A 144179-nucleotide genomic window follows, 5' to 3' on the forward strand; every position below is an offset into this window, starting at 1 on the left:
CCAAAAAAGGGACGTCGTTGTAAAACGGCGTGGTAGTGCCATGCGACTGCAAGTGTTCTTGGTCTGGGGCGCTGCTTTGAGGCAGTTTGGTGCGGCGAGCGTAGCCCAGAAGACCACTGAAGCAAGGACGCAAACTGACGAAAAAACAACAGGGGCAGTGCGGGTCGCTTTCTGTTCTGGCTTTACAGTGTTTCTCTTGACGGCGCTCACCCCACTTCACCACCTCGTATTCGCTCGCAGATAATGGAAAACACAATGCTGAAGTAAACATAGAAACATACCTAAGGCGGCGAAAATTATTTCGAGACCGACCATTTTCCTAGATGACTGGTTATCCTTGAATTGGTCGTTGGGCTGGAGCTAGCGATCTCCTTGATCGAGGCTGGTGGAAATGTGCTTGTGGGTGACGGGAGAGGCTGATAACCACGCCAGAGCCACCGAGTATAATAACTAGGAAACGTACAGGCCCCATCATTGGTTCGTTGCCAGCAGTGCAAACAACGTTATCGGATTACACACCATATCGACCCGAAGTCGACAAGAAACGAATATGAAGGCTCTGGCAAGAACCATTCCTGGCGCGAGTCGCTAGCATACCGCGAATATCTCTCGCCAGTATAATATTATGTACTAATCGACTACTGTAGTAACTCGCACCAATTCAGCCACAGTAGCGATAAATTACTTCTGCCTAAAGAAAAAATGTAATTTCATGAAATATAAGAAACAAGGCGCAGTGAATTGACGGTCTTTTTGTAATGTAGTTCTTCCGTGAAGCACCAAGACATCTTGTTTTGATGTGTGCATATAGTGCAAAAACATTACATTCAGTGTTATTCATTTCTGTGCGTAGCATAGTGGCCTTGCCAAGATTTGCAGATGCCAGTATTACAAAAGAAACCGTCTTCGGGCGCAGTAATGCCATGTGCATGGCGAGGCTTGGATTATTATAAATCTGCTTATAACGTGCATAAAGCAGGACATGAATTCGCGTCCAGCTTGGCCAATAATTTCCGTTATACGGATCAACGCGACCGCTCTCACAGTAGGCTGTAGGTCTGGGCGAGTTGGTAATCCATGCTGTACGAGAATTGCGCAAAAAAGGAACGAATACTGGAGAGAGACGACATGATACAGAGCACACTTTCAACAAGCCTTATTAGGAAGAACTCACAGATTTATACCGCCCACGATCTCTCATATACACGCATCCAAAAAACAAGGAACAAACACCTCATCCCAACTTTACATTACCACACTCTTAGAGCACTTGCCCTTGCCATTGCGGTTTCACGATGTGTTTGTTTCTTGTTTTTTGGATGAGTGTGTATCAGAGTGAGTGTGGGCGGTATAAGTCTGTGATTGCTTCGTAATAAAGTTTGTTGAAAGCGCGCTATGTCTCGCGTCGGCTGTCTCCATTGATTGTTCCTTTTTTGCGAAATTGAAGTCCAGCACTCTGACAGCGTGCGAGGTACTCCAACAGACGCACTGCGCCTGCTTAGTGGAACCGCCTCCACAACATAGACCTCCCTCGGCTATTCGAACCACCGGATAGTGCACTACCACGACCGGAACGGCGCGGTAGTGCGTGCAAGTGCTTGTGTTCTTTGGCTGACGCGCCGCGTTGAGGTGGTGATGTGCGGCGAGCATGGCCCAGTGGACCACTTAAGCGAGAGCGCAAAGTTACACAATACGACGGGGGGCAGTGCGTGTCGCTTTCCGTCCTTGCTTACAGTGCTCCTCTGGCCCACGTCATGCAAACTTCGCCACCTCATAGTCGCTCACAGAGAATGAACACAATGCAACACAAAAGAAGGCGCATTCAATTGACTGTCTTTCTTGTGATATAGTTTTCATGTGAGCCACCAAGACATGAGGTTTTGATGTGTTGGTATAGTGCAAGAACAATCCATTTATGGTATTCATTTGTGTGCATTGCAGATTGGCCTTTCCCAGAATTGGAGCTCGCAGCAAAACAAAAGAAACCGTCTTGGGGCGCCGTAATGCCATGTGCATGGCGAGGCTTGCATCAAGATAAAGCTGTTCACAACGTGCACAAAGCAGAAGGACATGAATTCCCGTTCAGCTGCGCTCGTCGTTTCCGTTATGTGGATCGACGCAAGCACTCAGAGCTTGCGAGGCACTCCCACAGACGCAATTTGCCTCCTTCGTGGAACTGCCTGCAGAAGGTATACCGCCCTCGGCTACTTTAACGACCGGTTGGGAGTCGCGAAGGCAAGGGGGCTACACGAGAGCAAGCTCTACTTGGCACCTAATTCTCAAAAAAAGGGGCGTCGTTTTGAAACGGCGCGGTAGTGCATGCAAATACATGCGTTCTTAGCCTGACCTCTAGGGTCTCAGCTTTGCATTTCATAACGTCAGTCACTTCGTGAAGAATGCCTGGGAGGAACTTCAAATTTTGACTCCTCCGTGCGACCATTTTTTTAGACGGGTGAGGATATCCCATTTTCCTCATTGTTGCATATCCGGTTCTTCCACAAGCAAACTTAATTTGAAGGCCTTACTTCACAGTCTGTGGAGACCATGAGTTTCCCATTCTGCTGCTTCTTGAGGGAGCGCGTACGGGATTTTTGTTCAGAAATTTCAAATTTTGCAAAACATCTGTGGCCTCAGACTCGAGTTTGTGAACTTTTTCTGGATACCTTTAATTATGTTGTTGGCGGTGGCATGATGCTGAAGTTGTATGTCTAGTAAGGTCACCAAGGTTCTTCAGTTCTGATGATTCTGCGTTGCATTTGATGTTTCACCAGCCGCTGCAATTAACTTCTCTTGAATCTGCATCACTAGTGTTCGCTAACAGTTCAACAACGGCGTCGCCGACTTCCGTGGTGTCGTGTCCATAGCATGATGTTCCTAGCCGTGTAGACTCAAGAACTGCGTGGTTTTGTGGGGTTTCTACGGCAGTTTCCACTGCAGCTGGAGATTCTGGCAGACACAGAGGAGATTTGTTTTGTCTCTTCGCTGGAGGGTGCGGGTACAGTTCTTTCTAGTGGTGGCTTTCGTTCCTTGGGTAGTGCTGCAAGCACAAATGTATGTATTTAGGAACATGTTCAAGTAATGCCGATTCATATTTAGCCGGTTAATTTTACAAATGTAACAAATACCGTGGGTACCGGCTTGGTAATAACCGGTAGGAAGACGGTTGCCCTTTCCCCGCCCTTTGTACTAGGTATAGGGGAAGGTCTGACAATACTATAATAAATTGTGCTAAAAAATGTCGCCCCACAAAAAACGCCTCTAATTCTAATTGGAGCTTCATGTGCTAAAGCTACACGTGGGCGCGGTTGTAGAGGGCTCAAGTCAAAGTAGGCTCCCTAGGCAGTTTATATGTGCATCGTGGTCTTATGTACATGAAGGTTTTTGTTTTCCCCCTCTGTATAGAAAATCTTTTTATATAGAATCTCACCGCACCGGAGAGTCTAACAGTACACGACCGCGTGCTCTGTAGCGGAAAGCACTTCTGCGGAGGGTCATGCATGTAAACACTGAAATCCAGACGTACAGTAATGGGCAACTGAAATGCGAACACCAATTATGAACCAGAACACTCAATTAGGGCCATTTCTTTCAATGCAAGTAAAAATGATGGGTGGCTTATTAGAAAAACAAAGTTCGGAAATGTAGCTTTCCAAATACACCAATAGCGTGCCAGTTTTTACCCTAATTATGAGTATTTTTCCATTTTGCGTGTTCCCGTTGATATTTTCGTGCTCGCGTTTCATCTGTCTATTTCAGTAAGTTCACCATTTATGAATTAATATAGACGCAGCATAGACCGACCTATTTGGTGTTAGCTTTGCAGAAGTTGCAGGTATATACAGTACCTGCAATCGTCGTTGTAACGGAAGAAAAATGTCCAAACTTGCGGTTGATTGCGAACAATGTTTGGACAGCATTTGGTTTCAACTTATTCCAGCCATCCGCACGGTGTTGCTCGTAGTTGGTGTTTTTGAAGTGAGCCAGCAAATAAAATCATAATTGCAGTTTAACACACCGGGAAAAGAAAAACAAACGTTTGGCCTTATCATTAAACTAGAATTACATGTATGCGTGCAGTATGATTCCTGGCAGAAGCTAGAAACGCCTTGCAGAAAAAGAAAAAAGGAAATGAACTGAGCTCACGCGCGCTTTCACGTAAGCCGCTTCAATGAGTGCGGTCATGAACCTATCCTGCTGTTATGGTAACGCTTTCAATTTTCGCACTGGAAATCTGTACAAATTATTGAATTTGTGTAAATAAAATGTAAGTGTCTTGTGCGGACGAATTACCAGGTCTGATTTTATAGCGGGCGTTACAGATTTCGTTCCATTAAAATCTTTGTACCCAAGCTTCCCATTCCCTAATGGTGTAAAATTAATTTGTCAGGTAAGAATGACACAACACTCCGTAGCAGCTCTTGTTTTGTTTGTCATATAAAAGTTCCTAATTCACGAGAATACAGACGGTGGTATGCACAAGGCGGTCCGGCCTCTTAATATTACGTATTTTCGCAGGATCAGCATAAATTTCTGTCCAAACAGAGAGATTTCGAAAGAGGCACTGAAGTTTAGACCGATTACTGGGGACGCGTGCCCGAATGAATAAGCTCATCAGCTGAGGCAAAAAGTTTGAGTGCAACGACATTGAATTCAGTCACAATTCTTTTGAACGTAGTAGCACACTCGATGCCCTTTCCCCAGCATGAAATGTTATCGACACGGGGGCTTTCGTATTTCATATATTACACCGGCCCCATACTTGACGTATTTTCTTACACCGCGGTCGTTTAATAACACGAGTATGCCGCACTGCACCTTGCACGACGTTTGGCTGCCATGCGTTTACATTACGGACCTAAATAAAATTAACGGTGCCGTAAATATTTCTGAGCAATGAGATTGCGACGCACTCTACAAAAAAAATTGTTTACTTACGCTGCAATCGTACGACGTATCGGTCGGATGCCGCAAGTCACTCATGATTTGAACCGTCTAAAGAAGCCTTATTTATGGTATTTTGGAAACCGGTACAGCTTCTAGCCGTTTCTCGAATGATTTGTGCTGGGCGGCGTGAAATACGCGGTCATGCTAACGCTGAAAAGGGTGCATAAAACTAGAAGGGAATGCACACTTTCCAAGAACACCACGTGCGCCAAGTACAGGCTACCGGCCGGAGGAGTCGAAATGACGGTCACGCTGCCGCGAAAGTCGAGGCGGCGGCATCTGCCCGTTCAAAACTGACACTACTCTAGGACGCTGCCCATTTCAGCGCTTCCGATGCCCGGTGGGGAACTTTGCAACCTCAATGATGTAAACGGGGCGGTGCCATTGTCGGACGGGCTGACTAGGCTTGGGGACCTTTGATGATGATGCGTTTGTTCCACTTGCGAACTGTGGGTGTGATTGAACTCGTGTACTATGGACTGCGAACGATGGCCTGTGCTCCTTGCGTACTGTTGGAAGTGTCTTACGTGTAGCGTTGGTTATGGGTACTTCGTGTTCTCTGGCGTTCTTGTTGGTGAATTGGAGGATTACGTTATGTTCCTTGTGCTGCATTCTGTGCACAAGGGAGACTGCGGGTTGTGGGGTGATTGGGGCTGGCGTTTTGGGACTTTTTGAGAGCATTTTTATTGTGTATTCTTGAACTTTCTTTTTAGTGATGGACAGTGTATGATGAGATCTACGTGGGTTGGGAGGGTTTCGGGGAGGTGTTCGGTGTGGTTTGAGAGAACAGGGTGGTTGAGAGGGTTGTGTGGGTTGAGTGTTGTCGGAGGCGCTTCCTATGTTTGCAATTACGAAGAAACTCCGTTGTGGTTCCGAGTTATGTTGTTTGCCGGCCTAACGAAACAAGGGCCTGTTTTTTGTAAATTATTGGCTTTACTTCTAAAATACTTTGTCGCCCCGGTTTTCTGTTCTTTTGTTTTTCTAATTGGCGTTATCCTGCTATAGCCTAGCTGGTGGAGGGTTCTTTTGGTGTTAAGAGCGAAGCTGTTTAGCAAATCATAATTTTTGTGCGCGCAGGTAAAAAATGCGAATAAATTGTTGGGCGCGCGCGACGACCGCTCCACAGTTAGCGAAACCAAGAAAATGCTTAGCGCTCGTGTCTGTGTGCGTCGCGCAGACCACCCAGCGTTTCCTGCGCGCGTTTGTCAAGCCAAGCATACACACTTAGGGAGATTGTCTAAGATTGTGGCGCCCTCCCAGCGGTTACAAAAACCCAGAAAATGCTGAGCGCTCATGTGTGCTTGCCTCTGGCGACCGGCCTGCATCATCGGCGCATGTTTGCAAGCCAAGCATACCCGCTTGAATGATTGGCCAAAATTGGAAAAATGTGGTTGGTCCCTTTTTTATAGGATTCGGCATAACACAAAAATGAGATGTGCCTTCACATGATAAGTTGAATGCTTATTCTGCATCAATATAAACCTGCACATCGCTATTTATATTTCGTCGGTATGGCACCGTAAAACCTATCAACATTAGAAACTAGATTGCACGCGGTGGAGCACTGCGTAGAGAGAGAGAGAGAGAAACAACTTTCGCTGAGCCCATTTCAGGTGATGCTCGCAGGCGTCAGACGGGGTGAAACTCTATCCACGAGTCCCATATGAGTTCCATAGCTCCTAGCCCCTGGACGCGAGCTCTTGCTGCGTCGACAGGTCGGGGCTGGACATCAAGATCTCCCATCGCTCGGGTAGGGGGGGAACCAGAAGGGGGAGGGAAGGTAGGGGATTGTTGAGCTGAGTACACTCCGCCAATATGTGCGGCAGGGTGCCTTCAGTCTTTTTGCAGAACGGGCAGATGGGGTCGTGTTCTGCCGGGAACATCTTGTTCAATAAAGCTGGGAGCGCCAGGGTTCAGGGACCCCGCTTGTGCGCGGCGCACTATTGTTTGTTGCTTGCGGTCGAGTTGCTGGTGCGGCACGGGAAGCCTGCCCTGGCCCCTGCACCTGGCGAAAAAGCATGATTTTCGGGCTGTCTTGTGGGTGTGATTGATGAGCCACATCCTGCTGGCGTGTCGCCTCCGCAAATGTGCGACCACTTCGTCCCTGCTCCGTGGAATGTACGGCAGACGGTTGCGTTGCGACGAGCTCAGCTGGCGCCAACTGTCGCCAGCTCATTAGCAAAGTGATGTACTACTTCGCTTCATCTCTCGTAGAGGGCACCACCATCAAATTAAGGCGGTTTAACAAAGATATATGGCGCGTCCATACCGCTGTCTGCGCTTCAGCTCATAGCAGAGTCGGTAAAGCGTCTGGCACCTCCCGTTTCGGCGACGGAGCACCCGGCTCGAACCCTGCCGCAGCCACGTTTTTCACGCGGTGTCATTTCCGTCACGGAAATGACATCAGCCAGATATTGGTGGATTCCGACATAAAACAATTTCATGTTAAAAAAAGGAAGGAAGCTCACACTCGTAACAACAAAGATGGAGTAAAGGTAAAGTGACCAGACGTCCCGATTTAGGCGGGACACGGGGAAAATAGATTATCTCGGTACATACCTTTGTTTTTGTAATGCCAAACGAAGTCCTTGAAGTCCTTGAATGCTCGTATTTGCACAACGGACAACCTGCTAAACGTACACCAATTAGGCCGCTAAGAATACACTACAAATTTTAGTCCTAGCAAACATTGAAAGCTCCCGCCCTCTGGAGGCTTCAGCCTTGCGGCGAACACTATTTGCAGCCCTTGACCAAAATTTGTTACTATTACGGTAATTCTGTAAGGGCACCCCAATGTGGCGCACAGCAGCAGTGTCTGAGCCGATACCTGCGAACTCTGCTGAAGTAGTTCTGCACTGCCCAAATGAAAAAAAAACACGGGATTTCTGGAGATTGACAAAGGCTCCTGTCGCTAAGCAAAGGGACTGTGTAAATTCTATGACATGGTATAACACTTGGCTTGTCTGCGCATTAATACGCTATGTCAATTCCTACAGTAGCATCTTAACGCTAGCGTTTCCACAAATGACTCCTGTGACATTAGGGATGTGAAGTACGCCTAGACCGAGAGGTTCATGATAAATAAAGAGCAGCAATGGTGAGAGGGAGCATCCTTGCCGAACGGATGAGCGAATAGGTATAGGCGCGGAAAGTTTTTCATATTTCACGAGGCGGGTGGGGTTGTTGGCGCGGCACATACGGATAACATGACGTGTGACATAGCCAATACTGGCTTCGCGCAATGCCTGAAATAGGAAAGGGTGACTGAATTTGTCAAATGTATTGGATATGTCAATCTGAACAAGAACAACTTACTTGCTCAGAGTTATTTTCGCACTTTTGTTTTCTATATTTCATGGAGCACTAGCCCTAAAATGTTTAAAATCACACCCTATGTACAATGGCACTACGTTCTCTGACACATTTGAAATGCCACGCAGACACACGCACGTCTCAAGGAGATCCGACCCGTAGGCAGGCGGCTGATGCTGTCACATAGGTACCATACACAAACGCATGCATATGGGTCGCGAAAAAAATCACTTAGTCCCCCGAAATTCCTCCATAATACGGTCAGTCTTGCCGCACTTCCACAGGCTCAACAGTACGACGGGCACAGAAATGTCGTAGGGTACGGAACAGTTCTTAATGACTGACATGAATCATATACTGTAGGAGGTGATGTCTATATCATATTTAAGATTTCGCTGCTGAGCATCCCCCCAAAACGCAGCATCCCTATGCGGAACAAAGCAGTTATCAATTTTTTGTGTTGGTTGCACACGCGACAGTTTATAGACACTTTTACTATTGAGGGATGTTTTAGGAAGCAACATGAATGTGTGCAACTCTAAAACGAAATATTTTTTAGCCGCCTGTATTCGAATTGTTTTATCTCGCTGTAGCGCATTTTTGTCTAAAACCCTTAGGTATCGTTGGCAGTAAATGGGTACCTGACATAAACTTTAAACCCACGTAATTTTTTTCCTGCAGAGCCCGTAACGTATTGGAGGGAAAAATGCAGAGAAAGAAACCCAAAGGGTCAGCAACCTCTTTAAGATACCCCAAATGTAGATTGTCGGGATTGGTAGGAAAAAAAAAAGCCAACTGAGCACTCAATTTATGCTAAATCAAAAATCCAAATAATGAACAAACAGTCTTTAAAAAAAGCAGTAATGCGAGACTAGCTGATGTGCAAACAAATGCACCAATGCAAGACCTCCGATACCACGGGACCTTAACGAGAGGAAAATGTTATGGCGGCGGATGGACTCTCTTGGAGAGCCATGCGAAGGCAGCCAACACTATATGAAAAACTTGAAGCTTCTGTCGTGCGCAGCTAAGGAGCTACATAACATAAAAGGTTTGGAAATGGTAATCGTTTCTGCCCGCGTATATGTAGACAGCTCTCGCCCCATCCATTCCCGTGTTTTGGGCTTCACAACGGTAAGCACGGAAGAGCATTGACGTCCGCTGTGTTGAATCTGGTGGAGAGACACCCTAAGGTACTGTATTATTTCAGGATCCCATGTTATTCATGTACACTGACGCAGTTGCGCACCCTATCCGGCCTTCAAAAATTCTTATTATATTTCAATGTTTTTCTCGACTCCACTTATATCGCAAAACCGCTGTGTCAGTGTCTCCGCACGCTGCGAGGGTTAAGAGAAAAGTTGTCGTTGTTGCCTTTGTAGAACATTGCCACTTGAATACTGAGCCACAATTAAACCAGCTTTGAACAGGTAATGTGGTTTCTTCATGAAATTAACAAAAACGATAAATTGTAAATGCTGTGAAACCTTCCGTGCCGCCTTACACCTTAGTGTGATGTGTGATTAGAACAGGTCGACATAAGCATCGTAAAATCCTCGTTCCAGGGAAGCTGTAGCGTGTGCAAGTCTTATTGTTGACGCAATTCGTGCCGCAAGACTCCAATACCTTGAAGGAGAAAAGAAACCAAGCTGGCAAAGAAACAAAGAAGCCAAAGCGAATTAGCACGCAAATACAACGTAGCAGTAAAAATGTTTTTACAAGTATGAAGAGGACGACCAATAGGCTAGTTGGTGATATTTCATGTAGAATTGCGCTGTTTCTAACTACGACAAATAAAAAATATTGATCGTGAACAAGGCTTGCGCATGGCTCCCGAAACGTATTTGATAAGAACTTTTATGGTAGCAGTGAGTTTGTAATGGTTGTCATGTTTTGTTAATTCGAATAACTGATTCTTTGTTGATTTAATAATTGTACTGAATTGAACGCTATCGATTAATCAAACAGGATTTTTTTTTGAGCTATTTTTAGTAGTCACTCTGGTCTTCTACGGTCACTTGGAGATTCTCAATTATTTCTGGGAGTGAACTCTCGAGCGAATGATGAACGAGGTTCGGAAGCTAATGGAAGCGGTTCCACTTGTCCTCGATGGCTGTCCGCAGCTTGTGTTCTTTGGCTACCCCAAGCTCAGGCTGTTTAGCCAAGTTATTTTTAATAAGGCCCCAAACATTCTGTGCTATTTCTACATCGCGTCTCCTTGATGGCCACGGCAGCGTCATGATGGCCAGATTTTCCAACATTGTTTGCGCTATCGTTGCAGTGTGGAATGGCGCTCCGGTTTGGTTAAGGTTTACCAGTCTCTCAGGCAAGGGACTATCGAAGACACAGGGAAAGCAATCGTTTGAAGGATGTCGGAATAGGCAGCAGATGTCGTCCTCCCTTTTACCCTGAAGAGATGTCCGAGGCCTTCATATCTAAACCAACCCCTCGTCAGGATGGACGTTCGCCCGCCGGGACAAACCATCCATGTGTAGCGCGGTTCATTTTTGGAAATGGTAACTATGGAAAAAATTGAGTCCCACTTGACGTGGCAGTCCCGGGAACGCGGGTGACCCCAGCAAAGGAAACCGAGACTCGTGCTCGCCGAGTTCAAGTAGTGCTCACAAGGTTTGTCAGCAGTTTGGGTCGGAAATTTCGGTTACATTCGGAAATGTAACTTGCACTTAAAACACCAGTTATATCTCCCTTAGTATTACGAAGTTAGTACACGTTTCTTACATTTTTGAAGCTCGTCACTAGTGAGCTTTTCCAAACTGCTATAAAAATGAATTTTCTAAGAAATAGGTTTAAAAAAGGTGGAAAGCACCGGGTAAGTCATATTTATTTATTTATTTATTTACAGATACCTCAAAGACCCCAGTGGGTGGGGTTTTACATGAGGGGTGTTGAAGCACAAAAATTACACAACAACTGAACAAAAAACAGAAAATACAACCGAACAAGTGCATCACGAATACAGAGGGTATCAAGCACGCTCTGTTGATACGTTTATCATGGCGTCGTTGGAGGTAAAAATGAAGCAACAAAGAGAAGTTGAATGATCCGTGAAATTTTCACACTGGAGGCAGAGCAATAAAAGAAAATAAAACGAGGTTATGTACTGTATCTATATTCCTGCGGTATCACAACCCTTGTTGAACGCTATTATATCCGCTGAACTTCTAGGCTGCGTTGGGACGCCAAACGTTTCTTGATTCGGGCGCGTACATAGAGAAACTTCGTCCGTTGAGGTGATTGCTTGTGACTTTTCCAGAGTCCAAGACTCGACGACCGATGCAAACTCCATTCGCTGATCTTGATGGTTCTTCCCCAGCAGTGTCTCTTGCACAGCGATGTGGCTCCTCAGTCCTGCTTCATGTAGTCGCCATCAAATTGTAGACACAGCAGCATTGAAAAAGCCTCGCTCGTCCCTTATTTCACGTGCACTGGGAGAGGGGTTCACATACGGTGCTAAACAATCAGCTGGTCCTCCGGGGCATGTGATTTTTCTGCCAGCGCTTGCACGAGGAGCGTCACATATTCGGCCGTTGCGGTAAAACGCCTGCAGCACATGGTTTACTGTGAGCTTAGGCTGGCCTATTGTAGCGTTTATACTTCTTTGGGTAATGGTGCGTACCTTAAAGGCCACTTGTACTCATATTTTCGACAAGAGAAAAATAATGCAATCTAATAGTGCCTATAAAAAGAGTAGGAAATACAAAATACTGTGTCTTAAACATGAACGCTCGCGTCGCAAATGGCTCGTGAAGATTAGCATTTCCGGAACATAAATTTAAAAGGCGGCTATTACCGGCCATTGGAGGTGACGTAGGTGATGGAATGGAAGCGGTGCGCCAGTGCCGGCGTGCGCTCACCTATGTCTCCAAATGTCGTGGTAGCATCGCGTTTCCCATTGTAATTTACCAATAACTTCCACTAACGTTTTGCTCAGGCTAATAGAATCGGGCGCAATTCCTACATCGCGTTGTTATTATAGAGATAAAGTAGATTGTCGGACAGTTCATTGTGCACCCGAATAAGTGCTGGAGTAGAAATCCTTGGCATTGCGAGTGATAAAGCGGTTCGAAATTGACAAACCTACTTGCTCGTATGATGTAGAAAAGAAGCTTTGGTTAGCTGGCGCCTCGGCTATCTTATCGCTATTTTTGGAGAGAGCAAGCCGCGCACTGGCGCAAATCAATCACAAACTATTTTTACAATGTCACTACGTGCAAACAGCTAATTTTCACCCAGTTTTTTTCACCTCGCTGCACTTTGATGATCGACATTGGCAGCAGTCGTATGTCAATTTCCACAACCAGATGACGGACTGAGTCACAAAAAAGGTTACTGTACCGCTGTTGTTTTCTTTCACCAGAGACGTGCATTTGGTAACATCTTACTTCCAAGAAAACAAACTCTAACACTCCACCGAAACACTTCATTTTGCGATTGAAAAATGATCTAGTTTATTCTTTAGGAGAGGAGCAATTTAAATAGCTTTCGCACTTCGCGAAGACGACGGCCGATCGTTGCGCATTTCTATTTGTTACTACGAGCAAGGCGGATTTTGCACAATTGTTAATATCCGCGCGTAGAAGAACCCTAGCTAATTCACCAAAATTTTGGAGAGATAAAGGGGTAGGTGGCGTTGGGCAGCCTAAATACGGCATATATTGGACGCGGGAGTGAAAAGTTCAAGAATTAAAAAAGGTGCTTTTTTTTCTCTGAGAGGTGCAATAGGAGAGTACGCGTTTCGCGCTTTTTTAGTAAAACTATCGTTTTCAAGTAAAGAAAGTTTTGCTAACTCCAGTGCCGCCCCAAGCGCTCTTATAGATTGTAGGCTTCTAATGTCATTTATTATATTGAAAAAAAGGAGGATATTGCTACGTACAAGGATAGGTTTAGGCATGTTATGCCGACGGCGGTACACCAAAGAAACCCCCCGTCGAACGCATCCCTGCGTCCGGCGGGGCGCCGTGGAAGTCGCCTGCAAAGCGCGAGGTCCACGGGGAGGTTCCTCGTCTCCATCACAGGCCGCTCGCAACTTGTCTCGGCAACACTCCGCCAGGTGCAAACGTCGTCTTCTCAGGGCTAGTTGGAACGAAGGCGCCTGGTGTGCTCTGTGCTTACGAGGCTTAGGATTTCGCGATGATAATTTCAACGGCGTAAACTAATTATGTATATCAAATTTGTACAAAAATGTGAGTGAAGTTTTTTTTTTCGAAGATTCAAAAGTTCAAAGATTTTCTTTCCTGAGAAGTACGAGGAGGCAGGCTGGTACTAAAGGGTACAAAGCCTGACAGAGGCCCCAGCCGCCTCGGCTACAGTACGATGATGAAGCAAAATCAGACAAGCTGGAAATTCTAATGTTTGAGTTAATAAAATACGAGCAACATGCAGAGCACAAGAAGTTAAAGAAAAATTTGGGAAAGGTACAGTAAAGTACATTAGAGTACAAAGAGTCAAGTAAAACAAAGTACAATTGGACAGTCAGAGTAGAACTGTGATTGCGTTTTAAACACAGACACCAACTACAGAACCAGAGCTTTAAATGACAAGTCTAAACCGCAACCACAGTTCTATCATTTCCAGTGGAAATACTGCCTGAACAGGTACTCTTTCACGTGTGGTTTGAATTTGTTTCTCGTGTATTTGAAACCAATATGGTTTCCAAATTGGTGATGATAATGATGATGGTTGTGGGGCCGACGCAACGCAACGCGCCGACGCAACGCAGGTAATGAGGCGCGCCGTAGCGGAGGGCTCCAGATTAATTTTGACCACCTGGTGATCTTTAACGTGCGCCGAAATCTCGTACACACGGGTTTTTTTGCTCTTCGCCTACATCAGAAAAGCGTCCGCCGCGGCCGGGAATCGAACCCGCGACCTCGTACTCAGCAGCGCAACGCCTTAGCCCCTGAGCCATCGTGGCGGGCGGTCTCCAACTTTGTTTAGTATGCCGGCGTGTTGAAACAAGGAAGCCTTAGTTTGCTCGTCATGTGGATGTATGTATTTCGGGATATCTGAAAGAATATATACTGCTAGTGTGGTTATATTTGTCTTGAAGATTTTGTGTATAACTTGTAAAAGTTGATATTGTCCCGAATACAAAAATGACGCAGTGGGCTAAAAGGAAAAACAAGTTATTTTGGACCGAATTTGTGCGCACTAACAACTCAAACAATACGCAGGCGGCGAAGCAGCAGTCAATAAAGTGATGTGCGCAGGCGCGTGTCGGTGAATCGAATGCCGTGGTGTCTGCTCTGCGGGCATTTACCTTTTGGCGCGGTTGTTTCTCGAACCGTCGAATTACATCGAGAACACTGTAGAAAAGAGAAAACTATTCTAGGCTAGTGGCGTTGGGGTGGAACATTGTCCCTATCGAATGAGATAATCCGTGCGGCATAACAAAGAATGAAAGAAACATGCGCGTTACTCCGGACGCATGTTGTAGCCCGGCTCAGCCTGGCGGCAAAAGTACGAACATAACCAAAGAAATGAAATGCAAGGTTCGCGGCAATAGAACAAAATTGGTCAGTATTAGGTATACTGTAGCGAAGAAATAGTGCACCCGTTTTTGTGTGTGAGTCGAGAGCCGGGTTGCAAAATAACAATACATTGCCCGGTCTTCGAGATTGGTAAGTTCTGAAACTAATTATCTCAGCGTTCTTATTTGGTCATCGTTTCGTACATACTGTCGAAATGGTAGAATCGCGGCCGCTTCCAGTGTTCCCAGACAGAACACATCAATTGCGTCACAGTGAATAAGGTGTCCAAGCTGGGAAATATGAAATGCAGAAATCATGGTGACTGTGAGGCTCAATGCGTTCGTATCGTTATTATTGTTGTGGCTAAAAAATTATCACTTTTACTACTGCGGCCATCGCAATTTAAGTATTATGGTGCGCTGTCTCTAATTGTTCTGGAAAACATAGGACTTGTAAGAATAACCCAATGTAGGGGTTTTTCTTCCAAAGTATTTGTGCCAAAGAAGCGTGTCCAGCACGGAACCCCCGGTATCTTTTTTCTGATCATCTTGTGTTAAGAAATGACTGCGCCAAGGCTGTGATGTATTTTTAATTCTATTGCAGAGCCTTTCACAAACGCGGAAACCCTTGCGCAATTTATTTTTTATACCATTAGGCAGAAAGAATGTTCACCAGAAGTTTTTAACAGCACAGCTGTTTAGGCTGAGGTTTGCCTAATCGTCGCAAAAAAAAAAAAAACAGAGAAAAAAATATGGCTAGGGAGGTCCCGGGAATCAAACCAGACACCCCTAGGCCGTGAAACCGGCCAGCCAAACGACCGGAAGTTTTAGAGCTGACGTTATCCTCGTTGTGTAAAGTGTTTCCACATTTAAGGCTGCCTTGATTGTTCAAAGAAAAAGATGGAATGGGTGTGGTGGGGAGATCAGATAGGGACGATTTAAGTAGGGAACGCTGTTCGCTTTGGAATAACAGTAGCTTGGCCTCTGAAGGCGAATGTTTTGTATGAAGTGACTTTGTACAAAGACAACTTCGCCAGAATGGTTTACTGCCGCAATATATCAGTGTTTGTGCGGAGTAAAAGCGGCAAAGGCCCAGGAAATTGGCAACTAAAACAAAATGTTGAAATGGGAACAAAGAAGCGCATGTCCTTTTTAAAGAGTCGCGCATTGTGCGGTTTCCGGGAAATGTCAGTATGTCAAAGTGTGTTGAGCTGGACAGTGACTTCAGAATCAAACAGCTAACACTGAAATGTCTTGTATAGCTGATGTTTTGAAAAAGGCCACTTGTCAAAACGTGGCATCAAAGTTTAGACATGAAATGTCGTTCGAAGTACTCCACTGTTACAAAGTGTTGTTCTTTCGTGCCTGCGTGCGTGAGCGATTTTAAGGTGGGTGCGGAAGCTAAATGTCACAGCTGTCCCTTACAAAAAACACACTAACATATGTGCAAATGCTTACTGGACAACCTGCCCCCACCAAGTTTATCTCAGGGAGTAGAAAAGCGCTGCCTGGTGGCGCTGCAGCTGATTGCACTGGCCGGGCGCAATACGATGACACCAAAATAAAATTAAAAGCAGTAAATAACAAATCAAGGCACTGTGAAATCGGAAAGTTAAATAATACCCATTCAGCTGGAAAGCACTTGCCCATGTGAATGAGTGCTCGGTGTTTTGTGCAAGTTCTTAGGGTCACAACCAGTGTTGCATGCGGAACATTCATCATGTTTATTACATTTTCAGCAACATAACCCCAAAATGGCAACAATACTGGTGATTAGAACACATCTCGAGCTCCATGCGGTGTGACAAAACCAACGTTATGAAAGCAAATGGCATATGTTGCATCGAATTCTTACGTGCTCCCTCAGTTTCCATCGCATGTGTGCTCGTGGTATAGAGCTTGTTCGGTTCTTCGCTATACAGGGCACCAAACTCTCCATCTTCTGTGCTCAAAAAGAAACCAGGATCGCCTTCTTTCGGCTGTTCGCCGTCATCTCGCGTATTCCTACCAACGGCAAGCAACGCTGGGACGAGCCGTCACACTGCTAGTACTTTGAACTAGAATGTCGAAGCCTCCGCTTCAGAGACTATAGGGCTCCTGCGCTGGAGTTTTGGCGACATGCAGCGCCCCCTCGTTTCGGAGGCGTTTGTGTAGTACAAAAGCAGACGACCCTCGCCGCCGTCCTTGAGTTTTCAATTATAACGAAGAGAGAAAGTTGGTTGTACTCAATTTAATCGCGTTGTGGTGCGTTTAAATGACTACATACCGAATAAAATAGACATTACATTAGTTGCAGAGACTTAAACAAAATAATATCCGCTACAACAAGCCGATTTATTGGCTTTCTTTTGAGTGAGCTGTCGTGGTCGTCGCGACTTCAGACGGTGTCGCCAGGTAGGGTGTTGTAACTTCCTGACGGTAATTATCGTTCTTTCTTCTTGTGTGCGGTTCACAAAGTTCACAAGTAGCATAAACACAGAACGCTGCTCATCCTATAGCCTGAGGTAGCTGCAAAAGGTTGCTTCAGAGGGAGCATGAAACCGGACGCGAAAAGCACAGCCGAATCAGCTGACACAGGTGGCCTGGCACCGCCTAGAACACGACTGCAAAGGTTGTTTGATATTCTTGCAAACAAAATGATCCTTGCTCAACATTTTACACCGCACGATTTACGAATGCCAGGGGACCGGTATGCTAGCGAGTAGGTGAGGCAATAGCATCAAATAAACAAATTAAGCGGAATTAAAGGACGCAAAACAAGCACCAAATGGCACGTAGGCTGCCTGCAGAGATGTGTACTTCTATATTTACAGAACATAGCACAGCCGCGTACACGGTGCGCGACCCAAATATTTACATGTAATCGTCACTGACTGCGTTGGCTATCTTCTAGTGGAGGGGTCGGCAACCTACATACAGCCCGCGGGCGGAATGAAGCCCGCGGGGCTGAATTATTCGGCCTGCAGCACCTCGTCAGAACCCCCACCCTAACAGAACTCCCTGTCACTAACAATCTGAACACCGACACGCCAGTTTCTTAGTTGCTGGATGGCGCTTCGAGCTCTCCGGCGTGCGGCCGCCCAAAGTTTGAGCGCTCGTCCCGGAAGTCGGGCAAATGGCCGCCTGTCAAGCATAGCGCATGCTACGTATCGGCTGGTTTCGCGCGCATTCCGCCAAAAATGCCGGCTTGTTGCGCCGTCAACTGCACAATCAGACCAGAGAAGTCGTCTGGGAAGACGTTCCACTTGTAAGTATTACAATATTCTCTATGATGTGCGTGATACGCAGCGAAACGCAAATGTTATATCAGTGTCGTTTTTAAGCCGTGGCTCTTGTTACGCATATTCCCTCGCTCTAAGCCGGATTTATACCGGCGTTGGGGGGCAAACTTAAGAAGGGACCAATGGACTCCATCCCCAGGCAGCAGGCTCTGCAGTGACCACTTTATTGACAACTGTTGTGACAGAACGGGCGCACGAACTCGGCTACAGCCTGACGCCGTGCCCTCGTTGTTTTCTTTCCCGAAGCACCTGGAACAGTTATAGTACGGCATGGCTCGGCATTTTGGTATAGCTGCCCTGAAAAAAAAGAATACTGTTCGGTCATCGCAGTTCGGTCGTTTAGCGTTCGGATAGCTGACCCTGCAGGTGATGCTACATTTAGTAGACACTGAAATCGCCTGCATGGGCGCTGCCTTCTTTCGTAGTATATTTGCAGAGTCGCTTTAAAAATGACGCCCTACAAATTAGCTCGGAGCACAATAAAATCTACATGGAGCTGTGAAAAGCTGTGGCTGAGGAAGAATTATTTTGTAAACTTACTCTGAAAACCATGTACTGTAAGCAATGAAACGTAATCAGAAAAACATCTCCATTACGTTACAAAGGGCGAGGTGTTGAATTTTAAGTACCCAATTTTTTCTTTCAATTTTTGAAATGCTCCTATCTGCGTTATGTATCTCAGTGGTGATATGATAGCTGTCTAAGATGGTAGTTGTATAATTTCCAAACTGCTAGACGGCTATAATATGCTTGACGCCAGCATATTTTTTAGTTGCACCATTTTGTACTCGCAGTAATAACTAAGCTTAACTGTGAATGAAACACGGCCGTTTCAGGGGACTGCTGAGAGAAAGCCGCCTAAGCAGAGAACTGCCATTGTGGATGCGACCCCAGTGGAATAGCCAAACGACAGCACTCCTACCACGACGCAAGAGAACTCAGCCTATGCAAGTTGCCTTTTTTATATTACGCTGCCCCAGTACAGTTATCGGTCCGTCCTCGGTTGAATTAATGTAATTAGTCCGGTGTTAGTCAGGCCACTCTCTTGCGATCTTGTGGTAACAAACACAATAGCTTTGTATACATTATGCACACCAAGGCTAGCATTCAATTGGAATCAAGTTAGTAGTCATGCTACTCATCTACACACAACTGTCAAACACTGCCTTATGTATATATATATATATATATATATATATATATATATATATATATATATATATATATATATATATATATATATATATATATATATATATTTTGTTTTACGGCCACTACTTTCGGAACCACGAAATAGATTTCATGCTTCTGACGCTTACTGCATTTTTCACTGAGCCAAGCAACAAAATATTGCGCGCTAATCCACCCTGTAAAGGTAATTCGAAAACGAAGCTTTAAATGACACCCACAATCATGACCCATGCGACGTCACTTGAATTCGCACAAATGGCACTACAAAGAGTGAAACCAGAGACAAGTGCAATGCACTTGACACCCTTCATTACTTCAACGAGATGTTCTTTTGTGAGGTTACATCAGTGTATGATTCATGAACGGTAGTTGGGTCAGTTGTATTGGGGAAGCACATGAGTGGAATCTCTTTTTTTATAAAATAAAAGAAATATCAAACCCGGTGTTAGACGATCTCATTTCTCCTCTGTCTTTCCCGCCGCCGACGGAGGCGGCGAGATGAGCGGCAGAGACGGAGAAATGAGATACCATGTGTTGGTGTGAGCTTCCTTTAATTTTTATAACTCCTAGCACATGCACAAGACGCGCACACGCCCGCTACACGTGCTGTGGGCGGAGCCCACAGCGGCGCGAGAGGTCGCGGGACGCTATCACGTGGCATTCAGTAAGAACGCAGGGGGTAAACCCACAGATGTGTTCGGAAAGTGACCGTCTGCGTCGCCCTCTCCGCATGGGCTCTTAGTTTAAGTGGTAAGACAAGGGGCTCTCGTCCCGTTTCTCTGTTCGTATCAGGTTGGATTCTTGGCGATGCCAGTAACTTATTTTGTTTGTTCTCGGGAGTTTTTTATTGACACCAACGGTCGCGACAGAACCCTTGGGGTGTAGAGGTAAAAAGCTTCGCTGTAAAAGTCAAACTAGCGCTGCACCACGTATTCGCAGCGGCGACACAAACCATCAGTGTTTAATGAAAATGCACGCAGAAGTGCAGTGGGCAAGAAAACGCGGCACACCGCAGAAGAGGAGCCTGCGGCCCGCCGGACTCGCTGAGTTTTAGGTACGATCATTGCCGATTACCTGTGTTTTTTATTGGCTTTTCTTAAAAAGTCCTTCTCACCACTTGTATTAGTTCAAACAACAAGCTCTCACTTCAAATTCAACTTCATACGCCCATTGATCTGTGAACCTGCGAGTGGCAGAGCGCCGTCGCCGTCCCAGCAATTTCGTCAGCGCTCTAAACGTATTTAGCGCTGCAAACCTTTTTTCCGTAACGCCAAGTTGATCGCAGATAGTGATGGGACGCCTGGGGCATGGGCTGGAGACCATGTCGCAAAACAATCGAGAGTATCGAGCTCATTTTGCTTCACTCAACACGGAATACCATGGGACTTCGCAGCTTTGTCCTTCCGGGAAGTAGTACCCGGTAGTCGGTTGCGCAGCGCCGCCTGGGCAGCGCAAGCGCCCTATGAGCTAAAGTGTGGCCCATAGCTGCTGAAACAGTGGTCGGACACTACTGCTTCTCTAAGTCATTGATTGTGTGATTATAACCGATTTGTTTGTATTCAGTTAATGTTTCGGTTTACACTCCCCAGTTCGGTCGTTATTTACCAAAATGGCTGGCGTTTTTGTCGTAAGTCAAGCGCTGCCTGTCGGGCCTGCACAGTGTCATACAGAGGTATACAAACAGCGAAATCCTCGGACTTGCCTGACCTCAATTTTCTTTTTCAGCGAGGGAGGAGCACCCCAACCTCCTTGCTTTTAACGCCACGTTTCACTTGAGCACCCGAGAACGGACTGCATCTGACGCATAATCGTGAAAACCCGCAGAGTGACCCTTTTAATTAGCAAGCAAGCAACGTATCACAGAGCGAAAAAAGGGACGACAGTCTTGGCTGCTGCGAAACGGTCAAAAAATGTGAGTGCCTACACCGCGCCATCGTTGCGAAGCCGGCAACCGAACGTCTTGGTGTACAATATGAGGGAATGGTAGAACGTAAGGGATCAGAATAAAGGGCAGTGCAGTTACGTGGCAGGGGTGGCAGACGGCCATCGCCTTTTGGCGACATTTGCTCTGAAAGCAAGGAGATACGCGGTAATATTTTAAAGATTTTGTCGGTGAACTTCAGCGACTTCTTTTGTGTTAAGGAGTGACTCGTCTGTGGTTGTGAGCATTTTAAACCGGGGTGTGTCTTCCCGCGTCTTACGGTTGCACATTGGTGTACAGGGTGAATAATTGTTTGCTTGCCAGTACGGAACGTATACGCGCGGCTAGTGGGTATACGCCATAGCAAAAGAAGAATTACATTTCAGGATTAACTGTTGTATTTCAGATGAATCTTGTTCTCGCTGTGAGTCGTTTATTTAGCCTTTCTGCACCATGTGGGAGGGCTAAGTGTATGCGAAAAAAGTAGCAGTACCATTGACGCCCTCCTTCTCGTAAAAATGTTTTTAATTTTCTCTAAACAACAGGCGACACGATTTTTTCTTACGCAGCAGTCACTTTACATTTCAGTGCTGTGATGAGTTTCGGTTGTTTCATACCCTTGCTTTATGCTCGCCAATGAGTGATTTGACAGCTCTAAAAAACGTGCTTTTGGACGGCGAGTCGCGTTTTACCGCCTTTCTAAGGTCTTTCCGCTGTTTCTCAATCCGAAATTTGGTACCCTAATAAAATAAATAGGGAGGCAGCAGAAACTTATAGAAAGCATGCCTGAAAGGAAGCTCGCGCTGCACCATGTGTTTAAAGGAGCCATGAAGAGAAAATACAACTTCGTTTAATTTGAAAGAACTAGGATTCAGTATCGCACTCAGCTCCATTAGGGCCACAAAAGATGTTTTTTAACAAAAAAAAGCAAGAAGTATTTAAAAACTTTCAAATTTTGCGCCACAGTGACGTGTTATGAGCAAGAATGACGTCATACGGGCCAACAGTAAAATATAATTTTCAGTGCGTTAACTGCACGTTAGCATTCAAGTGATGCGGTCAAATGGACCTAGAGGCCCCATTACAGACGTCCAGTCATTTGTCGTCGCGAGAGGTCAGTTAGGCGGCCGCCAACGCACAAACAAGGTTACGTGACGTCATAGAAAAATTGCGGGAAATTGGCTAGGGGGTCGCGACTGCTTGACACGTTTTCTTTAATATCTCCGTTATTTGTTCGAAGATTGCGATGATATTGGTATCATTGTTATAGGGAATAAGCAGTCTTTCTAATAAAGCCAACTTGTATTTTGTCTTCATGGCTCCTTTAAGCGTGGCAGCTATTGGGACGCTGAACATCTCAGTTAGCTTCGTAATTGGCGTCGCGTGTAATTTTCAGTCAGTGGGAATACTAGTACAAGGTTGCAAACATACCAAGATAAGGTGTGTATTTTATTGGTAGCAAAAAGCAGTGTGTACTAATAAGACAGAGAAACAGGGAGAATTTCTCTTTTTACGTAAAGTTGCTGACCAGCTCCGGCCTCTCAGTCCTGCGACGCCTACAGGCGAGAGCACGGATGGCCAGCACGATACAAGACATCTCGGAATAAGCCCGTTTCCCACAGCGGGTGCACTAATACCAGCGCATCGACTCCGACCAATAACGTTTATTCATCCTTGTCTATTTTTCGATACCATGATGTCCAAGGCAACACTTAATGTCTTTGATTTGTTTAAATTCTGACGGGTCAAACCACTACTGAAAAAGACGAACATTTGCAGTACCCCACAGAAACACGTTCAAATCCTCATACCGTAATTTAAAAGGAATACATTTAGCGAACAGTCAGCAAATGCTGCATACATGCGAAAAAGTCTGCTCCGTGGTCAACCCAGGCAGCGCGGCTCGTCTGGCATTACAATCTGCGCGTCGGTCAGCTGTAGGTTCCCCTCGATCACGGAGCCCACGGTGCAGATGCGTTCTCCTCCTTATACAACCTTTGCGATTTCTTGTTATAAATGATTCTTTTGGCGCTGCCGTTTCTTTTACACAAATCTTACAAGAAAATATAAGGAGGAGGAATAACTTGAAAATTTGAAGAGGGTGAGTCCTGGGCGATGAGAAGCAGAGGTGCCCGTATTTCAGAGTGCCTGTAGCCCTGGCTGCATCTGCGGCCCGTCGCGCTACCTGCAGCTAATTTTTCAAATCGGAGCTGCGCAGCGCTGATCGTCGCTTCTCCATGGTTTCTTGTGCAAGGAGGACATTTGTTTAAAGGGTGAATGGTAAGTTACTTGATGTGGCACCTATAGGTTCGGGAAGGTTTTGGTGGGATAGAGTGTGGCCTCTTTTTGTGGTGGAGACTTGTGTGGAGGAGGAAAGAGAGTGTGAGTTTTTTTATTGTCGTGGGAATTATAGCAGGCTATTGTAACGATTTGTCGTTTTTTTATTGCGCGATTGTTTAGACAGGACGATATGCGGTTGCAGACAGCCTACAACACTTGTACGCATTTGTAGCCGATGTGACGCGTGCATTCCGAATCCCTACTCTCATGACTAGCTAATACTTTAAACGCTGCGTACGTTTCCGCTTGCAGTCTACACAGTTTACACCTCCACACAAATCTCCAGCAAAAAAAAGAGGCCACACTCTATCACACCAACACCTTCCGGAACCTATAGGTGCAACATCAAGTACCGTACCATTCGCCCTTTAAGAAAATGTCTTCGTTGCACATAAACTGTCAGCTGACAAAGTTCTCGCCTTGCGCTCTGTTTGGGAGCGTGAGCGCTATTACCTTGGGCAGTTACCCATATGCCTTCAAATTCTCCTCTCAGGATTATTTGTATCATATTTCAGATTCCTACGTGCCATGCTCGAGAAAAACAACAATTAAATTATGTTATAGAATTCTACGCACACCGAATACCGAAAAATTGCAGGTGCCATTCCACTTTTTGGCAGTCAATGGCCAGGAAGCTGAGTGGGGCTGCGGGTAATGCCGAATGGTACAGGCAAACGTATGTACCAGACGAAAATGCTTTGTTACGGAGTAATGATAGAGATGGGTGACGGTTACCTAATATCTCTATAGTATATAGACTATTGGTTAAGCCGCAAATGTGGCTGCATTCTTTTTCGGGGCTGAACCTCTATTTATTGCTTCGCGAGCTTAGGTGATTAGGGTGATTCTAACGCTACAGTCGAAAGTAGTCACTGAAAAATGGCAGGAACGTGTTTTATATTTTGGAAGCGTCCATATTGGCAGAATTAAATGTGATGACAGGCTGTGGCGCTCTTCATTCAAACATGCATAATGCTAGAATACGAACCTGTCACTGTCCGTTCTGGAGTGACCGGAGGTTTTGTCGACAACAAAAATATGAAGACTCTGTCTCTTGTCTGTTCACTCTGAGAAGTGATTGATTCGGTAAATTCCTACTTGCCGCGAAGAGGAGGGAATAAGGCCAGCAATTGGGGGGTAAATGTGGTGTAGAAAATATATTGCCGAATGTTGATCTTCGTAGTTAAGAGGTTCCAAACACACTGAAGTTTTTCGCCTCAGCTTGTCTAACATGCTGAAGACTATTCCCAAGCAGTTTTGGCGAATCATATTTCCGTCCACTTCTGCTTCATTAATTTTATCCGGCAACTCAGACGAAACGCTAGGCGATAAAGATTGTGCAAACGTACTTAATGACGTATTCTGTTCTGTGTTTACGAAAGAGCGCATCACTACCTTCGCAGCAGACCATACTGTCATTTTGAATAATATGCCCCCCATTACAATCGGCACCAACGGAATCACTTGCCTAATCAAAAAAGAATAATTCTTCAGGTGCGGGGCTCGATAACATCGTATCGAAACTACTTAAAAACACAACGAATGTGACAAGCGCATTATTGACAATGCTGTTTTCCGAATCAATATCATCTGGTCATATACCCTGGAAATGGGAACTCGGAAAAATCATCCCATTCTTTAAAAGTGGTAACAAACCATCGCCATGTAACTATCCTCCAATATCACTAACCAGCATTCCTTCAAAGATTATGGAAAATATCATTTGTTCAAATGTGATAAATCACCTAGAAAACAACAACTTCATACATCAGTCACAGCACGGCTTCCGGAAAGGATTGTCGTGTGAACACAGCTCGCTACATTCCTTCATGATTTGCACACAAACCTTAGTAATAGCATTCAAACCGACGCAATATTTCTGGACTTCGAAAAGGCATTCGATAAAGTTCGTCATCGCAGTTTGATGCATCAATTAAAACAGCTGAACCTTGATTCATTTGTATTAGCCTAGATATGTAACTTTCCTACTAATATAAAACAATATGTAGTCGAAAACAACACTGCTTCCAATCCTACCAAAGTGTACTCCGGAGTACCACAAGGCACTGTACTGGGACCACTTCTGTTCCTAATATATATCAATGACCTGCCTTCCCGAGTAACTAATACAATTCGGCCTTTTGCGGACGATTGTGTGATATATACTACAATTAATAGCCGCGACGATCAATTAACCTGACAAGGAGACCTTTTAGCTAATAAAAATTGGTGTAGCGAGTGGCCAATGTCTGTAAATGTACTCAAATGCAAAACCATATATTTCCATAGACGCGCAAACCCACTTAATTACAGTTACTCCGTCCACGATTCGGTACTCCAACCTACTAATTCGTACAAATACCTGGGTGTACATCTAACAAACGACATGACTTGGTCCGTTCATGTTAAACTTGCCGTTTCTGCAGCAACCAAAACTCTCGATATTCTCCAACGCAATTTAAAACTGGCCCCTCCAGAACTAAAATTACTAGCCTACAGAACACTAGTACGCCCAAAATTAGAATATGCAGCCGCTATCTGGGATCCCCACCACAAGTACCTTGTTCAGGCATTGGGACCAGTGCAAAATCAAGCAGTCATGTTTGCATTTTCAGATTATTCATCTTTTACGAGCGTAACCGAGCTAAAACAGCGGGCTTCTCTTCCACTTCTAAGTCACCGCCGAAAGCTTGCCGGACTAGCTCTCTTTCATAAATATTATTACACACTGTCACCTGACAAATACGTCATAAGTCGTGCAAGTTTTTCGAGCCGAAGCAAAAACACATTCCAAGTATCGTATACGCGGCCAAAAACAGTTACATTTGAACACTCTGTTTTCATTCGCACAGCCAAAGATTGGAACGATCTTCTGCAGGAACTGGCGCAGATTGGAGATTCAGTACAGTTCAGGCAATCGCTGTTAAAAATTCAAGCCTATTGACTTCGCTTAGTTTACGTGCATTGCTTTCTCCCCGATAGCACTTTTAGATCATCTACATTCTTTAAAATTGCTGTGATCCTTGTTTTAGCGTCTTAAAGTTATTTTTTTTATTATTTCCGCTCTTTATTTTTTCCTTGCGACCCGCCGCCCTACTTCTTTATATCAATTGCTTGTCAAGTTCGTTCATATCTCGCGTGATTTTTCACGTGTGAATTTTTTATTCTGTGTGTATACCATAAACTCTTTAACATTCCTTCCGCTTTTTTATTTTTTCCCCTTGTGGCCGGCCCTCCCCTGCAGTCTTTCAAACAATTCTTTGTCAACTGCTCTGCTAATATCTCGCGTGGTTTTTAACCAGTGATTTTTCTTTTGAGCTCACCCCTCATTTAATGCCTGTTGTCCAGGCCTTTGAGACATTAAAATAAATAAATAAATAAATAAATAAATAAATAAATAAATAAATAAACAAATAAATAAATAAATAAATAAATAAATAAATAAATACAAAAATAAATAAATAAATAAACAAATAAATAAATAAATAAATAAATAAATAAAATAAAATAGAAATATGAGAACGGAAACTTCGTGGGCATGCATTTTGGCTGGGTGAAATTTAGTCACCAGTGAAGGCGGAAAAATTGTCGTCAGCTTTTTAGAACGGGCAATCTGGTCCAAGAATGACGACTATATAGACTTCCAGAAAGATCATTTAACCAACGTAGTTGTTTAAAGAGCACAAAACTGGAAAGAACGACAGCATATAGAAGACAGGACTTATTCAAAGACGAACTTGTATTGCGGCACTGAGTGCGAAAGAGCTAATAAAATATTTTGGGTTGCACCAAATGCTCAGCTAGAAAAGAAAAACTGGAGGCTTTCATTCAAAAAAAAAACAAAGCAAAAATTCAGAAAGAATGTATGTATGTATGTTTGTGGTTTATTGGCGCAAGGGTTTCTAAGACCAAAGAGCGCCAGAACTATGTTATGTGGTCTTTCAATAGTCATGTTTGTGCTTAAAATATGTATGAAATGAGTATGATACATCTTAAAATACTGTATATATGGGTGTAGAGGGCCCGTCCACTAAAGCATGAAGATGTTCATAATGGTGGCTGAAATGGATTATGGGTGCAACGTGATGCACCTCGAGCCAAAGAGCATGCGACGAGAGTGGGCCTCCCGTGCGGACAAAGGTAGCATGAGGGCCTCACTTACTGCTCGTAGGCTCTGAGGTCACGCACTGTACGAGATGAGTTTTAAAAACTTGATGTCTGCAATATAACTTAAAAGACTTTTGTTTGTAAACATAGGTTCATCTCCTAAAAACAGTGAAGGATGTAGTGGAATGTTGTAGGTATATATTTTCGGGAAATGCCGTTTTCTGGCTTCATTGCAGAATGTGCACTCAATTAATACATGAAGGATGGTGAGTCGTTCCCCACACTTGTTACAAGCAGGTGGGAGTGTTCCATTCAAACGATATGCGTGTGTAGCGTAAGTGTGGCCTATTCGCAGTCTGCAAATGGATACTTCAATGAATCTGTTTTGTTTTTCTGTTGTGTATCTTCCTAGGTTTGGTTTTACTGAGTGGCGTTTGTTGTCTGTGTGTGTGTCCCACATGTGCTGCCAGCATTTACGGATTCCCCTCCGGATTACTGGTTTCAGATCGAGGTGAGGGACCTGCACTACATCAACACCACTACGTAGGGTCGCCAAAGTGGCGTTCTGGTCAGCAATTTCATTGCCCAGAATGCCACTGTGTCCAGGGATCCAGCAAACAAGTATTTTTAGCTTTGACTTATAGGCAGTTATAAGAGCTTTAAAAAGGCGGTTTAGAATGACGTTTTTTGTGGGCTTAAAGAAATCCAATGCAGTTACTACGCTTAGGGAGTCTGTGTAGATGACTGATTGTTGTATTTTGTTCTGTGTAATGTGTTCCACTGTGATTAGAATACCATAGGCTTCTGCTGTAAAGATGCTACAATTTCTGTTCAATGTCCTTGTGCTGGCAAAGTCCGGGCCATGTGCAGCACAGGACACAGAAGAGGAAGACTTGGAAGCATCTGTGTAAAAAGAGGCGCATGGATATCTGTGTTGTAAACTTAAGAAATGCTGTAAAATCAATTCGCGGGGTGCACGACGCTTGTCAATTTGTTTAAAGGATGTGTCAAAATGAATAGTTGATATGTCCCAAGGTGGGGCTGTATCGGCGATACAGGTTTTTATGCCATCATCTAAAGACATCCCTATCTCCTCTGCAAGGCCTTTGACACGCAAGGCTACAGGGGCAGGGATCGACGGGCGCGCTAAATACAAATGGGTGGATGAGATGTCATTCACAATAGAATTGCATGGGTGATTCGTCATAGACATTGTCCTAATAGCATAGAGGAGTGCTGTATAAGCACGCCTGGTGCTCTAGGCACCAGTGGTCGCATTCTACATAAAGACTCTGGATTGGACTTGTCCTGAAGGCTCCAGAGGCAAGGCGAAGGCCCAAATGTAGTACTGGGTCTAACATTTTTAAGGCAGTTTTAGACGCGGACCCGTATGTTACACTTCCATAGTCTATACGTGACCTAACTAAACTCACAAAGAGACGTAGAAGGCAGTCTTTATCAGCACCATAAGACTGATGTGACAGCACTTTTAAAATGTTAATGGTTTTTAGGCATTTTTGTTTGTTTCTTTAAGTGCTGTACGTACGTTAGTTTTCCGTCAAGTACAACACCTAAAAACTTGTGTTCTTTCTTGACAGCAATCCGTTCTCCGTTCAGTGTGACATCGGGTTCTCGACGAATTCCACGCTTTCTTGTGAATAACACACATGCACTTTTGTGAGGATTCAATTTAAAACCATTTTCTTCCGTCCATTTTGCAAGCCTGTTCACACCTAACTGTATCTGCCTTTCACATATGGACTGATTGCATGACCTAAAGCTTATTTGGACGTCGTCAACATACATTGGGTAGGAGATTGAGGGTGGCAACGATTTCCCAAGTGAATTCATTTTAATTATAAACAGAGTACAGCTTAATACTCCACCCTGGGGAACCCCATTTTCTTGTATGTATGTTCTTGATACCACTGTCTCTACTCTTACCCTAAATGTCCGCTCCGACAAATAACTTTCAATAGTGTTTAGCATATGTCCAGACACACCGAATGCCTTGAGATCAAGCAGTATGCCGTAACGCCAAGTTGTATAGTATGCTTTTTCTAAGTCAAAGAAAACAGAAAGACAGTTCTGTTTGTGGATAAAAGCATCTTTGACATACGACTCAAAGGCAACTAGCTGGTCAGTTGTGCTTCGACCTGATCGAAAACCAGCCTGACAACTGTCCAGGATGCCGTTATATTCAAGAAAATGAATTAGCCTCTTATTTACCATTTTTTCAAAAACCTTTCCTAAGCAACTTGTCAGAGCTATTGGTCGGTAACTGGCAGGTAGTGAGGCATCTTTCCCCTGTTTTAATACGGCAACTACAACTGCTTCTCTCCAAGCTCTCGGAAAGTATCCCGCCGCCCATATTTTGTTGAACTAGTGCAAGAGTGTTCGGAGAGTTTCTGGGTGCAGATGTTGTATCATTGTGTATGATATACTATCTGCCCCAGGCGCTGAAGCCTTACATGTTCCCAAGGCGACCAAAAGCTCTGTTATGGAAAATTCCGTGTTGTATGGTTCGTCAGATCTTTTGTTATCACGAATCGGTTTCTTCTCCATAGATGTTTTGTGTCGTAAGAAAGCATTCGTGTAATGAGCAGAACTCGATACATATGAAAAGTATTTCGCAAGTGTGTTAGCCTAGTTCTCTAGGGTATCGCCTGTACTGTTGACCAAAGGTAGGGTGTGTGTTTTCCGTCCATTAAAGTTTTTAATTCTGTTCCATACTTTGCCTACATCTGTGTACGAGTTGATAGAAGTCACGAAAGAGCGCCAGCTATCTCTTTTTGCTTGCTGGCGAATGCGTCTTCCTTGTACTTTTGCACGTTTGAAGGAAATCAAGTTTTGCGTAGTGGGGTACCTGCGAAGGACACCCCACGCCTTATTTTGAGCCTGCCGTGCAAGCCTACACTCTTCATTCCACCACGGCCTCCTAGTGTTAGGTGTGGCACCAGATGTTTGCGGAATTGAGCCCTCGGCAGCATGAAGAATGTGTGCAGTCACCGGTTCACAGGCTTCGTCAATGCCGAAATAGCTTAAGGACGTGTATGAAAGCTGAGATAATTGTTTAAATTTTAACCAATCAGCACCAGATTCCTTAAACTTTTTATGGCAGATGGAACTGTTACGGGCTTTATCAATGCCTTTCAAGATGACAGGGAAGTGGTCGCTCCCATAGGGGTTGTCGTCAACTGCCGGAAAGAGGACAGAAGAGCCGATCGCCAAGTCTATGTGTGAGTATGTATTGTGTGTAGTGTTGTAGTATGTCGGCTCTTTTTTGTTAAAGAGACAAGCTCCGGATGAGAAGAGGAATTTTTCTATCAAGCGGCCCCGGGAATCTGTGCGTTCAGATCCCCATAGTGGGCTGTGTGCATTCAGGTCACCTACGAGTAGGAACGGTTCCGGCAGCTCATGTATGAGAGACTCAAATTCAGAGCTAGATAAACGATATTCAGGGGGAATGTATAGTGAGCAAATTGTTGTTAATCTGTTGAAAATAACTGCCCGGATTGCAACCGCTTCTAGGGCGGTACGCAATTGAAGAGATTGGCAAGGCATAGATTTTTGCGTAACTATAGCTACGCCACCAGAGCAGTGCGTGCAGCTATCTCTGTCTCTCCTAAATACTGAGTATTGGTTCAGGAAATTGGTGTGCTTAGGTTTCAAGTGTGTCTCCTGTAAACATAGGATGGCTGATTGCGTTTTGTGTAGGATTTCATATATATCATCTAGGTTTTTAATAGGGCCCCGGCAGTTCCACTGTGTAATTATTTGTGCTACCATAAATGTTTAGGGAGGAGATTTTACCTGGTGTAGATGAGGACTCGGGCTGGATGTATACTATCTATCAGTTCTGACTTGGGCCTGTGACACGGGTGGCTGGTGGCGTTTTGCCTCGCCCCGCCATGGTGCGCTGTTCTCTTTCCGCCTTTGGCACTGGCAGAGACGGTGTTACCTCCATGTCATCATCTGAGTGGTGTGACAGTGACGAGATGGAGTCCTTGCGGGCTCCGCCTCGGGATATGTTCGAAGTGGAGGCAGGAGCCCCTGCCGTCCCCGACTGTTTGTTGGACACAGAAGTGGTCGTAGGGTCGACCACATCTACGTCCATGGCCGCCTGCAGTCTGGCAGCCGGAAGAGGAGGATTGACGGCAGAGCCGTCACTCCTCACACTCGCAGCTAACACAACACTTGCGGGCGCCACAGGTGTCGTGTCGGATGGTTGGGCTGCCTTGGGCAGCACCTGGGGGGGCTGGGACGGCACCAAGTCTGCTTCGCAGTACTGGGTGGCCGCCGTGACTAGACGCCGCTCCGCCCCCCCGGCGAGCTGCATCGGCATACCTTTGCGAAAACATTGAGTGTTTCTGTCGTGCTTCTTGATAGGTAATGTTCTGGGTGACCTTCATGTTTATGATTTCTTTCTCGGCTTTGAATTTAGCACATGACCGAGAGTATGCAGCGTGGGGTTGTTCACAGTTGGCACATTTCAATACGTTAGAAGCACAGTTCTCTGAAGGGTCATGATGTCCTGCGCACTTGGCACATGTCAGTTTTCCGCGGCAGGTGGTAGTACTGTGCCCATACCGCTGGCACTTGAAGCAGCGGCGTGGGTTGGGTATGTAAGGTCGTACGTTGCAATGAAGGAAGCCTGCAGTGACAGACTCCGGTAGGACACTTCGGTCAAAAGTTAGGATCACATGTTTCGTTTTTACTTCTTTGCCATCGCGTCTGACGATTATTCTTCTTACCGCAGTAACGCCCTGGTCACGCATGCCCTCGAGGAGGTCAGACTCACTTTCATTGAGCAGGTCCATCTCAGATATGACGCCTGCGAGCTGTTAAGGCTCCGGTGTGGCGTTACAGCTACTTCAAGGCCAAGTAGGTCGGTCTGGTTCAAGAGACTATCAGATTGTTTTTTAGTAGATAGTTCTACAAGCACGTCCCCCGATGTCAGCTTCTTTGCCTTGTAGTTCGCGCCAACTAAACTCTCAATGAACTTAGAAATTAAGAAGACCGACTTGCAGGTAACTGGAGATTCCTTGTTCTTAGATTGCATCACTAAGAAGCGAGGAAAGTTGTCCGGGGTGTTAAATTTCATGTTGGGCAGAGGTTTGAAAATTACATCGGTTCGGGCCCTTTTTGGGGCACGATCATTTGGAAGAGAGGATTTCGAAAGTACCATGCGGCATAGTATAAAGCAGGGAACTGGGGTACTTTCTTCTTTGACGTTACCCTGATGGTCAAAGAGGTCCCGGAGCTCCCAGCCTGATAGACAGACAGGAAGCCCATCGGCCGGAGCTTGACCAGGGCTCCGACGGCCACCGTTCACGGCTTCTAACCCTTCACCTTTAAACTTCTCGCCACGGTAGGTAACAGCTTACGTATGGGGGGCTCGGGGTACGCGGTGTCGCCACTCACCGTCACCAAGATTACTCAAGGTGCCCCGTGCGGGGTTCAGAAAGAATAGAAACACCGGAAGTTTAATTATAACTGGGAGGAAACAAGATACTGTCGTCATTAGAATGTATGCATTCAGGAACAAGAAAGGAAATATCACGACATGTTTGGCTTATGTAGAATGCCAGCGAAGTTTGGCACAATTTGTTTTGAAAAAACAAGAGGTTTGTAAATAACGGATGCAGGGATTGAAGAATTACGCAACCTTGCAGTAGACGAGAATGATCTGACGCTGTTGCAAGGTATATTCAACGGATGGGCGGCAGCAATACTTTTTCATAGGTGGACTAATAAGTTCCCTAAGGGAAGGGGTGAGATAAGGGGACACATTCCCTTTAAAATAGTTGTAGCTTATATGGAAAGGCGATTTAGGAAGCCTAATTGAGAAATGTCGAGGGTTACGAATTATGGGGTGTACTTGAGCCATTTAAGCTCTGCTGGTGGTGTCCCCTTGTTCATTCATTCTGTTCAGGAATCTTATAGCATGCTTCGACAATATTAGTCCTCGTGTTTAGAAGCCGAGTTAAAAATTAGGCCCATGAAATCAGCAGTGATGTTGGCGTGACATTAGGGGGGGGGCGGGGGCGCTCGCTTAAGGTGAGTCGCGAAATATGTGAAAAAAAAAGAGTACGTAACTGTTAATACCTTGGGAAAGTTATTAGTGGTGACCAAATCATGGGAAAATAAACGCTGAAGAAGTGAAATGGGGGCTGTACACGGCACGTTTTCTGAAATCCTGAGCGGCATGCTACATCTAGCATTAAAGCGACTTGTATGCAATCAATGTGTAATTAATAACATACAGAGCCAGAAGTTGGGCCCTCTAAGTAATTTAAAAAACAGTCGGGTCGTTCTGAGTATACACGTAAACAAATTTAAGGGGTATCATTTGCGCTTTAGAAAACTGCGCCGTAGATTAGGGAACGCACTCGCGTAGAGGCCCCAAGTCGACTTCAGCGTTAGCATTGGCGCTAGGTAGGCCACGTAATCCGAATGACGAATAACCGGCGAACCATTGGTGTAACAGAATGGGTACCAAGAGGGGAACGAATAAAACAAGGGGCAGACAAAATATCTATTGTAAACGCGATGTAAGGATATTAGGGCTAATAATACAGTCCTAAAACGCGCAACAAGTCTGGTTGAAAATATTTTGGAGTGGCTTTCGTCCTGCAGGGAACGCAACTGGATTTTAGGTCATGATGATTACAATTACGCACATTCACGGATACGCCGTGAATACGTAGCCACCTGGCGATCACGTGCACACGGCCTATAGGGCACACCTGAGGAGGCGGCACGCACAAGCTGAACAGTATATCAGTGCCCATGAAGGTTGCGCGTCACAGGCGTTCACCATGCGAACCTTTCCTATAAATTTAAAGCGAAGCTTTAGTGCCCTCCCTGATGCTGCAAGGCAATGCGCCCTGCAGCAACGCCAACTTTCTCTGGCAAGGATGGTGAATAACCGTTTGATAAGTTAAAGGAAAGAAGCGCTTCCCGCGGCCGGAATCAAACCTGGGTCTCTCGCGCTGTGAAGCTGGCGTCTAACCAACTGCTCCGTTTCGGCTTTTTTATTTTTATTATTACCCTTTTTTTCAAAACACACGTCAAGTCAAGGATAGATTAAAAACCGTCTGCCATGCTTTGGCTGACGGAAAAACTTAAAATAAACGTCAAAAGTACACAGCTCTTCCAAAACTGGCAGCCATTCGTGGTCTGGATCTTGTAGCTTATGGATCTCGTACAGCATGCTTATACTTTGTGCAAAGTACTTGCTCACAGTGAGCGCTTCAGGATCGGCGTGGCGTACCGCCATCCTCGACATCCAAATGGCATGCAGGCCTAGAGCCATGATAAGATCGTACGGCACACTACTATCACTTTCTACATCGAGTAAATGGAGCTTTCAATAGCTCCCCGGCACCACCTTAGTATACCCGGTTATACCCAATTGCAACAGTACAAAAAAAGGGCCAACCGGCAAAGGGAATTTTGTCCACCCGAAGGTGGAGAGAAATTAACGGGAAAAGCTTTCTTGCGACCCACCGCCAGGGGGACGAGCCCGGGGGGACCCCCCTTGTCCCCCCTAGGAAAAAGCCGGATAGGGTGGGTTGCTGGGAACGGGAACTTGGACATCGGGAAGGGTTATGGGAAAAAAGGTGGGAATGGGGGGAGCAATTTTGCTCCAATCCTTTCGTCTGACTCTCTTCCAAGACTGATTGCTCAGCGAGGGCATCAGACAGTGCCAATTGCCAAATATGCGGTCCCTTCCACGGGTTACCGCTCACCCATAGGGTCCGATAACTGGGCCCCAACTGTCGGAGACAGGAAGTACCCTATTTAGTGGCGACGGCCGCCCCCCCCCCCCCCCCCCGATCCCCAGCTCTGCGGCCGATGCGTACTAACGTCCTCGATCAACTGTCCCGCACCAGGTACTCACGAATCACCAGTGAAGCTTTCCACTATACACGGGTACTTACAACACCTGCTTTTCACGGTCTCCGGACACCGGAAGTTTGTATGCGAACGTTAACTGAAATCCACGTTCGCGAGGCTCCCATGGGAGGGGCTATGAGAGCCCTGTACTTATGTCCTCCTTTGTGCCTACTCTTTCGCTCAATGCAACATGAGTCTTTTGGCATTGCCGCGGGGTCAGCGGCTTGGCAGAGGAGATCGGTCCGGGCCTACTAGCCGTTACTAAGCCAGGAGAGTTTCCCCGGTCGGTGTACTAACCTCACCTTTCCTCGTTTTCCCCGTGCGGATTACCAAGTAGCTCGTGGTAGCACGTCCCGTGGCAGCCAGAGAAGATCAGTCTATAGTCCCCTCGCAGCAAGGTTACAGGGGGGCGCGACCCCCCCCCCGGCCTCATACGGACTGTACAACATCTAGCCCCCATGACATTTGGTTACAGGGGTATGTCACTCCCCCCAACTTATTGCGATAAGGTCGCTGGCCCCGCCAAAAAGGGTCGCCAGTCCCCCGGCCGGTAATGGTTTCCCTAATTTAATCGGTATTCCCAATACAAACGACTGTGCGCTTGCGGCACTTGCTACTTTCGCAACTTGACTCGCCGGCCTCCTCCCACGCTGGATTACAGGGGTGCGTTACTTCCCCCGGCCAAAGAAAGTCATAGTTGATCGATCTCGACACGCTTTCCTGCTTCAATCACATTGCCAAGTGCCGGGTTGACACCCGACCGCCCGACCTCCGCGTAGGACCTGATTCCAGTTGTACCAGGAACCTCCGCAGTGGCGGCCGTTTTGCACGCTCCCTGGGCAGGGATTGTGCGGCCTCCCCGATTCCTCGAGGAGGTCTCGTGGAATTACCGTACTTCCACGCTCTGGCCCCTATGACATTAGGTTACAAGGGTTTGTCACAACCCCCGGCCTGCAGACCAGTTCACAAGTTCAACAGAACGAGCCCCAAGCTATGGTCAGACAGAAATCGCATGCCATCTGATGAAACAGGCAGGTCTTTCTTTAACGTCCTTTGGCTCCATTTTGGCATGGCCGAAGCGAACGCCAAGCAGCAGGTACCGGTTCACGCCATACACCCCAAGCAACCAATAGTGCATACTCGATTTACTGTGTGTATTCTAGAAAAGTGGTTCATACCTCCAGATTAGCACGTGCTCGCAGTGTGGGTGTGGCCAACCAAAGAATCCATCACGAGAAAGCTTCATGTTCAACCATCGTCGTCATTCGTTAGACGGAGGGATGCATGACTTTTTTCACTCCGCTGTACATCTATAATATTCGTAACGGCCGTTTCCCTATTAGACCAGTTTTGAGTAAGCGTGGGTATTGACTGAAGAAAGTAACAACAATTCTGTAAATAGCACGTCTAGTAAAATTTTTGAAATCAGAGGCCTTGTTCGGTTTTATTTCATTCCGTTTTACTTGCGCTTTTAATGGGGGAAAGCAAATTGAAAGAGCAGTTTACCGTTGATTCAACCTGCTCTTCCCATTTGGCACTTCGGCGGTGACAGTGGGATCGAAGTCAAAACAGAAAAATTGAAGTTATTCACCTGATATGCGTATTGGTACGTGGCATTACGTCGTACAGTTGTAGATGTACAGCATATTTAGAGTATATGCACGTTAGCGGTAGCCGCAATCTTTGCAGAGACGGGGAGAGTCCGAGTTGCGTTGTTCAGAAGCCGGAGCGGGGATAGTCGTCCTATTCCCCTTTTGCAGGAGAAAGCGCCAGTTTCACTAGGCGCTTTCTCGTTCGGGGTCGTCTGAGATGCGGGACCGCGGAACTTCGGAATTGTTCTGCGGCAGTATATACCGTGTCTGCAAAATTTTTTATATAAGCAATGCCAGAACCAAACGTTGATGTTCCGAACAACACGACAGTGACGATATTATCAAATCATACCGAACCCAGTGGGAACGCCATTTCTGTTTTGAATTTTTTCCTAAATTTTGGTAATGAATCGATGTATATTGAAATCACATCTGTTCTTAAATGTCGAATCTGTTCATTGTTACCTGCCTGGATCTACAAGTACATGCAAGTTCCGTTTCCATTCCAACTTCACGCCTTTTTCTTGACACCCACAATCCTATCACCAGTTTACTGTGAATTCCTCCAATTCTGAGTGATGTTCGCACCCAATAACTCGGGCTCCATCACATGTATTGCTCCCTTACATGTTTGCATGTATAGTTCGAGCACAATTGTATGAAAACAGGAATCTTCTTTAAGTTATTCCTGCCGGCAAGTTTGCTACCAAGTATTTGCTTCCAAGTTGGGTGAAGTTCAAGACATGACAAGACGTCATAGCCGCTGACATTAGGCTGGCTCACACTCCCGATTCTCAATGACGACAAAACATTAGGAGCCACAAGTTCTCCGAAGTGCCATATGTTCAATTTTGTGATGATGTCAGGATTCCGTGGTGTGAACAACGAGACTCGCGTACGGAATGGGCAAAGGACGACACGCAACACGTTTCTCCAGGGAACTAAAGTAACACCTGTATAGGAAGCAGCGAAACACTTACGACGCAAGCGACAAAACAAAACTCACCATACTAACAACTACATTTCGGAAAATTGAGAACTACGGTATAAGTAGCGGCAGTCCTAACCAGAGTTTAAAAGCTAAACAAGTGTCTTCATGTGAAGAATAAGATCGTGCTCACAGAGATCTTCCTGGTAGAGCTTGTGGCAGTCACGCGCTGATTTTGTAGATACGACGTGAGCCGAAGGCGATGTCGTCGTAGGTGAATATGTAGCAATGGCGCCGAAGCCTTTGCATTGACTTGCCGGAGCGACGGACGGCCCGGTACAATGGAAGGAACTGAAGGCGTGCTGGCTCCACAGAGGTCGCACGAGTCGGGGTTCCCCGGCGCCCAGCACGGGTACCTAGGTATGTGGGAGCAGCAGGTGGCCAGGCTACCGGGCGCAAAGCTCGGGTGCCTGGAGATGGACGGGTGTCCAGCCCTACGGCGCGGGCTCCGCTGCACCGGCAGAATATGTAGACGTCCCGGCGCTACGGCACGGTCGCCTTGACTGGCGTGCTTGCCCTCGCAGCGCCAGATCGCGTTCGATGAGCAGCCCTGTACTCCAGCCGGTCTTGCTGGCTCCCCCACGTTCCGACGTCTTCCTTCTCCTCGTCTGTCCACTCACTTGTCTTCTGTTACCACGCGTGTCCGGGTAAGGGTGATTGGCCTGGCTTTGCTCTAGTTCTCTCCTTCTTTTTTTTCAACTTCCTTACTGCTCAACAATACCTGGCTTATCACTACAGTTTGGAACGCAATGGGATTTACAGCCTCCATGGGCACTGGGGAAGCCATTACAATATTTCCAGCAGTGTGAAGCGGTAAAGAAAGTGGTCAAGCGGTAAAGAAAGCTGTGGTATCCCACTAACGCGCATATTTTCAGGGCCATATAATATTTAACCGGAACTATAGCACGGTTGATGCCACCGCATACGGCCCTGTTATCAGAATGGTTTCCGATTCCCTGCTTTTAAAGGGACACTGAAGTGATTTGTAAACAATGCGAGATTACGAGCGCAAACTGTAGTCCGGAGTCCCTGGGCCCTGTTTCGACCACTCTGTGCGCGTTTACGCGAATTTATTTAGTAGAAAAATCAATTCGAAAATGCTGTCCTCCTCTATTTACGCTCGCCCATTTTCTGTGGCGTTTTCGTGTGACGTCAGCAGGAGAGGAGCTGACAATTGGCTGCGCTACTGCACGGCTCGCCGACCTTCCGCGACCGAGTCAGTCGGCCCACCGTTTAGTCCGCCGGCCGCCGACGGGTCGTCGCAATTCGTTCGATCAGTTGAAACTAAGCCACAGCACGCTTGGGAATGGAAGAATGCGCCTTTCTTTACTTCGTTAGTTTGTACACTATCTAGCTCCAAGTCAAGGTCGCTTCACAAGCGCTGCACAAGCGCACATGTGACGCTTCGCTGACTGGTACGCCAGTAGGAAAATATAAGGCCTCTTGAAGGGGGAGAAGAGTGAGCGAAGTCAATATAGGTACTAAGGAAATAAAATCAACAGATATTTTTACCGTACAGCGTAAAACTATGGTGCGGAAGCACTTTTTTGCGCTGGGCGAACAAGCAGAGCGGTCAGGAGCACGACTACGCATCTGGGAACGCTTTTCCGTCTACGAAATGCAATTGCTAGACGTGAGCTATTGTGGAAACTCGGGGGACGCTTACTGCACGAGCGCAATACAACAAATAGTCACCTAAGCTGCTTGAAATACTAAAACTAAATAAAAGTGTAAACTGGTTATACATTATATACCTGATATTTTCCATTGCCGCTAGCGGGCCCCTGTGGCCTAGTCGCCTGGTGCGCTAGGTATGCCACCGCAAGTGCTTTGCCAGTCACAAGTTCGAATCGCCGCAGGTACATGCCTTTTTTTTATGAGTTAGCTTTTTCGTTTTTCGCCGATGTTTTCTATACTGAGTTCACCTTTTTTTGGACCGCAACGTTCATTGCTTCACGAACTCGACAACAGAACTCGCGCAGGCTGGCACTGCCGCGCTAGCGATTTCTCGTTGGCGTGCTGTTGCCATAAGCACCGACTGCTTGCGGGCAGTGGGCACAGGCCAGAATCAACAGACCCTTGGCCTGGTGCGAACACGCTTTTTACGATACAGGCATGAGCGAGGCAAGCTCCAAATATGGGGGAAAAGCGCATGCATTTGAGCGTCTCCGGGGATGCGGAGGGCGTTCGTGCACTACGTAGGCCTCAGACAGTGAATGCTACGATTCCAAGCCGTCCTGGGAGGCTTATCTTATGCATTTTACAGCCGACAACATGGCAGAAGCGCGGTACTACGATAACTGGGATATTGAGAATGCCCATCCAACGACGCCATCGAATGTCAAACATGTTGTTTTAAAGACCGAAACCGAAACTTGTTTGATTGCTAACCTTGGGCATCGTCCAATCACAGCGCCCCCTCTTCCCAACGTCACAGCTTAGTTTGTGCGGCCGCCGCAAACCACGAATGTTAGTTTTTCTTCTTTCGCGCTTTGTAAAATAATTACCGATTTGTCAACCGGATAAACGATGAAAAGTGTGCTAATTTGAGCCAGTCTACACAGTGCAAGCAAAAACGGGAGCTTGACAAATTCACTTCAGTGTCCCTTTAAGATTATCTGCCATGTCTAGTCAAGGGTCATTTTAAGTAGGGACGATTCACAATTGACTAGGTTCTTTTCTTTCCCCGCAGTGCACCAGCAAAGCATGGCATAAAATTTTATTCCTGGGGTCACCGCACACATTCCAGAATTTTGTGGCGGCGACGTTTGCAAGGCCTTTAGAGTATATCCTACAGACATGTTTCATTGATCTAGTTTTTAGCACTTGTTGGTGTAAATTTTACGTATTCACGCAAGAACTGTTATAGTCCATCACTAAGTGGATCGTTTCGTGGGCCCTGCTTTGTTACTAGTAAGCCCGTCCAAGCAGTTGCCGACCTTTTTCATGAATCATTCGCAGCAGAGATCTTAGGTTAGCAGCGAAAGCTTGATAGCAGGAAAACCTACTGGGTGGCATATTGCCGCGAACCATACATTGGGTTTGTTTATTTGTGTTTTGCTTTTACCGCCCGGCTGCGCCGGTCTGTGTTATCTCTGCGCCAAGGGAAGCGCGTTTTCCATTCTTTCTTTCTGTGCCGCATGTGTTATCTGTCGTGATAGGGAGAGCATTCCGATCTAACGTGAACAGCCCAGAATAATCTTCTTGGATCTACTATGTTCTCGATGTGAATCGACGTTTCGAGAACCACGCGCGCCGAAAGATAAAAAGCCTGCAGTGCGGACACCGGAGCATTCGATTCGACGACACTCGCCTGTGCAAGCCACTTTGTTGACCGCTGCTTCGCCGCCTCTGTATTCTTTTGAGTTGTTAGGGGAGCACAAGTTCGCTCCAATAAACGTGTTTCTCATTCAAGACAACTGCATCGTTCTTGTCTTCGCGACATCTGGTGAGGTGCGGGGTACGCGTCGCGCCGTGTAGCTGTCGTCGTGTTCAGGAGTCTCGTTAGGGCTAGGTCGGGTCGTCGGGTTGAGGGCATGTCGTGAATGATGGTCTTCAGCAAGTCGCTGCGTCGTTGAAGGGTTTTCATTTTTCCGCCGTTGTGCAACTTTACCTCCCGAAGTTGCTGGTTTTAGTTTCCCCCGCGTGGGCTGGGGGACCTTCCACGTGAGAAGTCAGCAGTGCTGCGGCGGTTCGGTGACTGATACGGGTAGGGCGACGGTGAACGGTTAAAGCGGGCTGGTCCTCGGTTGGTGTTGGAGAGGTATTCTTCGATCTCAGCAGGGCGCTGGCCGTATCGGGGGCGTGGGGCGTCGACGGAGAACCCTCGCAAACCGAGCCTCTTGTAGGGACAGCGACGGTAGATGTGGTCGGCCTCTCCGCAGTGGCAGCACAGCGGGCGATTATCGGGCGTTCGCCACACGTCGGCCTTCCTTGGCGTCTGGTATTGGTCTACAAGGCGTCGGGCGGGCGGCATTGGACGGCGGTATGGCTCGGCCTCTTGACGACGGGTTGGAGCAGGGCGGGGTTGACGAACAGCCGAGGAGTAGGTCATGGATTGTGGTTCGCGGGGTGCTTCCGATGGCGTAGAAGTTCCCAGTGCGTTTTGGACTTCTCGGATTACGTCGGTCACGGAAGCCACTTGAGGTTGCGGCGTCGCTGGAAAAAGCTTCCGAAGCTCCTCCCTGACCACTGCTCGGATGGTCTCTCGCAATGTATCGGAGCTTCCATTTGCGGCACCGATGGTCTCCCAGAACAGCGCGTTGACAGGGCGGTCGTACTGCCTCGTTCGAATTTCCAGCGTCTTCTCCATCGCGGCCGCCTCAGACGCGAATTCCGCCACTGTCTTCGGAGGGTTACGGACTAGACAAGCAAAAAGCTCTTGCTTCACTCCTCGCATTAGAAACCTGAGCTTCTTTTCCTCGGTCATTTCAGGGTCCGCACGACGAAAAAGTCGCTTCATGTCCTCAACGAAAATCACGACTCCTTCGTTGGGGTGCTGCGTTCGAGTTTCAAGCAAAAGCGCAGCTCGCTCTTTTCTCACCACGGTAGTGAAAGTCTTAAGGAACTCCCTTTTGAATTGAGTCCAGTCGGTCAAATAGCTCTCATGGTTCTCGAACCAAGTTCGAGCAGCATCTTCTAAGTAAAAGAAGACATGCCGGAAAGTTTCTTCGTCGTCCAACCTGTTGAAGATGCGACGTGCTCCAGCTTCTCCAACCATTCTTCGGGGTCTTTAGCGGGGGCTCCCCGGAACGATGGCGGTTCTCGTGGCTGCTGCAGGATGATTGGTGACGTTGTTTCTTGCACCATGGTGTTGGTTGCAGCGTTCCTTCTCTTGGGCCCTTCTGGCAGAAGACCGAACTCGGGTAGCAATCCTTGCAGTCGGGGGCTTTCTCTGGTTGGACTGGCTTGGCGGCTTCGAGATGTCGTAGAGGGCATAAAGACTTAGTACCCAGCACCTCCACCAGATGTCGCGAAGACAAGAACGATGCAGTTGTCTTGAATGAGAAACACGTTTATTGGAGCGAACTTGTGCTCCCCTAACAATTCAAAAGAATACAGAGGCGGCGAAGCAGCGGTCAACAAAGTGACTTGCACAGGCGAGTGTCGTCGAATCGAATGATCCGGCGTCCGCACTACAGGCTTTTTATCTTTCGGCGCGCGTGGTTCTCGAAACGTCGATTCACATCGAGAACATAGTAGATCCAAGAAGATTATTCTGGGCTGTTCACGTTAAATCGGAATGCTCTCCCTATCACGACAGATAACACATGCGGCACAGAAAGAAAGAATGGAACACGCGCTTCCCTTGGCGCAGAGATAACACAGACCGGCGCAGCCGGGCGGTAAAAGCAAAACACAAATAAACAAACCCAATGTATGGTTCGCGGCATTTCGCGACCGAGACGTCCGTTGAGAAGACGACGACAACGACGATGCACAGTGCCCGACCGTCAACATGTACAAGCAGAGATACGACGCCCCGACGAACCCGGAACTCGAGGAAGACTGCATCTGACGTCAAGGTGTCCATCGACGGCTTTGACGTAGTCGCCCTCGTAGACACGGGAGCTGACTATTCTGTAATGAGCGGACCATTTGCGTCTAAACTGAAGAAAGTTGTGACCAGATGGGACGGTCCGCACATACGCACAGCAGGAGGCCACCTCGTGACGCCAAGTGGAACGTGCACATCGCGCGTCACCATAGACGGCACAACGTACCCTGCGGCGTTCGTCATTCTGCCTAACTGCTCCCGCGACGTAATTCTTGGAATGGACTTTTTGATGGACAACGGTGCAATAATCGATCTGCAGACCAAGTCAATAACTTTTTCCCCCAATCACTCCATGACGCCGGAACCAAACCCCGAACGACGTGCTGCTGTAAGGATTGCCGATGATCATGTCACCCTGCCACCCCGCGCAAGCTTGATGGTCACAGTCTACTGTGAAGATGCTGCTCCTGACGTCGACGCTATCGTAGACACCGGTCAAAGGGTGTTTCTCAACCGTGGTGTGTCGGTCGCAAGAGGCATTGCGCGCTTCAAGTAACACCAATCCCACATTTTGGTTACGAATTTCACCGAGGAGTACCAGCATTTAAACAAGGGCGCGGCAATTGCATTCCTCGAAGGAGCGCAAGAAGCAAGTGACGTGATCGCGGTCGCCGACTTTGAACGAACACCCGTAGAAACCTTCAAGCTCCCGCAGCCTTTCGACGTGAATCCGGCGCTACCGCAAGAACAACGGAACAAGTTAGTGGCTTTGCTGCGTCGCTATAGCGAATGTTTTTCGTCGAGCGCAAAACTACGTCAGACCCCTCTAGCGAAGCACCGAATAATAACCGAAGATGGAGCCCGACCCACCCGACAGTCACCGTACCGCGTCTCTTCACACGAACGGGAAGCCATCCGGACTCAAGTCGACGACATTATACAGCCCTCGAAAAGCCCCTGGGCGGCGCCCGTCGTACTCGTAAAGAAAAAAGACGGCACATTAAGGTTTTGTGTTGACTACCGGCGACTGAACAAAATCACGAAAAAGGACCTGTACCCCCTCCCCCGAATCGACGACGCCCTCGACCACCTCTGCCACGCGAAGTACTTCTCATCGATGGACCTGAAGACCGGCTACTGGCAAATTGAAGTGGACGAGAGAGACCGAGAGAAGACTGCATTTATAACCCCAGACGGCCTATACGAGTTCAAGGTGATGCTGTTTGGGCTGTGCACAGCACCAGCGACGTTTCAAAGAGTCATGGAAACTGTGCTAGCTGGCCTTAAGTGGCACACCTGCCTCGTATACCTCGACGACGTAGTGGTATTCGCCCGGACTTTCGACAAACACCTTGCAAGGTTGGAGTCTGTACTAGAGGCCATTCGTAAGTCGGGGTTGACGCTGAAGCCTGAAAAGTGCCGTTTCGCATACGGGGAACTCAAGTTCTTGGGCCACGTCGTCAACGCCGCGGGAGTCCTACCTGACCCGGCAAAAACTTCAGGAATTGCGAACTTCCCAAGGCCGAAAGACAAGAAGGGCGTGCGAAGATTTCTCGGGCTGTGCGCATACTACCGGCGCTTCGTCGCAAACTTCGCACGCATTGCAGAGCCACTCACGCGCTTGACGAAAGATAGCACCCCTTTCAGCTGGGAAAACGACCAAGAAAAAGCATTCGGCGAGCTGCAAAAACGCCTGCAAAGACCGCCCGTGCTCGCTCATTTGGACGAAAATGCCGAAACGGAAATGCACACGGGCGCCAGTGATATAGGCTTGGGTGCCGTCCTTGTCCAAAAGCAAAGCGGCTGCGAAAGGGTAATCGCCTATGCCAGCCGTGGTCTGTCGAAGGAGGAGAAAAACTATTCTGCCTCTGGGAAAGAGTGCCTGGCTATTATATGGGCGATTTCAAAATTTCGCCCATCCGTGTATGGATGGCCATTCAAGGTTGTAACAGACCACCATGCGCTGTGTTGGCTCGCCAATTTGAAGGACCCCTCTGGCCGTCTTGGGCGGTGGAGCTTGCGCCTACAGGATTTCGACGTTACAGTCGTTTATAAATCCGGCAGGGAACACTCCGACGCCGACTGCCTGTCCCGCGCCCCCGTCGACCCACCACCACAAGACGCTGACGAAGACAGCGCGTTCTTCGGGATCGTGACGGAGAGCGACCTAGCCGCCCAGCAGCGTGCCGACCCCGACTTACGCGTCATAATCGAGTACCTCGAGGGATGCAACGTTGCCGTTCCTAGGACCTTCAAATGCAGCTTACCAGCATTCAGCCTGAGAAACTCCGTCCTCGTGAAGAAGAATTTCAGCCGCGGAACAAGAGCGAATTACCTTCTCGTCATCCCCGCGGACCTTCGTGACGAAATTTTAGAAGCGTGCCACGACGACCCGTCTTCCGGACATCTCGGCACAGCGCGCACTATTGGAAAAATCAAGGCGAGGTACTACTGGCCCGGCCTTACCTCTGACGTCACCCACTACGTCCGGAGCTGCCGTGACTGCCAGCGACGAAAAACGCCGCCGACAAGACCCGCCGGACTTCTGCAACCGATCGCCGTCCCATAGAAACCATTTCAACAGATTGGAATGGACCTTTTAGGCCCGTTTCCTACGTCACGATCACAGAACAAGTGGATTGTCGTAGCGACAGACTACATGACGCGCTACGCAGAGACCGCCGCTCTTCCGAGGGGGACTGCACAAGAAGTGGCAAAGTTCTTTATAAGCCACCATGTGCTGCGACATGGAGCCCCGGAAGTCCTAATCACCGACCGCGGAACGGCATTTACTGCGGAGCTGATGCAAGGAGTATTACGCTACAGCAATACGGATCACCGAAGAACGACGGCATACCACCCCCAAACGAACGGACTAACAGAACGTCTGAACAAGACAATCGCAGATATGCTGTCAATGTACGTTGACGTTGAACATAAGACCTGGGACGAAGTGCTCCCGTATGTCACGTTTGCGTGCAACGCGGCTATCCAGGAGACGACGCAGCTGACGCCGTTCGAGCTTGTCTACGGTAGGAGGCCAACTACGATGCTCGACGCCGTGCTTCCGCACGTAGAAGACGACGACCTCAACGCCGACGTCCACGGATATCTTCAACGTGCGGAGAAGGCCCGCCAGCTCGCTCGAGTCCGTATAACGGACCAGCAGCTAATGTATGCGGGCCGCTACAACCTCCGACACCGAGACGCCGAGTACCAACCAGGGGATCGTGTGTGGGTTTGGACTCCCATCCGACGACGCGGACTCAGTGAGAAGCTCCTGCGACGGTATTTCGGACCCTACCAGATTCTACGACGTGTCGGCCAACTTACCTACGAGGTGATCCCCGATGGTGATTCCGGAACATCACGACGACGCACGCGGCCCGAAGTCGTTCACGTGGTTCGCTTAAAACCTTTCTACGGACGATAACGAATTTTATTTTTATTTTCGGACTGTCGCTTATGTTAGCATCGGGTCGATGCACGCTTAGAGGGGGGGTAATGCCGCGAACCATACATTGGGTTTGTTTATTTGTGTTTTGCTTTTACCGCCCGGCTGCGCCGGTCTGTGTTATCTTTGCGCCAAGGGAAGCGCGTGTTCCATTCTTTCTTTCTGTCCCGCATGTGTTATCTGTCGTGATAGGGAGAGCATTCCGATCTAACGTGAACAGCCCAGAATAATCTTCTTGGATCTACTATGTTCTCGATGTGAATCGACGTTTCGAGAACCACGCGCGCCGAAAGATAAAAAGCCTGCAGTGCGGACGCCGGAGCATTCGATTCGACGACACTCGCCTGTGCAAGTCACTTTGTTGACCGCTGCTTCGCCGCCTCTGTATTCTTTTGAGTTGTTAGGGGAGCACAAGTTCGCTCCAATAAACGTGTTTCTCATTCAAGACAACTGCATCGTTCTTGTCTTCGCGACAATATTTTTGTTCCCGGGCGGGTCTTGCCAGTATGGCCTGGTTGAAGGTGTAGTTTAGGCCTTGGTAAAAAATTAAGCTTTTAGGAACTATTGTTCAGCTGCAGTTTGTACATTCTTACGATTTCAAGCATCTGAAGCAGAGGAAACGAGGCCTAAATTACTTAAAAGCTAGATCAGATCTATATTCTACTTGGAACGCCCTCTGAGCATTTCGCTCATGCACTACCTGATCTCAAGTTAGAGTCTCCTACGCAGTTCTTCGGCTAACTGAATTGCTTTCCAAGCTCAGAAATTTTACTGTATTCGCAAGGGCCTAAATAAAGACTATAGACGTGCACGAGCAGTTCGAACGAAGCGTACCAGCGCCGCGGTAAGTTTTTTTCGAAGCTGTAACTCAAGATTGAGGATGATACCTTGGCGGTACTACGCTCCTCTATAGACAACCTGCGAAATTTTCTTATACGAACCTTTCTTCTTTTTTAGTTGACTACAGCGTATTGCTGGTGCATATATGTTTGTTGCTGTTCGGTTAGCCTGTTTAGCATGCCGGCATTGCAAAAGTTAATGTATTGCGCAGCTGTTGAAAAACCACTGCACCTCCTTTTAGGGGTACGAAATATAATGGATACGCTTACACTATATAATGAATACACTATAAACTATATAATGGATACACTATTGATAGTGTATACATTATTTGGTTTGATAATTGGTTTGTGACCGCTATAGAAAACTGTCATGGGCATAGGCTTTGCGACAACGTAGTACCTTGCTCGTGTTTCGCGGTTTATATTCATAGCGGTAACCTCTGCAGGCACAGCACGCAGACAAAAACAGAAAGTAGAGCAGGCACGTGCAGCTTGAAGTGCGGAGGAAAAAATGGCTCCAATCCATGCTGTGGAGGTGATTAGAAAGCAAAGCTTTAAACGACACCCACAACAATTGCCCATGCGACGTCAATTGAATTCACACACACGTGGCTCTACAAAGAGTTAAACCAGAGATTCTGCCAGCCGTTACCTGGAATTCGCGGGCGCGGCGTCCCGAACGCAGCAGCAGCGTCGGCCATGGCCGGGCTAGAGCTGCGGACGCTGCCGCTGTAGCGCGGCCGTGAGTCGGGAGTAAGAAAACGGAGAGGAGCGTCTTTCGAAGGGTGAGACAGCGGAACCTAGCCATCCCGATCTGCTAGCTTGGGGCAACACCACCGCGCGGTGCAAGTGCGGACACGGAAACAATTCTGCATGTGGACTTAGTGATTCCCAGTTATACAGATCTAAACTAGTTAGTTCAGTAAGTTTTAGAAAAACACAACCGAATTGGTATTCACTAATGGAGAAAACCGTGCCCCACTCTTGGCAAGCAGTGCGCAAAAGGTAGCGTTTCTCTAGTGGCCAGATGTCTGTATGTGATTTGTACATTTCGTTTTCCCGCCCTGCAAACCAATCCTTAACGTATGTTTGCCGTACGACCACTTAATTCCGTCGGGTGCGTGTTATCATGGAAGTACTGTCGAACACGTTGATCAAGCAGTGCGAAGGCAGCACGCAATGGACGCGAAGCTGCTCCAAAACAGACCCAAAAGAACCGTCGCTAAAGCAGACGACAAAGCCGTACCGCCGACGCCGCCGCCGGCGAGCAGGCACTTGCGCGCTGGGAACGCTTGGTAATTCGCCGTGCCATCTCTAGTGTGCTCCCTGAGTGACACCCTGCCCCTCTCCTCCCTCGCCGCCGCCGCCGCGTTGGGAGTTTTTTGTCCCGCACGCCACGAACGAACCGCTGGCTGGTAGAACTAAAAAGCTTTGCTTTAAAATTGCGCCGAATACACGATCAGTGCAGTAAGACATCAAAAGTACCTAGCCTACGGGCAAAGGCTGCGAGATTGTTGTAAGTTGAGATTGTTGTAAAAACAATAGTACCATTGTCAAGAACTTTTTCATTCAGTCATTATTCTGTGGTGACTGGGCTCGAAATAGTTACTCCCTGCACCTAAACGACAACGAATGAACGGCATTTATGCGGAATAACAAGAAGTTTATGCTGTGCTAACACAAATTATAATGCATTCAGCCGTTTAATGCAAGGATCACAATGCTGTTAGGACCTTGTGAAACGCAAACGCGCAAATTTGGGCCGGAACGCACCAAATAGAAAATTAGAGATCGTGCCGATGAGGTATTCGAACTGATCGGGGAGGTCTGGAAAGTCCACTAGCACGATTCGTCCTTTTAACTGAGGCGTCCTATAATTCGACTTCCAGAAACGCAAAACGACTCGTTTGCGGGCTTAAGTGAATATTGTTACGTGCGTTACCCGTGCCGGAGCGCAGACATCACCGAAACATCGAAAATTGTACGGAGCTGGTTTGCGCAGCTCTCGCCTGGCCCTCCATCATCATCGTCATCGTCATAAGGATGACAAGCATTATCATAAACGCCTAAACTGCGAGGAAGGCAATGACGAACCCTCTTCGTGAGCGCGCGTTCTTTGCGTTACTGCGTCTAGTCAAGGAAAGTTAGCCGTGGTCTAGTCATCTGGCCCCAGTTCAGCTAAATACACCCTCTTACGTGTTTGTTGTACTCACCTTGTTTAGTAGTATTTTAAGGCGACAGCCTTACAACGTGCGTTTTGCAAAAAAAAAAAAAATCCTGTGTAGTGCGGCGGTGTTCCTGAGGGGATACCAAAAATCTTGAATGGGATGGGAACGCAAGCACAGACCGTTCTCGTCCTTTTTAGCTGCGAACGCGTGAATTCACTGTCCTAATGTCCACAGTGGCTTGCAGGCGTTTTGCATAACGCTTGCAGGGGCTATGCAATTGCTAAACATGTGGGTGTGCGCGGTCTTTATGTCCACATCGACTGCTACGCGTCATGTGTCTGCTAACCTGCTTATGCTGCAACCTGAAATTGGCATTGAGTATGCGATGGCGCTACCAGAGGCGTGTGGTTACAGAAATCCCAACAGATTGCGCACGAGCTATGCGAAGGCAGGAAAATTAAACTGAATTCAACTTCTAGAGGTGGTCATTTAAAAATCTCCGATTATTCGGCGACCTGACATCGGAATTGAGTATGTGATGGCCTGACCTTAATCCTAACGCCACGTTTGCAGTACTAAAGTCACTCATTGGAATTCGCCTGAATCTCACTCCAAGGTCTCCACATCAGAAGAAACGACTCTCCGTCACATCCAAACGAATACCTTTTTCGACCCAATTCGCTCACACCACGTGTTTCCAACTCAGTTACTTGCCCAGTGCACTTTCTTCTCTAGGCCAGGCAGATTAGCCCACATTTTAATGGTGTGCACTTAACCGCGACTTACGACCGCTTCCTAACCCCCTTACCCTACATGATCTGGGGGAGAACTTGGCTACCAGCAACCACTTGGACGCCTAGCCACTTCTTGCATGTAGGGAATCGGTCGACTGGTCATTGCTTGGGTTCCCGGACTAAGGAACTAGTCTGAACAAAAGTTTTGTAGTACTACTACTACGACGCTGCTTGGTAAGACCGCAGGATCAACATTAAGGGGACGTAAAATTAGGGTTGAAATTAGGTATAAACACATACGCACTTTGGTGACGATGTCAGTGGCGGTGCCAGCTGCCGTCACAAGCTCACTGCCCATTTACCAATTTCTATTGGCAGCTTTGCCAACATACCTACCCACAGTGCTGACGTAGCCACTTGCGCTAATTGTTCAGGGACGATGACAGCCTCTGTCAGAACCTGCTGTAGGATTGATGTGACCGTTCTTATAGTCGAAAATAAACTCTCGGAGCTCTTGCCTGTAACACGGCTAGGGATTCTCATGTGTCTCTCCAAGTTTTTTTTGTTCGCGTTTCATTTTTGTATGACCGTACATACGTCTCTCAGGTCAGTGATAAAAAATAACGAAGGAGCGAAAATAAAACGCCGAGAATAAGGCCATACATCGCGTCGACTGCGAAAAACGTCAGTATAAAGTACGTGCGAGGTCGGGAAGTGCGCTGACCGCTGGCACAAGCTTCAACGAATCCAGGCCATGGAGGTTCCACAAACCTTTGTTTTCGCTTTTTTCTGCGTAGCGCGTCATGGATCAGTTGAGCCTCAGAAGCCGAGTAAATAACAGCAGCCACTTTGCACTCATCACTCTAAAGGACGCTGTGGCGGCCTTCGTCATGACACTTGGCCGCATCGCTTTCCTCCTTACAGTCGTAGTTGTAAGCAGCGGCGAAGATGGGGACGCTGGTATGTACCAACACTTTTACTCTGGTTTGGAGTAGGGCAGAATGGCCCGGTATGGCGCTGTTGAGGGAGAATTTATATATCAATCTGTGATACCTTTCAAAGCCCCTTTTTGGTGTGCTCAAAGAATACTTACCATGGATTTTGAAGCGTCATAGATAATTCCACCTGTGTCTTTTTCAAAACTATTTCCGGTTGAAAGTCGTCGTTGTGTTTGCTTAACTGCATAGTGCCTCCCAGGAGTTAGCGTTTCCTGGGTTTAATCTAGAAGCAGGTATTTCCGCTCCTTTTTCTAGACGCAACAAGTTTCAATGTTGCTCCTCCGAGGTTTGTTTTAATAGCAAAATATGGCTGTCAGCACTGACCGCAGATCACGTAAACTGTCTTATGGTTGACACTTACATGACGTCATTTTTTAGCTTGCCTTTACTACAGCCTCAACGTTTATTGATTCAGTGATGAGTTCAGTTTTCTAACAATTTTGGTAAATTCTCGATAACATGATGTCACAAACTTAACCAATACTATATAACAGGACTTTATAGCCGGTCATTGTGGTGAACTACAGCAATGGATTAATGGGCAGCGAACGGCTGCTAGGCTTAACAATGCATCAGACGTGTTGTGTTGTACACTTTTGAGAGCAGGAATAATGCTCATGGAGGTGTTATATTTACGTTTAAAAGTGAAGCTTACGCGGTCAATAACATTCAATAAATGGCTTGCACATTACGTAATCACAATCCTTTCTTGTGACCAATTTTCTGCTTTTTCAGCGCTCCCAAAAATACCAGCATGAAATAGGTTAGCAGCCTTTTCCATTGCAGTGGGTCACAAGCGTATTAGGTGTGATGTTCCGTGCGGGGAATTTTCTTTTTGTCGGGACATTTTCGGCTGTAATTTTGGCGAAAGAGAAAGGGGGGATTCTTTAATTTATGCATCATATTTTAGGAGTCTTGGAGTAAAAAATAAAAATAGTGTCAGCAAACCGGACCTCGCATCATTTATTACGTTGTTTCTTTCAAAACTTTCTCTTGACACTTCGTCGGATTTATGTTAAAATATTCGTAGTCGTGTTCCGGCAAGCCGCAAGCGACAGATTCCTGTCCAGTTCATATAACAGGAGCGAGAATAGAGGAAAGAATGGTCCAAGAGGAAGAGGTAGTGGAGCTTGAAGCGGCGGATGCTGAAAGGCTCATGCCTGATCGCACGTATTCCTGCGAAATATACAAAAATGTATTTCGGATGCGCCTTAGTCATTATGCTTTCAACAGGAGGTGGCGCCAGCAGTTCCGGCACTGAGCCAAAGTTAGCCAAATTACCAAACAACGTCTATTTCTTTTTCATGCAGTCAGTTTTATAGTAAAGCTTTAGGAAGCTAAGTTAGCATGCTGTTTGGTACAAAACGTGAAATGCATAGTCAAATGGTGCCGTGCCTCAGGTGTAGTGGATATTCGTTCACGCTGAAACTGATTGTTTGAACGGCGTCTGCGTCCGGAAGGCTACGAAACGAAGACATAGGCCGCGCTGGGTAACGCCAACAAGCAAACAGGAATCCGAGTAAACATCTATCAGCTGCAAAAAAGAATGCAAGAAAATCTGACCCAAATTCTTCGGAAATCTGTGGGAAAAATGCTCTGAGTGTGGAATTTCTTAACCTCGAAATAAGAATTTTTCTCCCCAGTGCGACACATCACTGCATGGCAGCTATGCTGATTTCACTGAGAGACATGTATAGTTAAGGAGAATTCGTAACAATTATTTTAATTATCTTTTTTTGTGCGTCCTGATTTGTTTGGAAAGCTGTTGGAATATTTAATAATTATTCCTAATATTTATTGTTTATTTCGTATTACGCTTAGTGTTGCGGCTTTGCTTGACTGCGCCTACGGCGCCGCTCGCCGGGCGTCCGACAGTCAGTGGATCGTTTAGTTAAAATTGAGCCCCGACAGGTTTGTTTCCTCGAAGAGTGTGACTTTATTTTGCTAGTTTGGCGACCGTATCAAGCTTAGTGAAGGCGATAAAGTCGAAGTAGCTCCACACTAGCGCACATAAAACATTTATCCTCAACCTTAAAACTCGAAGCACTTTTTCGCAGGGTGAACTAGAAGAACTAGCACACCACACATTTGGGACCACTTCTGCTAGAAGGAACGCATTCGCTGGTGATTCAATATTATCAGGGCCAGGGGGAGGCTTACTGCTCAAGGGTTGTACAAGAAATTGAGCTTATCAGCTCTTAATGCTGCAATCCGAGAAATAAACAGCAAAGTATATGCCAAGGTAGGCCTTTAAGAAGTATATACCGCTATTTCTTCCACGTCTGGTTTGCTAGCATAGCTTAGCTCAGTGGCTTAGAGCACTATGCGGGTTGGAAACCCTGGGTGGGGGTTTTCTTTTAACTGTTCAACCGTCTGATGTGTGTCCAGGCATCTTCGTGTTCTGGTAGGTACTACAGAAAGGAGACAGGCGAGCTCTGGAGGTGCGAGAGAAACGTCTCCCAGTTGAGCGTCTCCAGTGGCGAGGAGGGCTTTCAGCAATCTGTGCGCCTCGACTTGTCATTCGTCACTTCATGGAACAATACTCCCGGTAGAATTACTGCTCTGAGGTTTATGCGGGCAATTTCTGAAGTAAAACATGAAAATAGCGGAAAATGGCGATTGCTGAATGGGCGTTCACAGGTAACGTCGGAACTCATGGACGTGTTGCACTGTAGCGAATCCGAAACTGGTTTGAACCCAGGAATAAACCACCACCACAACATTGCTACGCATATTTCATGGCCAATAGTACTAAATCTCTCCCTAAAGAAAAAAATGACATTAACACACACCCAATTTAGTGTGCATCTACTTTAAAATTTTTGACTTCCTCCAATCCCAATGCAGGAAGAAAACGTGTCTCTGCTGTAGTCGTTGCGGGCGCCGTAAATGTCGTCTAGTATTTTTTCTTCTTTGAGGCTTCGTAAACGAAATACTGCTATATTACCTGAATAAATGACCAAAAGTGTTTATTTTTTTCCGTGTATGCAATGCAAACAGAGACGAAAGTTTGATTATTTCATTCCGGTGCACATCTAATTGTACTCGTTGGCGCCCTTACGAGGACAGCAGGTGCAAAAGTTTAACCAAGAGGTCGTTTCCGGTCTGCTGGCTGCAATGAACAATGTCAATAGCAAAATCAGTGCTTGCATCGCGTGTCTGTTTCACCAGTGTCATACAGCCATTGTTTCCTACTGCGGTGTTCAAGACGAAGCGACCTACCCACGTTGACAAAGCGTCTTCCCTAGAATTCCTCGCTTGTACAAAATAATGAGCGAATAACTCCCGATATCGCTTTGTGTTGCACGCCTCCGACAACAGCGTCTGTTGGAGTAGCTGCTGCGTTATCCTGTGCAGCACTTCGTCACGGCACGGATTTCCATCCGCGGCCGCAATATTTCTGAAGGCCACGACACAGAAAAGTGGCCGCGTAAGTCTCGCATAACTACAGCGAAGCGAGACATACCCAATTACACTGAGGTCTTTTACAAAGTTGCACATAAGACTGGAAGAACTGGTTCGGCCGAGAGAAATTCAAATTTGGTTTGTTTCGTCAAGCCACAGTGTATAACGGCTAATGTGCATTGGGAACCATGATGCTTGTTTCTCCGTGCGTGAGTGGAGCAGGGCGCATCCTTTTCGTTTAGGCCCCTGAAGCGTTAATGTGAGCTTTCTTTATTTGGATAATGTATTAAGGTAATGTTGACATATTGATATTTTTAAGGAAAGTTTGTGAGACCATCGATCTCTGCTAAACAGTGGAAAACACTCGCAGCTCCCTTGTGTCTTTATGAGTGTGATAAGCCAATGAAAAATAATATACATTGTTCAGGAACAAAGTGTACAGGAGACTGCGCCTCCAGCATTCATCCTTGATCTTGCGTGCGGATGGCCGAGCGAAACTGTAAGCGGTAACAGCCTGCTACCGCCAGTGCTGAGCGCCACCGCTGTTCGCCTCCACCAGTCTTTGCCTCAGCAGCGCAACGCCTTAGCCACCGAGCCTGAGCCACCGTGCCGGTTACCTTTTGTGGGATTCTTACCAGAAATATGTAACGAAACAACCACGTTCACATAGCGTATACAGTTTCATAAGCTCTCTTATTATGCGTGCTTAAAATTTAATGGTAGGATGTATGTGTATTTCCTGGTAAGATTATGAATAGTTTAAACTTTATTGTACTGCTGAGCTAGTTGTTCCTGGTCGATTTATTCCAGCAAATATTTCCATCCGCTTTCTTAGCTCGCCTGGATTTTTACACTCATTGCCAGTTTTCGTAATGTTGATCGTGAGGTTGACGCAACGCGCCGACGCAACGCAGGCGATGAGGCGCGCCGTAGATGGCTCCGGGTTAATTTTGACCGCCTGGGGATCTTTAACGTGCTCCGAAATGTCGTACACACGGGCGTTTTTGGTTTTCGCCTCCATCAGAAAAGTCGCCGCCGCGGCCGGGAACCGAACCCGCGACCTCGTGCTCACCAGCGCAACGCATTAGCCACTGAGCCACCGCGGCGGGTGTTTCTGGGTTGTAGTCACAAATGCTTTCCTGTTACTCTGCTTCCTTTTATTGCGAAAATTTTCGGAGGGTTACCACCATTATTTACGAATATGAGCAAAGAACGCAAACATTTGTTTTACAAACAGAAAAACCATATTTGGTTGAACATATATTATTCACAGATAGGAGAAAATAAGGCTTACAGGGAAACGAACTCAGTTCATTTACATTAAAGTTTGGGTCTCCGAAAAAAGTCTGGATAAATAGACGAAAACATCAGCTCACAATGTACTCTCTATAGCGAGTTTCTTTTCTGCTTAACATTTAAGTGAACAATTCTGCGAACATCAGAGACTAAGCTCAGTCTGGAAGATATCGGGCGACACTAGCTTGTTTTTTTTCGACACCTCACTTATGAATCATTTCTCGAGGCTATTTTTTGTATTTTTGATATTTCGCAGAGCTCAACCGGAAAGGTTTGATGCCGCGCAAAAAAAGAAAGGTCGCTGTATTTCTGCCCGTAAAGTACGGCGTAAATACAAGTAGATAACTCTAGGCACAGACTCTAGTGAGACTTGAGATAGACATAGAAGCCTTGTCCTTATAATTTACAACAACCGTATGCCGGGTCATGGTGAGAAGCACCGCTATATCTTGACAAAAGTTGTCGGGGTACTGTGAAATAAGTAGACCGCTGTCGCTACAGATTGTGCCACGCGCTTTCGACCAGCTGCGCTACTGACGTGGCTGATTTTTAGATGCGGAGCATCTCATGCTCGGTGTTGTGTTTCTCCCTCACTTGTCGTGGGCCGTCCGTACTCTACTGCGCATGCGCGTCTCTTCAGCACCGTTAGCGTTTGGGATGACGTCAGCGCAGTCCACTACAAAAAGAAATAGTTAGGCGGCGCCCGGTTTCGATCCCACGACTCTCTGGCCGCAACGGGAGGTATGTGGCGCTCTTCCCACTGCGCTACAAACCGAGACGGGAGCATGTGCTACGACCGCGCCTTATGTCCCTCACTCATTCAAACTACGTCAAGAAGCTACTTATACCACAAGGGCACGCGAAGCTGAACGTCAACGGAAACGACGAACTGGAAACTAATGGAAACTTCAGTCTAACTTCGCATACTACTCAGTGTTCTCCTACGGGAAGATGGTGTAATTTTTTTCCTTTCAAACCTCATTCACCATCATGGAGGGCATGCACAGCTTCTTAATCGCCGCGGATGCCACTTTCTATAAAGAGTTGCTGAAGCTATCAGCAACCCCATAGCTTGCTGCACCCAGTACAAGGTAACGACGGCTACTATCCGCAAACAAATGCACTATCCGAACGTTTCAATTGTGCTTTGAGAGACATGGTCCTGTGTTACATTTATGGCAATCATCGGGATTGCGACACCGCACGGCCATACCTGACTAAGTGCTTCACTTCATACTGCTATAGAACGGCCTGTTATTCTTCGTTTGACCTTGTCTACGACCGCGAGCCTACGGTACCACTTGATACCCTGTTGTTCGCGTTTGCCGCCCTTCCAAGTCTGCTGTCGGGATACGCCCGTGATGCAATTGCTTGTGCTGACCATGCCCGGCCGAATTCCCGCACTCGCACTTCTTCATTTTAAGTCACTCAAAAGACCACCTATAACCGCTGACAACGTACGAAGCATTTCTAGTCATCAGCCCCTGCTGTCCGTTGACCCCATTTAGCCGAGTAAGGCGGTATGAACAACGTCTTGTCCGGTACACCTATTCTTATCGGGTTTTGCAGAAGTCACCAACGTGAATTATGAAATCCCCCACGTTACGCCTCTACTGCCGAGGCGTGGTTACTTACACATAATAGGGGCGGAGCCCCTTAGGTGCTGGGTCTGTTGGCGTCTCCTGTCGTCGTCGTCGTCGCCGTAATCACAGTCCCATGTAGTCACGGTACTAAAACACCGGGAAAGTCGTTACGCCTCGCAGTAGAACGTAACTCGTACTAAAAAAAGCACCGGGACACTCGTTTACGCCATGCGTTAGAGAGCTTCATGCTTCAAAGACAAGAGACTTTTACAGCAAAGCTGTATACTCCTATCCCATAACGGTTTTATCTCCGTTGGGAAAAACGCCAAGGCGCCAAGAATACACTTATACAGTGCATGCTTCGCTCCTCCCTAGGTTTCTTGTTAGTGCAGCTTGCTCAGGCTTTTGTTCACTTCGTGCGTCGCAAGCCGTTGAAGACAGTGGACGCCGATACCCGACATTGCCGGGATGGCACTAATACCGTCGGGGGTTCGTGTCACGGGGCACTTAAAATAAAATAATTTGGCTCAGCATTTTACCGGCTTTGGAAGAAGCAGTGAATGTGCGGGGTTTGGGGCTCGAGTTAGAGGAAGACCTGGTTTAGTGTAGCATCAGGTGTACTGGGTGTCAGCGGTGGCATAGTTTCTGCTTTCTACATAGTGTAAATACATATTTAACTGCATCCCTACCCCTCGTAAGAATACCTACAACCGAACTAAGAATTGGCCACATCAGGCTGGCATTCTTATATATTTAAACGCCACAAAAACACCAGTCTGCCAAGGGTATGAAAAGACAGAGAGTAAATTTGCTGATTGCGAAAAAGCAATGGGGTGGTTTCTCAGTCCAAGAACCCTTCACGTTTTCCAGCCTCAACAGTCCTTAACACCAGCAGGCGCTGATCATTCAAGTGAGATGTGTACATGCGCAATCAGTCTGCACTCACTTCGGTTTTTGGGGCGTGAAACCATGTTTCTTCCGCATCGCTTTTTTATTACTTTCGCAGTGTAGAAGTTTTAGGGCCAATTTATTACTACGCATAACCTCAACTCTCTTAGGATTGAGGACGGCAGCCCGTACCTCAGTAGCCTTTTAAAGGGCACGATTTGATACTCCTGACGCACTTCATACCGTAATCTCATCATTTTTTTTACTATTATTAATCTCTGCGTTCCAGAAGAAGGGCCTTGTAACACCTACACTGATTACTTTTATCTACATCACATTCGTCTAATTATATTCTGCCCATAAACATAACACTGATAGGCCATACTACTTAGCGGGACCATGGTGCTTTTTGACTTCGACGCCTTCGCAGCTCTAAATCACTGATACTATCGGTGCTGACTTTCAGGTTAGATATTTTTTAGCTGCAAAAAAGAGTACAGGTGAAACAAGTATACGGAGCACGGGTTGGAAATTTTGGGGAGTTTTTTCCGCCATGTGCATAGCCAGCAACTTCTAAGTGACTTGTCATGAAAGTCATTCTAAAATAAAATCCGGCCGCACATATTCGATTAATACTGTCAGCCGCAAAAAATAGAAATTTTTCCAACTTAACGAAGCTATGCTCCGATTACGTGTTATTTCACGATATAAGCTAACCACATTTTTTGTAATATTGGTTTCTTGGCGAATGTTTAACATGAGGAGCTCATATTGAGTAGAGTCTCCGATGAAGATCGCTATAAACAGTTTTGTAAACATATTTCACACAAAACCAACACCATCATGCCAAGCTATCACACGCAAAAAATGTACCCTTCTCGGCGCTGACGTGCATAATATATTTCCCATGGACAATTGAAATGCGAACCGCGAAACGCGCGGCCGAAGATACCGGTGCCTTCACCAGGCAGCGGCTGGGGAAAAGAAACGGACATGCGCAGTAGACGTGTTGTGAACGAGAGTGCGTGCCCCACTGCTATCGGCACTGCGGGCTCGGCGCACACGATCGCCCGCTCCCCGTCTGTGCCGGCGTAACATTGCTGGTATATCGACCAGATTCAGGGGAAATCCCCAAGGTGGAGTAAGTTTCTGCGAAGGAAAGTTTGACATCCACCTGAATGCAGCCGTACGGCTACAAAGGAAAGATATACAGCTTTCTCAGAAACTTCGCGGTTGCTGGACCAGGACGAATTTTTCTTCAACTGCGAAGTTTCTGAGAAAGCTGTATAGGTTTCCTTTGTAGCGGTACGGGTGCATTCAGGTGGATGTCAACCTTTCCTTCGCATTGCTGACATATCTCTGCATGTGTGGTGCAGTAACTTGAGCAAATAACGATAAACACCTGGGTCACGCCAATAACCTTGTTCAGTGCTGCCGGCTCGCTTGGATTCTACGAATAGTGAGGCGCCTGAGAAAAACAAAACAAAACAGAAAATCGGGTTGCCACCATTGTTGTGCAAGAGCAACTGGCCTATAGAATGGTTGGAGCTGCCTTACTTAATTTTTATGAATATTTGAATTCTGTTGGTAATGATTACAGCGCGCACAGTGTTTGTAATCAATATATGGCATTGGAAAGAAATTCTAGGGGTAGGGTGTCTTCTACAAGCACCAAATGCGCAAAGTGACTCAGCCATGACTGCGTCAAACAAAGGCGTGTTCTTGGCAGCACATCATTGCTCAATTCGCGAGCCACTGAACCACGAACGCAACACATTGCAGTGCAACCAGCAGTTAGGCGGCATACTTTTTGTATGCATTTGCGTGCGCTGGTTTTCTTCCAGACGTATGATGAACTCAATAGTACACCTTCCGAGATTATGCACGCGCTTCGCGCGCAAGCACTGGTCGCAGCTGCAAGAAATTACGTGCCGCGTTGCTCTCAGCATGACCAACACCCTTAGCTGCGGCGGCGGTAGTGCTTGCAGTGCTTGCAGCGCTCTTGCGGCATGGCGACAAGGAAAGCGCGCGAGCGGGGAGACGGCAAAATACAGCAGTTGGACACGCACCCTCTCTCCTGACGCCTCTACTGCGCATGTCCATCTCTTTTCGACCGGCGCTGCCAGGTCCTGGCACCGGTATCTTCGGCCGTGCGTTCCGCGGTTCGAATTTCAATGGTCCATGACTCTACGCTTGACCATAATGTGTAGCAGAAAACTTATAACTCTATTCCATACATGGATTGTGACGCAGTTGCTTATATCTGCAATTAGGTTTACTGCGATTACCGTAAGCCTCCGTCGGCTAATTTGATCTTTATTTGTACACTAGGAGCGTAACTAAATTTGTTCTGCATTCGAGCGTTCGTGTGCGTCACTTAAATACGTGAAGCTGCCCGGCAGTAGCAGGAAATGTAATTTTGCTCCAGTCACAACACCAGCTGCAAAGCACACCGTAGCACACTCTTTTATAGACATATTTATAGAGACTGCTTATGCCTGTTGATGCGGGGTAAAATAATATGTTGAAGTTATTTTTAGGCAGGTTCCTTCGGAACCTGGATTTGCCCTTCATAAATGCTTGAAAAGAATTAAGGGGGATTTAGTGCAGTAGAAATTGTAGTAGTGGCATGTGGGTGTTTATGGCGCAAGCCGCCAAGGACAAAGAGCGCCCAAGATCGTATTTAGTGATCCTTCGCTGTCATTTTAGTGTATAAAATGGGTGTGGTATGAGTATGATACTATTACCAAAAAGAGCATAATATACGGGTGTAAGTTGCCCTAATTTTAAAACAAATATGAAGATGGTCATAATGGTGGGGGAAAGGGACCATATGGGTGCATAGCCAGCGGTAGCTCCCTTACTGCTGAGAGATGCGAAAGTTACATGTGGTACGAGATGAGATTTAAATTGACTTCAGCGTGATATGATAAAACACATTTGTTCGTGACCGCTGGTTCGTTTCGTAAAAATAAAGAGGGATGAAATGGAATTCTGTACTTCTATAAATCAGGGAAACGTCGCTGTCTCACATCGGCTAAGGATTTACATTCAATCCGTATATGTAGACATGAAAGCCGTTCTGCACATCTACCCACCGCGGTGGCTCAGTGGCTAAGGCGTTGCGCTGTTCACGAGAGCTATGACTGTTCACGAGAGCTATGGCGAGAGCTGTTCACGAGAGCTGTTCACGGGAGCTATGACTCTAAACTGAAGAGACTACTGTCGGTCGGTTACCGAAACTATGTCTTGGCGGGTGTTGCCGAAGCGTTGTTACGGAAAGCCAAAGGCCAAGTAGGTGCGAAGCGGCTAGAACAACCTAAGGCGAAGCCTGTTGTTCTGCCCCATATACATAGAGTAACGCACAACCTGAAAAAAGTGGCAGAAAGGTACAAAGTGCCGGTGGTGTTTTCCGCTCCAGACAAACTTGGCCGCCTGTGTGCGCAAATTTCCGGCAAGCCCAAACCGAAAGAGTGCGAAAAGAAGCATGCCAAGCGCTTTGTGCCTTGCGACGTCGGGGTAGTCTACGAGATACCGCTTTCTTGCGGGGAGGCCGACATCGGCAAGACGGGCAGATGCGTGAATGACCGGGCACGCGAGCACAGTTCTTCTCTTAACAATAATACGCGCGCGCATTTACCCACGCATTGCGAAGATTGCAGGCCTGTCAGTCATTTGGAAAAATGCAGACCGTTCTTTAAGGAGATTAGCATTCTCGGCAGGAGTGATAATACAGTGGCGAGAGAGCTCTTGGAAGCTTTTTATATTTAGCGGAAAGGGGACAAGCGCGTTAGCGATACTTCTGTGTTTTTGTGTGCCAGCGAGTTTGAGTTTTTGAAAACGTCACTTTGATCATGTTCTCTGTTGGATGCGTTCCATGTAGTGTACCAAAGTGCGCATGCTTTTGATGATACATGTATAAATATGAGACGATGCCTCAACAAATTTTAGTTACAAGTGAGCGCTTGTCCCGTCGTCCTTCTTTACTGTCGCTGTCTAAGTCGCGCTCTATTTTTTTTCAATCATAATGCTCCAAATTGCTCAACAGGTGTGTTTGATGTTTAGGAGCTGTTACCCTGCGCAGTGGCTTTTTTGGCGCTCAACTGAGTGCCGTCTCCCCTTGGGCGTCTGCGATGCCGGTGAGGGTGGTGTTATATCCATTTCATTTTCTGATGCCCTTGGAGTTGCCATTGGGTTACGTTCCTTCGCACGGGCGCCCCGAGTGACGCTCGGTGACCGAGGCCCATGTGGAAGCCGCGGCAGGGCGGATGACGCAGGGGCAGCCGTTGCTCCATGGTCAATGTCCGCAGCACCCCCAGAGCCACAGAGGGGCATTGGAGCAGGCGCAGCAGAGGCGACACGGCCTCCAAGTTTGTTTGCGCCACTGTGACTGCGGAGTCCGCAGGCAGTGTGACGGCGTTGGCTGCCGAGGGCAGCACAGTGGGGGGTGGTGGCGGGACCAAGTCAGCAGTGCTGTAGTGGGTCCTCACCGAAACCTGCCGGCGCCCTAACAGCCTTGCCTGTTTTTTCCGAGCCTTTGGGTATGAGGTGTTTTCAGTTACTTTGAGAGTTATTGCTTCCTTCTCGGTTTTAAACTTCTGACAGGATCGAGAGTAAGCGGCGTGAGGCCTATCGCAGTTACAACATTTGAACTGCGTGGTGCGGCAATCGTCGGTCTTGTTGTCATGCTCCGAGCATATTGCGCATCTATCTTAGCCTCGACAGTTGTTTATACGATGCCCGTACCGTTCACACCTAAAGCAGAGTCGCGGGTTCGGGATGTATGGTATTGTCTGACAGTGGAGGAAACCTGCTTCTACGGACTGTGATAGGGTGCTACGGTGAAACGTCAGAATTATATGTTTGGTTCTTATCTCTTTTCCGTCACGCGTCATTGTGATACGTCTGACTGCCGTAACACTTTCCTCACGCAAGCTTTCGACGACATCAGCATCACTTTCATTGAGAAGTTCAACTTCCGAGATAACTCATTGGCAGCTATTGAGAGTACGGTGGGGTGTCACATTGATCGGTAGATCTCCAACGCTTGTTTTCTTTAGTAAGTTACAAGACTGTTCTTTACTTTTGACTTCAATCAGCATGTCACCAGAGGTTAGCTTCTCTGCCTCGTAGTTTTTTCCAACGACACTCTCGATAAATTTTGCGATCAGGAACACGGAGTTGGTGGTAATTGGTGTTTCTTTGTCCACTGATTGCATGACCAAAAATTGTGGGAAGTTTTCCGTGTTTGCGAACACAAAGTTTGAGACTGGCTTTAAGATGGCTTCTGTGCGGGTCCTCTTCGGGGTCCGATCAGGTTTAGAAAAGGGTTTAGAAAATACCATGCCAACTATTATACAGTAGGGAACAAGGGTGCTTTATTCTCTAGCCTTACCCTGATAACTAGAGAGGTCCCGGAGCTCCCCTCCTGGTAAACGGACATTAAGCCCATCTGCCGGAGCTTGACCAAGGCTCCGACGGCCACCGTTAGAGGCTTCTATCTCCGCTTTGCATTCATTGCCATGGCAGAATACAGCTTTAGTGTGTGGGCTCGGGGTCCGCGGTGTCGCCAATACCGTCACCAAGATTGCTCAAGGTGCCCCGTGCGGGGGCGGATTTAGTGCAAGGCCCAGACGAAGGTTTCCTAATGAACTGGGGAGTAATTGCTGATTTGCAACTCACACAACTGATGTAACTAGATCGCCCATAAGGGGCTCAAAGGTGCATGATCGACAATACTTTGTTGGTCCGGCTAAAACGGTAAAACCACAGTTACTGCTATAGACTATGCCGCTGTAACGAATGAAACTTAAAAAACTTTTCGAACGCAAATTACTCGGCGCTATTCAATAGAAAAGAAGCAGTAAAACCCAGTTGTTAATATGTCTGCTGTCTTTGGATGCCCTTGGAAGGAAGTATTACGTATATATACGCAGTTGGAGTTTGATAATATTGTTACGTGGCGGCAGGACAATGATGAGGTGAACTATGGGCGACGATGAAGTGATGTATTTACAAGATGTTGCCGCAGAGCGATGCAATCTATTTACAAGTGGCCATGATCGCTCGGGCCTGCCGGATCTTCTTCGTCGTCTTCGGTGACGGGTTATGGCGCTATGGGGCATTGTCGACATAGATATTCCGTGACATCATTAACGTTGTTGTGACGGAACCTTGCTCATCACGCGGCCAGTGCTGCATAGAGCTGAGAGTCGAAGCGGACCAGGCGACATTGAGTTAAAGCATTTACGTACAAAATGCACCAGGAAGTTACATTGTCAGCTTGCACAAAGCGGGGAGCCCGTCTCACCTCGGTGCCTCCGTCGCGTGTGTCGCCCGCTCCGCTTCATGCTGCTCATGCTTTTATAGCTCCCGGGATCCGTTTCAGCCGCCAGCAGTTAAAATTTCTCTAATCAAGACCCTGGGCTGGCTGCTGTTTGAATTCGCCGAATCAACTCGAAGATGCTGCATCAGATGGTCCGTACAAGAAGGGTGAAGTTGATTTATTGACACCGCTTTGGAGGCCCGAGGGCATGTTTGCCGCCCGCCGTTGGACAGCGGGGCGAGATTCCTGTTGGCCGATCAGGAATTGCCCGCCTGGCCTCCGCAGCCAAACGAAGTCGTGTCGTATGTCTTGGTAGAACAACGTGTACACGGTGCATTGTATAGCTAAAGAACGATGTTTCTAAGGAGACCGTTAAAATGTCTTCTGCATTTTGTTTTTCAGGGCCTGCACTGAAGTGCCACCCTGGCGCGAAGCCTTTGGAAGGTGACTTGCTTCTGGACAAGTTAATGAAACGATTATTAACATCTGAAGCGTTCCAGACGGTAGCTCTTCCGAGATCCCACCATAAAACTACTTTGGCTGGCTTCAGAGTAACAGTGGATATCTACAACGGCACAATCTCTGGCCTGAGTGGAGTGAAGAGGCTTGGAAGGAACCACCTTATTTCCAAACGAAATGACAACCTAGAAGCGCGCTTCGGAATTGAAGTTGATAAGCTGAATATTTCCCTTTCTCTGAAGATCGGGACATACTTAATGAACATATACGTCGATGCCGAGGTATTCTTTCCTGCGACAAAGTTCGTCATTGCGGTGAAGCAGTGAGTATTTAACTACTTCTTTCTTTCTTTCTTTCTTTCTTTCTTTCTTTCTTTCTTTCTTTCTTTCTTTCTTTCTTTCTCTCCTTCTTTCTTTCCCTCTCTCTGTCTTTATTTCCCTCTCTCTTTCTTTCGTTCTTTGTTTGTTTGTTTGTTTCTTTCTTTCTTTCTTTCTTCCCTCCCTTTCCTGTTTATTCCGTTGTAATTTTTTTTCTTGCTTTATTATTTCAATTAGTGCAAATTTAGAGCTGGCTGAGGAAAAAAGGGGCATGCGGCAGCTTAATAAACCCTTGACCTTCTCACTTCTCTAGGGTATTTGTATCTGAAATCGAAGGTGAATATTAATGGAGAACACTATAGTGCTCTTAGTTTTATCTGGTGAAAGAGTGACGAAGATTGCAGGCGATACTATCTAGTATCAAAAAATAAAGGAAATCACACTGACGCGTAAGCCTTGAAGGTAGCGAAGCCTTACGCAACTTTCACGACCATCACAACTGTTAAAGTCCATGATTGGAGCCGATTTCCTTGTTCGCTGCCGCAACGACGGTAATTGTCGCTATGAGTGTGAGCTCCCTTAATTTTGTAGAAGCAACAATCATTGGACATCACCTTGGAGGGGCGTGCGCTATGACGAGTCTTTCTCGTTCCGAGCAAGTGTTGGCGCGATTACGTTGAACGCTGGAGCTTTTTTTTTGTCCAGTTTTGGCCAATCTGCCTAAGTGGGTATTCTTGGCTTGACAAACATGCGCCGGGGACGCTGAGTGGTCGCCTCGAGCCGCGCACAGACGAGCGCTAGGCATTTTCTTGTTTTTTTTAAACTAGCGGATGGTCGCCGAAAACTTGGGCAATCTCCCTAAGTAAGCATGCTTGGCTTGAAAAACATGCACCAGGGACGCTGTGTGGTCGCCGAGAAGCATGCACCCAGGAGCGCTCGGCGTTTTTTTTGCTTTTTAAATTCCAGGTGTTGGCCGCGAGGAACGCGCTCATGTGCGCTCGGATTTTTCTTGGTATGTTTAACTGCGCACACCAAACTCTAACGATTTGCTTAAGATCGTCGCTGTTAAAAGAGAACGTTCCAATGACTTCTGCAAATAAAGACCATTGAGCGTCATCACTAACTCCCCCAGGAAGCGTTATCGGAAAAGAAGTCCCATGTCTTGGCTGAACGCAAATTTATCGGCTTGTATGTGCAGTGGTCGTGTAATTTTGAAAGTAATATTCATGTTCATTGAAACATGTAGGGACCCCGTCCACGGCGACAAGCAAAGTCTTCTTTCTCAATAAATGTTCATTCTTAATTTGTGACGAGGGCCCAAAGAGCGGTTGTCCCTTGAATGAGGATGGTTGGGCATCTCTTACCAACACCGTTTTATGATTTGCTTGCCTCAGTCAAAGTTCAATTACTCCATCAATCAATCAATTAATTAATAAATCAATCAATCAATCAATCAATCAATCAATCAATCAATGAATCAATCAATTACTCAATCAATCAATCACTTACTCCATCAATCAACCAATCAATCAATAAAACAATAAATCAATAAATAAATCGTTGAGTTATTCAATCAATAAATAAATCATGGAAGCAATAATTGGCGGGCGATCCTCTCTAAGCGGGCGAAAAGCTTCCGGTGGAGCGCAAGTATGCTTACCCTCAGATAAACATAACGTGAGCTGGCATAAACATAAATGAGCTGGCATTGCGGTGTACAGACACGCCTTTGCTCGTCTTGCGGCGGTTTAGGTGCGAGTTTTACGCTGCCGCACGTGGCGACTCAGGGTTTACGCACTGGCGCTGTTTGGCCGAAGTTCCCGTGTAAACTTTCAGGCATACCACGGGTTTTTTTACAAGAGCGGATAACAGATGACTGTTCGTCAATACCTTAATGCGCATAGAGATTGGGAACTGGAACTAGAATTAAAATGGTCGGTTATGTAATCCCTAGGACGACGTGAAGGCGGAAAGCCTGAGTAGCGACGCATCAAGACGCATGTTTAATTGCCTCAAATACAAGTACATTGACTTCAAAGTTTTTGGGCAGGCCGCTGCAAACTAAGTCAGGTAAGGTAGTACAAAAAAAAACTGGTGCAGCTTGCACTAGCGGTGGAAGGCTGGACAAACAGCAGACTTGGCGCAGCCCCTCTGGCTTCGTCGGAGACCCGGCTGTGGCACCTCACATTTTTTTCCAAACTTGCCGCTGAAAGGTATCCATGACTGGCAGCCCCGGATGGCTTGGTCCGTATTCTGTCACATCTCTCCCAAAGTGGACAGCGTGAGCACGCGCTACAACCCGCGGCCTGGCCCAAAGCCAACGCGCGCGCGGCGAACCCAAAGGAAAGGCTGTACGCCCTGAATGCGCCAAGATTTGTGAACACAGCACACTCGCGATAATTCAAACACGAAGGTACCCCATGATTTTGTTGGAATTATCAGTAGTTTGAATTACCACAGGTTACCATAAATATGACTTGGGGCAGCACTCTTTTTTTCCTATTGTTCCGTGCTGCCGCCATGATCATTGGTCAGTTCGCATAAGGTGACATTTGTTTACACTGCGACAGTTCATGGGCGCCGCCAATTGGTTGTTTATGCGTTTTATTCGGTCAACCCTGGTAGGCGTAGCTTGTCCTCCGTGCTCTGCGGCGTCGGGCGACTCACGTCGTTTTCAATGCGAATGGAACATACCCCGTCTAACAGCATTTCAGCACCAGAAGCTTGTCTAAAGATGCGGCAAGTGCTTGATCCTGCCTTGCCTGACGTATGCGCTCGGCGTTTTGGACAAGAACTGCTCTATTTAGTGACACTCGTCCCGCCTAGCCTTCAAAGACAACCTCCAAGCATAATTTTTCCAGGAACACATGGTGGGAGGTTCCATTGGTCAAAGGCGCCTTATCATGCACAAAGCAGTTTCGATGCTTGTTTTTTGGTTTCCTTAAGCGGATGCTAAGCTCTATGCTGTATTCGTGAATAGCCTAAGGCAGGCGCTCCGCATTTTAGACCTTGGCGCTCTGGAGTTTTCGCCCACGGGGATGAAACCATTGAGGGGTAGAGGTATACGACTTTGCTGCGAAAAATCAGAAAACACCTAAGCTCTGTTTGTGATATGATTGTAAATGCATAACTGTACTATTGCCGAACGTGTCCTTTCATTATCAACCCGTCAATTTTGCGTCTTTTTCTGTCGGCTACAGTGACTGGGCTTATACTAGCGTTCGAAATGCCAAGGTGAAAGAACATTTGGTGTGTGCATACTTTGTTATACTTGCTGCTTCTGTAATTAGCATGCTCAGATGCTTCTTGTAGGTCTCAGCACGTTTCTAGAACATCGCGTTCTAGGTAAAAGACACGAAAGCATTCGTTACGTATAGCGTGATCATTTTTTGTCTGCGTCTATTTCTTCCCTTTGTTAGTATGACTCGGCCCAGACCCCTGCGTTCATCACAAAGCACAGCGTACGTTAAGCGAAAACGTACCACTGTCATAATTACCACTTATAGGATACAATTAGCATGGTTAGAATGCCAAGTACATGTTTTCGAGACATATCTGACACTCCAGGGCCTAACTACATCCACTTGTTCACCTTGAATCATGAAGGCTCGCCGAGGTGTGGTAATCTTGGGGATGCCCGCATTTTGGCATTCCGGAGGTGCCAGTTCGGAATGCCACCGTGAATAATATTTACAAATTTACCTTTCTTCTGAATTCCAATACCGTATTTTCAGGTTCTCTACCGTCGGTATTTTGGGTGCCGTCGGTCACCTGTTTGTTTACCGCGTCTATGCCAGAGGCGACTATTTCTAACTTACGGAGTTAAATCATACTTTGCATTTAAGAAGTACTGCCTCGAAATTTCAATGAGATAAACGTGTAAAACGGGTCCTTTGTATGTGTAGCATCCACCAGGAAGTTTCAACCATAACAGTTCGCTATAACGTTGTTTAAATAAATTTTATTCTTTGCGCGCTGGAGAACGTTGAGAATGGGTACTTCTTCGACATTAGAACCAGCATGACGTGTTCAGCGCCTCGCCCCAAACTGCCGACGTCTGGTGTAACCAAGGCGCTGGCTGCTGTTAGCGTGCGCTGCTCCGACGTGTGCATCACATCGCAGTTTTGGGATTGACGTCATACTACCCGGGTATGTGCGACCAGGACCGGCTGGGGTGCGACGAGAACGGTGTTGTCCTGAGCGCCCTCCGGTGATGGCGGCCGCGTTAGGGTTTGACACGAATGAATGAGACTGGAAAAAAATATGTAATCTGCAATAGACCATTTAACGTGCCATTCTACGATTACTGAACTGGTAGGCACCAACAGCAGCCAAAAAAATACGTAACACGAACCTTTCATAACAGTACTCCTAATGAAGAAGTAAAGGGAAAGGGATGATGGTAATAATGCCAGGAAACAATCGACCCACTAGAAATCTATTGCTATACAGTGAATGGGAATGCGTTCACTACGTTATACGACATGCTCAGGTGTGGCTGAGTTATAACAAATGTTCGGATATTAGGGCCCAGCTTTCCGTGCATAATTAGTGCATAAAAGTGTGCAAGTGTTTTATATTGTTTGACCACTCCTAGAGGCCTTTCGTGCCATGAACAATGGGTCAATCTAACAACGTTATCATCTTCCCTCCACCAGGATCAATGAAAGCCTGAAAATAACACACTTTACACTAAACAATTCGGAAGCCTTGGACCTCCGTTTCCGCCTTGTCGGCCGAGGAACGTATTTTTTCAATTTGTTGAAATGGCCGCTACAAGTTTACGTAAGGCGAAGAGTGAATAGATCGTTGCGTTCAGAAGTTCTTCGTGCTGCCAGACAACAGCTTGAAGACATTTCACGCCGGTATCAAGAAAGCCTGAGTAAGTGCATTTGATCTTCACTGCTTTAATACAGCCGTTTCTCTTCAAAAGATCAGAACCTGATGCCTGACGCAGGCTGTAACGGGGGAGGGTGGACAATTTCCATTTACGTTTTTGTGAACTCTTTGCAAAAGATGTGCTCTTTATAAACGAGCCTTTTACATCAAGTGACTCACGGAGTACTATATTGCAGTACGTTTCGAAAGTTCGCCAGGTTAGACCATTTTACGCACACGCCAATTCATCGGGTGGTTCGCTTGAAATTTTCCCCGTACCATAAGGAACCCCTTTGTAGGAATACCATACTCCAAACGAGCGTAATACTTTTACTGAGAGCCTTCTTCATTGACAACTTCTGCCTGTTTGGGAGTACATAAAGCAGATGGGCCAAATATTTCGTCCCAAAGTGTAGATACAAATACCGGACATCCTTGATTGATTATGAGGTTTAACACGCCGACGCTACTCAGACGATGAAGCGCGCCGTAGTGGAGGGCTCCGGGGTAATTTGGACCAACTGGGGATCTTTAAAGTGCGCCGAAATCTCGAGCTGGCGTCCTTTAGTAGTTTCGCTGGCTCGTAACTCAGTTATCCTGCCATTAACTCAGCGTTAGTGTACTGGCTCTGGAACAACTTTTGAAAGAATCCTTGTTACCAGTCTGCAATTCCCGGGGGGAAACACTGGTAAAACGTGTTTCCAGCTAACAGACAATTCACCCACGTAAATGTGTGGGAGAGAATGATGAGGGAGAGATGCCAAGTGCTTTGGTAATTCATCGTTTTCTCGCACGCCATGTTTTATTTTAAAGAATATTTCTGTGCATGGGGGTTATGCAGTTCATGAATAACAGCTGTTCATAGCATGATATTACAGTGCACGAAGCTTATGAAAGGAATAACAGCTGTCCATAATAAGTTAAATAAAAACGTGTTCCCACAAGCGCTTTCAAGAAGTGAAAAATTAGCGGGACTTGTCACATTGTGTACCTTGCCTATACGCAAGTTATCCTGGGCATGCTTAGCGTGCATGTTTTGCTCTCAGTTTTGAACTCGTACCGTAACGCTTTCTGCGAGTGCCCCGAAAGATGGTGGGCACGTGATCAGCAGCTGAGTGTCGAATTGTCGAGGGCGTGACGTTGAATATGCATCATTCAGTAATCCGCGTGGCCCACTATAACAAAAACAGGGAAAGCACGTTGCTCTACTTTAGTTTCTGCGAAACTTAAGCTCTGCCCTAGAACGGCGGATGAATAAATGGGGAAAATCTGCAGCTTAGAGAACGTGGAGCCACTTGTAGCGATTGGTAGGAGGTTTTGTATATAGGAAATATTGTCTAACGCGTGCACATGCATCCTGTGACTATAATGTGTCGTCGTAACAAATTCTATATTTAAGCAGTTACACCTGCATGTCTCCAAAACACAATGCGAGGAGTTGCTCTCTAATAGAATGACACCATGAGTTGAGTTGCGCAGAGAGTATAACGAGAGCCGGTCGCAGGCGTAACACGAGCTCCCGAAGGGCTCATTCATAAAGTATATCTCGGCTTGTCGATCCTCGGATGACAAGGCCACCCCTCGCGTCCTCTTGTCGAGTACTTGAGTGTGCTACGGTGTGGTGTTTCCTGTTTGTATGCCTTGTTGGCTCTTTGCTAGAGTATAGTGTTTCGCAGGTTCCGTGTTTGGAACCGTGAGCCTTAAGCCCCTTGTTGCCCTAAATGCGCGCGCACTGTCGGGGCGATTACTTTTTCTATTTTCGAACTCCGCCGCTTTGAGCCGCTGTGAGTCGCTTCTTCGTCTGGTATGTTGTTTCCGCGTTCGAAATGGTAGAGAGACGTGTGTAAAAGATTTTATTGGCAAATTTCGACCCCCTCGATCTTCCCTCCATCCAGTCTCTGCTTACGTCTCCACATTTGCTTTCTACCTTTTCTTCATCCTCTCCTTAATTTCCCTCGCACGTTTAAAGGTGGCCTTGACTTTTTTTGCTGTGCTAACCCTCTGCGCTCACCACACTCCCATCTTTGCTACCTTCTCGTTTTGAATGCAAAGTTACGAACCCTGGCGCTCCTTGCTTGCCTGTTGGGAGAAAACAGGTAGAAAACGTTATCGCGAACATTTCGATCAAGCATCAACATGCAGGTTTTGACCGAACCGGATCAGCGTGTTGTGATTTTTGATTATGAGGATTAAGGCGCTGACGCTACACAGGCGACGAGGCGCGCCGTAGAGGAGGGCTCGGGATTAATTTTGACTATCTGGCGATCTTTAACGTGCGCCAAAATCTCGAAAACACGGGCGTTTTCACTTTTTGCCGCCATCATAAAAGTGTGCACCGCAGCCGGGAATCGAACCCGCGTTCTTGAGCTCAAAATCACAACGCCTTAGTCACTGAACTACCGCGGCTGGGGGATCAGCATGTTACGAGTGTGTGCATAGCTCATATTCTTTATATGTATTTGGTAAGAAGGAGCTGTCCGTGGCACTCTGGCTGTGGTTGCGTTAGGATTTCGAATTTGTGGTCAGTATTCTAACTGTGTAATTATCAAGGATTTTCTACCGTTTACTTGTGGCTTTTAAGGAGTATATTTACAAAGTTTACTAAACCTGTGTATGACCAACAGCCGTTAGATCTTGATCAGTACATACCGGGAGCTCTCAAAACACCAGTAGCTGAAGTACTGCGTCATAGTAGGTCAGAAGGTGCGGTTATTGAGCACTTGCCACGTAGCTCTCGAGAAACACGTTTTCCTCAACAGAACAGTATGTAGTCGTCGTGGTGACAACATTCGTTTCAGTTTCTGGTAGAGGCAACGTCCACCTTATATAGCGGGATCTTTAGTAGTAGTATGTGTAGTCTTTGTTATGGAGGCAGGGAGGCCCAAAAAGCGCCAGTGAACGTTAAAAGCTCGTTCTTGAAAAGCAACATATCTAACATATCAATTTTTAATGATTAACTCATTCACTGTTCGTAAAAGATAGGTGTGTAAGGGCTTTTAGAAACACGTGGTGCGGTATTGACTATGATAGTGACGAGGGAATGGTCAAAGCCGTCGCAACGCCTCAAAAAACGTACTTTTGCTTGAGCAAGAACAGAGAGAAATGTGGCAGATGCGAGGAATATTCTCAGCAATTTTCTCAGTCTGAGACGGAATGAGAACACGAAGGGTAAGCGATAAACGGTTAAAACCTGGCTTCTGCAAAGTACTTGAAATAAAGTTTGATGAAGAAAGCGGCATTGTATGATAAAAACAAAGAAGGGTGTAAAGCTAATGTGTATGTGTGAATTTTTGCACAATTTAGCCTTCTGGCATGCTCGAAGGCCGTGCACTCGGTGGAGCATAAAGTAAAGTATTCTCTTTTACGCATTTAACACATATTGATGTTTTTGAGCAGATTAAAGTGTGCATGCCTTTTATGAGTGTGGCCTGTTCCTTATTTTCACAAGTATAAGTAAGAAAATCTGTTTTGTTTGGGTGGTATCTACCTGTGAGGAGCTTTATTACTGTAGTTGTCTGTTCATCCCATTGCTGCTATCATCGTTCCCGAGTTCCTTTCGTAATTCATACGTGACGTGTGAAATGTATATGCTACTGTGAAGTGCTGCCAAAGTGGCACACTGGACAGTATATTCGTTACTCAGAATGCCGTTGTGGGCAGCCACTTCGCATAGTAACTGCTTTTTAGGGCCACTAGGGCCTAGGGAAACTAGGGCCAATCATCAGGGCTTAACGTAGGTGGGATAAAGCGCTGTTTTTATTTTGTTGCCCAAATCGCAACGCTCTCACTACACTCACAGAGTCTGCAAAGATTATAGATTTTCGTGTCTTTGCATCGGTGATGTGATTTAGCCATTAAAATTCCGTGTGGTTGTGCTGCGAAAATCCTGGTATACCTGGTCATTGCATTTGTGCTGCTAAAGTTTGAGCCATGTGCGCCACGTAATGCCGCGGGGACCGATTTCGAGACGTCTGTACAGAAGGTTAATATGGTTTTGCTGTACAAATCCTGGTGCACCTGTTCATAGCATTCGTGCTGCCAAGGTTTCAGCCACGTGCAGCAGATAATACAGCGGAGACAGATTTTGAGGTGTCTCCACAGAAGTACTTAAGCTGTAGCTGTAAACATGCGGTAAAAGTAGTTGTGTGGGCGCGTTTTGCTTGTCAATTCGTCCAACAAGTGTGTCACAAGGAATGTCTGAAAAGTCCCAAATTGTGACTAGGCCTCCGTAGCAAGCCTTAATAGTCTCATCGAAAAGAGTCCTGTACCTCTCCTGCAAGGGCGTTCACACGGAAAGAGCAGGAAACGGTTATCGACGGCCGGGCTAAATCTGTTTGGGCGGACAATGCGCCATGTACGATGAAATTACCTGGGTGATTGGATAATAATAGGTATAGACGAAAAGTGAATTTGTGGTTTGAAGCGGATACGGAGTGAGTAGTGGTTTGGTCGAATGATTTTGAACCGAATAGTTGGAATAGAACCCATCTCAAATTACGAAGAAAAATGAAGAAATCGTGAACCGACTAAGAATTAGAGCTCACCTATAGGCACAGAATTTTGGGAAACTATTACCAGCTGTGTAGTTACCCTGAAATCACAAGCACAATTTTCTTTCAATCTATTCACAAGTTTTCGTGAAGAAATATTAGTTGCTCCACAACCTCCGCAAGAAGCAGCTCCCGCCGGTTGCCGACAGCATTTACTGGTGTTGGAACAGCCTGCCACTCCTCGCCTGAGTGGCAGGAATTGAAGGGTACCTTCGTGATACCTTGGCCCCAGCGCTGGTAAAGCCGACTGCCATGGTTCCTTCGCCACTCCAGAAACTTTTCAGACCGTGGGAGCACAGGGGCGTCGAATTGTTCTGTTGCGTGTCCAATATCCTATTTGTATACACTCTGCCGCTCTACGTCAGAACTTATGGAAGAAAAAACAACGCACATAGTGTTAGCCTGAGCCTACTCCACAATTGGGCTAGCAATGTGCGGGCAGAATCTTCTGGGGCTGACGCCAGACCTGCTGCAGCTGCAGGTGCGGCGTTTTCCCAAATGTTTTGCTCTCTTCAATTCAACAAACATCCTTGTATCGACGGTCAACTAGGATATATTTTCTGGACCAGGTGCCATTTTCAGGTCAGGAAACCGTGTGGCCAGGGTGCGCAGAATGATCCCTGCAAACGATGCTGCCTGAACACATTCAGAGATGCGCTTACTCGGGACCACTTCTGTCCAATGGACGAGCGGTATTACTTGGAAGAGTGTTGGGTAGGGGTCTGCGCGCAGCTCAGTCGTTGGTTGGTCCAGGGCCTGCGGCAGGTTCACAGCTGCAGCCATTAATTTTTACTTTTTTACACGCAAGTTGTCTTGATCAGAATCGGAACGTTCGAGTGAAATTGGGGCGCGGAGTGAGACTAGCCTCTGAATCATTGTATACTCGCCACCTTCAAGCTCCGCTAAAAAGAGTGTTGTAGCCACTAGTATTCGCGGCCATAGCCAACTGAATCGCAGATTTCAGGATGCCATTTTGAAGTGTTCTGCTAATTCCGTATTGATTTGGCAGTACAAGGTCGCCGGCATGGTGCCGCTATCTCGGCAGCGGTGTCGTTTCAGCGCCTCGTTTGGACGGAGAGCGTGATGGCGGTCGAGAGCTTGTCGAACCTCTAGGGGAGGCAACAGCTTGGCACTGATGATGGAAATGTGCACGTTGGCAGTATGTTGACGCAAGCATGGGACGATAGCTCAGAAAGATTATTCGAAAAGCTTGTCTTTTGTTGCCTCTTCAGAAGCGCCGAACTATATCAAAATATTGAATACATGTATTCGAATCGTAGCGAATAAAAAGGAAAATATATCAATTGAATATTTACCGACACCGAACCTTCGCCCACTCATAGTTAATAACGTCGTCTTGGTAGCGTACAGAAGTGTTGTTTAGGCGCGGTAGCGTTCGAGACACAGCTGGTCACATTCAGCACAAAGGCTGGGTAAAACTGTTAAGAAAAACTCCGGGACTGGCAAGAAAAACACCGAAAGCTAGACGAAGCCCTTGGTGTAATACTGGGGATAGGCATTGATAACGCAGTTGTGGTAGCAGACCCATATGCTACATTTCAATAACCTCGTCGTGACATTATGAAGCTACTAAAAATGTACCAGGCTTCATTTATCAGTACCATATAGGACTGGTGCGACAAGACATTGGACAGATTCATAATATTTATACATTTTAGTTTGGGTTTTCTATTTAGAACGAACCAGAAATTCTCGCCGACTGCCATACCCAGGTTATTAAGTTTTTTCACGACGATTATCGCCACACCGTTCGCAGTCAGTTGTGGTTCTAGATGGAGTCACCATGGTTTTGTAAAAAATATCAGTATTTTCTAGAGATTAAACCTAAAACCGGCTTGTTCTGTCTATCTTGCAAGCCCATTAACGCCTAACTGTATCTTACTTTCGGGAATGAGTGAGTTACACAACTTGAAACTGATTTGGATGTCACCGACGTACAATGAGTACCAGATCGAGGGTGCCTCGATTTTCTAAGCGTATTCATTTTAACTATAAATGGATCAAGACTAGTCACTCTGTCCTGAGGAACACTTTTCTTGAAGGTGTGCTCTGGATAGTGCTCCCCTACTCTTACATAGTCTTCGTTCTGTCAAATAGCTACCTTTTGTATGTTGGAAGTATCCAGACGCACAAAAAGCCTTGAGTTCCAGCGATGTGCCGCGGCGGAAGGTTGTGTCGTATGCTTCATCCAAGCAAAGAAAACCGAACAACTACTTACGAAAGCAATAGTGGCATACCATTCAAAGGCGATTAAAAAATGCATCAACCTTCCATTTGCCATTTTCAAGCATTTTTCCCAGAGGAGGAGGAGGAATAAACGTCCCTATGAAGAAGTTCGCCTTGGGGAAGAGTCCTTATTCCAGGACCCCTTGAGACCGTCCGGCTTCTTGGGCTCTCTTCACCAGCCAAAGCTGGTCATCAGGGTCCGAGCTGGACAGTGCTCTCTCCCAGTGCTCAGGGGAGGGGAAGGGCAGAGGGGGTAGGTCAGGGTTTTTATCACAGCCCCACACAATGTGGTAAAGCGTGCCCGGAGCCTCACAGAAGCGGCATTGCGAGGAGTAGAGGGTGGGAGCCAGAATGTGGGCTCTAGTTGGGTGGGGAAAGGTATTGGTTTGGATACCTCGAAGGCGGTGTTCTTGTTCTTTGGTTAGATTTTTGTGTGGAGCAGGGTACATGGTTCGCAGAAAACTTCTCAGAGCTTTGGCGGTAACTTGGAGTTAGTGAGGCATCTTTATGCTTTTTAACGGGGAAGTTGCAACGGATTCCTTTCAAATGCTAGGAAGCTATCTTTTTGCCCATTATTTGCTAAATAAATGAAGGAGTGTTTTAAAAGTGAAATTCAAAACAGCGCAAAAAACGGGACAAGGAAAAGACAACACAAGGCGCTGTCTAGCAACTGGTTGGTTTATTGAGCGGCTTGCGAAATATACCAAAGAAAGGAAGGCGAGAAAGAAACACGATAAACAAGAGAAAAAAGAAGTGCATAGAACATTGCACACAAAACATAAGATCGATACACGTGCAATTGTTTAAATGGCAGCAACGCTGAAATGAGACTTGGCCAGAGGCGCGAGGCAAGGAAGGCATCTTGAACAGTCAAGCTTTTTAGGAATTCAGATAGCGGATTTCTTTACTCAATATTTCAATAGACGGCTTACTAACACAATCGCCACCTGCCTTGTGAATGAGGTAAGCTTCATAGATTTCGCGCTCATGGTGACCCTTATACGTTCTTGCAACACGCGTATCGTGGAATCTGGGCGAGCAGCCGTGGTCGTGACAATGTGTGGCAAGATTGCGGCCAGTACTCGTTTTAGTGTGTTTGCATCCTCGCGGAGACGATCGTTCGAACAGCGCCCGGTCTGACCAATATAGGTCTTCCCATACGACTAAGGAACTTCATACACAACGGAGCACCTACATTCTACATGCGGTTTTGTGTGGCCTTTTTCGCAAAAGGTGCCCCTCGGCTCATTTATATTCACTCGCCTACAAAGGCTACCCAGTTTGTTTGGTGCAGAAAACACTACTCCTACACCTCCGCGACCCGCTACCTTTTTCAACATGTGCGAAACCCCTAACAGATAGGGAACGACAGCGATTTTCGCCGGCCTGTCCTTCAACGATCCAGCTTCCCTGCGTTTCAAACTAGCCAAAACCAGCGTTCTAACGCAGTTTTAGAAGTGCCTGTACGCAGATGTTGGATCACTGGTATGCTATCTTCCTTTGGCATTACAGCCTGACAACTGCTCCGCGATGGAAAATGTGGAGTTGCAGTACTTGACAGATTTTTTATCAGGCATAGGTTTTTCTCCATAGATTTTTTGTGCTGAGTACGCGGCGAGTACGCTGTACATAAAAAAATTGGAGGAGCTTGTTCTCTGCGGAGAATAACTCAGGCCTTGTTTTGAGCCACTCATCCACCCCGCACCCTTCATTCCACAGCTTCGGCCTCGTGTGATGTAGGAAGCAGAGGTCTGGAGAATCCAGCTCTGTTCAGCACCTCGAACATGGGCTGTCACGAGGTCCACGGCTTGGTCAGTAACTATATGACTTAAAGATTTGTGGGAAAGTTGTAAGTTTCGTATATATTTCAAGCAGTCGGCAACGCTCTTTGAAACTGATAATGAAAAATAGAATTGCTTGAATCGCTGCCGATGCCTTTGTAATGACTGGGAAGCGGTCGCTCCTATGGAGGTTGTAGTCGACTCCCGATTCAACGAGCACGAAAGTCTTATTGCATGGCCTATGTGGGAGCACGTATTGTGTGAAATGCTGTGTGTCGTCTGTTTTGGGTCAAATTGAGAAGCTCCGAGGACAGAAGAAATTTTTCGTTGAAGCTCCCTCGGGAATTGTGCTTTTATAACCCCAAATAGTGTTTTGTGTGTTTAGGTCGTCCATTGATATGTTTAGCTCCGGAAGCTTGTCGGTTGGTTCTCATATTCCTTGCTTGTTAATCAATAATCTGTGTGGATTTGTCGGGGAAACACTGCTGCAAGCCTTAAAAAATAATGCTCTTGTAGGAAGTACGTAAAAAAAATTACGCCCTTCTTTCCGCGAGGGAACCCTGATGTGATGCGACGCATCAGGGGGAGCGTTTGGACTGACGCTGGTATTGGATTGCGTCAGCCCACTCGCTGAAGAGACTGTCGCTTCCATCACGTCTTCATCGGAAGATCCTGCGCGGAGGTATCGTCAAGCAAAGTCAAGACAAGTGCGAGATCGAGCGCTGGACTGATCCGGCGCCGTGCGCTCCCCCGCTTATATTCCCGCTTTTGAAAGGAGAGGAGCCGGGGGGGAGAGTCACGCGCATGCGCACACATGCGCGCACCCAGAGCAGCGAAACGCACACGCGCAGCTGTTGCTATGATAATGAGACGGAGTGAGAGTGCGCACACATGCGCGCACCCAGAGCAGCGAAGCGCACACGCGCAACTGTTGTTATGATAATGAGACGGAGTGAGAGTGTTGCGCACAGCTTTCGGAGAGAAGAACGGAGGAGAGTTGCACATGTCCAGTGAGCGTGCGGACGCCGCGACAATAGAGGGACATACCGGAGAGCAAGAGATGCGTCGCATCTAAAATGTTAAGAAGGAGATTATGACCAGAGTATTTTTTGTATGACTACGGCGGCACCCATCAAAGAACCAACACAACCGCCTTTACCTATGCTAAATAGAGTCTAAGGAACTTTGTGTCGAACATAAATGTTTACCCTGAAGGCGTGCAAACTTCCTGAATATTTAATAATTAGTTTGTATACACCTCCCAGATTTTTTATGAAACCTCCAAAGTTTCATTAAACTAGGTTTTGTTAGTTTAACACGTTATTTAAACAAACGCATAGTGCTGCTGAACCCGAGGGCGCGGGTTTGGTCCCATCCGTTTTGGCCGCTTTTCTGTTTTGGGCGAAAAGTGGAAATGCCTGTGCGCTGCGATTTTGGCGTACGTTAGAGACCGCCAGGTGGCAAAATTAATCCTAAGCCCTCTACCACAGCCCAGCTTATAGCCCATGCATAGCTTCGGAGCGTTAAACCTCATAATCTGAATATCCTTATACGAGACACTCAGGATAATTTTGTAAAATGACCTTGAAGCACACAGCAGGAGACGGCATGCGTACCTACACTGCGCGTGTTTTCGTGCGCTACCGCTACCTCACTGATGACGTAATAGGTCCGGAACATTTAAAAATAGAAAAAAGGTGCACCCTTTGCGGGTTTATCAGTTTATGTTGGGTTGTTAGGTGTGTACATAAGTGTACGACAAACCACAAAGAACCTTGCGGACATTTCGCATGTATTGTGGTTTGCATGATGAACTTGCGCTGGTGATAGTGATTGCCAAAATTTTTTTTATTGAATAAAATGATTGCGCTAAAAGGGACACGGACGGAGTGAGGACAAACACACACAGCCCAACGCACGGCGCACACACACGTCTGTCCTCACTCCGTCCGTGTCCCTTTTTAACGCAGTCATTTTATTCAACAATGGAGTACCAACGTGCCCAGGACGCTACACTTATTTTTTTTATATTTTCTGCGGTGCGCGGTGAGCAATATACGCAATTCTGTAGGGATTTAAAGATTGCCTGCGCTGAATAAATGATGCAGAATACTTTGTTTTCTATTGCCAACTTTGAAATCAATTCCTAAAAAAGCTAGAAATTTAGAACTGATGAAAGAAACAATGAATTTCACCACAGCTTGGAAACGGGCTCCGGTGGAATTTTTATAGCCACCCTATTCAAACCTTCTAAAGCGTGGTTTTTTTTTTATGCAGAAGGGACATACTGCGTCAACTGCACCATGCTGGACGTAGCTTTTTCTGATGCAATTCACAAATACCAACTCGAGCCGGCTAATTTGCCGGCAAGTACAAGCAACATGGTCGGAAGCCTTCTGGCGACCATTGTCACAGTCAAGATTATGAACGCCACTGTGGATGGACTGTCCAGGACGCGCCAGGCAGGTGATGTTATTGCCCGCGTCAACAAGTGTGGTGCATTTGCTTTCCTCGACCTCATGCTGCATAACCTGACTGCCAGCTTTGCTCTGCATGCGAGCACTTGGCTTGTAAGTGTTGACGCAATCGTTGCTGCCAGTGTCTCGGCAAGAGTCATCGTCAAAGTTGTGGAGTAAGTAACATTTTCATTCCACGTTTTAATAAGTCAGCACAGATGTACAAACGAAGATTTAAAATCGGTAAATGACATCTAGGAACTTGTTCACTGCCCTGGCAATGATCTGCGCATACTCTACAAATTTCGAAACAGATTATTACGCAATACTACATATACATGGAAGTAGTTATGAGCGGAATCCATTCATTAATCATTTTGATGCGGCACTGCTTCGAAATACATAATAAAAATGTGCCCTCCCTTGTGCTCTTAACAACTTTTGACAGCCAAGCGTCAATGCCATGAGCATGATTGCGTTTGGGGTGCTGCGTAAACATAGTATTTTCGAGATCTGCAAAATTCGGGGTGCCTTTATGTAAACTAACTTACAAAATAAGGGAAAGGAAGGAAGATTCAGCATAACGCATTGAAATAAGATCCGTCGCAAAATGTGAGAAAGAGGGCGAAATAAGTGTCCCTTGATTATGTACTGAGGGTCTAGGTGAACAAGCACGCGAAGATGGTACCTTGCCTGCGCGCGTGGGGAGAGTCAAAGGAAGCACAACTACAGAAGTACTAGCCGTGCAGTCAATCATTGCAGGAACTTTATTTCTACTCCTCTAATAATTTGGCTATAATTTGGTATCATTGCGGTATTTTTATATTTGGTTCTGGGGCAAATGCCTTAAATACCTGATCTCAGAAAAAACCGTTACCGCGTTGTTGTTGTAGTTGTATACGCAAATAGCTGCTGCTGTGAAAATTCAATAAGAAAGTCATCTGAGCCTACACGGTCTGAGCCGAGCCATTTAGATTAGAAATCAGGTATTTTACCACCGCTCGAACAAAGCACGTTTCCAGCACAGAAACGAAGTTCATCTTTTGCATGCTCCATGACGTGTGAACAGGACTGTGCGTGAGTAGAAAAGGTGCATGCGAACGACTGAGGATTCTGATTCCGGGAAACGTGTATGTGAAGTGTCGCCAGTCCGTCGGTGAATGTAAAAGGACGAGACGGAAATGCGCCGTAGCAGCCAACATTGTCGGATAACTATCCCCGGATTTTCGCTCACAAAGTCCGTAAAACGACTTACGTTCCTCGACTAATTTCCACTGCACTCCCAATACAGCGTAATTACTGCGATCAGAGAGTGATTACTACATTGTACCGCTACTATTCCGCAGTTAAACAGGGGGAACAGAAACAGCTTACGAAGTTATGTTACACTGATACCTGTAAAAATAGTCACAACAGTAATAAAAACATTTCGCCATGAAATATGTCAAGGATTGTTGGATGAACGAACGTGGAGACAAAGAAGCATAAACTTGCTACTACGCATAAAAAAGAGGTACAAAACACGAATATTTTTAGTTTGTTCGCACACAGCAATTGCAAAGCACAAATACGTAGAGGTAAACAGGACGAAAGAGGCAGTCAAATAAGGGATAACGTGCGACATGGGAGGTTTTGTATTTCACCGCAATTGCACATAGTATGTTCGACAGTATCTTAGCAGCTTCCTGTAGTATTTCTGGTCTGATCAGTGCCAGTAAAAAGTTAGTACTCACGGACGAAAATTTAGATTTAGGTGCACGTATTTCTCCTAAACGCAGGCAGCGTGCTCACACCTTCAATGCGGACAGACGATACGAACTTTTTAAAATGCAGGGATATAGGCAATAAAAATATACCTTCAGAGGAAAACGGCTGTAATACGGGATGTTCACGCAGTTTACCAGCATAAGTTGACATATATAAGGATGTCGTTTTCTTGTTCTCGTGAGGGAAAATTTATTTCTCGTACATCCTGTTTCGAGTGGTTTGAATTAGTCACATAACATTTTAGCTTTACAATCATAACCTGTTCGTACATTTGCACTCTGTTTTGAGAGTAGTGAAATGTCAAGCGGGAAATGCCATATCACTTGACAGATTTTTGCCAAAAAATTAGATGTGGTCATCTCGGTGTAAACCATAGATTTTAGATTTGCCTTCTGACGCAACAGTTCTGTGTGGAGGCGTCCATTTTGATTGCGTACAGAAGAACTTAACTAGCTTGAAATCTTTACATTGCGCCAAAATTCCAGTACAGGTCGCGTTTGTTCTTCATAGGCCGCGCGGCCGACATTGAACTCATGGCCTTGTGCACTGTAGTGGAACGGTTTTTTTGCACTGAAGTTTATTTTTCTTTGTCACAGAAGAACACAGGGAAGGCAATAGGCGGATAGTCTGAAAGAGGTCTTCTTTCCGAGCACAGTTCACACAGAGGTACATTTGTATACAAACAAAACAAAACATGGCAATTATTCGCAAAACAGAACATGCCAAAGAAATGATTTACAAGGAAATTGAAAAACATAAAAAAACACTCCTAACTAAATAAAACACACCACTGTGTATTGTATATAGGACCACATATCGCAACATAATTTTAATTATCCAGTATTATTAGGATAATCACAGGATAACAACGGCAATCAAAAGCACCGGATGTATTTGCGAGGAGAAAACCTAGTTGACCAATATTTAGTGAATGCAAGCCACACGAACATATTAGTTACACCGAACATCGCTTTACATTATTAGCGCTTTAAATGTGTGATTCTATACACTATTTAAAATCTTCTATTTAAAATTTACTTGCATCGCTATTATATTTAAAAGAACAGGAATTTGTATTCTAAATGTTGTATGCCATGAGTTGGTTCTGGCCTTTACCACTGAGACGTCAGTGCTGAAAATCAAGCTGATATTTGAAAAAAAGGTGGTAATATTTAACCTTGTATTCTAAAATTATATTGTCAGTTACAGTACCAACATGTTGATATTAATGTGAAGATTGGCAGAACTCTGTCTGCTTTCGGCTAAACTTGAGTAAGAGGCGAAAACACCAAATTGAGGGCCAAGAGGCAAGCACACCAAACGGGACCGCTTTTTATAAACGCCCTTGGTTGGTGTCTCTGCCTCTTCCTCAACATGTTGATGTGCCCAATTGGACCGGTAATGCTAAGCAGTGTTCTTGTTTTTGTGGGAACGGTCATGACTTGTGCTTTAGTCTGAATATTTTTAACATTAGTTTAAATTTCTGATGTTTTAATTTGAGGATAAAGTGTCTTGGGTACGACTTTGTCAATGCCATTTACATTCAACGAGTCTAATAAATTTGCCGGGTATTTGTAGGGAGCTTGTACACTTTTTAGGCACAGATAACCTAGGCGGACCCGATGATGAATTACAGTGTAACTATTTGAATTACATATAAATGCTGTAGAAACGTGTGCGTTCCGAATAAGTCATATATACCCTTGAATAAATTTATTTGTTTCACGGCCCTGGTTTAATAAAGGTTCTCATGAAATCTTCATAAATAATCACCCATGACAACTCAAAACTTAGAACAATTGTATATAGGAGCTGAGTACATTGCTTTAATTTTTATGGGTTTTATCCCTGTCTTTTTTGCAGAAAAAACGAAACTCTTGTGCTTGAACAGCTCGTTGTGAACGTTACGGATCGTGTAAACATAACCGTCACGCCGATGAGTGCTATGGCTTCGATGGCATCTTTGGTCCTGCCTACAAGACTGATTGGCAACCTACTTAAGGCCCACCTTCCTATTCTACTGAACGACACAATTCAAAGTGGTCTAACAAAGCTGAATGAATACGCTCACAATCAAACAAAAAATAAAGCCTGAAACACGAAATGGACTACATTGTACGCGTGAATTTCAGTAGAACGTCTGAAGGACGAGGCTGACGTTCTCTGAAGTCACCTGTGTTCTACGTTGATCTGTCTCTTGCGCAAGGGTACATGCGGAGTAGAGGGACCTGAGACGACAGTACGCTACGGCCTGCCGTCAGCAGGCCTAATATCACGCCTTGACGTCTACCCGCGTCGACCGATAGGCACAGTCAACGGTATCACGTGACTTGCACGTAGGAAGGCATAACTTCAAGCTCACCCAGCGTTAAGCCTAAAAAAAGGCCTTAGGCCTAACGCCGCCATTTAAGGTCAAACTTCGTCAACCGGAGGCCGTTTGATAAAAAAGTTATTGCGCTAAACGTAATTCCAATACGGCGTACTCGTTGACTGTGAAACGACAAAGCTAGACTGTAGGCCTAAGCTGAGGCATCCTGGCATCCTACCGCTGGTAGTTTTAAACTAGCAAAGTCATATATACCCGCAGGGTTGCTAATGCCAGTTGTGGGGTACAAAAAGGCTTTATGAATAGGGTTGTACGCCGCTGCAGAGCGCGTTGATACAGATACTGCTAGGGCATGTGGACGGTAATAACGAATCCGTGAATAAGTCGCAGCGCGTGCAAAAATAGGGTCGACAATAAGGAATTCGCGACCGTCGTCTGAATTATGTTTGCGCAGTCAGCCACGCAGCCACTGCGATATGTATACAGTAATAGCTAACTTGCCTATTTCCAAACGTAATGCTTTGTGTGGTATTACAATTGCCAGCTTATCTACGGGAAGTTAATAAGCTCATATAGAGCAGAATACCCGAAATCATTACAGCACAATTATTCGATGCTAAACGAATGCAATTTGCGAAATTCTAGTAAATGTAATTGTAACTGAGTTAGCCATACAAAATTTTCCAGGGTATAGTTATTTAGGCCGCAAAACTATGTGCAATTTTTTAAAAGTGTACTGATTGCGAGGGCAGCTGAGACTGCTTTTTCTACAAAGCCGTCCTCATTCAACAAAGAATTAGGAAGCACAGCTGTGTTCGTAAAAGTTACGGGAAATCGACATGCTTTAAAATTTTCAGTCCTATGAAGTGTAGCATTATTACAGAACTCGGAAATCGTCAGTGATGAACAATATAAATTTAGTCGTACGTTTCAGATTTAGAGCACGTTCCACACATCAGCTATCCGATCTCGATATCCACTGCCATGCTGAACGGTGGCAATTGCCCCGAGTGAAACGTGTTTTTAAATTGAAGCTTTCAGCCTCGCACTCATGTCGTCAATTGTCCATCCAAAATGCAGAAGCCAACTTTGTGAAACCATGATGGTGATCGGGGTTAAAGTGAAGAAACATTAGAGAATTTTAGCTAATCATGTTCGACGGTCCACTCCGGTATCGGCAGCACGCTCAGCCCAACCAGAGCGTCAGCAGCAGAAACACTTTTAGCTAACCGATAACCTTATCGCTCTCGAGAGAGGAGCATTTGCGCGTCTGGTCGGGCTTTCGTGGAATGTAAACCAGAAAGTCATCCAAACGAAAATACAAGAAATGTTTTAAAGCAAAGCTTTTTACCTCTACCCCCCAAGGGTTCTTTCGCGACCGTTGGTGCAACCAGAAAACTCCAGCGAACAAATAAAAGAATTCACTGGCACCTCCGGGAATCGAACATGGAACTAATAGACTAACAAAGGGAGAGCCCGTTGTCTTACCGATTTAGCTACGAGCCCACGCGAAGACAGGGACGACAGGTGGTGTACTCACCCAGCACATCTGCGGGTTTACCGCCGGCGTTCTCGCTGAATGCCACGTGAAAGTGTCACGCGCATCACTGACGGCCGTCTAGCGGCCCGGTGCGCACCTTGCTCATGTGCTAAGAGTTACAAAAATTGAAGGAAGCTCGCACCAATTCATGGCATCTCACTTCTAGTACGCCAATGTTCTAAAGCCTGTGGCCTCCAGTGTTCAAGTAAAAAATCACAGCTGCTTGTCGTCCACCCCCACGCCAAATCAAGGAATACATTCAAATACTCCTTGATGGCCAGGCCATCACTCCAAGCAACAGCATCAAGATCCTGGGCCTACATCTCGAGGCTAACACCAAGTGTGACGTCTCCTTGCAGCGCCTCAAAAACAGCATTAATCAAATCATACACATTATCAGGCGAGTTGCCACCAAGAAGGGAGGCCTAAAGGAATCCGGTAGCTTTCGATTAATTGAAGCTTTTGTCCTCTCGAGAGTCACGTCAACCCCTTGTCTTCTTCTCGACAAGGAAGACATAGAGTTGCTTTATATAATGATTAGGAAGGCGGTCGAGCAGGCCATTGGTCTTCTCATGAGTGCGTCCACACAGAGGCTGCTTAGCACGGGGCTCCACAACACGGTGGAAGAGCTGATAGAAGGCCATATTTCTAACCAGAACTTCCGACTCAGAACTGCGGTGGGTAACCGCATGCTTCACCAGATTGGCTTGGCAGCCCAGAATGTCATTCCGCTTGATGTGCTCCCGCACTCTTGGCGACAAGAACTGAAGATGCTCCCTTTGCTTAGAAATATATGAACCCCTTACACGACGACGGTCCCCAACAAGCACGGGCTCAAGGGCTCAACACCACCCTGGGTGGGGATCATGCAGTTATCTGCACAGACGTCTCCAAACATCGAGGGCAGCAATACACCATCATCGTGGCTACCTTCAGAACCAACTTCCTTGCGGTACCTCTCTTAGGACCCAAGAAATGACGGCAGCAGAAGAGGCAGCCATCACCTTGGCTCTTGCTCAACCAGGGGTTCGGAGGGTAGTCATTTATTCCCAGCAAGCCCACTGGAATTACCAGTCGGGTTGGGTGTCCTGACCTGCACTGCGCGTGTTAAAAAAACACTCCCCAAACGTCCATTCAGCTCATCTGGACACGCCTTCACGCTTCAATTGGGGGCAACAAATATGCCCACCCAACACGCCTGCACTTTTAGCCCCCCGTGCTATGGAGCTGTACGATGACAGTCACCCACTTGTTTCGTTCAGTCACATAACCCAGCATTATCGCCTTCTGAGAGAGACCTTCGCCTTACCCAGACCTTTCGAGAGAACAACAAACTACCCCACGGCTCATACAATCAGGCCTCCTTCCCACAGCCAACGCCTCTTCACTTAACGCATCCGAATCGCAACGACGCTTAATGTAAATTTTGCTCAAAAGTAGGAACACTCCGCACCGTAATCGGGGTGTGCGACTTTAGTCCTGAGCACCCTCCTCTCTTTCCTTCAACTACCCCACAAGAGCAAGGGGAGATGCTGCTGTCCATTCCCTCTCTACCTACCCAGCTTCAGCGAGTGGACAGAACACAGGCCGCGCGGACTGCATATGGGCCCCACAGAAGAAGGTATCACTCCCCAGGGCTGCACTCTCGGCCGTTCAGAAATCTGAACAGAAGTATTTCTTCCTCCTCCATCTCCTTCTCTGCCGGAAGTCTCGTCGCCTCCGTCCGCTGCGCAGAGAGGGAGAAGCCAGATCGTCTAACACCGGGTTGGAGCTTACTTTAATTTTCTAAAAACAGTTTCCACACTTGTGCTACACCAATACAACTCAACCAAACACCGTTCATGCATAATGCATTGATTTAACCTCACCAAGAATATCTCTGACGTAATAAATGGTGTGGTTAAGTGTATTTCACTTTTATCTGATTTTACTATTTGTAGAGCGATGTGAGTGAATTTAAGGGACGTCGCATGGGTAATCGTTGTGGGTGCCGTTTACAGCTTTGCTTTCCAACCACATTCACGGCGTGGATTGGCGCGATTTTTTTCCTTTGAGAAGAATGACGCCAGGCAACTGGAACCTGTCCTACTCCTCCCCGAGGTCATTTACAGCGCACAGAGGGTTCCTGTGCCTGCGCATGAGGCATTGTGCCTCACTTTGCAGCGGATGGCCTACCCCAACAGACTCTGCGACCTCGAGTGTGCGTTTGGGCGGCACTATTCAGTGTTTTCTAGTTTTACGAACAAAGTGTTGGCCCAGATCGACGACAGTTTCGCCCACCTGCTTCATGACTTGAACAGCCGATTGTGGCTCGACGTAACCGCATTAGAAGCTTTTTCTCAGGTAAAAGAAACACTTCGACCGTTTTTTTAGATTCATATTTAACATGTTTTAGTTTGCCTTGCAGGCGGTGCATTTAAAGGGAGCGGCTCTCAAGATCTGCTGGCTGTTTATTGACGGCTCTGCACGTCAATGTGCCGCCCGTCAAAAGATCAGAGGCCTTTTTTCTCCGGGCACAAGCGTTTCCATGCATTAAAATATCAAGCTAATATGTGTCCCAACGGGATAATTGGCGAGCTTGATTGTTCTTTTGCCGGAAATCTTCATGACTCAGGTAAATACTCTTACCTGGCAGAAAACATGTATATCTGCAAGAGCCCCTCACGTGTGACAAAAATTACTATATTACTGTCGAACCTTCTATAAATCATGCCTCACGATTATACTTCATATATACTTCTCTAATTTATTGCAAATATTTTTGAGTCTCGTTTTATATCCCTGGGCTAGAAAAAAATTTGTCGAGTTATTTCCTATTGGCACGCTGTCGTACTTATAGTCCCATTTTTTGCTGAATGTTGTTTTTCTGTGTAACTGGTAGTTCGCGGTTATGACTTTTTACACCCCATGAGCTTTACAGTGCCTACTCGTCAGAGCAATGCATGCAGCCCATAAACGGTTGGATTATTTCTGTTCCTGTATTCTATGCAAATATTTCACCCAATGCGAACCAACTGCGCTACCCCGAGAACAGGTTAATATATTTTAGCTGGAGTACTTACCTTTTGTTCATTTTCCCTCTTTTTTTCAGGTATTCTTCGAGAAAGCGAACAGTACGGGAAGCTTGAGAAGCCGGTCCATGGGAGGAGCTACTGCCTTTATGGAGATACAGACTACCCTTTAAGGCCCCTGTTGCTGAAACCATACGGCGGAGTGCATCTGAACGAGCAGCAAGTCGTTTTTAACAAGGGGATGAGCCGTGTTAGGCAGGCGGTTGAGTGGGGGTTTGGGAAAATTTCTGGGCTGTTTGCTTTCCTGGATTTTAGAAAAAAACAGAAGCTCTACAAGCAGAACTTAGCACGAATGTACAGGGTCAGCGCCATTTTAACAAACTGCCACACCTCCCTCTATGGATCCCAGGTTTCGCCATACTTTGAAGTTGACCAACCCTGTCTGGAGGCCTACCTCACCACCAGGATTAAGTAGAATGTACATACGTGGAAACTGCAGATGCTAGTTTAGAAAGATGCAGTTTTATTTCAGTCATAGAAGTAGTCCTATAAAGGCCTACAATTTGGCCAAACATATTGCAACGAAGTTACTGGAGCAATAGGCGAAAATGAAGCTTAAGTGCACCAATTTCGCAAAATATAATGCCATTTCACAGAAAGTATAAAAATGGAAGCAGTTACACCCGCAACAAAGATTAGATTAACAAGAGGCGATATCTTATTACTCACACTTTCGAAGAGCAACTGAAATTCTCTTTAACAAGTTTTCTCAATCCTTTTTTCTTGGTCCTCCAACAGTTTCTTCACCTCGTGGATTAATTGCTTGTGTTCCTGGGCCCCGGAAGAACACGCCTCCGTCTGGAATTTCTTCTCCTCGAGCATCAATTTCCTTTCGTCTAGGGCAAGCCGTTCCTCGTCATGCGCCATCCTTCGCTCTTGGGGGTCCAGTTCACGCTGCTTGATTGCAAACTCATTCACCTCACGCTTTTCCAGGAGCATCATACCAAGCATTTGTAGCTCTCGAAGCCCTGCGAGGCGTAAGCATGGCAAACTTGTTGTTTTCTATGCTTTTAAATAAAATGCAACCAATATCACGAGATCACTTGTCCTCAATTTATTTTTATGGCCATAACACGCACAATGCGAAAACGCATAAGTCTGATTTTCTGAATATATATCAAGTCGCATGCGGTAAAAAAGTGCAGAAAAATAGCTCAACCAATATATCCAGCTGCAATAATATGGCAAGACATTCTGCTTCACACGTTTTATTTTACGCTTGCAAATAGGTGATTTATCTTTTTCGGCATCCCACCTCTTGGCACGCTTAGTGTGGTAGGTCACTTTCGTGGTGGTTGCCGTGCAGAGTTTGGAACCGCGGTGTCTGCAGGTGGGGTGGTACCGCCCATCGTTACTTCAGTTTCACTTGACTCCACAATCTTCTGGCTGGCTGGTGGCGCTTGACGGTGCAGTTGGCTCGTGCGAATTGCACATGTCCAGAAACAGCTCGCTGACACCAGATGAGTATGTTGCATGAAATGCGGGAACAGTAACACGCGAAAGTAAAACCTACGATCATGGCGAGAAATTTTTGCTGCACGAAGAGTTAACTGCGAGAATTTTTCTATACTGCAAAATATATAACTGCGCAGCGTCGCAGATACCAAAGCAAGAACTAGAAGTACGTGATACAAGCTTAGCTTAACAAACTTCCAAGTGAGGTGAGGGTGAAAAATAAAAGTGAAGCAAATGACAACCATTCAGCCTCTTTTCAGCGAAAGGATGGACCAGAGGGAGCAGTCCATGCGATGTATATTCGATTAAATTCATAAGCACGAGTACAGCCAAATAAACGTGTACACATAAACAACACTTACCTCTGATCTGATGGCTGTCACAGGGCTAGGCGGATTCCCTCCTCACCAACGACACTGCCGCCGCGGTGGCTGCTTCTGTAGGGTGTGCAAACGGCGCAGCTGGTTTTTCCCAACTTTGCTGTCTCACCGCCAGCAGGACGCGCACAGTGGGCAGCGTGGCATCCCTCGTTTGTTGCGCCAACAGGAGCTCAGTTTGTTTTTTTGGGCCGTATCGTTCCCCTACCTCGTACCTCGGCTGTGTTCTCGGCATGGTTCTCAGCGCGTAGGAAAATTCCCGAGCAAGGTCTGATACATCTTGCAGTAGTCGCTCTTTCTCCCCTTATTGCTCTTCAGTGCCAGATCTGAATAAAACAGAACGGAAGCGCTTGATGTGCTTCAGGGTGGCCCGCATATGCATGCTGTCATCACTGCGAGCATGCACCTATCGCAAAACCACGGAATGAAGCTTAGGAACCGGCTACATGAGCAATGAAACTTACTTCCCGAGGTTGACCCTGTCGTTACGACGGAAGTACCCGATGAGCAGGTCCAACCTCTCTCGGGTGGCATGAATTGACAACGGTCGCGTGACAAGGTATTCCACAAAAGCCAAAACTTCGTCCGACCTTTGCGGTTGCTCGAACGGATTAGCCACTAAGACCTCTTTAGGAGCGCTATATCCTCATCTACTCGGAACCGCTTCCGCCGTTTCGTCGCTGCCGTCTCAGGTAGTATTCCAGGGGCCGCAGTAGTAGCGCTCGCCTCGCTAGGAGCAGCCATCTTGAAACCGCGCACGGGAGCGCGAGCAGCCGTTACGGTATAGTGAACTAGAATAGTTGGGTAGTGGAAAAAGCGGCCGCCTCCGAGCACTTTCATACGGCCTGCGCTTCGTGCATAGTTCCCACCTTTCACCGCCGCTAGTTCGCGGCGCTGCGGACCAACCCTCGCTGGGTGCCTTGATGTTCGCGCGCTGTGCGCGCATCGAGGTACTGAGGAACGACGGTGCGGCGGCGCGCGCATTTGCTGCTCCTGTATCCTGCCGGGGCTACAGACGATACCTGTCCGTGCTAATTTGCATGCGCGATTTGAAATAGGTGATTCCATCCTCCTTCTGAATTTTGTGCCGAATAAGTTTAAACAACGTAGCAGTACCTTCGGGAAGCGTCGAATCATAAACATTTGAAAGAAAACTTTTAATGCGGGGCACATGAAGAAAAATATGTGAACCGATTGTTTCGAATACTTCTTATTAATTAACATCTACTGCACTACAAACATTAATCTTAGCAAACTTCAGCACGAAGTTAAAATAAAAACACGGAAACGGAATTAGTACACAAAGCAGCAGTTCGCAGAAAGCCTTTTTTTTTTCTTTCTCGTCGAGAATCGAGAGTTTATTCTCTCACAGCCTGATGAATTTTCTGGACGGCTTGTGGGCATAATTGGAGGGCTTTTCTTGTGAGTCGGTGACTTTTTTTTGTGTGGTTTATGAGAAGTATTCTCATGAATTTTTCGGCAATTAGCGCTGCGGATCGTTTCGCATGGCTGTCGTCAACACACTCTGGACAGCTTAGTATTGGCGCTTTCAAGCCGACGCTCGACGAGTAGCTGAAGTACTTCAAGCGTATTCGTCCTTGGCAGATGCGTTGACACTCGCTCAAACAAATTAATTAAATTGTTCAAAAGAGTAAGAAACTCTGGCCTTGGGTAGCGGAGCCCGCTCCTGTCTTGGCCTTGCAACAGTGCGTACAAAGGATTGTCCTTGTTGCATGTTGTAACTAGCATTTCACAGGATCCGCAACCGAAATCTGCTATTAACTTGGCAATGTAGCCGCCAACATATGACAAGCCGGAGTAAGTCACCGACCGTGGTGTAGGGGCTTGACATTGCGCCAGGTCTTCCAGCTCGTCGTGAAACTTTTCAGACAGTGTGGCTGCCACTTCTTCAGCATCAATATCGGGCGTTTCGGCTTCTTTTGTGCATAATGCCTTAGCCTTCACAATCCGATCAAGGGCAGCCGTAACGGCTCTGGCGTCCAGTTGGTCGTTGCCACCACACATTTGTCGAATTCGTCCAAAGAGTGCCTCAACCGGATCGCTATTTAGGTTCTTAGTCAGCACATAGCTGACGCCTTCTTGAAGCAAGAAGCGTGTTGTTTCCACAGTGGATTGCGTTGTGAATAGCAACGCCTCAAAAGTCTCTTCTGTGAGAGAGCCTTTGCCTGAGGCGACTGAACACGACTGCACATTTTTTATGTACACAGTGAACGTGTTTTCGAGCCTCAGCAAACGGTTATCGTGTGGACTGCAAATCGGCGTCTTGTAACCACTTCCAGCAAAGGAAGTATCATGGATATCAAACCATTCCTTAACGGTTTTCATAAAATGAATGGTGGCACCAGCGTCCTTGAAATCATTCAGGGCCCTATCTCCACGGTGATTCTCCTGCAGATGTTGTAGCGCCGCACACACCTGTGGCGAGAACACTTGGACAGCACGCAGCACATTTTGCTTTTCAAGATTCGTCGGATACACATGTTTCCGTGTTAGGTTTCGAGCAAGTTTCACAGTCAGCGGCTTCTGATACTCGTACAATTTCTGTACGTATATACCGCTTATAACGTCACAGCCATCCGTGAGCTGCCTTTCAAGGAACTGGCTTCGGATATTTTTTATCACATGGCACGGGTCAAACCTAAGGAATATTACCCGGTTAGGGTCATGCGGGTGCGTGGTAACCGTGCGCAAGTAGTCATTGCCTATGTGCTTGAACAGCGTGGTGATTGCCGAGTAGTTGTCGGTTACAATACGAATGATATTGAAGCCACACGACTCGACTGCGGCGATGACTTCCTTCGTCCATTGGAAAAGGTCTTTTCCACTTAGCTGCTTAGTAAAATAATACGAGCAAGGTATTGTTTAGTGACTGTTAGTGCCACAAAGAACAAAGCACAAAACCCTGTTCGCCAAAATCCCCTGGGTGTCGACGAGCTGCTGTCGGGTCTGTCCTCAAAACCAAACACGGCATCTCCTTTTAAGTGCGAATGCACTTTATAAGCGACCCCAAACCATCCACCGCCGGCGGCGGCGGCGTCCGCAGTGCTACTCTATATTATAAAAAAAAAGGCATCCGGCGCCAGGTTTCGATCCGAGGACTTTGCGGCCGCAGCGCGACGCTCTACCGATCAAGCCACGGACGCGACGGTGATATCAGTGTTGACGCGCCTTATATCTTTAACGCATTCAAACTACGTCGTCAGCGGCGTGCGTTGGCGACTCAGCGGCGTTATAGCGGCTTGATAACTGCGTGGTGTACACGTGATACTACAAACCCGATGGAAGAGATGGAAGAGAAGGCGGCGAGGCGGTGGGCTGCGGGGGCCGAGCGCAAGCGCCGCAAGCGGGCCGACAACCGTGCATTCGCACTTTCACATTCTCCCCCTCGGGGAAATGCGGGGGAATTTTTTTCTGTCATAGATGCATTTTGGCTTAATGCTGGCTTCATCAATAATTAATGAAGCCATATGCTGCCTGCTGCTCAGAAGTGACGCTTCGTAAACCAGTCTTGTTCGCATTGCAGCACTCATTCCAGATGTGGTTGGAGTGGGGCCCATGTATTTTTGGACGGCGCATTTTGCTGGCAAGTTCAGGAGCCCTGACGATCGAGCATGGTCGTAACCCTTCGGTGCGAGGAACCTCCATATGACGCATTCTCTAATGACCTCTTCCGGGTACGTCAGATGTTGCTTCTCGTATCGTGCAATTTGGTGAAGCAGGAACACGGCCTTTTTGTGTCCATTCCGGGAGTCCGCCTCGATTTTTCTCAACGAAGCGTGATGTTTGCTTGCCCGATAAAACGCACTGCGCTGCTCTTCCTTGGCGAGTTTGTCTTGTAACTTTCGACTCTTGGAACGGTGGTATGCTACTTGAGACCGGAGCCTCGAGATTGTGGAGAGGTACCGACTTGCACGTTGGTGATCGTTGTTCTTGGTTTGGGTGCGCATGCTTTTGGTGTCTTCGAGGTATTCGACGTACGCATTTGCTTCCGCTGGCAGTGGCCTGGCTTCATGCTTGATTTGTTTTGGAGGAAGTACCGGAGGAACAGGTTCCTTGCGAGGCCTTGTCGCGGGAGGCTCCGTGTCCGCCGGATAGCCTTCGAAAACGGTGGGCGCAGCGCCAGGCAAAAGTTTCTTTCTGCGGCACCCGGAAGCGTAGTCAGTCGGAAGGAAGTGCTGGCTACACACGACCGTAGACGGTGACTTATCGTTGATAATTAAATCCTTCCTCGCAATGTTCCTTTGCCATTTCGCGCACAGCTCTCCGTAACTTGGAAATTGGTGAAACGAAACTCCTCGGCTTTTCCCAGGGCGCCAGCGGCAAAATGGCACACAGCAGTACACCATTTCGATGCCGACCAGTCCACGGTTTAACCCGATGCACCCTGAAAATATTAGAATGGCGCAATAAGAAACCGAGTGAAAAAACATAGTTTTAGCTGACAGTTTTTGACGGTCCGCTTAGCTCCAATAGCAAGCGGGAGCGCTCGACTCGCTGGCGTTACGCTCCAGCCCGGTATTTCAAGCTGGCTGCACCCTGCGTGGCGAGTGCGCCACTGGGAACTCGTGTTTCTTTGCTTGAAACATGAGCGACGAAACAAGGAAAGCGATTCTGAATAGGTAAAGAGCTCACACACCTCAACGATGTTTAGAAAGGAAGCCAAAAACGTCGACCGAAGCCCTAACCTACTTCTATGCTGCTCCCCCTCCCCCCCTCCAAAAAAAAAACAAAAAAAAAACACCCTTGTCATGGCTGTACGAAAGTTGAACGGATTCCTTGAAATTATTTAGAATGATATCTTATCCGCGACTGCATGATATGAAAATGGCGAAACAGGCAATAAACGCGGCCTTCTGCGTGACTTAAATATCACGTCTTATTTTTTCTTTAGGATGAAGTCTTGGTTTGGCCAAGCACAGGCCACGACCAGCGACGCGAATGATTCCCCGTCGAGAGTGATACGGTTATCGCTTATCTAAAAGTGTTTCTGCTGGTCACGCTCCGGTCGGGTTGCGCGGGCCGTCAGCACCGGAGCGGGCTGTCAAAAATGGTTAGCTAAAACTCTCTAATCAAGCAATTGAACCGCACAACAAATAAACTTACTTGGTGAGATACAGCAGCGAACGTATACATTAGTGTAGGTGATATTCCGTGGCAGATCCAAAACACGCGCGGCAAGCGTCGGGGGCTCACTTGACCAGAGGCGATGCGCCGACTAAAAAAAGGTGGGTTGGGAGGGTAGAGGGTTGGTTCGGAGCGCCCTCACACTGTCAAGAATCTTCTGTATCGCTTTTATCTTGGGTGCGCAGGCCGTATGAAAGTGCGCGCTCCGAGTGAGGCACTTAGTGTCAACCCCACGAGGTGGCGCTCGCGTGCCCCGCCTGAGCGCTTTTTCACCTCGGTAAGTGGCGGGCAGGCGTGCGTCGGGCAGTCTCCGAGGGGCTACAATTCTTTTTTCGTGTCAAAATAGTAGAGAATGCTATTAATGTACCAAGGGTTTTTATGGGAAAGGTACCTACGTTGTGTATTTACTGCTTGCTCTTTTTTTCATCACATTTCGCCAAACTAGCAGACCGCGCACGCCGTGCGCAATCTAGGCTAGCGTGCGGATACTTTTTTCTTCGTTGTTTGATGGTTTTTTTATCGTGTTGTGTCAACTGAGGAATGAGCGGGGTGCTTAAGGCTTTCTGCTTAAGGTCAATGTTTCTGCTTTTTTTCTTCATTTTTTGCTGATTTTTCTATCAAGTTCTGCATACGAGCAAACAGCGTCGTGCATGCGCAAACATTTACGTGGTTTTTTTACAAATTGTACCCACGACGCACACATGACAGATGTATTAAAACTTCAGTCAAGTCAACAGGAAGCGTGAAAATACAGGATTCGCGACCGCAATTGTCAGAAAAGCACCAAGCCACACACCATCATTTTACTGCGCGATCATTTTAAAACTGCATACTGTTTCGCACACTGTACACCAATAAACATAAAATAAATACACTTTATTTACATTTAATTATGTACATCCACGTAACAAAAAATTAAAACAAACAATCCAGAACATATAAACAAGTGTCGTTCCTGCTAGGCTCCTTTTACAATTTCCCAAACCAACATCATGTGCAGCGGCTAGCTGGTGTTGTTTTCCTATAAGGATCATGTGCACCGGCTCAACAGTGGGGAGAAAATGTCATTGTGTCATCTGTTTATTGTTCACTTTCCATACTGTAAATAATTACCACATGTGTGCGCTCACCCACGCATGTCCGACGAACGTACGTGTGGAGCGCTTAACTATAGCAGACTATGAGGAACACAAAGGGAAAAGCAAAACCAAAACCACATGTGAGTCGAAATGCAAGTGCGAAATAGAAGCTCGGTGCGCTTGAAGCAAGAACAGGTACGAATCAATACCACACGAAAGCGTCAACTCGCCGGAGCGCGCGAGCAACGCCAAACGAGTTCCGGTAATGCGCGCAAACGCAGTGCGTGTGAGAAAACACACAAAGCAACGGATAACGAAAGCAAATAAATAACGCAACCCGCAGCGTTCATTTTCGACTGTATTCGAGGGGCATCAGTTCTATTGCAGTGTAAATTCATCCCTGGTGCGGCAAATGCGCGTTGCAATAGCTTTGCGAATGGTATTAGTAAGGTAGCAAGGTTCTTATGGGAAAAGTACAGCTATGCCGTGCGCATGTACTATTTGTTCATTTTTTCAACCCATTTGGCCAACCAAGCAGACCGCGTGTGTCGTGCTTCAGTGATCGAGGCTAGCGTGTGGATACTGTTACAGCAAAGCTGTAAATGGCTAGGATCCAGCAGATCGTCCCCGGTCCCAGAGCGATGTAGACAGGAATCGCTAGCGACCGTAGCGCCACGTTGCGGAGCCCGCTCAAATCCCCGGAATCGTAAAACGGCGCGCCACACCACCGGGCCATGGAAAAAATCATACAAAATTAAAAAGTTCCTAGGGCCTTCATAGAGCACGCGCCGTGATTGCCCTACCCGCGCTATAATAAATTTCTACCCATGATTCCTGTGTGTTTTGTACCGTAAGCTACACTGGCCGAGGTTGAGCAGTTTCGCGTGTGCCGCGAAGGGCATGTGCCGTGCGTGTGCCGTGCGCAAGCGCGAGGGGCATTGGATTGGATTCGATTTTGGCTTGGCTCGGAATGAATTGCATTGGATTTGGATTGGATTGGATCGGATTAAAGTGGATTGGGTTGGATTGTGTTGTGGCATAGCAGCGGCAGACGCACTGGCGCCAGCGCGCGCCCAGGTGTGCGCCTCAATTGCGCAGTAGCCAAGTCTGACGCTGCTTCCGAGCCGCTTGATAGCCGTTTCACGTGGCCCGTGAAGAGCCGTACAGAGCATGCGCGAGGAGCAGTGACTGGACACGACTAGACTTTCAGGTAATGACCAGGAAGAATGCTCAATCGCAAATTACAGACAGACGTGTTTTGCTTCGTGCACCCCTTGGACTACGACCTGCAGTCAAACCTCGCGTTGACGCTCGGCACCGCAGCGTTGCTGGCCATCCTTCTTCAAAGAGTGGAGGGGCACTGTTTTTTTCTTCATTGTTTGCTAATGTTTTTGTCGCATTTTGTCAGCCGCGGAAACAGCATGGGGCGTTAGGCAGGCCTACTTACGCACATGTTCGTTTTTGGTTTTTAAATTTGATCACGCTAGAGCACTGCACAAGCCACAATTCCTAGGCCCGGCCCGAACCCGACAAATTTTTGAATATAAGCTGGAGCCCCGCCCGTACCCGGCAAAATTTAATAAAATAAACCTGAGCCCGTCGGGCTGTTTTAAAATATCAGCCCGCGTTCGAAATACTATAAACATGAGTCCGAAAAAATTTGATGTTTTCAACCTGAAAACGTAACAATAGAGCGAGTATATTGGACTCACAATTTGTAAACTTGGACCGAGCTTTGTAAATATATATCCGGACACAGAAAAAAAATTTAAGAATATCGACAAAATATATTTTTAACAGAGCTCCAGTGACTTCGCGCTACGATTTTTTTTTTTCATTTAACCTAATTGAATAAGCCAACTTTTTGTCATCAACAATCACGAATTTGCGGCGCATGACTGCCGGGTTTCAGACACTGCATGCATGCGCCCGGGCCAGCACGGCACGGAAAAAAAATTGTTGAAGGCCGAGCCCCGCTCAGTCCCTAGAACATGCGTCCCACCTTGCCCCGGCCATTTAAGTGCACTAATCCACACAAGTACAGCAGAAAAGACCTTCATTCGGCCGAAGTTACAGGCCGAGCATGTCAACCGCACAATACACACGATATGCTTTTAATGACTTCACTCAAGGCAGCGAAAACGTCAACATTCAAAACTGTAATTCTCAGAAAAGCACCATATGGCGCACTTTACAACGGGATCATTTTAAAACTGTACAGTTCAGTGATACGCTAGCCATTCATTAACATAAAACAATTACCATATTACGAATGCACAAGTTCATTACTAGTTCTACCCACGTCTTGCAAACGCAAGGTATTATGAAACAGTTAGGAATTAAACAAATAAAAGCAGGGTAAAACAAATCGCAAATATAAAATCTTTGTAGCAATCGCATAAAATTATTAGGCCTATAATCCCACAACACGCTATCGCACTAACCTTCCAAACCGCATGGGCCATGGCCCTTCGGAAATAAGAGACCGCAGCAAGCATATGTCCTCTCCAACTTACAAACAAAAAAAGAACCAAGAACATTTAAAGATCACCGTAGTGCGGGCTAGGCTGCTTTTCAATTACACACACAAACATATCATGTGCAGCGGCTTAAGAAACATCAAAACCGAGCGTGAACCACTCAACAGCAGCATAGCGGCAAGGCGCGCTGCCTCGGGATCTCCTCGGGCGGGGCGCATCAGCGCCAGGCCCGGCGGTTAACATGTTCGGCTTCAAGGGCGCTATGGGGAGAAGGCGGCGCTTTGTCCACTACCCAAGTATTCTAGTTCACTATAGTTACGGTCCGCTAAGACAGCCCTGCTAGCGGAGCGGGGCCGCGCTCCGGTAACGCCGCTGGCGGCGTAGCGTGCCGCGCATGCGCACTGGCGCTCCCGCTTGCTGTCGGAGCGAAGCGGAACGTCGAAAACGGGGGCCCTATTCTCGACTGCACAAATTGCCGGCAATTCGCCCATGTTTTTTAAGTGCGAATGCACTGTATAAGCGACCCCAAACCATCCACCGCCGGCGGCGGCGGCGTTGGCGTCCGCAGTGCTCCTCTATATTTAAAAAAGAAACAGCATCCGGCGCCAGGTTTCGATCCGAGGACTTTGCGGCCGCAGCGCGACGCTCTACCGACCAAGCCACGGAGGCGACGCTGATATCAGCGTTAGTGACGCGCCTTATATCTTTAACGCATTCAAACTACGTCGTCAGCGGCGTGCGTTGGCGACTCAGCGGCGTTATAGCGGCTTGATAACTGCGTGGTGTACACGTGATACTACAAACCCGATGGAAGAGAAGGCGGCGAGGCGGTGGGCTGCGGGGGCCGAGCGCAAGCGCCGCAAGCGGGCCGACAACCGTGCATTCGCACTTTCACATTCTCCCCCTCGGGGAAATGCGGGGGAATTTTTTGCGTAAGCACGACGTAAGCAATCAGTTACGTGCTGCACCTATAGCTATGACGACATGCAGTGTAATTTTACGAGTCACTCATAAAGATCGCTACCAAGGTGTCAAATATTGTGCAAGAAAGATATAAAAACACTTGGCATGTACTATAAAAATTAAGGCGGTAGCTGAGGCTGACAAGAACAACACATTTCTGGAGGTCAAATTTGGCGTCAACACCACAAGGCGATCGAGTAACGTTGATCCAAAAGCAAGCGAAAGGCGGATTTTGAGCTAAAGAACATCACACATTTTTTTTTACCGTATCTATTTATCTCTTTCAATCGCTTTTGGTAACATAGCTGGGCTCTCTGCTTCAATTCAAGCTTTGTTGTGTTATCACCTTCCCTGCCGCCACCACCGCCACGCCATCGTCTGCTGCTATGTTACAAGTTTATGGCGTGATCACAGAAAAAGACGGCCGCGACCATCGCTTCTATGACACATAAGAGCAGCGAAGCGCTACGCCTGATAACCGCGGAGCGCACCGATGTCGCCGATTCACTCATTCGTCAAGCTTGACTGCAATCAGCGCTGTAATGAACTAAATAGTCACTTTTCATTGTTATTTTTCTCTTGAGTTCGACCATGTGACCCAACAGCTTACTAGGACAAGTATGGACAAATGCCATGCATTGGGTTCTCTTTGTCATGGAGAGGCTTGTACTGCCCTCTTATGTTGCGGTTACGCCAAACAAATAATTTTTATTTCATTGCCAAACATAAAAGCAAAATACTGCACGTTATTTGTATGTTCCATGATCACTGACTTGGAAGCAGTTGAAACTATAATTTGTTTCGGTAGGAAACATGCTTTAAACAGCGCGAATGCGAAACTGCGCCTGCTGCAAATTGCCGCACATTTCGCGGTGCCGTAAGCCGGGGCAATATTGTGCCCTATTTTGCTTGTATTTTGCGACAAAAACAGCCGCCATTTTTAAGCTGTTACGTAGCATTACGTCACTTTTACGCAGGTTGAAGTTGGCAATGCATGACGTAATCGTTCCCGCCAACTGTTTAAATTACGTCACACCTTCTCAGCCAATCACAGAGGGGGTGTGTATTACAAGCAGTATTGTTGTTGAATAGCAAAGACAGGCTTACGTTGTCATGTCCGCTGCATTTAGTCTGGTTTTTCATTGCCGGCCAAGAATTATGCGCCTTTAGTAACGAGAAATAAGGCAGACTTTAGAACTGGTTTCCGTAGACGACATGAAACGTCAAAATGACGACAGCACACACAACTGCTTTGTAAACCGGAAGCACGTGACCAAAATTGAAAGCCAATCAAAAAATACTTCCGGAAAATTGCCTGAATTGCCGGCAATTTGTGCAGTCGAGAATAGGGCCCCGGTCAGCTAATACTAACGCTTTCCGTGGTCGGAATCGAACCTGGGCCGCTCGCGTTATGAAGCCGACGTCTATCCTATTGCGCGGTTTCAGCACGGACGAAACATTAGAGACATTTAGCTGCCCGTTTCTGACGGCCCGCTCCCGCTGCGATAGCTAGCGGGAGCGCCATTGCGCATGCGGGGCGCGCGAAGGCGCTAGCTGAGATACCGGAGCGGGGCCCCGCTCCGCTAACCGGGGCCTCTTAGCGGACCGTCGCGGCAGCTTACGTTACCGTGTGGAATATCAACATGGCTGCCCCGCGATGCGAGCGGGCTCCCGCGAACTCCGTTTCTTTAGTTGTAACACGAGCGACGAAATCGCGAAAGCTCTTCCGAGTAGGCAAAGGTGCCACACTCCTCAACGAGCTTTAGTAGGGAAGCGAAAAACGTCCACCGAAGAGCGGGGCTGCTTCAATGCAGCGCCGAGGAAGACAGGCTTGTCTTGGCTATTCCAAAATTTATCGGCTTCTTTAAAATAATTTAGAACCATTTTACCATGTAAGCGACTACATTGCTTTAAAAAGGTGAAATAAGGCACTAAATACGGTGCTTTACATTAATTGAGCGACCAAATGTCAATCTGTATGTTTACTTTGCGATGACGTTTTGGTTTGCACACGCACAGGGCACGACCAGTGACGCGAGTCATTCCCCTTCGAGGGAGATACGGTTATCGCTTAGCTAAAAGCCTTTCTCCCGCTGACGCTCCGGTTGTGCTTAGCGTGCTGTCGGGAGCATCGCGGAGCGTCAAAAATGGTCAGGTAAAACTCTCTATTGTGGGTTTGGAAAGGGGTGCATGCACGCGTAAAATTAAACACAAAATACACTCTTCCGTCTAACGATGACGATGGTTCAATACTAAAGAAAGCCATGGAATGCGCGTACCTCTAAAACATTTGAGAGCAGAATTGCATTGCAATAAACCTTCTTGATAAGGGTCTGCTCGCTTCTAGGACGGTTCGTTTAGTGTCGGACTTGATTTTGGAAAGCTTGGCGTTCTCCATTCGCTGCTGTTTCGGCGAAGTAGTAGTTGATTTGTTGGCGACAGTCCGCTGTAATGAGACTCCGCTTAATTATGCGGGCTTCGACCGTGATGCACGCTTAGCCGAACTTACCGCGACCATGAGCCCTAATGCAACTCTACGCAGAATTACACACACAGGCGGAATGCGAGTCTATGCCGTAGTGATACAGTGCCCTGGAGGCGTTCGTTTTAAGACCACTTTATTCATCATAGATATTCCTGTGATACAAATCTGTACATTTAATTTAAGGTTATATGCAGATTATTGAGTTTCATGCGGATTTGTTGAGGCTTCGTCCCTGCAGGTTGACGTTGACCAAATGTATCTTGGGGCCATCAATGGCACACGAACCCTAATGCCGCAAAATGTACACTTAATACCTTTTCGTTGAAAGCCAGATGGTATTCTTGACAACTATAACATTTAGAAAAGAATCCAATACAAAAGTGCAATACGCAAAATATCTTGTTTTTATGTGTGGCCTTCCTTTCCGAGTACCCCAAAGCTAGGACTGTGTAACGCCTCGCCATACCAAGAAATTTCAACTGGAGGAATTAACAAGTTCAATAGCGATATAGCGTCAATGGAGAGAATCGGTCGAACAGAATTTGGAGGAATTAAAAATAAAAAAATCTAAAAAATAAAGTAGAACAAAAAGGTCTGACAAGATAAAAATATACATCTTATGCATCTCCAAAACACGAAGGCGAAAGGAAAAAATCCCGGAAAAGAGCGTCGGAAATACGAATAAAACTTGAGTAGGCCGTGTAACGTCCTGCATTTCCTCAAAATAATATAACTGGCGGAATTAACACATTTACTTGTTATAATAGGAGTAAAGGGACGTAATTGGTCGAGCAGAATAAAAAAAAAACAAAAAAATATAAGAAAAAAAACTTTTTGCCAAAATGATTTGATGAAATCAAAATATGCATCTTACACATCTTCAAAAACAGAGGGCAAGCGAAAAGAGCCAGCAAAATGACCTTAGAATTCCGCATAAAACATAGCGAAAAAGATAAAACCTTGTGGCCGTCTGCTTTTCCACAAAAATGCTTAACTGGAGGAAGTAACACATTTCATCGCTATAATAGCGTAAATAGAGAAATTTGAGGACATCGAATTTTGAAAACATGAAACATAGGACAAATGAAAAAAAAAATCTCGAAACGATCTCGCGAAATAGAAAATATGCACTTCACACATATCTCTCGAAAACACAAGGGTAAACAAAAAAGCCCATAAATTATGCCAGAATATGAATCAAGGTGAGCGAAAATGAGCAAGCCGTGTAACGCCCTGCGTTTTCACAAAAATGCATAGAGGGCAGAAGTAACACACGCAATCGTTTTAATTGCATAGAGTTAATTGGTCAAACAGAATAAAAAAAAAACCAAAAAATTGGCGTATTGAAAGATATTTTTATTTATATTAATTAGCACTACTGCTATCCCCTACATGGGGCCACAGCAGAGTTGGGATATATGGTAAAACAACAAAAGCAGCAGTACAACGCTGAAGCCGTCGCACCGAACAATGTAGTTCAAACAACATAGGAGAGGCCACGCATGCTAACAAAAACAAACAGTGCCGGTCAGTTCGAGAAAAAAATTTGAATTGATCGGTACAAGTTGTTTCAATAACTTTGCTATCAAGTTCAGTCCAGTCTGCAGTCTCTGGCAACGCGCGGAAAGAAAGAATACTTAAAACATTGTTTTTGGGCTGGGAAACAACCACAGTGTGTTTGTGATGTTGTATGGTAGAGTAACCGGAAAATAACTAAATATTCACCCGTGGTGCTGTTTATTCGACCATTTACTTTAAAAAAAGAGCAAGAAAAGGGTAATTCTATTCTTCTAAAGTTAGCTTTCCTTTCTAAAATTGGGCAACCTTGTTTTAGATTCTTTCTAGGTTGTCGGTATTGGCATTGGTATAAAAATCCCAGTTCCATATTCAAGCATGGGTTGAATAGGAGATTTGTATGCCAAATTTCAGTGTGCGCGATGAATATGTGAACGAACGTCTCCAAAAACATGATTTGATCATTGCAATATTAGCTAGGTTCTTTGATATGTCGATCCCAGTGAAGGTTTTAGATGTACAAATGTTGCCTACGTTTAATGTATTAGTACTTGAGGTATTCGATGTGATGTTCTTCCAAAACCTAGCTGGTGCCTCGCTTACTGTTCAGCCGAAGCAGACGTTACATAAGTTTAAGCATTCTTGTTTCATCTGTTCGGTAAGTTGATGAGAGAGCATTGCCAGATCAGCAATAGGTTTGTACGTACTATTTATTTTTCATTTGTTTTTCAGGGCTGTTTAATTTTCTTTTAATGCGAATGCTATCACGTGTTTTCCAAGTATTTGAATAATTGGGTTTTATATACTTGACGGGAACAAATAGCTGTATGCAGGTGTGAAGTGATTAGTTAATTAGTTAAATGTCAGCCTCAGTGAATTGATGCAATGCATTTGAGTGACCGTGCTACTGCAAGGTTTTTCGTAGGTTGCTTCCAATCTGTGTAATACAGATGCAGCAGAAAAATCAGGAAAATCAGGTACCTTAACGACGGGTTTCTGCAGTAACGAAGAAAAGCCTGTTGAACCACCTTTATAGCCCCAAATTTCCACAAATATTTTACATTTAAATTCACCAGAAATATCTAAACTAACAAAACCAAGGTCAAGTACGGATGTACTAGTTCCTTCAACACCTGTGTACTCTTAAACTGAGAGTCAAATTTAAATGCAATATGAAATGATCATCGTCATCATCAACGTACTATCTACGCCAACTCCAGGGCAAAGGCCTCTCCCATAGATCTTCAATTATCCCGGTCCTGTGCTAACTGCGATCAATTTATCTCCGAAAACTTCTTGATGTGATCGACCCATCTAATGTTCTGTCACCCCCTGCCACGCTTGCCTTGTCTGGGTATCAAATCTGTTATCCCTAATGAGCAACGGTTCGGAATTCAAGCCCTGCCCACAAATATTTCTTCTTCTTAATAATGTCCTTAACACGCGTTTGTTCCCAGACCCACTCCGCTCTCGTGTACCTTAAAGGGACACTGAAGTGAATTTGTAAAGCTCCCGTGTTTGCTGGCATTGCGTAGACAGGAAGAAATTGACAAACTTTTCATCGTTTATCCGGTTGAAAAGTCGGTGATTATTTTATAAAGCCCGAAATAAAAAAAAACTACCATGCGCGGTGTGCGGCGGCCACACCCACTAAACGCTGTGACGTCGGGTGGAGCTGCACCGTGATTGGACGATGTCCAAGATTAGCATCCAAACAAGTTTGGGTTTCAGTTCTGTAAAACAACATGCCTGACATCTAACGTTATCGTTGGATAGGCATTCTCGATATCTCAGTAATTGTAATACTTCGCTTCTGCCATATTATCGTCTGTAAAATGCTTAAGATAAGGCTCCCAGGACGGCTTGGAATCGCAGCAATCACTGGCCGAAGCCTACGCAGTGGATGAATGCCCTCCACGTCACCGCAGACGGCCGAAACAAGCAGAGTTGGTGTGTCATAGCACAAGTTCTGGCACGGGCGAAGCATTCGCCTCTAGAGCGGCAGGCTGATATACACATGTTGCACGATTTGCCGCTGCATCCCACATATAAACATTGTCATTCACCATCAGCTTGTTGAACACGAGGCGCACGCGGTCTCCTTTTAAATGCAGAGCATTTCTTAGCCTCGCCTCTTCCTGCGTCGGATGGCGTCCACAGCTCCGCGTCCGCAGCAGGTGCGCCTCTCCTCCTTCCCTCCTCTCTCTCAACAGCAGCTGGCGCGCGCATGCGTCGTAGGCAGCCCGTTCGCCCCCTTCTAGCCACCATAGCTCCGTCGCGGTCTCGGCGTAACAGGCGCGTGATAGCAGCGCGGTGGGGCGTTGAAGGGCGCGCGCTGCTTGCGCATGCGCGCTCTCCCCCCCCCCCCCCCCCCCGTACTGCTCTCCCTTACTGCGCGTGCTGCAAATATAAAGCGGCTAGCGGTCGCTCGTGCTTCAGTCACTGCGTTGCTCCTTCTTTCCTTGGTTGCCGCCCGCTCCACCGTAACGCGACTTTTCTCTCCTCTCTCTACCCCAAACCAACACCAACGCAACTACGACCCAACTACCCACCCTAAGGCGACTTTACGCGGCGTTAAAGACACCCAATGCTCTGCATTTACTCGTGTTTCCCTCGCGGAAGGCGCGGGAATTTTTTTGATCGTTCTCGAAAACTGAAGTAGCTTGCGACATTTTCCGCGCACAGCCTCAGAAATATCGAGCGAAATACTGAACGTTGTATTTTTAGGTTTTACCGCAACACTTAGAAGAGTTTAGACCTCTTTTTTGTTGTAAAACTTAGCGATAATGGTACGCGTTTCATCAGCTTAGAACCGGCCAAGTCTGTGAGCCCTGGAAATTGAAGCCGCTGTCCTACCAGGCTTGGTTGAGCAAAACTCACGAACATGTGCTTCCGAGGATTCCCATGATTCCGATTGGTCAATGTCCGCGATGCCGAAAACTCCCACCTCCCCTCGCGGGAACCTCTGTGTAGATGCGACGCCCAGGTGGTTCACGTTGCAGCGTTGGACAGCGGAAGAACGGCGCTGTAACGATGGAGCGGAGCGGCGCAGGCACCGCGTTTTATAGTGCGCATAACGGTGATGGGACGCGCCGGCGCCAGTGCGTGTGCCGCGGCTATGATGCAACACAATCCAACACAATCCACTTTAATCCAATCCAATCCAAGCCAAGCCAATCCAATCCAAGCCAAGCCAATTCAATCGAATCCAATCCAATGCCCCTCGCGAGAGAGTGTTCGCTATCGGAGATGGGGTGAGTGGCGGAGAGTGCAGCTGACGCGGCGAGCAGAATGGGGGAGGGGTGCACGCCAACAACGCCGGATGGATGCAGGGACAAGGCGAATGAAAGCGATGCGTTCGCATCTAAAAACGATACATTCGACCTTCGCGAACGGTTTCCTAAGTCATCAATTTTTTACTGCATACAGGCTTATTTTGCATCATGACCAACGCTTCTTTCAGTTTAAGCAGCCACAACGGACTTGGTTTCCAGTTTTCATCATGGTTTCCATCTGATTCACTCGCCTTGTCCCTCCGGCATCGTCGTCGGCGTTGTCCGCCCCTCCCCCATTCTCCTCGCCGCGCCAGCTGCGCTCTCCGCCGCTCACCCCCTCTCCTCTCCGATAGCGAACACTCTCTCGCGAGGGGCATTGGATTGGATTGGATTGGCTTGGCTTGGATTGGATTTGGATTGGATTGGATTAAAGTGGATTGTGTTGGGTACTGCCGTATTTTTTATCATCATCATCATTATCAGCTTGTCTACGCCCACTGCAGGGCAACGCTTCTCCCATAACTGCGACCAATTTATACCCGCAAGCTTCTTGATCTCTTCTGTCGGCTTTGTATGTTTTGTTTTCTTTTTATTTCGCATATTTGGCCATTTTATATATTTTTATTTCATTCTTTTATTAATTGGTGTAATTTTATTGACGTCTATTATTTTTGTTTAAATTTATTCGTATTTATTTCACATGTTTGTATCCTCGTTTATTCTGCATTGGTATACACTTAAAATAGTTTCAGAAGTAAGGAATGCTTGCGCAGACTGCGCAAATGATGAAACGGGTTCAAAAGCTGGAAAAACATGTTTTTTTAATATTTCAGCACTCGCTCCTGCTCCTGCAGTGAAGTAAATGTGAACGGGCGAAACTCCAGAAATGTTACAATAAACAAGAAAGTAGACACTATAGTTACAAAGCTATTAGCGCTGATAGGCGAGCTTTATGGCTGGCACGGGAGGGACAGGGCAGGGGAGGCTTTTAAAGGCGGCCGAAGGTTGAGGTTCGTTCTGCCGTTCTACACACAAACTCTCTCATAACGGCATCCAATTGCAGTTCCGCAGCTCTCTTCTTGTGCACGTGGAGCAGAAGAAGGTGTGTCAGCCTCGTCTGCGTCATTCGATTGCGTAAAAATGTTTTTACTCGCCTCAGAGCACTGAAAGATCGCTCTCCTGAAGCAGCTGACGCAGGCACAGAAAACACGGGTTGCAGGTACCGCACAACCTGGTCCATCATCTCTCACAGATCTGCAGACTTACCCTGCAGTATCTGTAGAATGCGTTCACTTGCGGCCGGACCCTCGTCACGCAGGAGCGTTGGGAGAAGCACGAGTTGCGCTGAAAGCCTACTGATGTCAAAATCTGCAGCGTGTACTCCTAAAAGATCCTTTAGGTCGTCTGCCGCGAAGTATCGACCTTCAGCAGCGTCGGCGAAAATGCGCTCGAGGCCAATCAGCTGCTCCATGCCAGGCTGTTCGAATCTCCGTCGGATCTCGTTGGTAATACGATCGATAGCGGCAAAAAACTCTTTTCTCTGTGACGACTTGGTGTCAAGCGCTGCAGGCTCCCGAGGCTTGTCTGTGAACTGAAGCCTTCTGGGCGGCTGCAAAACTCTAGGCACACTCGGTTTCTTTAGACCTAACTCTCTTGCCCTTGAGTTTGTGCGCTGCCATAGGACGTCAAATGATGCGTCAGACCGTAACTTTGCCAAGCGGTCACAAAGGACTTCTGCTGCTTCTTTGGCTCCTGCAGCGCGGTAAACTGGGCATTGAAGAATCCTCGCTAATTGCTCGCATGGGCCAAACAGTGCTATAGAAAGGTTAATCTCTAGTAAAGTTTCGAACTTCTTTAATACCTTCTCATATCCCTTCATGGTTGTCTTGCTTGTGCCACTTAGAGAGCTTTGAACTTCTAGTAGTTCCTTCAAAGTCGCCTGCACCCTTTCATAGTTCTCAACGAACCTTTCCATTGATTTTACTCTTACTGTCCACCTCGTTGGGCACAGTGGTAACACTAGGGTGCTTGGCCCGGAACATTGATTGATTGATTGTAGGGTTTAACGCGCCAACGCAACGGAGGCAATGAGGCGCGCCGTAGTGGAGGGCTCCGGATTAATTTTGACCACCTGGAGATCTTTATCGTGCGCCGAAATCTCGAACACACGGGCGTTTTTGCTTTTCGCCTCCATCAGAAAAGCGGCCGCCGCGGCCGGGAATCGAACCCGCGACCTCGTGCTCAGCAGCGCAACGCCTTAGCCACTGAGCCACCGCGGCGGGTTTGGCCCGGAACAATCCTGCTCACCGCCATCATTACCCGGAGGAAGTACGACGCTTGAATAAACAGTCTTCCTGTTTTTCGATTCCAGGATTGCATTGGAAACATCCTTTACAATGTTCAGGGCGTCGCCGACGACGCCGCAGTTCCTTGCTACCTCCTGGAGTGCTAAGTCTAGGCAGTGGTTGCTGCAGTGCACAAATATTGACCGTGGTTCCGCTTCGGTAATCCTTTTCTGCACGCCAGTAAATCTGCCTGCCATGTTCGCGGCCCCATCAAAACAGTTCCCCCTTAGGTTATGGAAGTACAAGCCCAGACGCAAAATCATGTCCCTCACGTCTTTATACAAGGTCTCAGCCCTGCTGTCGGGTGCATTGTACATGCCAAGAAATTCCTCGCGAACTTCCAGTGTTATTCCGTCTACCCAACGCACACAAAATGTGAATTGCTCATTCCCTGTTACGTCAGTAGTACCGTCAGCTATGATTACATAAAATGGACTGCATTTGATGTCTTTGATGATGTCCCGCTGCACAGTGTGCGCCATGATTTCAATGAGCTCGTTCTGTATGTCGCTGCTGAGCCATTTATCTCGCTGCTCCAGCCATTTCTTCAAAGCAGGCACGTCTTGTGATCGTTCATCTAGCAGGTCAAGAAGATTTTCGTAATCCTTGGTTTGACCTTGCAAAGCTTGTCCCGTACGGCATAGGTAGCGCACTGAACTCACTATTGCGCGCAGAGCCTGCCTGGCTTCCTCCTGCTGTCTGCTGCTGTGTTGAGATAACAACTGCACTACACGGATTCCCTTTTCTGTCGACAGTTGGCGGCTCGCGGAGAGGCAGTGAAATTGGCTGTTCTCATGGCGCTGACATTTTTCAATACCCTTTTTTCAATTATTGAACCCGTTGCGAATAAAACATTGTTCCACTGCTGCAACGTCTTTTTCTCATGTTTCCTTGAAGGCTAGTTGACATAAATGGCAAAACACGACGTTGCGTTCGTAGTCGTACGCGAGCCACGTGAATTTCTCAAACCATGCATATTTACAGGACCTTCCACTGGGGTTGCTTGGGAATTTGTAGCTCTTTGGCGGCAGTGATCGAACATGCGGGGGCGAGTCGTTGTGGCTTGCCATTTCCATCGGAGCGCAGGCGCCGCAATTCGAGGTTGCCTGACTGAAGTCTGTTGCCGAGCGGGCCTCACCACCTGGTGCCACCATTTCTGGGGTTTCTGTAACAAGTGAGATAAAAATAATTATTAGTCAATCCACACTGTATGAGTCGTTTTTATAATGCGTTGAAAAAAATAGCGAGAAGTGCTAAAAATGCGCGACACGCACAAAAGAGTATGAAAAGCCCATGAATAGCGTGGTAGAAAAAAAAACATCGCAAAGACGTACCGTCAATATTCGCTGCTCCTTTCGCATGGTCATCTGGTTGACTTTCATGACAGTTGTTTCCTGCTGCCAGCCCAAGCACAAATACGAAGGGTCATTATAAACACATTAATAATCAAACTGGCGACAAAAAAAATGTGACGCAATATACCTTGTGAACAGGCGCGTAGCCAGGACTTTTTTTTCGGGGGGAGGGGGGGGGGGGGCTAAGGTTCAACCGTCCGCTCGGGGGTTTATAAAGCGCGTTTCGGGTCTCTTATGCTAGTGACGTTGATTATTGTGGTTGTATTTTGCCGTGCGCAGTTGTAATCTCCCACAGATGGCGATCGTTCAGAAAAGAATTGTAAAGTTCTAATGCAAACATTCATGGCACCGCTCATGTGGAAAAGCCACTAGGGGAAGGTGGCGGGGCAATGGCAAAAATAATGCAGTTTTTAAAGATAAGTAAAAGAATAAATACAATGCTATGCGATGTGTAACAAAAAGATACGACATTAAAGTTAAAAATTGAGGGTAAGACATGACCATCAACACAAACAAGTGTGAGAAGAACCTCTTACATCGTAAAACAGGTTGTGAAAGAATGTATACGGGCGATATGTCATGGAAAAATACAAAATGCATGTACGAAAACGAAAGCGCGAACAAAGCCATTGAAATAGTTTGTTAGGAAAGGCGATGTCTCTCCGAAGAGGAAATGGCAATATTTATACAAAAGAATGTGGAAGTGGTGGAATAGGAACAAGTAAAATGAGGCAAAATAAATGAACTTCAAAATTACTATGAACTCGCGTAAACATCATGAAGTCAACATGCATATATTTCAGAAAAATTGTGCACATTGCCAGCCAACACAAGACATCAGTTACAATGTAAAGTAAGATCAGTTGAAGAAATTGACTTACAGGTCGAGGCATCGCTTGTACGTGGACGCTTTAATGATGAGCTCTCCCAAAACTCGGAGAGGCGTTTCTGTTTTTTAGACATTGCCGTTGTTGCGTCCGGAGAGCCTCGGCACTGCCATTTTATAGCACCGTTTCCTAGACTCTTAGGCTAGGGATAAACGCAGCAAAACAAAATTACCCAATCGCAAGAATGAAAATGCCTCTTTCTGCAAAACCGTCCTCGGCAGGGGTTCCGCCATACGGGGATGTGGGAACCGCATGGTACAGTCAAAGCGTAGTGGCGGCGTCGTCAACTACCGTGGACGACCGATTGATGGCGCTCTAAATAAGGCTTTGTAAACATGGCGGATGCTTTTTGCACGGGGCGCTTGAGCTCCTCAAGAACATGGCTGCCCTCGCACGGCGGCCGCCGTCTCGCTGCTCCCTCCTGGTGGTTCCTGGCTGGCACGCTGGCCGCGTGTTTACTTGCGCCGCGCTAGTGAAGTGACGTTATGCCAAGTGACCAGATGGCCTCGACTGGCACAAACCACAGTCAGCAGCAAGTGAGAGCAAATCGTTTATTGACAGAGGCCAGGACATCATTTCATTTTGATCGCTGCTAATTGTACATCGGTTTTGTGACAACTTTTTTTTTGCCATAACAACTCGTTCACTTGCGCTAAGATTTCGAACGAAGGGCACATTGCTTCCAATATTCCGCTGCCAGTATTTTTTTTCTTTTTGGACGTCGCAACAAGTGTTACGAAGGAAACAGACGCTTGAAAATTCTGTCGGAGGAAAGCAATAGTTACTGCGAATGCTATCGCTTACTGCAAACACATCGACATTTGAACGTAGCAATAGAACTAAAATCCGTGAGCGATTGTTTGAGGCACGGTGTTTTTTTCTCTATCTTTTTGGGGGTGCGACAGGCCCCAAGCACGCGCTAAGCAGCATCACAAGTTGAAAGAAAAATGAAGAAAACACCTACGACATTAAAAATATTCATCTGACTTTCTTTACTAACACTTTGAAATTTTTAAAAGTACTCCGATAGGCTCTGTTGCATGAAAATTGCTAACTAGTTAATTGCTAACTAGTTAAATTACAGTAATGCTTTTTGCATGCCTTATTATTATACTTGATGCTGGCATAAACAATAGCTTTACCATTCAACAATAAAATGTACATAACGTTGGTATAAGCTGTTTATTACGCTCTAGGGTGGTTACGAATCATGTGCTGTAATTAATACTCATGAACGAGGTATTTCACTTTCTGGTGACATATAGCATGTAATTAAACACGCTAGGTCTAAATAAATTTACCTTCATATTTACACTTCCTATCCTCATGCCCGTACTACTGTCGCTAAGGGCCACATCACTGGGATATTTTCATTGAAGGGTGGCTGCAGGCATTGATCCATACTTGTCCGAGACCAGGCGTGTGCCTGGTTATGTTAGCCTTGATTATTACGGGTACATTTTCTGAAATAAAACCGCAACTTTCAATTTTTAACGAATTCTATCTTCTAATCTCGGCTGTTTCTGGATGCAAATGGACAGGTATCTGCTTTTAAGTTGTGAGCGGGCACATTAGCGCCCTTCTTGCCCGATTACTGGCCAGTCCCCGCGTTGGTATGCGCCATTAGACTTGGAACAACAACAGAAACAACAACAACAACGACGCCGGGCGGTCGTCGCGAGTCACGGGGTCACGTACACTTTGGATTTCCTGTTTCCGCCGAAAGGATTTGTGCCGATCCAAACAGCTCTGCTTTTAACTATACAAAGGATATGGGTGCAGAAGAAGCTGCAATGTTCACTTTCTGAAAATGCTACCAGATAACTCTAGAACGAGAACAGATCTGTCAGGTTTGCCACACTTGCGGGCAACGTGTTATACCCTGCAATATTAAGTGTACATGGGGAATTTTAGTATTTCTTAGTTTTCGCGAACTTAGGTTAACCTTGTTCCCTTGATCGATGCGTGCTGAGACCGACGTAGCAGGATGAACATGACTGAGAGCATGAAGGCAATGAAACAATGTAATTTCAAGCATTTGAAAACTACAAGCGACAGTATTTTCTTCGCATCGCAAGAGGCGGAAGCTTGAGGGACGCTTGTATTGCAGAAACACTGTTATAGCGGGAATAAGACGCATAAACCGCGCCATATTGTTCTGCACTGACTCCTGTTGGGCTGTTAGAAATTTCTGGTGTGGATTCCAGCTAATAGAAGCGTTTTCTAAGGAAGGACGAATGAAGGAAATGTAAGAGTGCTGTTTAGTTTCAGAGTTTGCAACGTGTAAATGTCGTTCAAGATGTTTAAAATGGCCGAGTTTTTTAGGAGCTTTACATGGTATGTATTCCGTACGAGTGTTCCAGGTAAAGACTAAATTAAGAAAAATGCCGAGATGCTTGGGCGACTGGACTGACTAGGCGTAATTCTAGTAGTGTACTGACTTGGGGTTGAGTCTTTTCTGTGTGTGGCGACTCACGTCCCCGGCCTGCCTAAGAAAACGCTAGCAGACGACGGAGAGGAACCGGCGGTCGAAGATGAGAAAGAACTGGACCGCCGGGAGCATGCGGGGCGTGAAGCACGCCAGGGGAATGGGCCGACGGTGCTAGCGGCCAGAGAGAGCTGGAGGAATGGGGGCAAAATTGCGTACGGGAGGCGGTTCCAGATCGGGCAAAGGGCGTGCTTGCGTCGAGCACCGACAACCGCACCAGGACTGTTCCGGAAGTGCCGCTGCTGCCTGTCCGGGCGCCTGTTCCCATTGGCCTGTTCCCGATGCGCATTCCGTGCCAAGACCGGTGCTCGCGCCTCCTGTCAGCTTGCTATCACACACGAGAAAGCGTTTAACGATGACTATTACAGCCAGTGTTTCAATGTTATATATTGGTTTTGGGGTTTAACGCGCCGACGCTTCACAGGCGATGAGGCGCGCCATAGTGGAGGGCTCCGAATTATTTTGACCATTTTGGGATTTTTAACGTGGGCCGAAATCTCGGACACATGGGCGTTTTTGCTTTTCGCTTCCATTAGAGAAGCGGCCGCCACGGCCAGTAATAGAACCCGCGACTTCGTGCTCAGCAGCGCAACGCCTTAGCTAACTGAGCCACCAAGGCGGGTAGTACAAATAAGTTTCGAAGCGCAAAATTAAATGTGAATAGGGAACTTTGAAACAATACCAACGTTGTGGTACAAAATGAAAAGAAGAGGAACGCTGGAAAACAAGAAAAGGGTTAGCAAGAAAGTTCGTGGGGAATCCAAAGGAAGGAAAAGAGAGGAAAACCATGCCACCTAATTTTCACGCGTACACGGTGATTTTAAAAGTCCGGTGCCATGGAAATGGTTAGGAAGATGACCATGTTTTAAATGGTGCAAGTGGACCTAGGTTTTCGTAGATATTTTTTAATTATTGATTGATTGATTGTGTGGTTTAACATACCCACGCCACGCAGGCAATGAGGCGCGCCGTAGTGGAGGGCTCCGGACAAATTTTCACCATCTAGGGACATTAACGTGCGCCGAAATCTCGCACACACTATTTTTAATCATGTTGAATTGGCGTACGTGGTCTGATGCATATTGCTCCTGCTCTAGGTTTCACCTGAGCCAATGTCACTGCCACCTAGTTTATCGAAGGAGAGGTTTGGAAGTCTCACGTGTTTTGAAAGAGGCACTATTGGGTTTCATTTTGAGTGGACCGTGTGCTTATTTCACTCGAGCGTGAATGATTTTTGTGTTTGTCCTATATATTACATTCCACATACATTTCAATCAATCAAATCAGTCACGTTAGATGAGCAACATATCAAGTTCCCGCAAGTTAGCAGACTACCGGGATTGCGGAGCCAGTGTGCGTGCATGATTTTGTGTATGTGTGTGTAACGCATACAGGTATTTCACATCAGTCCGCCATTTCTAAATAGTACCTAGGCGTAGTCTACTATGCCCTTGTCAGCCGTCTTGTTAATAAAATTACATCGTTGAGTTTCGTTTGCATTAAACAATGGTGTCTAATGCTGAAAGAAATGACGTTTGAGGGGCATCAATAATTAGTATTTAGACCTCGATACACTGCGTATTTCTGTTCATGCATCTAAGAGAAAGAGGCTAAGGTACTTATGATAACTGTGCTTACATATGTGCCAATTTTCAGACACTGCTTTTCGCAGCCAGGGCACCATCAAGACAGGCCCGAATATAAAACCATAAATACCCTGAATGTGAAGCCCCTCATTTCAACAACCACAACCTTTGTCTCCCAGATTTATCACTTGTGAGGGCCTACACCTCACCTGTGAAACAACCGGTCACTGCCACTTCCAACTTTTCAAATTTCCTCACATGCTGAAACTGCCACAATCAAAGGTAGATCAACTGGACGCTCAATTCTCCAAGCACGAATACGCCAAGTGACCAAGAGGAGGGAAACGCCGTGCCACAAGCCAAGGTCTTCTCAGCTTCCACAGTACATCTGACGCAAGGAAATTCTCAAGTGTCCTCACAAATGGCCAAGAGACAAATCGCACAACCATCGCAAGACAAACATCTCAGCGGCAACAAAAAGGTGAGCGGCCCTAATAATCTTTCACTTTGTTTGCCCTCATACAACAACCACTCCCCACACTCCCCTGCTTTAACAGGAAAAATCTCTAGCATCAGAGCAGAGACTGATCTGCTCAGACAGGCGATGTTTTCTTTGTTTGAAGAATGGAATCATCATATCACAAACTGAAACCCCTGCTAGAACAAAGGAAAGAAACACCGCACACCCGCTACCAAATGCAGGACGGTCTTTTAAAGCCACCTTGGCTGCACCTAAGAACACAATGCGTGATGAGGGCAACATCAAAGATTCACTGTTTTAAATTCTGAGCATCTAGTGAACGTCACGAATCCTGCATAAGCATAAAAATGATTATATCGCGTTTCAGCAAAACCACCCAATTGCATATATCTCCAGTTTATTCTTGAAGGCAACATAGAGAACTTCTGCAATCAAATGCACATGTGAATGACAGATCCTGAACAGCCTCAACAACCTATTTGGGCCCATTGGCACCTAATGGGAAGCAGCCCTTTAATAAAGACACCGCAGCCGTTTGATTCTGTCATTCGAATTGTAGGTGCTTCAGCAGAAAACAAAGTAACTTGCAGTTACAAATCCAGTTGCTTGAAACCCTTCTATACACCATTTTCCTTGCTAGAGGTGGGCGCACCATTTGCTTTTTCTGACTAGGCGCTAGTGCCGCCTATGAAGCGACCGCCGAAACCGCCGCGCTGGGCTGTTAAGTGCTCCGTTCTGTCCGTGCGTCTGCTCGGTACCCGTGCATTACCGAGTGAACTGTAGTGGTTTGGCGTTAAGTTAGCGGTTGCAGTGCTTCTGTGTGTGTGTTCTGTTTTCTTTTCACCATCTGCTGACAAATATTAGGTCATAATTTGCTGCCAGAGCGGAAGATGCTGACTCCGGCTGTTGCGAGCAGCAGTAGCTCATGATAATGGTTGGGTTTTTTATGGCGCAAGGCCGACTAAGGGCAAAGAGCGCCAGAGAAAAGGTTATTTATTGAAGTAAAGTGGTTACCAGAAAAAGGTAGGTAAAAAAACGTTTCAACCGAACATAGTAAAATCAGTTGAAGATAATGGTGATGGGTGGTGTACAGGGCCAGACTTGATTATGCGTGATAGGAAATGAGGTTTAAAAACTTAACGTCTGACAAATACTCAAACACACGTTTCACAGAAACAATGGCATCGTCACCTAGAAACAGCGATGGATGTAGTGGGATATGTTGTCTGTACAGTTCTCTGAAGTGTTTGTGTCGTGTTGTGTGAAGTGCCTTGCATGTGATTAGTATGTGCACTACGAATAGGGCCTCTCCGTACCTGCTGCACAGATGTCTTGGAGATCCAATGAGCAGGTGCGAGTGCGTTGCATGTGTGTGCCCTATCCGTAATCTGGCCAAGGTGACTTCAGAGTATCTATTGCGTGTGTCGGTAGTGTATGGTCCCAAGTGAGGTTTTATTACGTATAACTTGTTGTCCGTTTGTTCACTCCAGTGTGTTTTCCATGTTTTGCGAAGTTGTTGTCTGATGTGTGGTTTCACGTCGGTGTAGGGTAATGTGGTTATGTCTACTGTATTCAAGAATGTAGCAGCAGCAGCCATTCGATCCGCTGCTTCGTTCCCCACTATACCACTGTGGCCAGGGACCCAGCAAAGAACCAGTTCAAACTTGCGTACATACACCGACATAATACCCTTGACGATAAGATTGACAACGTGGTTTTTCGAAGGCATTGTTGACGACAGTGCCCGCACAACACTGAGGGAATCTGTATAGATAATGGATTGTGGGATGTGGCTTTGAAGTATGTGATTGACAACAAGAAGTACACTGTAAGCCTCTGCCGTAAAGATACTAGTATGACTATTCAGAGTTCTAGTGCCATTAACGCCGGGCCCATGCGCCGCGCAGGACACAGAGGTGGCAGTTCTAGAAGCGTCCGTATAAAATTCAGAACATTGGTACTTCTGCTCCAACTACAAGAAATGCTGCAGAATTGCACATGTGGGAGCTCGGTTTTTATCTACATGTGTGAAAGATGTGTCGCATGATACAGGGCGGAGATGCCATGGTGCTATAAAATCCGTTAGAGAACTTTGGATTGTATCTAAAAAGGAGACAGCAAGCTCTGACACTTCTTCTCTAACTCTGTAAGAGAAGGGCGCAGAGAACGATGGTCGATTTCAAAGGAGTTCAGTCATAGATGTATCATGAAAAACTGATTTAAAAGGATGGTGTGGCATGGATGAAATTTTAAAGGCATAGAGGAGATCTGTGTATGCTCGCTGACGTTGTAGGTTCCATTTTTTGCACTCCACATAGAGGCTTTCGACCTGGCTAGTGCGGAAGGCGCCACACGCCAGGCGGAGCCCGAGATAGAGCACTGGGTCCAGCATTTTGAGGGATGTTTTACTTGCTGACCCATAAACAACGCTACCATAGTCTAAAATCGTGAACCTATCAAGCTGGTAAAAACGCGTAAAAGAAGTTTGTCAGCGCCAAAAGAAATGTGCGAGAAAACCTTCAGGATAGTCATTGTCTTTAAGCATTTATGTTTTAGTTTTATGTGTGGAATAAATGTGAGCTTTTCGTCGAAGATTATACCTAAAAACTTGTGTTCCTTCTTGACAGGAATCGAGACACCATTGAGTTGAATGTCTGTATCCGGCCGGATGCCATGCCTCTTGGAAAACAAAACACAAGTGCACTTTCCAGGATTAAATTTAAACCTATTGCTATCTGCCCAGCCAGCTAGCTTGTTAACACCAAGCTGGAGCTTGCGCTCACAGACAGACAAGTTACAGGATTTAAAGGAGAGTTGAACGTCGTCTACATAGATTGAACAGGAAATCGACGGTGGCAGCGCCTTCCTAAGGGAATTCATTTTCACAATAAGAAGGGTGCAACTTTAAACTCCACCTTGTGGCACTCCATTTTTCTGCACATGAACCCTAGAGAGTGCAGTTCCAACTCGCACACGAAAGGTTTTTTGAGACAAGTAGTTGGCAAGTGTGTTCATCATGTTACTTGTTATGCGGAAGGACTTGAGGTCGCTTAGGATGCCATACCACCACGCGGTATCGTACGTTTGTTCCAGATCAAAGAATACCGTCGTACAATATTGTTTGTCGAGGAAAGCATCCTTTATATAGGACTCGAGCGCGACGAGTTGGTCGTTGGTGGACCGCCCCGCCCTGAAGCCTGCCTGGCAGCTCTCGAAAAGACCATTGTACTCAAGAACGTACACGAGTCTCCTGTTTATCATCTTCTCGAGGAGTTTGCACAGGCAGCTTGTGAGGGCGATGGGCCGATAGCTAGCGGGAGAGGAAGGGTCCTTTCCTTCCTTCAGGTAAGCCACTACTATGACCTGCCTCCAAGAGCGAGGAATGTGCCCCGAAAGCCATATGTGGTTGTTTAGATGTAGGAGTGTTTCAAGAGTGTCTGGGTGTAGTGGTTGTATCATGGTATCATGGTCTATGTGATTTTGTCTGCACCTGGAGCTGAAGGCTTACATATGCTCAGAGCAACCTTGAGCTCAAGAATTGAAAAAGGAGAATTGTAAGAAGTGTGCGACTTGTTGTTATCACGCAGGGACTTCTTTTCTAAAGATGTTTTGTGTTTCATGAAAGTGTGTGTGTAGTGTGCTGAACTGGACACGTGTTCAAAGTGTTGTGCAAGTGTGTTAGCCTGGTCTTCCAGTGTGTCCCCTGTTGTACTAACCAGGGGCAGGCTGTGTGTCTGTTGTCCTTTTAGTTTTCGTATTCGTGTCCAGACTTTGTGTGTATCAGTGTATGAGTTGACGGAAGTGAGGAACGTGCGCGAACTCTCCCTTTTCGACTCACGACGCACTCGCTTCCCAAAGGCCTTTGCCCGTTTAAAAGAAATGAGGTTATCAGACGTGGGGTACCGGCGAAGGACACCCCACGCCTTGTTCTGCGCCTCTCGCGCCCGCCTACAGTCCTCGTTCTACCAGGGCCTCCTTGGGGTGCTGGACCCACTGGAGGCCTGGGGAATGGACTTTTCGGCGGCGTCAAGGATGTGCGCCGTGACGAGTTCGGCGGCTTCCTCCACGTGTAGGTGTTTTATGGATGTGTGGTGTAGTTCAGATGTTTGTGTCAATGTGCTCCAGTTTGCTTTTGATTCATTAAAATTTTTATGGGAAGATGGACTGCTCGGGCCTATACCTATATACGTTAATGAAGTCGGGAAATGGTCACTACCATATAGGTCTGTGCCCACACCCCACCTAAGACTTGGAAAGAGAACTGCGGAACCCATCACCAAGTCAAGATGCGAGTATGTATTGTGTCCTAAGTTATGGTATGTAGGCTGTTTTTTGTTGAAAAGGTATGCTCCGGAGGATGTAAGAAACGTCTCTATCAGGCGACCTCGGGCATTCGTTCTGGAGGAGCCCCCAAGAGAGTTGTGCGCATTAAGGTCGCCTGTTAGTATGTATGGTTCGGGCAGCTGGTCAACCAGTGCCTCGAAATCAGAGTTCACAAGTGCAAAATCAGGAGAGATGTATATGAAGCGTACCGTTATCAACCTATTAAATATTATGGTACGGATCGCTACAGCCTTGAGGACAGTGTTTAAAGAGAGAGGGTGGCATGCTAATGATTTCCGGGCGATAATGGCAACACCTCCTGAAGAGTGGGTGCAGCCAACCCTGTCCTTTCTGAATACCATGTACCTATTTAAGAAATTTGTTTGTTTAGAATTGAGGTGGGTTTACTGGAGACACATGATACTTGGCTGACTGGCATGCAGAATCTCAAACACATCGTCAAGATTTTTAAGGAGGCCTCTGCAGTTCCATTGGATGATGTTTTCTGTTCCCATAATTTAAATTTAAGAATGACTGAAGTGTGTGTGTTCGTGTGTGTTCATGTGTGGTCTTCCGGGGCTGTTACTCTTGGATTAGGCTTTTGAGGCCTTTCTACTGGCTTGGCCGTCGGAGGCCACTCCTTGCGCTGCTTTGCAGGCAGGAACATCGCTACGTCCATTTCGTCATCAGGTGTCCTGGGGGTGACCGTCGAACCGGGCCCCCCGGACTTGGTCCCCATTAGGGAGCCCTTTGTTTGAGCCGCCACCGCCGCGGGCGTCGGGGACGCCAGAAGTGGCACGGGCGGTGCGGTGACGGTGGGAGCCGATGCGGGGCCCCTGGTGTCCATCCCCTCAACACCCTCCAACGCACTGGAGGACGGGCAGGAAGCGGCGGGAGCGGCACCGGTTCCGAAGGAAGAGGTTGGCACCACAACCGCTGCTCCCTGAGCAAGCGGCCTGGTGGCGGGTTGGGTCAGACTCGCTGAACTGGGTCCCTGTGGAAACCAGACGCCGCTCCGCCCCCCGGCCAGCTGCGTCGGCTTACCTCCCCAGGGGAAAAGAGGAACCTCTTCCGCGCCTCTGGGAAGGTGATGTTCTCAGTTACCTTGATGTTGAATATCTTTTTTTCAATTTGAAATTTTTCGCAATTGCGGGAGTAGGCTGCATGCGCCCCCCCCCCTTCCGCAGTTCACACAAGAGAGGGTGTCGGATGGGCAGTTGTCACTCGGATGATCGTGCGTCGCGCATTTTGCGCAAGTTGTTCGGCCACGGCAAGAGTTTGTGCCGTGCCCGAACCGCTGCCACTTAACACAGCGCCGCGGGTTCGGGATGTAGGGACCTGCATTTATGTGTTGTGGAAGAACTGCGCGGTCATAGGTCAAGATAATGTGCTTGGTGGGAGTATTTTTGTCGTCTCTGCCGATAGTGATGCGTCTCACGGCAGTGACGCCCTGATCCTTCAAGCCGGCAAGGAGATCCGCATCCGTTTCGCTGGAGGAGGAGTTCACCAGACCTTCGTTTTTTGCACTTATATGATTTTCCTACTATGGCTTCAAGATGTTTTGCGATCAAGAAGACTGACTGCGATGCAAGAGGTTGGGTTGGATTGAGCGATTTCATCACAAGAATTCGAGAAAAATTATTCGGTTCAGGAAATGTTAAAGATGGCAATGGGGGAAAAGATACTTCGGTGCGGCCCCTTTTCAGGAGCCGATCACGTTTCGGGGGGGGGGGGGGTTGTAAATACCCTAGGGCATAGTATAAAAGCAGGGAGACTAGGGTACTTTCTTCTTTGACCTTACCCTGGTAGTCAAAGAGGTCTCGGAGCTCCCTGCCTGGTAGACAGGCAGGGAGCCCATCGGCCGGAGCTTGACCAAGGCTCCGACGGCCACCGTTAGAGGTTTCTACCCTTCACCTTAACAACACATCACCACGGTAGGTCACAGCTTATGTTGGGGGGCTCGGGGTCCGTGGTATTGCCAGTACCGTCACCAAGATTACTCAAGGTGCCCCATGCGGGGGAGCAGCAGTAGCACTGGTGGTGGTGGTACCCGTGGTGCTCCGCAGTTCCGCCATGCAAACCTACCGCTATGCCCCCGACTGACACAGAAATTGATATCGGGGAGTAAATACGTGTTTTCAATGCCCCTATGCTTGGTATGTTCACCGATTAGTCATGTTTACGGAAGCGTACACGTCGAATGCGAAGCGCGCAGAGCATATGTGGGTCACGCTGATCCGTGCTCGCGATGGACTTTCGACGAGGCGATTGCTAGGCTGTTGACATTGGAATGCAATATAATATTTCTTAACCTGACCTATGACGGTTACTGACGAAGCGAAATTACGTGGACGAAAAATACCACCACCGCACAACAAGTCAAATTACTATTCGAAGGTTTAGCAGAGTGATCCAGATTTGGGCGAGTAATGTCGGTTGATCATGATGGTGATCATAATTGGCTTAATTCTCCGCAGCGCATGTGGCCTGTCGCTCAGAGCCCACCTTTGTGGAACCGCTCCTTGCACCACAAATGCTTTATGTGATCAGCAGTAACTGTTTTGTAATTGTAGTGCTTTAGATTCCGTAACAACGCAAAAGGATTAGAAACTTTTCAGTTGACCGCGTTGTGAACAGGCTGAGCTATTTTCTAAATGAAGCGTTCACGTATCTCGAGCTGCGTTTCCACATCGGCCAGCAGTGTGCGATGGAGAAAGTTATACTTTCATGTCGTTTGGCAGTGTCATGCGTTCGCCTGAAAAAAAGTAAACAAAACGCCGGGATTTTAAAGGTTACATTAGATGAAACGGGGTTGTTTCATGCCAATCGGCTATAATGACCGAACAATATATGGTATTTTAAATTGACTATAAGGAACCAGAAGTTATTCTAATGCTGTATTGTATCGGCGTTTATGAGATCACCAGGTGGTCAAAATTATTCTGGAGCCCTCCACTACGGGGCGCCTCATCACTTATGAAGCGTCGGCGCCTCAAACCCTTAATCAATAATCAATCAATCAACCAAACAATCAATGCTGTATTGTAAAGGATAAAGTTACTTCTAACATTTCAGGGGGTTCTGTTCCCTTTTGCAGCTTTGCGCGTGATAAATGGATTTTGTCCCGTCTGCTTGCCGTTGAAGTGCACCTAACCAACCCTAGCGGTGGTACAAAGTAGTTGCCATTTATCAACGGCATCCATCAATATCTCAACTCGGTGTCCGCTGGTAAGCGATGCAGCAAAAACACATCGCAACTGCACTGCATTTTCTTCAGGCAGTGTCGTGCAAATGCGTGCTGTCGGTGTCTTTTTCTCGCTTTCTCTGGTTTTTTGCTAACCCACCACCGCGCAGTGCTGACCAAGCAACGTTTGCGCCTTGAACGGCATGGCAGCATTGGCTAAAACAGTGGAAAGTTCCGCAAAAACTAAGCACAGGTGCGAAACACTCCTGAACTACGCAGCACAACACACGGCGCCGAGGGAAGTTAACAGCCTAGCGCGCACAGGCAATGCTGGTCCGCCGGAAGCGGAAGCCGCGAGGGCCGCCGAGAGAACTGGTTTGCGAGTATTTACCTTCTTTCCCGGCTGCTTATGAAAAATGGTGTATACATTTCAGCGATGCAAGAACCTAGCAAAGTAGTCGAACCTCCCAGTCACGAAGCAAATGAAACAACGTGGGAAATTTAGGATTTGTAGAGAAACCCATAAACAAACCGTAATTGGATGCAATCCATTAGATCCCTAACAGTGAGAGGTTACGGACAGACGACCTGAGTTAACCTTGGTGTATAGTCATGGACAAATGAAATGCGAACGCGCAAATATGAACCGCAGCACGCAAAATTGAAAAATTGTGGTGTGGAGGTAAAATAATGAAGTGCTGTTGTTATATTTGGAAAGCCACATTTCTCATCTTTGTTACTGTAAGTAAGCAACACATCACGTTCACTCCCATGCAAAAAAGCGCACTATGTGTGTGTTTGGTTCATATATTTCGTGTTTGCATTTTATTTGTACGTGAGTGCACCTATGGTGACCATCCGAAAATGATGGAAGAAAAACAAACGCAATTTGGGGTGACATTTTAATGAGGCTGTACTGGATGATAACGTGCAAAGTGCACACCATGACTGAAACTGCACACCAAGGAGCAATAGGACCAGATTTGCCACGACATACCTGAAAATGTGAGTATGAGATGCTCATGACAACTTTTTAAACACCTCCAAAACCAGAACCACCAAAAAGAAGCCAATGCCAATCACCAGAACAATATAACACGGTGTTTCCCAGACACTATTGCATGCCTAGTTAATAAGCACAGGCACATGCATTTTCTTAGGGAATCGCACCCCCCTTTCTGCATATGCCATTGTAGCCAATTTGAACATGAACAAGGGACTGTAGCAGGTGCATGTGGTGGCTTACACACGCTCGAGCAGGGTCTTCCCCAAGCCCCAATCGGGTAACTAACAAAACATTGAAGAATGTCGATGATGACTCAGTCACAGCCATCATGGGTTACATCAACGATTATTGGCAACAGGCATCTTGTCACCATCTTAGAAACATGATAAGATTACATTTATTCTCCCACCACCCAGGAAATTATCTGGCACTGAAACACCTCCGGCCTACCTCCCTCACCTACTGCCTGGAAAAGCTCTGCCAAACTATAATTCATGCATAGTTGCTTTCCCACGTTCAAAATTAACCCCCTTCCTACCGCACAGGACTGCCTGCGCAGAATATTCTGCTCGAAATCTCCCGAGAACCTATAGTCCTGAGAAACAACTTGTACATGGCCCACGCATCCAGCAATTATATATGTAACTTCTATCTAAAGCGAATGGCCATTGTCCAGGTTGTGGTCATTACAACAAGATTGAACTTCTCATTAAAGACAAAGGTCGAGGAGCGTTACTACCCCAACAATTACTTTGGGTAGTACGCACCCCCAGCCATCTTGAGCAAATCCCTCAACCCGAAATTGACCACTTACGCCGATATGTCCCTGCGAGTTAATAGCAGAAGCAACTTCCACGTAGAGGAGAGTGATAAGGTAGCTGTATAGTCGTGTTGGAAGAAGCCGGCTATGCGGGACTCGCTTCCACTCCCAACAAATTTGAACTCTTCTTGTTGCCCCTGAAGAGGAAGTTACCTCCTGATATAAAGTTCACACGTAGGAAAAGATCACTTATTCGAAGCATCATTAGAAGCCATCTGAGTTTGAAATATTGAAACTTTTAACTATGGGAAAATGAAGCACTAGGACACTACTCTGTGAATGGGAAGCACTTGGCCACAACAAAAATTTGGTGCTTTAAGAAGTCCGTGATGGAAGTATGCCTTTCGTCCTTGAAGGCAACAGTTGGTCCTTTTTGCACTAAGGGGCGAGACACAGGAAAGAGCCATTGTAGCGGAAGGCCTCCCGTGCACCTTCTTCAATACTGAGGGAGAGGTGGGCGGCATTCACTCTGGCTATAACTTCTCAGCAGACAGCCAAACACCTGCTCCGTGCTCCTCGTCAACACTATCAGCAACACACCAGTGCTTCTGACCTGAGAAATGACCTCTATCAGTCAGCCCACCACACACCGTTGCACTGTCGTCCACTTCGGCGTAGTCCGCAAGGAATACATCTAAAATTTCCGACAGGGGGTTTGTGATTGGTTGTACCAAATTTAACTACCCTTTCCATTTTAATCTTCGTTCCAAAGATGACGCAGCGTCGCGTGTGGCCACCGGGAACGTTGCACTGGCCATATTATTGGCACCAACCGACCAGCAACCCACCAGTGTGGTGGCATGTAGTTCAAACTATTCATGGCGGAACCAGTATAGGTTGCTTTTTGAATTGGAAGACTGAAGTTAGGTACTAGTTACGTTTTTACGGCTTTCTTCAGAAGACATTTGGCAGCAAACGCGACCTCTTCAGTACTACTTACCCGCCGCGGTGGCTCAGTGGCTAAGGCGTTGTGCTGTTGTGCACAAGGGTGCGGTTTCGATTCCCGGCCGCGGCCGGCGCTTTTTTTATGGAGGCGAAAAGCAAACACACCCGTGTGTACGAGATTTCCGCACACGTTAAAGATCCCCAGGTGGTCAAACTTAATCCGGAGCCCCCTTCCACTACGGTGAGCCTCATCTCTTGCGTTGCGACGGTGCGTTAAACCCTACAATCAAATCAAAATCAATTGAGTAGTACTTGAACTTTCTGATTGCCGAAGACAGCCTCGGCGACTAACCCCGTGCTTGTCCCTGTTTATTCCAGCGCAATGATCCCAACTGCGGAAGTTTCGCAACTGGTGTATATAGAGTAACTCAGTGTGGCACCTACACGCGTTCGAATTCGAGTTATTTTTATACACAGACTTCTATCCAGCTTGTCCAGACCAATGTATACATTCTCAGCTACCCGAAAATACGAAATATTGGAGTGAAAGCGCTATAACTGCCTGCTCCACAAGAACATTTATTGTGTCTTGATGTTGAGCAATAGGAGAGCAAATGTTGCAGCTCTTATATCGCACCACGTGCTTCACTGCGAGGAGGTGTCGCAGCTGCGCCCGCTTGGTGCACTGCCGCTGCAGGCTCACACGAGGTGGCAAGGGCTTAGTGGCTGCTTTGCTGGTGCTTGGTCTCTTAGTCTTGCCACGTATGGCACGCGGTGACGAGGCACAAGTGTGGCAGGTGTGACCTAACTTTTATTAAACGCTGTGGGTATAGTCTTTGCAAAATAAACTCAAAGAAACCTCTTGCTCGCGGTAACTCCAGAGTTAAAAATATTAAACCTGGGCCATTTCACTGCATCTAACTAATGATCCCTGACCTCGGTACTTCTAAAATCCCGGGGATGCTTATCCAAAAGAACTGGGATAAACTTAATTTTTATAAACATTACAACAGATTATTCGAACTATGGCTCTTGTCCAATGAACTTCCAACTGCCTTGGGGGTATAAAGAGGCCATTAAGATAAAAATCAAATATGATTAATTTGAAAATTGCCTCATTTGAATAACAGTGACGCGAAATTCACTCAATAAGCTGCATAATGAGGAAAATAGAGAGTAGCTATGCAGCTTTCCCGCACTGGCGCTATGGCATAATGGGAAGCTTGTTGCGATTTGATGAGGCTTGCGAAAGCTACAGCAAATTGAACGGAGATTATAAGTTTTCAGAATGATGCAGAATGAGATTTCGGAATGATGGCCAAATTTAAAGCGGATTCTCTTTGTAGCAGTGAAAGTGGTGAGGTAAACAATGGTATATTCACACACCTGAATGAGTAGTGCGCACGGTGCGCACTACGCCGACCAACACTGCACAGCCGTTTGGCTGTACACTTCTTCAATTCCGTTTCTCTGACATGACACTAGACATTTTGCATAAGAAACACCACCACTTACATGACCCTGCCTGTCTAGTCTTGCCTATGTCTTATGGCATGCTTACTATGAACCGTAAAAGGAAACCGGGTAAAAGTCTGGTCCGAAAACAAAAGTGTGTGGATAGCGGCCCTCGAGCGGTATTGCAACATCATCTATGAGGGCAGATAGTGGCTAGGTTAACAGGTTTTTCCTGTTGGCGGCAGACTTTATCAACATACTGATTTTTGCTTTTGGTGTCTGTCCTGGATATGGCATTAGTACCGCCCTAAAACACGCGATGCAGCACGGAAATTTATTTTTTGACCTTCCTTTTTAGTTGCTCGGTGAGTATAGCATTGTTTGGTGCCGGACAAGCATTGGGGCCTTTATACAAGACGAATTTTTTCCAATAAAACAAACATGTATTTTAGATGCGAAGGATCTCTTTCTCGTGGCTCCGTCGTTCGTCGTCCGTCCGTCCGCACCTCTCCCCCTACACTATAAAAATAAAAACAGAAATATTTAGCGGCGCCCAGTTTCGATCCCACGACTCTCCGGCCGGAACAGGACGTATGTGGCGCTCTTCCCAGTGCGGTACAAATCCGAGAGAGCAAGTGCTGCGAACGCGCCTTATGTCCTTGACCCATTCAAACTACGTCAAGAAGCTACTGATACAACGAAGGCACGCGAATCTGAACGTCAACAGAAACCACCAGCTGAAAACTTCAGAGGAGGATGTTGAATTTCCCGTGGGAAAGCTGTGGCGGGAAGCGCCACGCGCCTTGCAGCTCAACCAGAGAAGAGGATGAAGAAGGCGGGCAGCGGGGTAGGAGCGTGAGCACGCAATAAAGAAAGAAGAGAACCAGGATGTGTTCGATCCGGTTCCGCTGATGTCGGTCTCTTCGCTGTCTCTACATTTCTCTGCGTTTCTCTGTCTCTACATGCGGGTTCACGCTACACTGCTATTCGTGCTCCGATAAATGAAACAACATAACGGCAACACAATGGAGCCTGCATGGAACCACTATGATGCTTCGCGTCCTCCTCATGGTTTCCCACAGGAAGATGGTGTAATTTGTTTCCTGCATGGCCCTCTTAAGATGGAGAAGTGGGGTTCCAACTACTGAAAGTGTTCATTGTCGGTACAATCCCCTACACCCCCCCAACTGTGACCCTTTCTGCTGCGAGATTACAAGCGGTTAATCGACCTACCTGAAGGCGATACAAATCTGCTTTCTACCTTCCGTTCAACACACCCATTGCCATTCTCAAATGTTTTGGGGTGCAGATTATGGCGGGGAGCGTATTGAAGCCCATGTTTCAAATGAGTTCGTTTGTTTATCCGTAACTCCTACTGTGTGAAACTACATTCTTAGGCAGCTAAGTATAGGTTTTAATGATTACCTTCTGCAGTTCCCCTCCCGCGTTAAATCCATGCAAACGTTATCATTAAACCAATGTAAACCACCATGTATCCTTGTACAGCGCATGTCACAGGGAGTAGAGAACACGAGCTCTGCCTCGACTCCTGTTTGGGTATGATAGTATCTATGTGGACGATAAAGAATAGACACGCTGCACCACATTTGCCATTTCAGTGCTAAAATACCGGGAACGTCCCACTTGACTCTGTCAGCCTTTATAAAAGGCTGACCCTTGCATAACAATTCGCTTCAAAAGCGCCATTCGAAATTTAACCAACCACCATGTTACATGCATAATAAGTGCCACTTGTTAAACCTTTCCTGCCGTATGGCGGCTCAAGCATGTAACGCAGGACTCAGACCTCCGGTTCTCGTGGTGATCATGGAACACTAAAGCTCGAGCACGCGAGTGCGGCCGACCTACTTTTATTGATCGTGCCAACACCCCCTGCCTTCACTGGTGTCACCCACCCATTCCCCATTTGTGAGATGCGAAGCATCACAAGGACGTGGCTGTGTCCATCCCTTCCTTGTCGTTGTTGGTCGCCGTCCGCATACCCACTGCGCACGCCTGGCCAGGCACCGCTGATGATGATTGTGGCAGGATGCCCCTAGGGAATGGCCAACCAAAGATTCCACCACGAGATGGCTTCGCGTTCAACCACCGTCGTCATGTTCTCGTAGGGGAACCCTGAGTAGTGTGGGAGGCATTCCTCCTCTCCTCTCCGACACTCCTTTCTTCTCCGGCATTCCTCCTCTCCTCTCCGGGTTGCGCAAGGAATGCCAACACCTGCGGCTCAGCGCGCGATAATGCGAAGCAGCTTACGGTTAGAGACCTGACGGTAGCCGCTGCATACTCCGCTGGGGGTGCCAGTGTAGCTCCGCGGGATAAATGACGCGCGCGCGCGCGCTCCGCTCCCCCCATTCTCCTCCCGCAACGCCGCGATCGAACTGAAAACTAATGGGAACTTTATTCGACCTGATGGCTGCTTCGCATACAATTCAGGGTTCCCCTACAGGAGGATGGTTAAATTTTTGTACACACTCCCTCGCCCGCCAAAAGCCCAAGGGTTGGCTTAAAGGAAGTAGAGGCGTTGAAAGCGTCACCTTATTTATTGCCCCGTTGACAGGCGGCGTACACAGGTGCGGGCAATTCCGTCGCCTCCTGGTAGCAGGAAAAAAACTCTGCGGGCACATTTCTCTGGTCCAAGGTTTCCACCTGGGATACTTGGTTCGACGTTTCAGTGTGGGCACTGCGTGGCTTTCCTGAGAATTGCTGCCGAGTGAGCGGCGGATGCTTCAATACCGCACTCCGTTGTGCCGAGGGAGGCAGTCGTGATGCTGGTTGCAGCTCCACGTACTCGCCAGCACATCGGCTGTCCGTGTACATGCGGTCCTTGCAGAAGTAAGGCGTGCTCTCATTTTGGGCAAGATGGTTTTCGTATTCGATAGTGATCGCCTCGTTTCTTCCGGTTCTGACAGCGTGATGCTAGATGTCGCCAAAGATGAAGTAGCACTTTCAGGACTCGCAGACTTTCTTTTCGCAGACTTCTTATGCTTTCCTTTGTTTTCGTAGAGTTTTCTCCGATAGAATTTGTCGCAAACGCAGTGTGCAGTGCGTCACCCGGTCAAACCGCAGCTGTCTTGGCATCAGGGGAATCTGGGAGCCCGTTACAACTCATACCGCACTAACCGACGCAAGGGTCACTTTCTGCACGTCCGCGCTGGGATGCAGTCCTGGGTTGTTTCTCGGGGGCGGATCCTCGCATCATGGGCTTTCTTTTCTGACGTCCACCGCGCCGTGAAGATGAGAGCTTATCTGCAGCGATGTGGTCGGGCGAGGGCTTCCCCTGGGACAGGTACAAAGCGCTGAATTCCGCCGAAGGTGAGTCTCTGCGATCTGTGTAGGCACCGTGATTACTCCAGCCGATACGGATTTCGACGGCTGTGAGGTGCGGCGTTAGCCGTAAGATTTGACCCGAAGTGAGTTGCCAATAGTATTCGGATGTATTAGTATACTGATACGGTCGCCTATGTAAGCCGTGGCGATGGAAGCGTTAGCGGTGGAAACACCATGGTCGTCCATCATTATATGTACTTCATCGGCGATCGGAGGACTCGTAACCGCGCAGATGCTTGGCACCTCCAGGGCGTCGATAGCCACTTGCTTTCCGCTGTTCTGGCTTGCCATAGTGACTGAAAGACGATGACGCTTCTAAGCTGTAGTAGGATGGCTCTTGCCGAAGGTAACTAGTTTGAGCTCTTCGACATCTTCGACAAAGCAGCCCAGAGCCCGCGATGCGTCAAGCCGCACATATCACCGTTGGCTGCCCGTGTCTAGGAGAACCCTCTCCAGAAGCTTACCGTTGGGCCCTGTCGCCCACACGGGGCAAGTCTGCAGGTAGACTGGAGTGGGCCGTGTGACGCTGGTTTAGGCTGCAACAACCGAGGATGCCGAGTGGGAGGGTCTAGACACGTTTCGAAGGCCGCCTTGACCAGACCAGTGGGCAGGCCTGGTAGCGTGCACCGGATCTGGCTGAGCCACCTCGCATAGTGATGCTAGATGGCGCCGCGAACAGCGGCTATAAGACAAGGTTTAGCAGTCCGGAAGGCACGTGCAACGTGATTTTGCTTGCCGCACCAGAAGAAATGTCGCCCTGCTTACAGTCGCCATCGCTTCTCGTCTGGTGGCACATTTGCGGTGCACTTGGCGATCCTATGGCGTCGCCCGTCACAAACGGGGCAACAATTCCCATGAGGACGGCGACGAATCTACAAGTAGCGCTGCGTTCGAAGGCGAAAAACGTCCTCATGCGGTGTCTGCCGGGGTGCAGGAGCGCGTCGAACCGGACGTTCGGTACGTCTATGTTCCCTTCCTCTCGAATTTCAACTTTAATTCGGAGAAACTACAATATCTCCTGGATTTGCTTGACATCCCGGGTGCTTTATCTGTTGCCGATCCTTTCATGCGTTGCCGGTAAAGATGAGCAATTTTATGTTGCAACGCCTTTAGCAGGACACGGTGGATTATTACAGCATGCCTGTCGAGCGCCACGCCTAGTCCCTCCAATGCGTTTTTGCGAAAGGCGACGCCATCATTCAAGCGCCGCAGCCTCTCGACGTCCGCAGAGGTCTTCAGTAGAGTTATGACGAGGAGGGCATCGACATGATATGCCATAAATATGTCTCTGTAGTCAAACATGTCTTTACGGATCTTGACGGAAGCGTCATAGCCATCCTCCGCAAGCCTGATGCATTATTTGCGGTCTTAGCGGTACCGGTGAAGTACGAACGGATATGCTTAATTCTGTCCATTTTCGTCATGTGTTCGTTTGTATGGATGGTGGCATCGAATTGTTGCCAGAATCTCTGCCAATCGCGATGATCCCCAGAAAACGGTGCCATCTGCAGCTTTGGGAGGCCGGACGGCGGGACTGGAACGGCGGGATGAGCCGTGGATTCACTCACCCTTCGACCCTGCGTGGGCTCACCAGCAGCGGAGCTCGAGGGACCGGCGACAGCAGAAGGCGACGATCGGGCTGTGTGCACGCTGGCCCGAGTTTGACAAATGCTGTGCTCGTAATGCCATGCTGTGGCGTAGTCGGCTTGAAAAGCCTCATTCGTGAGCTCACGCTGGATATTGGCGTCCAAGGCGCGCAGCTCTGTCGGCTTACCGGTAAGGGGGCAACGTAGCCCTTAATTCGGTGCTTGGGGGAAGCGGGATCCTCCAGTAGAGCTTCAAGCGCGGCGATCGTCTTCGTGATAGCGGTGCATAGGCACCCCCGAAGTCGGCGTTCGTGCTGCATGAAGGAAGAAACCGGGAGCCTGGGCGGGTTTTCGGCACCAGCGTATGGCGGATCAAGCAGGGAATGCAGGACCAAGACGTCGGGTTCTCATGGTGGTCACGGAACACTCAAGGTTGTCAAGGTCGAGAACGCGAGCGCGGCCGATCTTCTTCTTTTATTAACTGTGCCAACGCCCCCTGCCTTCCCTTGTGTCACCCGCCCATTCCACATATATTTTCGACATGCCGTACGTACCTCCCGGCTTAAATTAATCGTACAAATTCCACAGAGCGTATATATTGTTTTCTTCAGAACACTTCCATATTCCACTAAACTTCACGCAACCCACCCTTCATTATACCTTTTGGAAGAATGTTCCTGTATGTACACCCTCGCAACCCTCCCCCGCATCTTCTGGGGTTGCTCCAAAAATCATTTTCCCCTACTTATTTGTGACGAGCTGTGGGTGGAGGCCCAACAAGCTCAGCTTAAAGGAGAAAAGCTGCTTAGTTTCCACATTTAGCTGCCGATGTCGCCCGCTGCATCAGCCGGCATCCACAACCGCTCCCTAAATCATGTTATGCTCAACGAAAATGTCTCCGCTTTCTCGCTGTCTGCCATTGAAAATATTTTTTTAGTTTTCTGGAAAGGTCGGGATAACTTTTCTGGCTGTGAGGTAACTAAAAACAAAACGACCATTGACTACATATTTCTGCTCTTCGAAGGCGCTACTTAGGCCTAGGCACTATTTATCAGGATCCCCTTATGGCCACGGAAGTTCCTGAGCACCTTCAGCCCATGACACGCATCGAACACCACGAAGATTTTTTCCTGTGTTTCGGGGATTGGGAACGAGTCTTCAGGTCGTCGTATGAATGCTCGTGCACCTAGCAGCCGGAAAGTGTCTCTATTGAAACGTTCGCCCCAAGGCAATCGCAAACAACACATACCACTGTGAGGCCACACTCATAGATGCATGCATTGGCCTCCAGCACCAAGTTTTTGAATACTTCACAGGAAAGCTCAGCATTCAGGAAATATATCGCGGCAGCTTCCAGGGTGCAGCACGTTCAGCCATAATAAACACGAGGGCGTCTGTTGCCAGTGCTACGTCGTCCACATCCTGCGGCTCTTGCAAGTGGCTAGGGTCCACATATCCGATGAAACGCCTAGTAGAAACGTCAAGGTCATAATATTATATACTCATTCCGTCTAGCATAATTCCGTCTAGCATAATTCCTTTTATACTCATTCCGTTTAGCATTCCGTCTAGCCATCTTGTTTTTTTACTCAGATCACCTCGGGCATTCGCTCTGAATCACAGCCATCCGTCCACTAGCTTGAGCTACTCTCTCATGATTCTCGTGCTTTCCATGGGGAACATTTTGCTAATATACTCGTGCGCAGGTGGCGAGTAGTAGTTCGGCGGCGTGACAATTTTAAAGCAAAGCTTTTTACCTCTACCCCCCAAGGGTATTTTCTCGACCGTTGGTGTCAACATAAAACTCCCACGAACAAATAAAAGAAGTTACTGGCACCGCCAGGAATCGAACCTGGAACTAACACAGTAACAAAGCCAGAGTCCGTTGTCTTACCGATTTAGCTATGAGCCCACGAGGACAAGGGCAAGACAAGTGGCGCACTCACCAAGCACATATACGGGTTTAACCCCTGCATTCTCGCTGAATACCACGCGATAGCGATTAAAGGAAGCTCACACCAACCCATGGCATCTCACGTCTAGTGCGCCACTGTACTAAAGCCTGTGGCGTGCATTGTTCACGTAAGAAATCTGAGCTCCTTGTCGTCCGCCCTCGCGCCAAACACATTCCAATGCTCCTTGATGGCCAGGCCATCACTCCAAGCCCCAGCATCAAGATCCTGGGCCTACATCACCAGGCCAACACCAAGACTGACTTATCGTTGCAGCGCCTCAAACAGCATGAATCAAATTATACACATGATCAGGCGAGTTGCCACCAAGACCCGAGGCCTCAAGGGGTCCGATACCTTTCGATTAATTCAAGCTTTCTTTCTCTCCAGAATCGCTTACGCAATCCCTGTCTTCTTCTCGGCAAGGAGGAGATAAAGATGCTTTATTTCATGATTAGAAAGGCGGTTGAGCAGGCCATTGGTCTTCCCCTGAGTGCGTCCACAGAGAGGCTGCTTAGCACGCCGCTTTATACATGCTGGAAGAGCTGGTGGAGGGCCATATTTATATCGAGAAGCTCCAAATGAGCAGAACTGCGGCGGGTTGCCCCATCCTTCACCAGATTGGCTGGGCAGCACAGAAAGGCACTCCGTTTCATGTACTCCTGGACTTTTGGCGACAAGAACTAAAGATGCTCACTTTGCTTACAGAAATATGGACTCCTCACACGACGAGGGTCGCCGACAAGAACGGGCTTTCGCGCTCAACACCACCCTCGCTGGGGATGATGCAGTTATCTACACAGACGCGTCCCAATATCGCGGGCAGCAGTATGACATCATCGTGGCTACCTCCAAAACCAGCCTCCTTGCTTGTGCCTCACTCAAAACCGAAGACATGACGGTAGCAGAAGAGGCAGCCATCGCGTTGGCTCTCACTGAACCAGGGTTTCGTAAGGTAGTCACCGATTCCAAACAAGCCTACCGGAATTACCAGTCTCGTTTGGTGTCCCGACCAGCACTGCGTGTGCTAAAAACCACTAACCACTCCCCAAATGATTCCATTCAGCTCACCTGAACACCCGCTCACGCTTCCATGGAGGGCAACAAATACGCCCACCAAGCTGGCACTTTTACCCATCCCCCGTGCTATGGAGCTGCACGAGGACAGTCAACCGCTTGTCCCGTTCAGAAACATAACCCAGCAATGTCCCTTTCTGAGACAGACCCTAGCTTCGCCTTACCCTGACATTTCCATAGAACAACAAACTACACTATGGCTCATACACTCCGGCTCCTTCCCACACCAGACGCGTCTTCATTTAATGCACCCGAATCGCTACGACACAATCTCAATTTTGATCAGAAGTAGGAACACCCTGCCACATAATCGAGGTGTACGACGTTCGCACTGAGTATCCTCCTATCTTTCCGTCAACTACACAACAAGACTAATGGGAGATGCGGCTGTCCAGCCCCTCTCTGCTTACCCAGCTTCAGCTGGTGGGCAGAGCACAGGCGGCGCGGACTGAATATGGGCTACAGTGAAGAAGGAAACACTCGGCTGAGCCACTCTGTGGGCCGTTCAGAAACCTGAATAGAAGTATTTCTTCCTCCTCCTCCTGCTCCTCCTTCGTCTCTGCGTCCAATCTCGTCGGCTCCGTCGGCGATGGCAGAGATTGAGAAGAGAGATCGTTTAACACTGGGTTTTAGATTTTTTATATCAAAAAATTCCCTCGCACTTCCCCGTGGGGGGAAGTGCGAATGTACGGTTGTTGATTGCGCGATTACGGTGGATATCGTGATCTTGGAGTGGAGAGGAGGCGCCCAACACCCGCAGTCACTGAGCGGAGAGAGGAGGAGGAGAGTAGCGCCCGCCGTTACGGCGAGGGCTACACGAGTGCCCTCACGCGTCGGAATGCGGAGCGCCCGCTACGCGAGCGAGAGCTCTCCCGCCCGAAGTGGAGAGGAGGCGCCCAACACCCGCAGTCACTGAGCGGAGAGAGGAGAAGGAGAGTAGCGCGCGCCTATCTCCCCCCGTTGCTAGGGAAGACGAGGAGGAAGACGAGGAGCGCGCGCACCCGCAGCTGTTGCTATGCGGACGACGGCGGCGGATGATTCAGGCTCGCTTAAGAAGTGCATTCGCACTTAAAACACGGGTTTTTTACTACACGGGTCGACAGAACAACCGTAATGTGCCATCAAGAACTATGCCGGACACCCCCTCCCCTCAGGGGAAGGCCAGTGTGTGTGTGTTGCTCCAACGAAACCTCGAGAGACAGCTGCAGTGACCGCTACAGTGAAGGTTGAATATTACTTCGTTGTACTACAACTACTTAGTGGTGTCTTTCCAATCCTACTTTCCATTCCCTACCGACAGGGCTTTATAGCCTCCTCCCTGAAATAAAGTCATTCATTCATTCATTATAAAAAAGAATTTCCACTCATGCGCTACACCAATACAACTCAACTAACCACCGTTCATGCATCATGCAATAATTTAACCTTACCAAGAATATCTCTTTGGAGTAATAGAGGGTGTGGTTAAGTGCATTTTCCTTCTCTGTGGTTTCCCTATTTGTAGAGCTACGTACGTGCGTGAATTGAAGTGACGTCAGTGGGCAATCGTTGTAGGTGCCGTTTACAGCTTTGCTTTCCAATCACATTCACAGGGTGGATTGGAGGAGGAACAAACGTTTATTTTACATATTTAGAGCAGATGGCCGGCCGCCTTAGTCCAGGTAGCCGCGTGCTGTCGCTGCTCTGGTGGCCCGCTGGATCAGGCTTTGCTGGTCCTGCAGGTCCGAGCTGGTCAGCGCGCATTCCCACTGCTCGAGAGTAGGTGTGGGGAGTGGGGACGGGTGGTGTGGGCAGAAGAATACGAGGTGGGGGGTTGTGTCTGGGGTGTGGCAGTCTCGGCAGTTATAGGTGAAATGGCTGGGGGAGATATGGGAGGGGATGGCGCCGTTGTAGAATGTATTTGTTTGGAGACGTCGCCAGATGCGGGATTCTTCGTTGGTGAGTGCAGGGTGTGGGGGAGGGTATTCTCGGTGGGTGTGGCGATAGTGCGCTAAGATGTCGGAGTAGGTGGCTGGTAGTGGGTGTAGCGTGTCAGTCAGGGTGTCCAAGTCGCCCGGCCTCGTCGGGAGTGCCCGGAAGTGAAGTTCGCGGGCCGGAGCATGGGCTGCTTCGTTCCCGGGGAGGGAGGCACGACCTGGGGTACAAACGATGGTCACGTTAGGAGGTGATACTACGGCTTGTAGAAGCTTGAGGGCAGGTAGAGGAACTCTTCCAAGGAGGTATCTTCGACAGGCTTGCTGCGAGTCCGTGATAATTGTGAGGTAGTCGCCCGTTGCAATATGCATTGCTAGGGCTATTGCAGTAGATTCCGCTGCAGATGGGGAGAGGTGGCGGTATGTGGCCGCAGTGTATAAGGTGCCGTTGGTGTCGGTGACCGCTAGGGTTGAGTGGGAAGTTTAGTGAGCGACGTCGGTGTAGCGGGTGTCGTAGTCCGATGAGTACTTGTTATGTAGGTAATGAACCTGAGCGTTGCGACGTCCTTGGATGTACTCGGGATGCATATGTCGTGGAATGGGGGTGACTTTGATGGTGGCCCGAATATGAGGTGGTATCGGCTGTACTCCTTCGTGGGCTTCTGGTGTAGGACGGCCTAAATTCTGGAGGACTGTGCGGCCTGTGGGGGTTAGCGTAAGGCGAGAGAGTTGGCTGGTTCTTTGGGCTTTTATAAGTTCGGAGAGCGAATTATGTGTGCCAAGTTGAAGGAGCTTGTTGGTGGAAGTGAAAGCCGGTAGTCCCAGGGCTATCTTGTAGGCTCGACGGATGAGAGCATCCAATTTGAAGTGTTCTTGGGGTCGGAGTTGGACATAGGGAGTGCTATATGTAAGCCTGCTGAGCAGTAATGCTTGCACAAGTTGACACGTGTCTTGTTCTTCAAGGCCGTGTTTGTGCATGCATATACGACGGATGAGGTGGGTGAGTTGCGATATTGTGGAGTGTAGTTGGGGTAGTAGTGCTCTTCCAGATCCATCGCAGTGGAAGCTTACACCCAGGATTCGTAGTGTCTTCACTTGCGGGACAGGTTCCTGGTGAATCATGACCTGAGGGTCCGGTGCCGGTTCGGGGGGTCTTCCACGGGTACGTGCACGAAGGACGAGAAGGGCTAATTTTGAGTGGTGACAGGTGAGACCGCGTGGTGCTAGGTAGTTGAGGACGGTGTCCACCCCTTGTTGTAAAGCGATTTGTTGGGTGCCGGGTGATCCTTTGCTGATCCAGAGGGTAAGATCGTCCGCGTAGAGAGCATGGTGAAGGTTAGGGACCCTGGAAAGCTGCTTAGGCAGGTCTAGAAGGGCGATATTAAACAATAAGGGGGAGATAGCAGAACCTTGCGGGGTGCCCTTGGGGAGTGTGGAGAACGTTGGGGAGATCAATGATCCGAGTCGGATTGTGGTAGTTCGGTCGGATAAAAATGCCCGTATATAGTCGAAGGTGCGTTGACCGCAGCGTGTGGTGTTTAGCCCATTGAGGATGGCTTCATGGGTGACGTTGTCAAAGGCTCCACGTACATCTAAAGCTAAGATTGCGCTGATATGAATTTTGCTGAGGTTGTCTATGACCTGTTTTCTTAGCTGAAGAAGAACGTCTTGTGTGGAAAGGTGGTTACGAAAGCCAAACATGGTGTGCGGAAAGAGGTCATTATTTTCCAGATGGGCAGTGAGTCTTGCGTGTACCGTATGTTCCAGCAGCTTTCCGGGACATGATGTGAGGGATATGGGACGTAGGTTAGTGGGTGTAATCGGCTCATTGGGTTTAGGAATTAGAGTAATGTCTCCGTGGCGCCATTGAGGAGGGAGCGTGCCCGCTTGCCAGTGGTGGTTAAAGAGATACAGTATAGATTCTTGGGCCTTGTCGTCGAGATTTCGAAGGAGCTTGTTGGAGATGCGATCGCAGCCAGGAGTTGTATTTCTAGTAAGCTTGGTGAGGGCCCGGCGTAGTTCCTCGGTGGTGGAGGGGTTGTCCAATGCGGCCTTAGTGGGGCCTGAATATAGGACTGAAGTTGGCTTGGGGTAGGTTGTCTGGTGCCCAAAGAGGTGGTCACGGAGAGAGTGGAGGAGTTCTGGGGGGTAGATCGCTGTTTCGGATGAGGCGATTAATTTGGTGGGTGGTGGTGGTGCGTGTAGGCTTGTCTCCAATGAGCTTGCGAAGGATGTGCCAGGTCCGCTTTGTTCTGAGGGTGCCCTTTAATTGGTCGCAAAAAGAGTGCCAATTTTGTATTGTGAGGGTGTGTGCATACTGCTCAGCCTGCAGGGTAATGTTCGCGATGCGTTTTTTGAGGGTGCGGTTGTGTTTTTGTTTCTGCCACCGTTTGACCAGGCCCCTGCGGGCTTCCCATATATGCAGCAGATGGGTGTCAGTCTCCGGGTGTTTATCGGTTAGTTGCACCGTTTTTGTGTGTTTCTCCACCAGGGCTTCCAGGGCTGCTGTCCAATCTTCTAGGCTGTTTGTGATGGAGGGAAGTGTGGTTGGGTCCTTGCGGAATTCGGGCCAATTTGTGATCCTAGCCTTCCCCAATGAGCGCGTGGTGCATCGGAGGTTAGTCGTTATCTTGATAATATAGTGATCACTGCCCAGGGTGTTTTGGGTTCGTTGCCATTCCAGGCGAGTGACGTTGTTGGCAAACGTGAGGTCAGGGGAGGTGTCACGGGAGACGCTCGTACCCAGCTTGGTGGGGGTGGTGACGTCGTTGTATAGAGTGAGGGCATGGTGCTGGGTAGCGTGGAGAAGGGCGATGCCTTTTTTAGATGCTTGTGCGTAGCCCCAACAGTGATGTGGAGCGTTGAAATCACCGAGTAGGATGAAGGGACTTTGGGATGCTTGTTTCTTAGCGTCGTGTATCAATGCCTCAATCGCGTAAAGTGAGGTAGGCGGAGGACTGTAAACATTGAGGATATAAACACTTGAGTGAGAGTGTCGATCAGGAAGAACCTTTATAAGAGTGTGTGCGATGGGGGAGGCGAGGTGATGTTCTTGCGCGGTAAGGTGCTCTGCCACTAACTTTGCAGTGCGGTGCGGGGGATCTTGTGTGTAAGTGGCATATCCTCGAAGTGATGGGTTGGGGGTGTCAGCCTCTTGTAGGGCGATGACCTGAGGAGGACTTGGGGAAATTTATTGGGCTAGCTGATTTTTCTTGTTTTTTAATGACCGGCAGTTCCATTGGTAGATTGTGAAATCCTGGAAATCAGTTCCCATCGTTACAGACAGGGGGTGGGGAGGACTGTTGCTGTTGAAATTTGGCTTTCTTCGTTTGCGGTTGGGGAGCAGGGGCAATTTCGACCATTTCTTCGAGTTGCGCGACTCGAATGTTGGTCGATTCCTTGAGTGGTTGCAGGGGCTCTAGGATGGATGGTAGTTTGGCTGGGAAGGCTTTGAGGGCTTGGGTGATGCGCTGGTCAATATTGGGAATGAGGCGTTCTGAGACCTTTTCTACTATGACGTCTATGGATGGTTCAGATGGAGTGCGTGAGGCTAGGCCGCGGGCTGTGTCTTCTAGGGCACTAAGGCGTTGGCTGAGCTGCGTGCATTGTTGTTGTAGTGTTTGTAGCGTTTGCTGGAGTTGGGAGGACAGGGTGATTACGGGAGTGGCGGAGATAGGGGAAGTGTTAGTGGTAGGGAGGAATTTTGGGGTGTGAGCAGTGTTAGTGGTGGGCAGGGGTGGGAGGGGGTGAGCAGTGGGAGGATGGGCAACTATGGCTAACCAGCTCACCTTGTTTTGGTGCATATCTCTATGGCCAGTCTTCATGGTTGAGATCACTCGTTTCGGAGCGTGCGTGGGCAGGACTCGTTTCGGACACTCCTTGCTGGCGGTAAGGTGGGGTTGCTGGCACAATTTGCACATTGGTGTACAGTCATGCTGGGCAGAGGGGTTGACGGCGTCACAGCGGGGACACTTGGGTGAGTCCGGGTGGGGGCAGATGTATTGGCGATGACCGACGTCACCGCAGAGTTGACAAACCTGGACGACGCGGCGGTAAGGTCGGCAGCG

General features: G+C 47.2%; 1 protein-coding gene and 1 pseudogene across 2 annotated transcripts; one reads left to right on the forward strand and one right to left on the reverse strand.

Moving 5' to 3' along the window:
* Positions 1–1040: 1040 nt before the first annotated feature.
* Positions 1041–5087, reverse strand: LOC144163657 (uncharacterized; annotated as a pseudogene).
* Positions 5088–21003: 15916 nt separating this feature from the next.
* Positions 21004–85815, forward strand: LOC144163660 (uncharacterized). 2 transcript variants are annotated; one of them, XR_013320965.1, is made up of 5 exons: positions 21004–21130; positions 65661–66039; positions 70693–70916; positions 81768–82122; positions 85577–85815. XR_013320965.1 is itself a non-coding variant. In XM_077694455.1 (5 exons), the coding sequence occupies exons 1-5, from the start codon at positions 51567–51569 to the stop codon at positions 85806–85808; spliced, it is 1347 nt and encodes a 448-aa protein (XP_077550581.1). In that variant the 5' UTR covers positions 51496–51566; the 3' UTR covers positions 85809–85815. The 2 variants fall into 2 exon arrangements, 1 of the variants encoding a protein (XP_077550581.1); XM_077694455.1 differs by lacking the exon at positions 21004–21130 and adding an exon at positions 51496–51723.
* The last annotated feature ends 58364 nt before the right edge of the window (positions 85816–144179 follow it).

Source organism: Haemaphysalis longicornis, unplaced genomic scaffold (genome assembly GCF_048455015.1).
Source record: "Haemaphysalis longicornis isolate Haplotype H1 unplaced genomic scaffold, Haemaphysalis longicornis Haplotype H1 scaffold_129, whole genome shotgun sequence".
Lineage (NCBI taxonomy): Eukaryota > Metazoa > Arthropoda > Arachnida > Ixodida > Ixodidae > Haemaphysalis > Haemaphysalis longicornis.

Bases quoted from the DNA above. Each gene is read 5' to 3' on its own strand.
- LOC144163660 (XM_077694455.1), top strand. From the start codon at position 51,567: ATGGATCAGTTGAGCCTCAGAAGCCGAGTAAATAACAGCAGCCACTTT. The intron at 51,724-65,660 runs GTATGTACCAAC...TTTGTTTTTCAG, and splicing joins CGGCGAAGATGGGGACGCTG to GGCCTGCACTGAAGTGCCAC. The intron at 70,917-81,767 runs GTAAGTGCATTT...TTTTTTATGCAG, and splicing joins CCGGTATCAAGAAAGCCTGA to AAGGGACATACTGCGTCAAC.